Source organism: Abrus precatorius, unplaced genomic scaffold (genome assembly GCF_003935025.1).
Source record: "Abrus precatorius isolate BTA unplaced genomic scaffold, Abrus_2018 Scaffold7, whole genome shotgun sequence".
NCBI lineage: Eukaryota > Viridiplantae > Streptophyta > Magnoliopsida > Fabales > Fabaceae > Abrus > Abrus precatorius.
Window position 1 is genome coordinate 20,781,001 of NW_020874417.1, and position 128,464 is coordinate 20,909,464.

The 128,464-nt window shown below is 31.5% G+C and overlaps 10 protein-coding genes, 2 non-coding genes and 2 pseudogenes across 25 annotated transcripts; 6 read left to right on the forward strand and 8 right to left on the reverse strand.

The window, feature by feature from the left end:
* The first annotated feature begins 7,404 nt into the window (after positions 1–7,404).
* LOC113873411 (calmodulin-binding protein 60 A-like) lies at positions 7,405–11,966 on the forward strand. Its single transcript, XM_027511517.1, has 8 exons — positions 7,405–7,576; positions 7,786–7,855; positions 9,297–9,343; positions 9,511–10,013; positions 10,156–10,316; positions 10,438–10,638; positions 10,740–10,908; positions 11,309–11,966. The coding sequence occupies exons 1-8, from the start codon at positions 7,461–7,463 to the stop codon at positions 11,767–11,769; spliced, it is 1,728 nt and encodes a 575-aa protein (XP_027367318.1). The 5' UTR covers positions 7,405–7,460; the 3' UTR covers positions 11,770–11,966.
* A 1,785-nt stretch (positions 11,967–13,751) lies between these two features.
* LOC113871056 (importin subunit alpha-2-like) lies at positions 13,752–19,334 on the forward strand. Of its 2 annotated transcripts, XM_027507769.1 has the most exons (12): positions 13,752–14,325; positions 14,481–14,577; positions 14,659–14,750; positions 14,837–14,968; positions 15,307–15,492; positions 16,363–16,365; positions 16,566–16,729; positions 16,824–16,902; positions 17,844–17,972; positions 18,076–18,203; positions 18,296–18,694; positions 18,807–19,332. In XM_027507769.1, exons 1-11 carry the CDS (start codon positions 14,107–14,109, stop codon positions 18,669–18,671), a joined length of 1,605 nt encoding a protein of 534 aa, XP_027363570.1. In that variant the 5' UTR covers positions 13,752–14,106; the 3' UTR covers positions 18,672–18,694; positions 18,807–19,332. The 2 variants fall into 2 exon arrangements, with proteins under 2 accessions (XP_027363570.1, XP_027363569.1); XM_027507768.1 differs by lacking the exon at positions 16,363–16,365 and having other exon boundaries at positions 18,807–19,334.
* Positions 19,335–23,329: 3,995 nt separating this feature from the next.
* On the reverse strand, positions 23,330–23,403 carry TRNAT-AGU. Its single transcript has one exon. It is a non-coding gene; the product is annotated as a tRNA-Thr (tRNA).
* Positions 23,404–25,603: 2,200 nt separating this feature from the next.
* Positions 25,604–30,310, reverse strand: LOC113872981 (syntaxin-41-like). Its single transcript, XM_027510904.1, has 8 exons — positions 30,077–30,310; positions 29,271–29,553; positions 27,470–27,559; positions 26,925–27,002; positions 26,632–26,709; positions 26,464–26,529; positions 26,299–26,379; positions 25,604–26,179 (listed from the first exon to the last, which is right to left on the reverse strand). The coding sequence occupies exons 1-8, from the start codon at positions 30,274–30,276 to the stop codon at positions 26,072–26,074; spliced, it is 984 nt and encodes a 327-aa protein (XP_027366705.1). The 5' UTR covers positions 30,277–30,310; the 3' UTR covers positions 25,604–26,071.
* A 1,099-nt stretch (positions 30,311–31,409) lies between these two features.
* Positions 31,410–34,139, forward strand: LOC113872589 (protein DEHYDRATION-INDUCED 19 homolog 3-like). Its single transcript, XM_027510259.1, has 5 exons — positions 31,410–31,628; positions 32,264–32,406; positions 32,675–32,752; positions 32,985–33,238; positions 33,803–34,139. The coding sequence occupies exons 1-5, from the start codon at positions 31,550–31,552 to the stop codon at positions 33,909–33,911; spliced, it is 663 nt and encodes a 220-aa protein (XP_027366060.1). The 5' UTR covers positions 31,410–31,549; the 3' UTR covers positions 33,912–34,139.
* A 751-nt stretch (positions 34,140–34,890) lies between these two features.
* LOC113872001 (bromodomain adjacent to zinc finger domain protein 1A) lies at positions 34,891–39,766 on the reverse strand. 2 transcript variants are annotated; one of them, XM_027509146.1, is made up of 5 exons: positions 38,910–39,766; positions 37,891–38,244; positions 36,706–37,812; positions 35,743–36,625; positions 34,891–35,353 (listed from the first exon to the last, which is right to left on the reverse strand). In XM_027509146.1, the coding sequence occupies exons 2-5, from the start codon at positions 38,242–38,244 to the stop codon at positions 35,097–35,099; spliced, it is 2,601 nt and encodes an 866-aa protein (XP_027364947.1). In that variant the 5' UTR covers positions 38,910–39,766; the 3' UTR covers positions 34,891–35,096. The 2 variants fall into 2 exon arrangements, 1 of the variants encoding a protein (XP_027364947.1); XR_003505819.1 differs by having other exon boundaries at positions 34,981–35,353; positions 35,508–36,625; positions 36,706–38,244.
* A 7,217-nt stretch (positions 39,767–46,983) lies between these two features.
* On the forward strand, positions 46,984–55,269 carry LOC113871605 (annotated as a pseudogene).
* Positions 55,270–59,300: 4,031 nt separating this feature from the next.
* LOC113872266 lies at positions 59,301–62,566 on the forward strand (annotated as a pseudogene).
* Positions 62,567–75,349: 12,783 nt separating this feature from the next.
* LOC113873239 (single-stranded DNA-binding protein, mitochondrial) lies at positions 75,350–77,905 on the reverse strand. 3 transcript variants are annotated; one of them, XR_003505934.1, is made up of 7 exons: positions 77,786–77,905; positions 77,320–77,549; positions 76,751–76,959; positions 76,576–76,676; positions 76,065–76,234; positions 75,910–75,969; positions 75,350–75,735 (listed from the first exon to the last, which is right to left on the reverse strand). XR_003505934.1 is itself a non-coding variant. In XM_027511285.1 (7 exons), exons 1-7 carry the CDS (start codon positions 77,835–77,837, stop codon positions 75,719–75,721), a joined length of 639 nt encoding a protein of 212 aa, XP_027367086.1. In that variant the 5' UTR covers positions 77,838–77,905; the 3' UTR covers positions 75,358–75,718. The 3 variants fall into 3 exon arrangements, 2 of the variants coding, with proteins under 2 accessions (XP_027367084.1, XP_027367086.1); XM_027511285.1 differs by lacking the exon at positions 76,065–76,234 and having other exon boundaries at positions 75,358–75,735; positions 77,320–77,468; positions 77,499–77,549; XM_027511283.1 differs by lacking the exon at positions 76,065–76,234.
* A 1,441-nt stretch (positions 77,906–79,346) lies between these two features.
* On the reverse strand, positions 79,347–83,244 carry LOC113872143 (pre-mRNA-splicing factor 38). Of its 3 annotated transcripts, none has more exons than XM_027509455.1 (5): positions 82,744–83,244; positions 82,565–82,655; positions 81,802–81,931; positions 81,639–81,709; positions 79,347–80,244 (listed from the first exon to the last, which is right to left on the reverse strand). In XM_027509455.1, exons 1-5 carry the CDS (start codon positions 83,153–83,155, stop codon positions 79,794–79,796), a joined length of 1,155 nt encoding a protein of 384 aa, XP_027365256.1. In that variant the 5' UTR covers positions 83,156–83,244; the 3' UTR covers positions 79,347–79,793. The 3 variants fall into 3 exon arrangements, with proteins under 3 accessions (XP_027365256.1, XP_027365258.1, XP_027365255.1); XM_027509457.1 differs by having other exon boundaries at positions 79,367–80,263; positions 81,640–81,709; positions 81,814–81,931; XM_027509454.1 differs by having other exon boundaries at positions 79,367–80,262.
* A 92-nt stretch (positions 83,245–83,336) lies between these two features.
* On the forward strand, positions 83,337–83,408 carry TRNAP-AGG. The gene has a single exon. It is a non-coding gene; the product is annotated as a tRNA-Pro (tRNA).
* A 432-nt stretch (positions 83,409–83,840) lies between these two features.
* Positions 83,841–93,199, reverse strand: LOC113872613 (topless-related protein 3-like). 6 transcript variants are annotated; one of them, XM_027510300.1, is made up of 25 exons: positions 92,775–93,199; positions 91,689–91,868; positions 91,472–91,585; positions 91,173–91,331; positions 90,583–90,757; positions 90,345–90,474; positions 90,026–90,141; positions 89,763–89,895; positions 89,543–89,652; positions 89,298–89,367; positions 89,137–89,216; positions 88,970–89,065; positions 88,801–88,893; positions 88,219–88,346; positions 87,863–88,097; positions 87,603–87,770; positions 87,436–87,519; positions 87,059–87,211; positions 86,857–86,967; positions 86,555–86,734; positions 86,346–86,474; positions 86,141–86,236; positions 85,724–85,906; positions 85,465–85,640; positions 83,841–85,011 (listed from the first exon to the last, which is right to left on the reverse strand). In XM_027510300.1, exons 1-25 carry the CDS (start codon positions 92,852–92,854, stop codon positions 84,795–84,797), a joined length of 3,396 nt encoding a protein of 1,131 aa, XP_027366101.1. In that variant the 5' UTR covers positions 92,855–93,199; the 3' UTR covers positions 83,841–84,794. The 6 variants fall into 6 exon arrangements, with proteins under 6 accessions (XP_027366101.1, XP_027366104.1, XP_027366102.1 ...); XM_027510303.1 differs by having other exon boundaries at positions 90,026–90,105; positions 92,775–93,182; XM_027510301.1 differs by having other exon boundaries at positions 87,600–87,770; positions 92,775–93,182.
* A 15,868-nt stretch (positions 93,200–109,067) lies between these two features.
* Positions 109,068–113,019, reverse strand: LOC113872893 (TATA box-binding protein-associated factor RNA polymerase I subunit B). Its single transcript, XM_027510770.1, has 4 exons — positions 112,304–113,019; positions 110,984–111,775; positions 110,730–110,860; positions 109,068–109,742 (listed from the first exon to the last, which is right to left on the reverse strand). The coding sequence occupies exons 1-4, from the start codon at positions 112,929–112,931 to the stop codon at positions 109,119–109,121; spliced, it is 2,175 nt and encodes a 724-aa protein (XP_027366571.1). The 5' UTR covers positions 112,932–113,019; the 3' UTR covers positions 109,068–109,118.
* Positions 113,020–113,858: 839 nt separating this feature from the next.
* Positions 113,859–117,423, reverse strand: LOC113872285 (probable protein phosphatase 2C 34). Of its 3 annotated transcripts, none has more exons than XM_027509722.1 (6): positions 117,037–117,423; positions 115,661–115,978; positions 115,181–115,489; positions 114,963–115,080; positions 114,556–114,779; positions 113,859–114,282 (listed from the first exon to the last, which is right to left on the reverse strand). In XM_027509722.1, exons 2-6 carry the CDS (start codon positions 115,904–115,906, stop codon positions 114,079–114,081), a joined length of 1,101 nt encoding a protein of 366 aa, XP_027365523.1. In that variant the 5' UTR covers positions 115,907–115,978; positions 117,037–117,423; the 3' UTR covers positions 113,859–114,078. The 3 variants fall into 3 exon arrangements, with proteins under 3 accessions (XP_027365523.1, XP_027365522.1, XP_027365524.1); XM_027509721.1 differs by having other exon boundaries at positions 114,028–114,282; positions 115,661–115,915; positions 117,037–117,408; XM_027509723.1 differs by having other exon boundaries at positions 114,028–114,282; positions 114,613–114,779; positions 117,037–117,408.
* Between the last annotated feature and the right edge of the window lie 11,041 nt (positions 117,424–128,464).

Here is a 128,464-nt window from a genome sequence, read left to right on the forward strand (position 1 = left end):
TGGTAGAAGTGCAACCACAAAGTTTGTACTTGGGTACTTTGAAGATCAATAATGATTTTCTGATACAAATCAAGAATGCTTAATTCAAATATCAATATCCGCAAGATAGGGTACAGCCAAATGATGAGACTCAAAGCTCAGAGTTTTATTGTGACTCAAATGGACTTATTAGACTTAAGAGTAGAGTATACGTTCTTCAAAATGAAGAATTGAAACAAATGATATTGGAAGAGGTGCATAAGAGTAAATTGAGTTTCCATCTGGGAGCAATGAAAATGTATCATGATTTATGAATAAATTTTTTGTGGGATGGCATGAAGAAAGAGATAACTCAATACATTGCAAAATGTTTAACATACCGAAAATAAAAAACAGAACATCAACGAGTACCAGGAGAATTACAATCATTGGAGATTCCTGAATGGAAATAGGATAGTATTTCCATGGACTTCGCATCTGGACTGCTAAAAACAAAAAGGAATCATGATATTGTATGGTTGATTTTAGACTGTCTAACCAAGACTACACGTTTTATTCCAATCAATATGAAGTATAAATTGGAGAAGTTAGTAAAGGTATACATCAATGAGATAGTCAAATTACACAGAGTACCCTTAAGCATCGTATTAGATCGAGATCTGAGATTCACATCAAAGTTCTAAGAAATTCTGCAGGAAGCTTTGGGGACTAAGTTGAAGCTTAACTCATAATATTATCCTTAAACAGATAGAGCACACTATTCAAACACTGGAATATTTACTACGAGCTTGCATGATGGAGCAACAAGAAGCGTGGGATGAATGTCTACCTTTGGTAGAATTCACATATAATAATAGTTATTAGGCAAGCATTGGCATGGCACCGTATAAAGCATTGTATGGAAGAAGGTGTCGAACTCCTTTATGCTGGTATGAAGCTGGAGAGACAATTCAGTATGCGCCTGATGTAGTGCAGAAACAGAATGATCAAGTAAAGATGATCAGAGAAAAGATAAAGATCACCTAAGATAGACAGAAGAGTTAACATGATAACCAAAGGAAGCCATTTGAACTTCAAGCCGATGATCATGTGTTATTGAGAGTTTTACCCATTACTGGAGTCAGTAGGGCATTGAAATCTCGAAAGTTATCTCCTAAATTCTTCATACCATTTGAAGTTCTGAGTAGAGTTGGTCCTGTGGCTTATCATATTGCCTTGCCCCCAAATCTGTCCAATCTGCATCCTATATTTCATGTGTCTCAATTGAAGAAATACATTTTGGATCCCTCTCATGTGATTGAACTTGATCATGTTCAAGTTCAAGAGAATTTGTCATATGAAGTTATTCCTGTGAAGATTGTTGATCGTCGGGTCAAACAACTAAGGGGAAAAGAGATTTCATTAGTAAAGGTAATCTGGAATGCAAGTAATGAAGGAGATGCCACATGGGAGCTAGAAGACAAAATGAAAGAAACATATCCTCATCTTTTCTTAGATCAATGAATTTCGGGGGGCAAAATTCTTAAAAGGGTAAGAGTAGTGTAACACCCTCTTCTCATTTTTTGGTAATTATGTTTTATTTAATATTAAGTAGCATTAGAGTGCATTTAGAAGGAAGTATAGAGGATTTTTGTAAAGATTTTGGTGCAGAAGATCTCGCCCAGGCGAGATTTGCAAGGTAAATCTCGCCTAGGCGAGATTGAGCGTGCATGAATACCTTGTTGCAGGGCTATCTCGCTCAGGCGAGATAAGATAAATTTGACCTAACTGTCACCTCGCTCAGGCAAGAGTGATCTCACTTAGGTGAGTTAGGGATCTCGTTCAGGCGAGATAGGTCGCTCAAGCGAGGACCCATAAGAAAAATAGCATGCTCTCTGGGCACTATCTCGCTTAGGCGAGGTGGAGTTCGCTCAAGCAAGCATATTAGAAAATAGTGGGCGAGACCACTATCTGCATATCTCGTGCAGGCGACAGAGTCGTCGCTCAAGTAAGAATGCGCGGGGCTGAGGGGTATTTAAGAAATTTTCTGCATGAGAAATTCATTCTATTTCAAACTCACGTCCTTCTCTCAAGCTTTCTCTGAACTCTCTCTTCCTTTTTATCTCGATTAAACCCTCAGAAACTCTAATTTCTCTTCAAAGTCAAACTTGGACATTGAAGTTAAGCGACTCCAAGTAAGTTTCTTCGGATTAAACTTGAGTTTCTCCAATCATTTTTCATGTTTGTGTTCTTATAGATATCTCTTGATATTCAAGAGAACTTCCATCTGTGAACTTTGATCCTTTCAATATCTCTCCCTAAGCTCATCTTCAAGCTAATGAGAGCTCTATTTTATCGTTATATTACAATATGTATTTTATGCTCATAGAGCACTATTATGTGAATATAGTATAAGAATAGATAGTTGAGATATCTTTCGTGTGAATAATGGATGAAAAGATGTTTATTTGATGAATTAGACTGTTTGGTTGTTTAGACTAAGTGGTTGGTACATGTTCATATGTATTATGTGATGATTATTCAATGTGAAATATTATGAAACTTATTGAGTGATTTGTGTGATTTTATGAAATATGTATGAGTAAAATGATATGAGAAAATGATGTGGAAATGAAAGATTACAGTTGAAATTGTATCAATGAATATATGAGTGAAATGGAATTAGTTTGAAAGTGTTTTACTAAGCACGATCTTATGAATAAGAAGAGAATAACTCTGAGAATGACTTAAGAGTCAGATATGGATGGAATCTAGTGTGAATAGTTACAGAGATACACTGGGGGTATAGAGTCCGAAGATGATGAAAATCTGGGAGAAACGTAGGGTAGTGAGCGACATTCGCGTATGTGTACACACTCTTTCTAAGAGCAAATGCATCACATGACCTCACACTCATTTCCTGACTATACTCCTAACTATGTCTTTGCTAAGGGGCCTGATTATTGTACATGTTGTATCCGTGTACATGGACTAACCAGTGACTATTTACCTAGTTGAGTAAGACCTAAAGAAATGTTGGAAGCATCGATATCTGTGATCACAGTGCACTGGGAGTGCGTATTGGAATGAGAGGATGAATAATAGATAATAAATTGTGAATGATGTGTGCTTGAATATATTTGCTTTGTGAAATTAGTGTAAATATGAATATGTTGCATTTATACTAAAAATTATGATTTCATGATATAATGTATGAAAAGGGATACAATAGACGCTCATCCTTACTAAAATTTTCAAGAAACCAAGATGACGGAACCTCAGGGAAGAATTAGACTGGTAGATAGATCAGTACATTTTAGGTTAAATTATGTATTTAATGAATATCAAAGAGAGTGTTATTTTAAATTTGCTGTACTTGTAGAAGATGAACCTAGGGTTTTTGTTGTGATAGAAATGATTTCTCTTATAGTATCTCTTTTGACTTTCCTAGGGGTAGAATACAGCAAATCTGTGTGTATATATGTATAGATGTACTGTTAGAACTCCAGCAGCCCTCATTGATCTTTTCACCTATCATGACCACGACCACGATCATCTCGAAAGATTGACTCGATGGACCTTTGAGCACGTTACTGGCATAGAGGTCAGAGCTGATTCGGGAGATCGTTATTTGAGTTCAGATGATGATCTAGATTTAGAGGATCTGGCTGAGATAAAGAGCTGACACAGGGTTGATAAATAAGACCAGTCTTCAGTGTTGGTGTATAAGTTAAGCCTGCTATGGGTTGTAATTTTGCATATATGATGTAATTATTTTGGCAATGTAATTATTATTCTAAGTCTTATATATTTTGACAAATAGTTTGTAAATTATTATTCTCAATATATAGAATGCATGACAGTCTCTTAAATTCTGAATTTTGATTATCTTTAATACAGCATTTAAAATTTTGTCATATCTAATCTGAATGGAAATATTTGTACAAATTACTATACTATGACGAAGATTTCAGTAATTAGTCATAATAAAGCCCTTTACACATAAATTTTGTATTTTACATCAAATTATAAAGTATAAAATATACATTGCATGGAATTTTGAGATTAGGATGTTACAAATGTGACACGTGTCGAGTATTTCGTATATAAGAAATACGAAAAGCCAAAAGAAAAATTTGAATTTAACTTTGCTGCTCTGCCGACACGTGGCCTAATCAGCGACTTTTGTCCCTGAGTCAGATGAAATCACTATTTCGTGTGAGTCAGGGACGAAAGTCCTTGATTAGGCTACGTGTGGGCGGAGGCAACGATCACCACGCAACCCTCTTCTCCCCTCTCCCTTCCTTAGGTCGAAAACTTCTTCTGCAATTTTTGCCATTCACGTACACCAGTAGCATTGTCTTGGTCATTTTAGCGTGATTTTTGAGTGAGTAAAGTTGTCTTTTTGTTCATCCATTGCAAAACTGTCTCCAACTCTGCTTTCCATTGTCGCCAGTCATGGTTGTTGTTGGACTAGAAGGTTGAGCACGTTGGGAGAACTGGTAACTTTTTAAACCGTCTCTGACAACAAAAGAAGATAGGTAGGAGCTGCTCACCGAAGAGAAGTCGTAGACTAGACAAACTGCCATTGCCGTTGGAAACCCTCCGTTGCTAAAAATTGCCATCTTCGAAGGAGATGTTGTCCAAGGACCAAGTTTCTCCTATATATTACGAAGTATAGTACTTTTAAGAAAGAAGAAAACAGAGAAATAAAAGTGAGATTGAAAGATTGAACTTTAAAGAACTTATTTGGGATCAAAAGGAAAGGACTTTAGAGCTCAGATTCAGAAGAGATTCAAGGTTCAAAGGAGTTTTCTCTGAGGAATGGAAGTGAGAGAACAGAGAAAGAAGTGTGAGAAAGGTTTCTTGGCTTTCAATACAAGTTTTAGAATAAAAATACCTTAAATATCCTTCAAAACTCACGAATTTTTACTTGAGCGAGAAAATTAGACAAAAATTGATTGAGCTAAAACATAACAGAGAGCTGCCCATTTCTATCCTGAATTTTTGCTTGAGCGATGAATTTCTCGTTTAAAAAAGAGTACAGATGAGAAAATTTGATCCATTCTCACTTGAGCGAAAAATCTTCGCTTGAGTTAAAAGGAATATTCTCTCTCTTTCTTTTTTTTTAAGAAAACTCTTTCATTTTGAAAATAAGAAAAATGCAAATGAAAATTAAGGTATTACAATTAGACATGTAGAATAATATTATGTTTGAAATTATTTTACAAATACAGAATGAGTCAAATTATTATAATTGTATATTGGAAATGAAGAATATTTGAAAAAAAATGAAGGTGTGACTTTTGAAGGGAAACACAAAAACGATCAAGATAAGATGAGGAATAAGTTTTGAAATTTTGAAATGAAAAAAAATCATGAGAAATTGAATCTTTCTCATAATCATGTTATATTTAGATTAATTTCACGTTTTTAAATTGATTCAAGTGCTAAACAATATACTTCATATGACGATGAAGATATTAATTGCATGATTAGTGCATATCAACAATAAAAGTAATACAATCGTTATTGGGTTATCTGTAGATGTTGCAATTGGTGAGAGTTCAACGTCTGCCTAACAAATGTTGGACTTAAATTTATCAATGTTACAAAAGGTACAAAATTTTTTATTAAATTATTTTTATTTAAATTATTTGTTATTTAAATTATTTGTTATGAAAACAGATATTTACTAAATTATTGCAATTTTATAAAAGTGGAAATGAAAATGAATATGAAGATGAAGATGGTGATGATGAGGATGTTGATGAAAAACAAATTTTATTAGACAATTCATCTTATATTGACTTGAATAGTAATTTTGATTTGAATTTAAACTTATCACAACAAAGTATTAATATTATTAATGATTGAGATTTTTATTAGGACATAACTGCAAAAAAAATCAATTTATTTCTACAATAATTACATTTAAATACAAAAAAATAAATTCAATTACATTTAAATACAAATAAAATAAATTTAATTATTTAATTCTAATGTATTTATTATTACATCTATATTATTTTATTAGAACATAATTACAAAAAAAATCTATTTATTTCTACAAAAATTATATTTAAATACAAAAAAATCAATTAATCAATTAATAAATATAAATTCACTTATATAATATTATTTTGAATTTTAATTATAATAGTTATGAAATAAATTAGTTATACTAACCTCTTAAAGATCACAAAAGCTAAGAAGAGAGAAAGTTGTAGAAAAATATTGTTGGAGACAATGGCGGTAATATTAATTACAACAATAATAGTAGTGTCAATAACAATAATGGTAGCATTTGTAGAGTAACAAATATAGAGAAAATGGAGAAAGAGAAGAGAAAATTATAAAATAAGTTGGGTCCTAAGGGAGGGAAGGGAGAGGGAAGAGGTGCTAGTACAAGTAGGTACTGTTGACTGGTATAACACATGGTTCAATCCTATAAGTTTTATCTCAGATAAAAAAGATTCGTCTATATCAAAGATGAAACTTATAGAAATTGTGTCATGTGTTAAAGTTGTTCCCATTTAAATTTAATTTAAAAATAAATAAACTTTATCTCTAATATAGACAAAATTTAACAAATTTTTCATAGTGCCCTAATCTCCTATTTTTATCTCTTATGTGATAAAACTTAATTAAAAAAAAATTGTTTTTTACAGTGTGTATTGACAAAACTTTCAACAACATGATAAAAAGGTCCATAAAAAAATTTTTTAAAAAAGTATTATTTTAATATATTTTTAAAAAAAGTATTATTTTATTATTTGGTTGATTTTAAAAATCCTAGATTCAGTACAGAAGTTAAAATAGTATTAAAATAAACTTAATTTTATGACTCTACAAACATAAAACTCAATGTGTTTAGTATTTGTCATCAACATAATTTCATAAAAACTAACGTATAATAACTTTTTAATTAGTTACATTATCATTAAAGATAAAAAAATATTGAATTAAAAAATTTTAAAATTTATTTTTAATAAAACTAAAATTAAAATATTCTAAAAATATAAATATATTTATCCCATTACTTTCTGAGTCGTTTAAGTTTCAAGTCACCAGACACAGAAGGGGTTTAGATGGGATGGATGGCCATGGTCCCACGCGGTTAGTTAGGAGTTATTTTGATTTCAAAGGGTCGGCATTTTTTCAATGCAAAGACTAGTGACGCTGATTCCTTTTTTTATTGTGAAGAACAAAGGTAGTCCGTTTTATGTTTCGGATAGTTCAACTTCGTTGGTGTCCAAAACGTTTTATTTTTATGGCTAATAATAAACAAAAGATTTATAGCACTTTATTATGTGTCAGTGTTTTACTACTATGGGCTTTTACGTGTCCTGTTAGTGCTCTGCATTTCAAACGAGGCTTCCTCGTATCTTCCTATCCTACTCACATATGTATGTATATATTGAGGCTTTGGGTTCTCTCCTCTTTCACCGTAACTAGTGTAATATTATTGGGATTCTGAGAATCGTTAATTTAAAGCTTTGATGTCATCGAAAATGCAGTCTCACAAAGAGCACGAGGGTGACGATGGAAGAAGTCATAGAATTCCAATTCAACAGTTTAAACAGAGACACGGTGATCCAAAGATAGTAACTTTTAGGTACTGTGAATTGTTACTTAAGCTTGAATGACTTGGCCATTTTAAATTTGAGAACTTTTTGTTTATGTACTATTTGATAAAGACTCTATGTTGTCTAACATTATTACATTTAAATTAACATATTTTTTTAATGTGTTTTTAATCACAAATTTACTTTGGTATCTTTGGAGATGAAGTCGAAATTTGATGTTTTTATAACAATTGTGCAGTGGCTTTAATGCGCTGAGAGGGCTGGGGACGAATCATGAGTTGTACCTGGAACGTTTATTCCGAAGAGTGGTAAGAAGTTTGTGTGGCTATTATGTTATAAAACATCGATTTTGACACAGATTATATTCTCTTTCTATTTATCTCAGCTAGTTCTGAGCATCTGCATTTGAAATTTAGAAGTACTTACAAAACATCAATTTTGACACAGACACGGACACACAGCTAATGTTTAAATTATAGGACATTAAGACTATATATATATATTGCTAAGAGTCTTAAGATAATATTTGTCCATCGCAGAAGAAAGAAAATGTGTAAATTTTAATATTTTAACCAATTTTTTATAAATATAATATCTAGTATTGAAGCAATGTCTCGTCTGTGTCAGAATCGTGTTCTACCCTGTTAGAGCCGTCCAGAACGACAAAAAAAAAAAAACACATGCAGACCAATATTCACCCAACACAAACCATATCGCACCATTGTCAGTGTTGCACTGGACACCCAAACATTCCACTGCATAGAAGTTTCAGTGCTCCATAAGAAAGCACTTATCCCATCTAAACTTCAGTTCAAAAACACAGTATATGAAAACTTCCTCAATGTTCTCCACGTCCTTGCAGTTGCGAACTTGTGCTTCCTCAAATACCCGTTTTTGCATGGATTTTTTTTCCTCTAATTTATTTTTTAAGTTAAAATAAAAAGAAAATTACCAAATAAGGAAAAGATGTGCAGGGGAATAAGTATTTTAGAAGTACTGAAAGTTTACTTGAAAAGTAGAAGCGTTAGCCAACTTATCTTGTTTTCTTCTAATTTGTTTTAGTTCTTTCCGCTGAAGCATCTTGATAGGTCTATAAGTAGGCATGCTTGTATTTTGATCTGAATCAGTTTTAAGATAAAAAAAAAATCATCTAATTCAAATATAGAAATTATTTGTGCCTTATTTTAGATCATTTTAAAAATAATACTACATTCAAACCAATTCAATTTAATTTTTTACAGTTTAAAAGAGATTGGTTATTTTATTTTTTACCTTTTTGTATTTTGAGGGTTGAACTTATCTTTTAGTAAAACAATGAAATAAGAAGTTAAATGCATAATAAAATTTATTCGAAGTATTAATTCTTATTATAAATTACGACTTGATCCAAATTATAAATTATAATTCAAAATAATGTTAATTTCTTTTATAAAAAAGTACTTATAATAAACTGAACAGTACCTCAACTTTAAGTTAGAGTTTATTTGAGGAAATAACAAGAAAACAATGATTTGGTTTGCTTCGGTATGAATATAAAAATAAAAACTGGAATGGTTTTTTTCTCGATTAATAACTTATTTGTTTTATTTTAATTTTTTTGTTTGATTAAATGAGTTGAAATTATTTGTATGAGTTGAAATAAGCACCAGGTATCTAAATATGTAAGAGTTTGATGTACGTGAGAATTTTTTTAAACTTCCAATCATGGTTACCTAAATAAACCTTGGCATATATGTATGTATGACCCAGGTACGAGAGGAGGTGGAACATAAATTCCAGGAACATCTATATTCAAGGTTTGTTTCTCTTATCCAACTATGTTCATGAAAAATAATGGTGGTGTGCTTTATATTATGTAGTTGGTTCTGTTTCTTGTTGAATCATAAATTGATTAAATTCCCTCCATTATTTCATTATTTGTTTGACGTTTGACGTTTGACGTTTGATATTCTTCTTTTTAAAGTTGGTGCAGGGGAATGGGTAATCCGGCAAGCACATCAAGAGCCACACCCTTGGAATTGCGTTTCATAAATAAATTGCCTGATACAATTTTCACCTTTTCTAACATGACAGCAAAGGATAAAACACCCATTCAAATTGCTCTCTTTGATGTTAGATCTCAGTCAATCGTTAATGTTGGTCCCCTCTCTTTTGTAAAGACAGAGATATGTGCCCTCGATGGTGAGTTTGGTTTCAATGGAAGTGGGGATTGGACTGAAGGTGAATTCAATGTCAATATCTTGCGCGCGAGAGAGGGTAGAAGGCCATTATTGAATGGAGATAGGTTTAGTACTCTGAAAAATGGGGTGGGTTGTATCAATAAAATTATGTTCACAGATAACTCAAGATGGACAAGAAGCGGAAAATTTAGGTTGGGAGCCAAAGTTGTGCAACCAATTTCCAGTGAAGCAAACATCAGGGAAGCTAGAAGTGATCCTTTTGTTGTTAAAGATTACAGAGGAGAATGTGAGTCTTCAAATTTACTTTCTGCTTCTCATGTTTTGTTGCCAACAAGGACATTTCTATTGTTTTCGTTATTGACAATTTTGTAACTATCTTTGTCTATTTGGAAAACTAACAAAAATGAGGTGAAATTTTGTCATTTTAGCGAACAAGAAACACTACCCTCCTTACTTGCATGATGAAGTTTGGCGTTTAGAGAAAATTGCCAAAAATGGACCTATCCGTGAGCGGTTATCTCTTCATGGAATTGACACCGTTAAGGATCTCTTGCGGTTATACACGACAAACCCATCTTCGTTGTCTGAGGTAAAACTTCAATTTTTTTGGTGTAATAATCACTCATTACTTCCTTAAAACATATAAATAATTAATGAAACTCGTACATAAAATATGTACCTTCACCTTGAACTTTTGCTCTGGAGAGTAGATTGCCAAAATTTCCAAGACTTCATGGGAACATATTATTAAACATGCTAAGACATGTTTAATAGACGATGTCAAGCTTTACGTCTACCGCACAGCTGAGCAATCGATGGGCTTGCTTTTCAATTGCATCTACGTTCTTGTAGGTGTGACATTTGATGATCAAAGTTATCGTTCTTTTGATTCTCTCACCCCCAAAGAGAAGGTATACATTCATATCATACTCAAAATGCGATAAGAAACAGTCTTTTTTAAAGAAAACATTACATTCATATCTAAATCAAAGGTCCCTTCTTCCATTGGCAGCATTTGGTGGAAATATTGAAGCGTCAAGCTTACAAAAATGTGGACAATTTCAAACTAATTGATGAGACATCATTGAGCTGCTTAAGACCATTGGAATGTCTAGGAGCCGGGCAGTCTCATGGAACAGGGCTAGGTCTTCAACCGTTGAATATCTCTACAGGACAAGAAGGTATATCATAATCAAGCCTTTAGAATAGTGGGAGCACTATACAACTTTCTTGTTTTCTATGCACATGTTTTTTAGATATAGCCTAAGAAGTATGGGTACACGATAAGAGACACAAATGCAATAAAAGGACCACGAGGAAAAGATAAATTTAAAGAATTATGTGACACAACGCGACTATAATATATAAAATTAGTAAAAAATAATATAGAAACACAAATCTTAAAAGAAAAGAGAATTTTAATTTTAGTATAGGTGATTTTAGATATGATAAAATTATATAATTATTATAATATTCGCATCTCTGATGATAGAATAGTTAAAAAATAAAAAAATAAAAGTAAATGTGTCTGACATAAATACATATCTGACACGACACGATATAAATACTTGTCTTGTGTAGGTTACAAAGGAACATGGCCAAATTATGCTCAACCATATGCCTCAACTTCATATACGGATGGAGCACATAATTACCAACCCTTTGTTGATCCACTTCTAGACACAAGAGAAATGCAACCAAATAGTTCAGTAGAGGGTGGTTTTTTCTCTAGCGGATCGCATTTGCCAGTTCTGAAAGATGGTTATTCAACGGAGAATGACGGTTCACATGTTCAATTCACAAATTGTGGTGCAACAGGGGGCCAAGAAAATGCCTTTTACTTTGCCTCTTGTGATGAATTTGACAACATGAGAGCAGACTTTTGGCATTCTCATTTCTTCAATTCTACTGGGAACATACCAAGCAATGAAAAACCCAAAACATTGTGGTGTAAGATTCGGAGTGTTCTCAAGTGTGTCATATTAGCCAAAAGGGATGTCGCTGCCAAAAAGAATGCCGAGCTATTAAACTTCTACTATTAGACTATTTTTGTTGTTCTTGTTTGGCTTCTCTAGCTAGAATGCATCTACAAGCTCCATAGATATCATACAAATAGTTTTGCATTTGTGTTTCTTGTAGTTTACCCACTTCAAAGTCAGATGCAGTGTAGTATCAACAATGTCTTGTATGCTTTCTGGGATTATCTAAACGCGGGATTTATTGAAAAATTGGTCAGTGTTTCATGCGTATGCACTTTTTTTTTTCTTTTCATAGCAATTGTTTGAACATTGCATAAACACATGAAATGTGAAGAATGTTCAATAAAGTATTAATGTAATTGATAAAAAAAAATATTTATTCATTATAAGAAAACGAAATATAAAAGCATAACCATTTAAATTAATATATTTAATAATAATAAAAAATATTTGATTGTAATTATTATTTTAATAATAATATAAAAAGTAAAGATATCTTTTTAACCTTAATAAATTCATAAAATTATGTATTCAAAAGTGTGTTCCTAATATTCTTTATTTAAAAATATTAATGTTGAATAGAAAAACTTAACTATTAATAAAAATAAAAAAATTATAATTTTTCTTCAATTGATTAATAATTTAAGCTTAAGCTACAATATTAATTTGATTTAATATAAAAGTTAAAAAACGTATTATATAATGAAAAAAATTGTAATTATCTAAAAATATTGGTATTATAGAATTTTTGTTGGCCTTGTTTTTAGGAACACATTTTTTTAAATACACTCGTTCTGATTGGTTTACTTTTTAAGAAATCAAAACACTTATTTTATAAATTGAACCTTTTTAAAATTTACTTTATTATTGAAAAATTAACCAATTATAAAAAATATGTTAAAAAGTATACTTAGATTGTGTTTTTTAACATTGCTTTTTTAAGACTCATTTAGTAAAAATGATAAGACAATTATATTATTTGACTTTATTTTTAATATTTGTTAATTAATAGAACATGATAACTTATCTTACTGACAAATCTTATTTTATAATTGTAGTTCATATTCTTATCTTGATCGAAGGTAATGGATTATAAAACATCATTATACGATAACTTTTTTTATTATATTTTTACTCATACTTTATATTTTTTAACATCACAAAAATAATTATTTAAAATTTTTTATAATATTTTTTATAAAAAATTAGATGGAAATTTTTAATAAAATATAAAATATATTTTAAAATTTGTTATAACATTTTGTTCTAATTATAATTTTACCTAAAATAAAATCTTAATTGTAAAAAATTTGAATAAAATTATAATAATTTAGTATCAAAATTTAATATAACATGTTCATAAAAATATTTTAAAATTATATATATATTGAAAATTAAAATTTTTAATAAAAATTATTTTAAAAAAGTATTTTAACTTTAATCAAGGAGTAATGTTGTTATTTAAATTTAATTGATATTTTTCTATTTTTATTTATATCATTAAAAATATAACATAAGTTCAATTTGGATAAACTTTTAAAGTTCTTATAGAATAAAAAATAATATAAAAATAAATAATTTTTCATAAATTATAAATAATTTGAAATTTATTATTTTTTTAGAAATTTTTTGATTTAATTTAAAGAAATAAATAATTTTTAACCTATAAAAAAATTTTATTAATTTTTTTCTTCTATAAAACTTTACCTGTGAGTTTACCCAAATTTAGTCATAATGTTATCGATTTTATTATCGTAATGGACATAAACATATGATAGAATAATAATTTATTATTATTTATTTTCATTTATATTATATTATTTTTTATTTTATTATGTTCACTAAATATGTCATTAAAATATTTATTTATTTATTTTGATGGACTGGTTATAGATGCAGTATGTAACATTTTTGGGTTTTAAAAACAATCGACGCTTAAAGGGGGCCCAAGTTTATATTATCGTTTGGGTAAATAGTTTTTGGGTAATAAAGGAAAGCCCTACTATTTATTCATTGACGGAAAAAAAAACATGGCAAAGGCCTACTAGCTTTTCAGTTTGGAAATCGAACTACAATCTCCAATCATAGTAACTTTTTCCCTCACCTCGTTCCAATTCAAACTAGTGGCACTTTGGAAAATATGAGCCGATCCATGTCCACATTGGTCCCAACCTCTGCCTCCACTAACACCATTGTATATAAACCTTTCCCTTTTCTTTTCAACTGTTCAAACTTTGCCAACAAAACCAAAATCACTTCGTATCTCTCGCTCTCGACATATTCCGTTTATTTGAAACCCTACGGTTAGGTTCACAATCAACAACAACCACTAGCGCAGTACAGTTAGTGCAGTACAGTGCTTCTTAGTTCGTACGGTTCCCGTTTATTGCTTCTGAAACGATGTCGTATCGACCAACCGGGAACTCCAGAACCGATGTTCGCCGGAACCGATACAAGGTGGCAGTAGATGCCGAAGAAGGTCGGAGACGGCGGGAGGACACCATGGTGGAGATCCGCAAGAATAGAAGAGAAGAGAGTTTGCAGAAGAAGAGGCGCGAGGGTCTTCAACCTCAGCAACAGATACCTTCATCCGGTCACTCTACTCTCGTAGAGAAGAAGGTCAATTTTCGTGTTCTTTTCTTAATATATGCTATATTTGTTTTTCTATCACTGTGATTGTTTTATTCGTGTCATTTTTATAATAATAATAATAGAAAATTTTGATAGCACTAATTTGTATGATAAATTATAGTTGCTTTTCTGGGTTGCTGCAGTTGGAGCACCTACCGTCAATGGTTGCCGGTGTTTGGACTGATGATAATAACCTGCAGCTGGAGGCAACGACGCAGTTTCGGAAGCTACTTTCGATTGGTTCGTGATTGGTCTCTCTAACACATTTGTTGTTTAGTGAATTTTAATGAAATTTTGATTATTTTGTTTGTTGTGCTTCAGAACGTAGTCCACCGATTGAGGAGGTTATACAGACTGGTGTAGTTTCTCGCTTTGTTGAGTTTCTGATGAGGGAAGACTTTCCACAGTTGCAGGTTTAATCTCTATATTGTATTATTTGTCTGTTTAATTAGAAATTTGAATATTGCTCCTGCTGACATTCATTGGCTGTATGTTGCAGTTCGAGGCAGCTTGGGCTTTGACAAATATAGCTTCTGGAACATCTGAAAACACCAAGGTGGTAATTGATCATGGGGCTGTCCCAATTTTCGTGAAGCTCCTTGCTTCTCCTAGTGATGATGTCCGTGAACAGGTATATTTTACATATTACATGTATCTTAACAAAATTACATGTCTATTGAATACGAAAACTCAAAGATCTAGACTTTTTTGTGTTAATGAAATTAAAAGGGTAGCTCTTGACTATGAAACTTGTTTATTCGTCTTGATTTTTGGATTTGGGTTTTTTTTTCTGTGGGTGTAAAATGGAGAGGGGGGGGGGTAATGCTTGTCTGTTGTGATGAGTGTTTTTTTTTTTATTAATAGGCAGCGGACAACATTAGCAGGAGAACAATACCTTGTAGTTGCATTGTACCGTGCTATCATTTTTTAAAAGCTTAACATTTTGTCCTTGGTGTTTTGCATACTCAGGCAGTGTGGGCCTTAGGTAACGTTGCTGGGGATTCTCCCAGATGCCGTGATCTTGTTCTCAGTCATGGTGCTTTGCTTCCTTTGTTGGCACAACTAAATGAGCATGCCAAGCTTTCTATGCTTAGAAATGCTACCTGGACACTTTCAAACTTCTGTAGGGGGAAGCCACAGCCTCCTTTTGATCAGGTATGAAAATATGAATTGGTTAATCTTTCTGAATAATTAATTATTGATGAAAATGTTTTTCACCCGTTTTCTTTATGCTGTTGTATTGCTCCTCTTCTAAGATGAAGGGCTACATATGTAGTAATCATAGTTGAAATTTGCATGCTGTCTCGTAGGATGAAAGAAAAAGGCATATGTATATTTCTGTTTTACTTTTGAATGTTCTTGTTGAATCAATTGTATGTATCTACCCTATAGATTAGAATGTTATGCTTTTGCTTTATATTGATACCTTGTTAGAGTTGATCTTTTGATCCAATGTACAACATCCTTCTGCATTTTCTTCATTTTATCTATGTGAAATCTTTCTTGCATTTCTTTTATGAAGTTGAAAAGTGTGCTGTTAGGCACTGAAACAAAAGTTTAAACTAGGAGAAATAAGGCAGAGAAGGGATGAGGAAGGAAGTAATGAAAGAATAGTCATTAATGTGTCAAAATTAATTTGTGGACTGAGCATACCAGAAAAGACATCTTGCAGTGTGTGAATGGAGAGGGTCCTTGCTGGGGGAAAATTGAATGTTTATTTGTGTATGTAAGGGGTCATGTGAGGGAGAGGGAAGTTTGGAAAGTAAAGGCCCCTTTGGCCAGGGGGGAGGAGTGTGTGCTCTCTAGTGTTCAATTTTTTTCTTTTTTTCTTTTTTTTTTCTTTCTGCCTTGGTTGGATTTGACTGTATTTTCAGCTTATCAGAAATTTCTTTTTATGAGGAGATGGGTTTCACTTTTACTAGCTGTCTGTGAAATTATACTGGTTGAGTAACATATCCTAGTTGAGTAGCCATTATAATCAAAACTTTGCCTGCTGTACTTGTTTGTGAAATCCATAATATTGAGCAAGTGACATGGTAATGGCCAAACTGGTTAGTCATGGGCTCATAATACCAATGAAAAAAATATCTAGGGGGTTATCCATTGGCTCAATCATTGGTTTTCCAGTATTTGTGTTCTTCTTTGTGTTGTGTCTTCACTGATTGATTTTAAGATGCTAATATTCTCTATTTCACAGATCATACATTTTAATTTGTCTTTTTCATCAGGTTAAGCCTGCACTTCCTGCTCTTGCCCGTCTTATCCATTCAAATGATGAGGAGGTATTGACTGATGCATGTTGGGCACTTTCATATCTTTCTGATGGAACAAATGATAAAATTCAATCTGTAATTGAAGCTGGTGTTTGTCCCCGACTTGTTGAGCTTCTTCTGTGAGTACTCCACTTCTCAAATATGGCTATGGAAATATGCTTGTGCCCATGTGTCGTTTTTCTGTCAAATTCTAAATGCCCTACTCTTGTTCAGGCATCCTTCACCTTCAGTGCTGATTCCTGCTCTTCGGACTGTTGGAAATATTGTCACTGGAGATGATATGCAAACTCAGGTATTAAGTTCAGGATCGTCTCTTGTGGTTGTTATGTAGAACATGTTACTTTGCCTTTCTACATTAAGGAATGAGGAAAGCAGTGATATATTTGCAATATCCTTTTTGGTTTTCCTTTTGTTTTACACGTGAACCTGTAGCATAATGTCTCCATTTTTCTTTTCACTGTTGGAGTTGTATTCTCATTGTTGTCAAGCACTTATATTGTGGTTTTTTTATTGATATTTATTATCTGATTCTTTTTTGCTGTCTGATTGGTTAAGTTTTTGTTTGCTTTCAATATTACTAGATCTTTGTTGTACTGTCATTCCTCTTACCCCTTGTGCACCCATTCATCAAAGTCAAATGTTATTGCGAGAGTGATAAGCTATTAAGCTAATCCTCCTCTTGTGGTGCCGTATATTGATAGGATTCAATTGTGAGGTACGGGACTTGAGTTCCACATTGAAAGTATGGGACTCTAAGTGGGGTTTATAAGGCCTTGGACTCCAACTACAATAGCAAGCTTTTGTGGTGTGGTTCTCTCAAGGTTCTTATCAATTGGTATCAAAGTCTTCCACCATGTCTCCCAGCTGCAAATTATCACTGCAGGTAGTGATGCCAGCATTGCTGTGTTTGCTCAGGACTAGTTGAAGGGGCTAGTGCACAGCCAGCCTGTGTGAGCGCTGGGGCTGTGGAGCGTAGTGGGATGTTAGGATTCAATTGCAAGATATGGGACTTGAGTCTAATGTTGGAAGTGTGAGATTCTAATGTGGGGTTTATAAGGCCTTGGGTTCTCAAACTACAATAGCAAGCTTTTGTGGTGTGATTCTTCCAAGGTTCTTATCATATATAGATAATGGATTTGTACTGTTATAAATTAGGTTTCAGTATTGAAATATGTTCTGTGATGTTTTAGTTTTCAGTTTCTATTTGTCTTAACCTGTATTTTCACCCCATAGGTTATTATCAACCATCAGGCTCTTCATTGCCTTCTGAATCTGTTGACTAATAATTATAAGAAAAGCATCAAGAAGGAAGCTTGCTGGACCATATCAAACATCACCGCTGGGAATAAACAACAGATTCAGGTATAGTTACTTGTTTACTTTATGATAATTACAATTTGAATTTCCCTTAAGTTCTGGTGGCAATAATATTTTCTTCAATTCCTGATAAATTGAATATGCATAGGCTGCGATTGATGCTAATATAATTGGTCCTTTGGTCAATCTGCTTCAAAATGCTGAGTTTGATATCAAGAAAGAGGCTGCTTGGGCCATCTCAAATGCTACATCTGGTGGTTCTCATGAACAAATCAAGTATGGGGGAACATTTGTGTTTTTAATATTTCACGGGATTATTTATAATTTTTTTCTTAGCTTGATATTTATCATTTTCCCTGGTTTTACAGGTACCTGGTAAGTCAAGGGTGTATTAAGCCCTTGTGTGATCTTCTTATCTGTCCTGATCCTAGGATTGTGACAGTTTGTCTGGAAGGCCTTGAAAACATCTTGAAGGTGGGAGAAGCTGATAAAAATTTAGGCAATACTGGTGACGTGAATCTATATGCTCAAATGATTGATGATGCTGAGGGGTTGGAGAAAATTGAGAACCTCCAGAGTCATGACAACACAGAGATTTACGAAAAGGCTGTGAAAATTCTTGAGACATACTGGTTAGAGGAAGAAGATGAGACTATGCCTCCAGGGGATGCTTCTCAGTCAGGGTTCAACTTTGGTGGCGCTGAAGCTCCTGCTGTGCCTTCCGGTGGATTTAACTTCAATTAGAAGACATTTGTGCTTCTACTGGGGTAACATCTTATATCTGGCTTTGTGCTCGTTTGTTCGTAAATTTTTGGCAATTTGCTTGTTTGTCTTTTCTTCAATTGTTGCAATGATTATTCAGAATTCTTTTAATTGCAGGAGTTTTGGCTGGTCTATCATTAAAGTCCTCCATTATGACGGGACAACAATTGGGGGACAAGTCCATGTCCTGTCACTGTCCTTGGGTCGTACAAGGTCCAGCATTGGTAAATAGATGGTTGCTGGATTGGCTTGGGTTTTTCATATCTCATGTGAAAAATGCGTCGTGGCTATATTTTTTCGCCACTGTAGAGAATACTATAATTCTCTTTCTGCCAAGTGATTATTCCACAGAATTAATTAATGTTCAGTCTCGTGATTTTTCCTTTGTTATATGTCAGAATGGGAATCAGTTACAGTTACGATTGTGGGTTTTTTGGCAAATGCCAAATGCTATTACCTGTCCATTACTATAGTAGGAATGTTTGAGTCTGCTTTACCCCCCTCCCCTTGTAAGCCTTTTTTTGTCGGTGAAGTTCCCACCAAAGTTCAATTATTCATTACGTTGTCTTGGTCCTGGTACATTTTGTAGTACTTTAGTACTATGTTTTCAATAGAAAATATCATGCAGCAATTATTGTGCATTCTCAATTATTTTTAGTAGCTCTCCGGCCGTCACACGTTTAATATTATCTTATATTATGAATCCTTGATTTTACGCCGATTTTGCCGACAGAAAACGCAAGACGGATTCGTGGGTTTAATGGAGACTCCGAACCCCCTCAGTGCCATGTTGAAGGTTTCAAACACTGTCGTTTCATATTTTTACCCAAAGAAAAAAAAAACATGAGCGAACTTCTTTTCTTCTTTCGTCCTAGCGGGAACTTAGCAAGCACTCTGTTTTGGTGCCTTTTGCATTTGCTTAATTTGCCGCATTTTCATACTCTTCGCTTAATGTTAGGGAAACTGACTCGTTTAAATACCATACGAAGTAAAGATGATATTATTCTTCTGTTGACACTATACTGAACTTAAGCAGTCAAGTTTAAATGATGGTAAAATTACACATTCTTCGGTTAGGATGTTCTACGCATATTAAGATGATATTTTGATATAAAAGGAAAATCAGAAAGCACTAATAATTTATTTTATTTCATAAATATCAAGGAATGGTGAATTTACACGTAATTAAGCGAATGAGTGTGAAGGGTGATTATAGATAATCATTATCTAATCAAATTCAAATACCTCTTACAGCATTTCGTGTTCAAATCAACATATAATATCCTTTATATATTATATTGATTATTTTAATTAAAAAACTACTAAATAAACTTTTCTATTTATTATGTAATAAATAGTTTTCATTTTTTTTTATAATCAAGCCTCTTTTCTTTAACTTTTGGACAAAAATATTATTTATCCATCAGTTTGAAAGTTCTAAGATAACATCAGTTATTAACTTTTCAATTATTGCATTCTTATTTTTGTCTAAAAAGAATGTTAGTAATACACTTTTTGAAAATGTTTTTATCATAATTCTAATGATTTATTAGTTTTTTTAAAAAAATTTAAAATAAATTTAGAAAATAAGTATTTTGACTTTTTAAAAGAGACCAATTACAAAACAGTTTGAAGAATATATTTTAAAAAACACATTACTTACATTTTATTTTATTTAACTTTTAAATATTTTTTTACATTATAAATGAAAAAGATTAGAAGTTATATTAAAAAATAATAATTTTAATAGTTATATTTCGTAATTTATGCATTATTTTCTTAAATGGACTGATAAATAGAAATACACAATAATACAGTATTAAACAAAATCGTTTGCAATAATCTTGTAATAAAAAAAATATTAACATCATTTTCTAAGTTTAATTTTAAGCATCTAAATTTAATAAAATTTAATTAAAAAATAAATATAATTTTAAATAGAAAATATTTCATTTACTAATAAAATGTTATATTTTTATATACTTAAGAACAGTTCTAAAAATTGATGTCATAAAAAATATTGCGCTTTTAATTTACTTTGAACCTTCAAAATCGAAAAAAGACAACAGGTCAGGGAACGGGGGAAAAGTGAAAGCGCAACGTTGGGGAAATATAGTTGCCTACTTGCTTTTGTAATGCTCCGGATTTCAATCTTCTTCATTTTTTGCGCATTGTTCATTTGAGATTTACTTAATTGAATTTGAATTCACTTAAGTGACACACATTTAGTTTAAACGAAACTTAAAATACCATAAATTTTGGTCGCTTAAGTAACAAAAATTCACTTTAACTAAAAGACATATAAGTGCATCCAAGTGAATCTAATTAAACTTGAGCAAAAATGGAACAAAGAGATCAAGATGAAAAATTTTTAAACCTTAAAAATTCTTCTGTTCGTAAATCTTAAAAACTCCAATTTTTTTTGTAAATAAAAAAAATTAATTTCTAAATCAAATAAAAATTATTTTTTTGTCATTTTTTTCTCTTGTATTTATTTTTTATTATTTTATATATTTTTCATTTATTTCTTTGTTGTATAAAAAAAATCTATGCAACGAACAAGTAATTTTGATAGAGTGGTAGATTCACATTTAACATTATTTAGATCGTAAGAGTTTATTAAGTAGTTGTATACTAACTTGAATCTTGTACCGAGTAGATTTACACAAAATAATGATAACGTAAAAATCAAGCTTTCAAAAAAAAAAAAAAATTCAAACTGACCCTAAAACTCAATTCTCAAAAATCAAGTATTACTAAAAAAAAATCTCAAGTTTTTCAAAACAAAAAAAATATTTTTTAAAACTTATCCAAACCTAATTTAAAAAAAAACTACGTGACTTTGATTTCTCCCTTGCACATAGAGGATACATAGAAGCGGAAGTCTAACTCATTAAGTCCAAAATCTTTTTAATTTTTTTTTAGGTCTAAACTATTTAAAAAATTTTAAACTAAGAGTAACTTCAAATAACTCTTTTTTAAAAAAAAAAAAAGAAAGAAAGAAATTGTCATGTTTATTTCAAAATAAATAAATAAATAAAATATCAAGAAAAAAATTTTAAGGTACATTTCTTTAATATGAAAAATGCAAAAAAAAAAGAATAATATTTTATAAATAATCCATTCTTCTAATTATTAATTTTTTTATTGTGTTTTTTATTTAAAAAATATATATTAAAAGGGATTTTTACTTTAAAGAAAATAAAATATCATGATGAATTTTTTTTTATAAATTTGTTTAATACAAAAAATGCAAAAAAAGGAATAATATTTTATAAATAATCCATTCTCTCACTTATTAAATTTTTTAATTGTATTTCTTTATTTTAAAAATAAAAAAATATAACAACGAGTTTTTACTTTAAAGAAAATAAAATATCAAGATGAATTTTTTTATAAACTTCTTTAATAAAAAAATACAAAAAAAAAAGAATAACATTTGCATAAATAATACATTTCTTTAATTTAAATAATCCTTTAATTTTGTTTCTTTATTTGAAAAATATAAAATTAAAACCTTTTAAAAATTATAAGCTGGGAGTGCTAAACATACACTCTCTAACTTGTAAGAGAGAAGGGGTATTAACCACTAATTGTATAGAAAATCGTTGAGTTTTGTTAGTTAATTCCGTTAGCGTTAGTTGTTAATTAGTTTAGGTTGTTTAGTTTTTTAGCCATGTACGTATATATAAATATCTTTTCTTATTCATTGTAATGAATACTATTCATTTTTATCAATACAAAAATAGAATCATTTATTCTTTCGTTGTGGTCTTTACTTTCTCTATTCTTTAATTTTCTTCTTCTGATTTATTCTTACTGTACGTACCTTACTTCAATTGTATATATGGACTTAAAATTGTGAACTCTATTTCTAGACTATTGAAGTTATATTATGACAGTTCTGTTGCAATATTTATGACTAATAATAACAAGAGTAAAAGTTAAAGTAAACACATCAACATTAAATATTTAGCAATAAAAGAATATATTAAAGGAAAGAAAGTGATCATTAAGCATGTTAATACTAAGTGATGATTGTAATCCTTTGACTAAAAGCATGCCACTAAAAAATCTCATTAGCGTCTTTACATTTTAGGCTTTATGATGGATAGAGTCCTATAAATATTACATATGTTCATTTATTTTTTGTCATTAAATTTACTCTTCTATTCAGGAAATAAAGTTATGTTTTGAGTGAGTAAAATTTTAGAAAAATAAAACCGTATTTTGTGCAGGTTGATTTGCAATGGCTTAAAAGTTAATATTTTGATTTAATTTTGCTTTTAATTTTTTATTTCATCTTAAGCACATAAATAAGAAATGAAAATATAGGGAGGGAGCTTGTTGGATGAGCACAAAGTAACAAATTTTCAAAGATGTGAGGATGGAATAGATAAATGCTTATTATTGGTGGAGATAGAATCAATGACTGAACTCATTTTGGTTAGATATCACAAATGTATGTGAATCATGACCAATATATTCAGTGTATATATGTTTGTGACTAAACTTCGTTCATCTTAATGCAGCACATTCAAAGCCGTGAGAAAGAGGTTCCTCATCATTGGCCAAATACTTCAAAAATCATTCAGCATATCAGATTTGATGAACGCAAACCCAACAAAAAGTCATTAAATTGCTTTCGTTGAGAGTCGAACTCAAGACCTCCCGCTTACTAAACGGGTGCTCTAACCAACTGAGCTACGAAAGCTGTTTGTTACTCTGCAAGAAGATTGAACAATTTCAATGTCAAAGTCCAAAGCAAATTACTTTGTTGACAAATTAGATATGTACTTTATAACTTTATTTAACTCAAAATGAATTTAATAGCATGATGGGGCCAAATACGACTCTTTTAGATATAGATTTAGGCTACTTGTATTGTTAAAAAAACAGTAAGTTAGAAAGAAAGAAAAAAGTTAACTTCAGTTTTTTATAATTGATTTTGAGTAACTAAAACTATGTTACAAAAAAAAGATGATAAATAATTTTTTAATAAAAATAATTATTTTCAAATTATTAAAATTAATTATAAATTCTAAAATTATTTAAAATATATAAAAATAATAATTTTATGCTTATCTTTAACTTTATTGAATGATCTTATTTTAATTTTTCAAGTATTATACAAAATTAAAGTGTGACAGATATTACATTATTTTGTTTCATATATTAGAAATTGACCTATAAAATATTATGGTAGATGCTACTTTTTAGTATTAGGATTTAAATTTAAATCTTAACTTTTTTCTCATATAGATCAAATTTTAATTTTAATTTTCCTTTATATAAATTTAAGTATAAATTTGAATTTTAGTTTTCTTCTCGCAGTAATTGAAAATTGAATTTGTACTTAGTTTCTATAAAATATTTTGTTACAATATAGTCTTTAATTTTTTACAAATTATTATTTTTAATCACTTTAATTGATGTATTCTAATTAAAAACTAACACTTGATAATATTTTAATATACTACGTTAATTAGAAGAACTAAAACGCGTGAAAAAATAGAGACCGTGTTATAACAAAAAATATCAAAAAATTTGTATAATTTTTGTAAAAGATTAAATATTTAATTAAGCCTAAACTTTATTGTAAGTCAAATTGTGAGCACACTCGATGGATCAGGTCTAACATATGAGAGTATAACCCATAGTGTGGTAGAAGACGACAATAAACCATTTAGCAATTAAGGCTGTTATAAATTTGTTTATTTTATTAGTCAGTGATTTTATTGTTGAGCTCATGTAATAATTTGCTCACTATTTATTCATTTTATGCTTTGATGAATGTAAACTACTTAGATAGATGGACCTCAGAATCCCAAGTCATCGTTGAACATCACCTTCCCTGGTGTTACTCTGAAAAGTCCATCTTCACTTCTACACCAGACGTAAACCATCAGCCACATTTCGAATGTTTATTATCTCTTTTATTTAAATAATTTCATTTAAAACATATTTATTATTAATATAATTATAATATTTTTTTAATATATTTTAGACAAAAATCACTTAATAGAAGTGATAACAGTAAAAATGACAATATCAAGACTTATAGTACACATCCCTGTATCAACTTTGATCTCCATTTTTATACACCTGATAAGCACCTGAATTCTTACACCCATATGCGTTGCTTGTATTTTGTTAACAAAAATATAATTTCTTTTAATATTTTTTAAAATAATAATTCATAGATATCTTTATAAAAGAAATAACATTTTTCTAAAAAAATACTTCAAATAATATACAAAATTACAAATAAAATAATTCATTTAAAGTCAAATAAAATACTAAATTACAGTATTGTGTATAAAATATTTATAACAAAATTATTTATTTGATACTTTAATTATGTATGTACCTGTTTGGCTGGAATTTATCCTCATATGGGTTTTTTTTTCATTGACATCCTTAGAAAATAGACACACTTTGAGTATGTTTGGAAGAAAAATTTTGGAAAGAAAAGAAAGGAAAAATATATTTTTTAATTTTAAATTAAAAATTATATATCATTTATAATAATAAATATGATTAATATATTAAATTTATATTTATATATCAATTTATATCTTTTATTTTGAAAAATTATTAATTTTAATATATTTATTTAAAATACAAATTTTGCCTTCCCCTTTTCTTCTCTCGAGAAATCTTTCTTCCCAAAAGACCCCTAGTTATAATAGACCTCAAACAAACTTCATTTTATTGCATCAACTTTTTTGTGGAAGTGTAAGTGTGAGTGTGCATGTGATATCCACTTTAAAAGCAAGATGCATGCCGGCAAAAGAGATACAATGTCAGGAAAAAAAGAAGAAATATTACCGTATATAGCTTAACAGCTCGACTTACTTTAACAACAGCTTGTTAACAGTTAATTGTAGTTAGTTGTTTTTCTATTTCATTGTGTAATACAGTAGCTATATGACAGCTCCATCTTGTAATAAATCAATGAATGCAGAATTCTTTCATCAATTAAAAAAACGGAAAATGAATGAAAAGGAACTATTGAACTACGCACCCGGTTCTGGAGACAAATAATGTTTAAGCAGAGGTTCATGCAACCGCTCTATACATTTTCTGGTCTTGTGTATCCTTTCCTACTGTACCACACTTCCACACCAACCTCTAAAGCTCTTATGCCTCTGACACACCTACTCCACCCTACCTCTCAAGTGGCAAAACAAAAAAAATTGCGAGAGAATTAATATGGTCTCTTCATGCAGAAGATATGGCTTGTCTACTCCAAAACTCCTTGGTCTTCTCTAAGACAAGCTGCATACTATGTCCGAGCAGGCAAGGGATATTGGTGTCAATTGAAAGGTCACACCAATGTGAGTGGCCAAATATTAAAAAAAATTGAATATCATCATGGATCACAAAATGATTTCCTTAATAATTAACAGAACCAACATAACGAAACACATGATAAGAAGCACAGTAGCGCACGTTACCATGCCCCCCTTTTTCTGAGTTCTCTCTGCCTGCATGTCCCATAAACCAAATAATTACCGTTGGAGAAGAGATAAAGAGATAGAAAGGGTACGAAAGAAGCCAGAAACACTGTCAAACTAAAATAATAGACAAGGAACGGAAGTAGGACCTTCTGAAGTTGTTTAAGGCCATCTTCAACTGTGGTTGCAACATTCTGAATGTTGTAGTCTATTCTATCCACAATGGTTCCCTAAATATCGAGGAAGTCAATTGTTAAAAAGGAGGAGAATTGAAATTTTTGTCAAACTCCGCACAGATGTATGTATCTGCTGACCTGGTCTATGACTAGTACTGATAAATCTTTCATAACCTGAGCAAGCTCGTTCACAGATTCCACAACCTATACAAAAAACAAGCAAAAAAAAAATTTTGAGTCCACCAAGAACACAACATCGAGTAAAAATAAGTCATTAATAACAGTGAGTATACAACTTTTGCTTACCTGCTGGATCTCTTTTTCTCTTTCTACTGTGAATGCTTCACTCTTTTTCAGCTTGGCCATCTGATGCGCATTAAAGACCTACATATAAATAACTTTATATCATCAGCAATCAACTAACAAATATTCAATCTCAGGCTCTCAGTGTGTATGACCATAGGGATAATAGAACCATTAAATTAATGTTCCAGTGAATAAATAGTTCATAAACAGGGTAAGGATAAAAATTTTGGTCCTCTAATCCCTTCTCAAGAAACAAAGAAATGAGACAGAAAAAGGAAAGGAAAAAGAAATACCATATTATCCAAGTCATCATCTTCATATCTGGACTTATTTCCATTTAAGTTTATCTCAAGATCAACCCCATCTTGACCCTGCATTGTCATAAAAAGATAATCAAAAGCTTTTAAACAAAATCCATAAGTTAATCAGTGATATTTATAGCATGAGAATTAAGATAATCCAGATAAGAGAAAGGGAATAAGAAAGGTAAGCAGTGCAATTTCCTACAGTATAATATTCCTTAAAAAACAAGAGCATGCATACTTCATCACTTGCTGATGAAAAGGAACACAAAGAGATCATTTGGCTACAACAGAGGAAAAAAATGATAAGACATGAAGGATGCACTTTCATACAATACTCTAAATTAAACTAGAGGGTATTAATTAGATAAAGTAAATCAAATTGAATTGCATAATTGTGTTACTTTTTTGGTTTATTAAATAGTTGCTATAAATAAACTGTGCCAGTTACAAAATAAATCCCCAGGAAAAAAATTGGAAACTATTTTCTTTGTCAATCAATGACAAAAAGGTAAAACAAAAAGCTATTTTCTCACCTCTTTTTGCTGCCTCAGGCGCTTCAAATAAGTGGATTGTTTCTTGCGGAGCTCGACAGAGAGGTTTTGAAGGTCTGTAGCAAGAGAACGCTGCATGCAGTAGACAAAAATAAGAAAATGTTCAAGTAGGTACAATAGCAAGGTTATTGAATAAGTCAGAAAAATATGGAACACATGTTCAGACATAAAGCTTAAACAGTAAAGTCAAGCCACCACCACAGATTCAATTTGATAGACAAATGACCCAGTCATCTTTGCGGCTAAGAAAGAAAGGAAAATTATGCAATCATCAACTAAGTAAATGAACACTGGTCTCTTCCAACCTCATATAGGTTGAGAAATCAAGGCATTTTGGAGAATATTTTACCATAAAGCATAGAAATCATTTTTCATTTAACTTGGGAGATTATTCTAATTTGGTAAATTAATAAATGATCATGAGTCATGACTAGTATACCCTTGCCCAACCATTCAACTTAAAGCATGAGATTTGGAATTACTTAATCAACCACAGAAACTCAATGGTGAGTTGAAGAGAACTCTACAAACACTGAATCGCAACAACGACAAAGGCGGAGAGAACGTGGACTGGAAGAGGATAAAAAGTAAATAGTTATCATTAGCCTTTTCCTGATCCCCTCCCTACCAGGTGCTCCTAATAAAAAGTTTAGATTCTAAGATGTAGCATACTTGACTGCCAGAATAAACTAAACTTGAAATGAGTATCTGTTAGCCTATAGTTAGCATATATGATTAATTTTCATTTTGGCAGGGATTGTATATAAGAACTTAGAATTGTTCACTGTGCAGCACTAAGTAATGAGATACCATATAACTATATCTGCCAATGTGTTATTAGGGCAGTCCTTCGGAATAAATTTTTTGGTGTTATTGGAGAATATTGGGTCTGTCCTTTCACTATGGAGCCCTTTCTTATCACATAATTCAGAAGGTTGATACAAACAAGGAAGTCAAAATTTTGTGATGATGTGATTATTTGGTTGAAGCCTTGGATATGTTATTGGATGGAATTGCCTCTAAGGCTTCTGTCTGCACATCCATAAGGGTGTCTTTAAGTCCATCGATTTGTGGTCTGCCCACACCCTGATAGTAATTTAACTGGAGTTTCCATATGTGACATAGAAAGACTGGATTTGTTGCACTTTTTAGTCTTTTTCCCTTCACAATTCACATTTTCTGATTTGCAGCATATATCCCCTTCTCTCCCACTCATTGTAATTTCTTTCCCTTTTCTCCTTTGATGCACAAATACAATACACGCATATATCATATCCAATAAAGCGATAGAATTATTCCTAAATTATATAGGATAATATTTATGCAGTATATACAAAGACATATATAAAATATTCATAGAACAAAATAAATATATAATTGCAATTCTGAAAATCCAAACTAAGAGTTCTTCTTGAACTTTACAAAATCTAAAAATAGTGTTAATTTCATTCCCTCCTTGAGCATCATCTGTAAAGAAGATCAAGTATTGACGAAGTATCCAAGTATCAAGGTATCGCCATATCAGTATCAGATATGTATCAGATACAATATGAGAAATGCAATTATTTGTGCTTCATCGTTTTCTTGAAAGGCTTCTTTTAACTATCACTAAAAAAATGAAAACAGTATACCATACCAGTGATAACAGGGAAGAGTCAAATGCTTGGTTTATGAAAATCCCACAAAGATTTCAAGTTGAATAAAAAACATTCATTCTTATGGAACAAAAATGAAAATCCATCTTCTATCTCATGAGTATTATGTGAGAGTTCGGCAGTGATACCTGCACATTTTTCCTGACATTGGAATCCTCAGTAGGCCCGGTGGCAGAAAGCCTCCGCAGTCTCTTCTCTGACTTCTTTATTAAGTCAGTTATCTCGTGCGTTAGAGACTCAATAGCACGTTGGTCTTCCTTACCATCTCCAAATGACGGCATCAAAGCCTTCGCATGAGCCTTGGCCAACTCTGCCATTTTTGTTCGTGCACGTTGCACATTTGCTGATATTTCTTCAGATACATCCACCCATGCCGGAGGTAGCCCCACAGTGATTGCATTTGTACCCTTGCTGCATCATTAAAAATAATGAACAATGCAATCCATCTAAATCTTACATAACTTGAAACATGCAGGCATGTTAAAAGCAAAAGACAGAGAACTGAACTATGCATAATAATTTTATAAAACAAGCGCCAATTTTAGAAGAGAAACATCCCTTTCCAAGGTAATTCTAGTTCCCCACAAAAAAATCAAGACGTGTACCTTACCTCACACTATTCACCTGTTAATCCAAAACAGTTATTTTCGCTACGCCACAAATATTATATATCCTTTGCTAGTTCTAAGCTTAAATTCCCTCTAGTTCTAGGCATGGCTTCATGTTTCGAGTCACGAACTTCTAGAGCAAATGTGAACACTCCTAGTGCTATATATATCTAGTTCGTTCTTGCATTTACGAATCGTTGAAAAATAAATAAAAAATATAAAAGAAAAGCTACGGATCTAAGAAAAATAAAAGGCTATTTGGAAATTCGATACACGATGCAATCAATGACAATATAAGACTGTAAGATCTGTGATGTGAAGCGCACCTTGAATTTGCGGGGTCATCGGTACTAAGCGGAGTGTAAGAGCGATTTGGATTGAGAAGCGAGGTACTGACCAATTCGATGACGGGACCACCGCCGGCGCCGGAAGATGTGGACGGCGAGGAAGTGAGTGAGGGAAGACGAACACTCTTCAATGCATCTCTGTGCCTTCTGAAAAGCAAAGTGCGATTCCTCGTCGCCATTCAGATCCCAAACAAATCAAATGAAATGCTTCGTCGTTTCGTAACAGTCAAACCAGAAACAAAGATCGATCGCTTCTCACGTGATCCAGCTTCACCATCAAACGGACAGCACGTGCCATCAAATTTTTTATTTTTTATTTTTTTTTAAATGTTCTCTAAATAAACACATAATACGCTTGCGAGCTAATGTCAGTTGAAGTTAACAACTTAACTCCGGTTTTTGATGCATGCCGTTTTCGGACTATTAGATATTCAATCTTTGGTTTTCCCGATTAACCTGCTGTTGGTCTTGACTGTTCAAGAATCAACAAAATGAATAACAGAATGAAAGGTAAGAGAGAAGTTATGTCAAATTGTCAATACATTAAAAACATGTTTTATTTCTTTAGTTATAACTTGTTATTAAAAAAACAAAATACTTGCACCCAATTAAAAATAGTACTTTGAACCTAAAAACAATTCAGCATTTCTGAAAATAGTTCTTTGTAACCAATTAGCCACTCTTCGTTAAATATTTTTTTCATTTATTTTTAATTTAAAAAACACTTTAAAATTTTGTTACTATATTGTAATAAAAAAGGTAGATAAAAATATCTATCACAAATACATTTTGTGAAAAATATATTATCAATATTATCGTTTGAAAAGCAATTTTTTTATTTATAAAAATATCTAACATCAAAATAAAACTTTCTTGTGACTATATTTTAATGAGTTTAAAAACATAACTGACAGTTAATAAAAAAAAGTATAGCATTAGCAAAACAAATTAATAATGCCTCAATGTTGAAATTTAAATACAAAACATTAATATAGCATATTATAAAATAAAATATTTTTTTAAACAACCAAAAAAATATTTAAAAAATATTTATTCATTTAAAGATCAAAGTTAACAGGGAAAAAAAGGGGGCTTTTATTACACGATACAGAGAAAAAAGAAAGCTTGAATGGTACACAAGTTTTATTGCTTCTAAAATTGTACACAAGTTTAGTGGCATTGCTGGACTTTGAAGTCTGAACTTTGGACCTTTCTTAACGCTGACGTGGCGAGTGGAGGAAACGGGAAATTAAAAAAAAGAGAAATGAAAAAGGCAAATATAATAAAAAAGCAGGGATATATAAATGAATCGAGGAAATAACAGTAGAATTTGCTTTTGCTCCTTCTCCTCACCTTAGCGGCATCGTTGTTCCTTCTCATCTCACTGCTTCACTTTCTCATCCTTCGCAAAACCCTAATCGAGATCGAATCGAACCTTAGAGAACACACCTCATGGACGCCGATTCTTCATGGAGTGCTCGTCTCTCTTCTGCCTCTAGGCGCTACCAATCCGCTCTTCAATCTCGATCAGGTTAAACCTTCTCCACCTCTTCCCTTTACGTTCCCTCGATTAAATTCATCTTTTCCCTCTTTTCTCCTTTTCCTTCTCCTATTCAGACCCTCCCAACAGAAATTTGTTATCGCTTATGAGGTGGTGGGGGTTCGTTTGGATTTTACATATTTTAATGATGTATTTACGAAGAATTGAAACATAAAAAATAAAAATGAAACCTACGTTACGTACATGATTGATTCTCCTCCTCCATGTCAATTGGTAGTCCCCTGAAAGTTGTTCTGCTGATGATTATTTTTTTTTCAAGGTTATTTTGTGTTTCGATTATTGCTACTTGGTAGAGAATTGCGAATTTTATGAAATCCGAAGCGTAATTATGATGATAATAATAGTAATAATCTCTTAAAAGCGCTGCTGGAACTGCTATTCGGTGCTTCATTTTCTGTTACACGGGTTAATGGAAATGGCAATGATAATTGGGGTTTGTGATGTAAAGATCTTGTTCAGCTTTACCAGGGAATAAGATTTATCTTGCAATTTTATGTTGTATAGATTTGCTGACGAGAAGCTTTTGCCCCCCTTTCTCCTTGGGATTTTTATGGTTCTGGTGTTTGTTTATTTTCAAGTATTTAATGTTGATTGTGTGAATGTAGATATGTTCATGGGTTTTGATGAAAATGATGGGGACGACGATATAAGGGAGGAGTTTCTATGTCCGTTTTGTTCTGAGTATTTTGATATTGTTGGATTATGCTGCCACATTGATGAAGAGCATCCAATGGAGGCAAGAAATGGGGTATGACTACTTTCATTTTCTTATACCATTCTTCCAAGCAACTTATAAGATTTCCAGTATTTTCTGTATGATAGATGCTCAAATAGTGCATAACCTTAAATTTTTTTTTTGTTCCTACATATCTTTCCTCCTCTATTTCATATGGGCGGAGTCCAATTGTATACTGAGAATGATATTATGATGTTTAAATTGGAAAAAAATGATACATTTCTTTTTCTGTAAATAGGGATATCGATTGTTTTTCTAATTACAGCATTTCTGTTTGCAGGTATGTCCAGTTTGTGCATTGAGGGTGGGGGTTGATATGGTAGCACACATAACCCTACAACATGGGAGTATATTTAAGATATCCTTTTTTTCTAATAGTAAAATTTGCTTGTGCCAATTTTTAAATTGTTATTAGCATGAAACTTTTCACCTAATTTTGGATTTATTGGGTATTTAATAAGGCAGCCATTATGGGACATGTTGCCAAAAGGTGTTAATTATTTCAAGGCTAATAAAAATAAAATAAAAAAACAACAAAAATAATTATATTTAAACCCAACCCTTGATTGAATTCCTTAACTAGTGAATACATGCAGCGGAAAAGGAAATCACGCAAAGGGGGCTCTTACTCAACACTGTCTTTACTGAGGAGGGAGCTCCGAGAAGGAAATTTCCCATCCCTATTTGGCGGATCTTCATGTATAGTGTCCTCATCTAATGCAGCACCTGATCCGCTGACATCATTTATATTGCCCTTAGCTAATGAACATACCAATTCCCAGCCTCACTTACAGACAGAGACAAGATCATCTAAGAAATGCTCAGATGACACTGCATCAACAAGGTATTTCTGTTTCAGTTTTTAATTCCCTTAAAAATTTGCCACTTCCACTTAATGAAATTCTTCTCTATATTGTGCAAGACTGCAAGTATTTCTGTATGGGTTGGTGCAATACTGTTCCCATTTATGTTTTTCATGCAATAATACCATAGATAGTTTATAGTTATATTAACTGTTTAGAAATTATTTGGTATGGCTCTAGTATTGTAAAATTTTCAGATAAGATTGTATTACTTTAGATGATATTCTTCCTCCTATTCCTCTCTCACCGTTAGTACCAACCATGTGATGCTGGCATGGTCGATTGGTGAATTTATTTCCAGCTTTAAAGGCTATTCAACTGAACATTCTATATGCTTTCCCTAAATCTGGTTTTTTTTTTTTTTCAGATTATTTTCTCATTATTGTTTCTGTATCCTTTCGCCTCTCCAACCAAGCTACTAGTGCTATGTTGCAAACAATGTTTTGTTTCTTGCTAAGGGCATAATATGATGCAAATTATATATCGGGTTTGATTATCTTACTAGTATCTCCTAGTTTCTAACATGTCAAATATTTTCTGTTCAGAAATGTGGAGACGTCAACCTTGTCAGTTAAGGATAAGGAGGAGAAGGCAAAGAGATGCGAGTTTGTTCAAGGTCTGTTGCTGTCCACCATTCTTGATCACAATTTATGAAGGAAAATCATCGAGATGGATGCTTCAGTAGCGGGCTAATTCACAGATGCGATACCTGCAACGTATGGTTTGCCTAGTGAAATTGTCTATGTATTTGATCAGAGTGGAATAAGGAGTAGAAAATGAATGTAATTTATGTTGTATCTGAACTGATGGTTTTAGTTCAAGAGTTTTATCATATCCTTTAATCCCAAATCATAAAAGCTTAAATGAAATAGATCCTTTCCTACTACTGATATTGGTATCATGCTTGGAACTCTTTTTTATTTTTTTTTGGGTGATTCTGGGAAGTTAAAGGAAACCACAGGGTCCCTCATCTTCCCTTTTACGGCGGGCAAATGAGCCAAAACATGTGCTTTCTTAAAAATAACAACAAAAATAAACAATAAGAATCAAATATTATAAAATATCATTCTGAAAATTATAACTGGCACAGCTTGTACGTTTCGGAGTATGAATTTGAGAGGAAATTATGATAATGCCATAAGTTGAAAATTATTACCAACAAAGAGCTAACCGTTAGAATATAAATCCAATCTCCAACCAGATGTACCATTACATTCTTTTTGCGATAAAACTAATTTGAAATTATCAGGCGCATGGTAAATTATTTTTCAGAGTTTTTTTCTCCGATCTTATCGTCCATTCTACGAGGCGGTTTCCTCGTATGCCTTCCATTTCGATAGTCAAGATTCTCATTTAAATGCTTCCTTATTTAAATAAATAGAAAATTTATGAAAAATAGATCAATTATAAATACATTTTAACAAGATTTAAAATTAAAAATATAGGTACGTTTATTATTTTATAGCCTGTTAACTTTAATTTACATTTCAATTTATTCCAACTTTTCTTTAGGTTATTTTGATCATCCGACATTTTATTTTATGCTTGTCCTATCAACTTTTATAATAAAGATGTTAGATGTCACTCTTAGTTCCAATGAGGTAACTAAATTCTAATAAAACCAAACATGCGTAAATGATTTTCATATTAAATCTTTCACATTCTTGACCAGCTTTCTGCATGACCGCCCAATTAAATGAATTAAACTTTGGAAGTAGTCTTTCAGTTCAGAGATGGTGAATCATATTATATATGAACAAGTAAATGAAATATTCTTGTCTTTCTGAACTCCTAACGGAAAAAAGGTGGGCCATTGAACACATTGCAATAATTTCATGCCTAAAGACCTAATCGTAACCACTGTGACGAAATTCTTGTGTCCAAAATCCTCTTCACCACATCTCCTACAAAAGAATCAAAGCAAGATGAACAGCAACCTTTAATCAGACTAGTTTGCCCACCAGCCATTAGTTCAATGTGTGGACAAACAGACGGGGTTGGCACAGTGCAAACTTCGCTCTTCTTGTGCTCCAGACCACAAGCTGCTAGAATTGTGTGCATAGAACTCCTTGTAACATCCTTGAATGTATTGTGGCCTGAATCAATGAAATAAAAGGCATTTTGATGAATTCAGTGAGATGAGCAAGAAAAACACTTTGATGAAACGATGATGCAAATTTCCCTGTTATTAGAAATCATGATGGAAAATTATTCCAATGCTTGATTAAAAAGGGATTAACGCACAGGTACCTCTATGAAGGTTCTCTTCACATCATAGGAAAGCCTGTCCTGATTTTTTGTAATGATCCCGGCCTTGTGGTTTGATAGATAGTCATGTACCATGTCTCTAATGGTGGGGGAAGACCCCACTTTATGTGTTTGAGTCCCGATTGTGGCTAAAAGCCCTCCCTCCCCATATGATAAACGGGAAAAAATGGTAGAAAAAAAAATTATATGTAACTGATAGAAGAAATGCAATACTTACCTAAATCAATATTTTGAGACATGCTCTTCAGGTGGCTTTTAACCATTGACTGCAACTGCTCCTTAGCAATGTGAAAGTTCGTCTCTTCTCTGACAACAGGGGATAAACTACCATCAGTGACAATGTTTGATCTACTGAACTGATGGACTTGTTCACAATCAGGTACAGGGGGGGTCCCTGTAAGTTCAGGCCATAATGTTCCATTCTGCATTAATGGAGAGTTATTGTTGCATAATCTTTCATCAAAAAATGTGTGGTATGATGTTCCCACATCCTGTGTCCTGGTATGCTGAGTGGCTGTTTCCCTACTTTGATCAATTTGAGAGCTATGGAAGTTACTAGTTGAAGTGGTAGCTGAAATACTATTACTTCTTCCAGCTGTAGAAGTCATCCTATCCATTGAAAGTAGCTGTTGAATTTGTCGGTGTATCCAGCGTCTCCCTGATAAAGTTGGTGCCCCTCCAGACACAGGAGAAACTCCTTCAACACTTCTGCCAGGAAATCTAGAAGATGAAAGAGGCCCTAATCCTTGATTAAAAACTGTGCGGGGTGAAGAAATCAAGTTTAGGTCTATACTTTCTCGTACATGTAGAACAGGAGGTGATCTAACAGGAAGGCTCTGGATTGTCACCCTTGAATCAGCCACACCTTCTTGAATTTGGGAGCTTGAAGATCCCAAAGCAACTGGCCTACAACCTTCACAATACCAATTACCTTCAGGAACTTCCCGTCCCAAACCAACACAATATGTGTGTGCAGGGGAATCACAGATATCACAGAGAAGCATGAGGCCATCATCTCCACCTTGATGACACTCTGAACAAATAACATACTCGTATGGATCAATATAGCTCCTGAGTTCTTCTTCAGTGGGCTGATAAACCTGCATATGAAATCAAAACGTATTCACTAGGAGCAATAAATAGAAGAAAGTGCAAAAGCTACGAGGAAGAATTCAAATACCTGGTCACGTTCGGGGACTTGTATCATAACTTCTCTTAAATCAATCCCTGTTGTTGATCGTGCAGGCTTGCTGATTGTTTTGAATCTCTGCTTACACAAAGGGCAGCGAGATTCCACCTTTGCCCACTCCATAATGCAAGCAAAACAAAAGTAGTGAGTGCAACAGTTTAGAACTCCCCTTACTCTTCTTTTATCTTCCTCCGACAGACAAATTCCACACACCTGCTTTCCCACCTCACCTTTTAAATCCTCCACCTTTTCCTTACCCTTTTTTCCCTGAGGTTCTTCTATTTTTTCCTTACCCTTCCGACCAGGAGGCTTCCGTTGCTGATGTAGATCTTCATGGACACCAACCTCTTCATTGTTTATTAGATGGGATGAACTCCTCAAGTTATTTCTCACAACTCCGCACAATTCCTTGGCTTCTCTCACCTGTTCTCTCTCTTCTTCAGATATAGTATACTCAAAATCAGATGATCCAGTAGATGCATAATCTGAATCTGAAAGAAGCACCCTTCTCCTCTTCCGGCCTCGTTTTTTCCAACTAGTTGTCCTAATGGCTGGGCCATTATCTATAAAATCACCTCCGTCGTCACATCTTTCTTTCTTCTTTAACTTCCCATTCTTTCTTAATTTGTTTCTCAAGGGCTTCTTTGATGCTCTAGAACTCCGCCTTTTTCGACCTCTGGTAGAAACTGAAGAGGTCCTTTTCTGCAAAACCTTCTTGTCCACTCTCATGCCATTATTTTTCCTTTTCTCCCCTCTAATTTCTTCTTCCTCATCAGAAAAATCTTCTTCCTCTGGCGTAAATTCATCATCCTCATCATCATAGTCAAAATCCTCATCCTCTTCATCTCCATCTCCATCCTCTTCTTGTTCCTCCTCTTCCTCATCTCCATCCCTCTCCACCTTCTCTTCTTCCTCCTTCTCCACCGCCTCTTTCTCCTTCCTCTCCTTCCACTCCACCTCCTCTTTCTCCTTCCCCTCCTCCTCCTCTTTCTGCTCCCACTCCTCCTCCTTCTCCTCCCACACTTCCTCCTCCTCTTTCTCCTCCCACTCCTCTTCCTCCTCTTCTTCTAGTTGTTCTGCACGTGTTATCCTTCCCCTCTCTATTGAGGCTTTACCTGCACTTTTTTGCTTACCATAAACACCATTTTTGGCCTTTGACCTATTGAAGTTCCCCACTTCTTGAATTTCCTCATCCTCCTCCTCCTCCTCCTCTGCATGTGTAATCTTTCCTCTCTTTCGTGATTTTTTACTTGCATTTTTCCGCCGACCAGAACTGGATTTTTTTGCCTTTGATCTATTGACATTCCTCAATCCTTTAAATTCTTCTTCTTCCTCCTCCTCCTCCTCCATAAAACTATCAATACTCTCCTCTGAAGTACATCCATCTAACGAGGAGCAATAATAGTCAGATGCTTCTCTACCCTCATCCGAAACTACATAGTCCTCATCCGAATCATCAGAACCACCCTCCTTTGACTGAACGCTTTTTCTGAAATTGCGTTTGCCACTAACCTTTCCTCCCCTTACCATCTGCTCACACAAAAATATATTAGAAACCCATTCAAGTCAAGGACTACTAAATGAAAGCCTGTGCAGACAACAAAATCATATCATATCATACCATATATAACAACAACAACCAAGCCCTATCTCACTAGGTAATATTATATCATATCATATACATTAATATAAATTACACACACGATTCTTCAACCCCAGTTTTCCCTTTATTAACTGAACTTAAATGGCGCATTAAAATTATTGCTACCTAGTAAGGAAGTAGCAGCATTCACAAATTACCCCTAACACAGATCTGACTAACCAATTTGCCAAAAACATAACGACGAAATTAACTACAGAGATCCCATAATTTGTTTGCTCACAAACTAAGCGTGCCTAGGCCAACTAAGCAGAACAGTATCGATGAATCATAGCATAACATGAAATTAGGCATCGTTTACCATGAATTTTTCAGCTGGCAGAGAAAGAACCTTCAACACAGAAAAGTAAAAAGGAGAGATAAAGGGCAAAGAAGATCATATGAATCAAAGGCAGAGCAATAATAAGGATAAATAGGCTGTTATGAATTAGATATTATTTATTGAAATTGAAACGTGAGTTGAAGTGGGAATCTTCTAAAGAGAAAAACTAGGGACAAATCAACAAAACGACGGAGAGGATAAGGATTGAGTTACCTGCGAGAGGAGGAACAAAGCAACCAACGATTATTTTGCTTTCCGAATTCCAGATTATGTTTCTTTCCGCAACGCAGGTTTTTGCTTTGTTTTGTTTCTTTGCTTTTCTCTTTTTTTCTTATTTTACTGTATAAATATTTTATTTTATTTTTGCATTGATATACAGCTTCTTCTTTTTTTTTTTCATTTCTAAGAACGTTCAAATGGCGTCCGCATCTCTGCGACCTGGGGGAGGTTACGCTTCAAATTACGAAAATACCATCCTAACACTTATTTGGGTAGATTATAGTAGCATTATACCATCCTAACTCTACAAAAGTTGAAACTGTAACTTCATTTTACGTCATCACTATATTTATTGAAAAATGTTAATTAATTTAAAAAATTAAAAAGTATTAAAATTATCATAAATCTAATTTTATTTTTAAAATTTTGTAATCAATATTCTAAAAACACTAGACTCGTACTTCTTTTCCCCCTTTACAAATACACGATTTACTCAAAATTTAATATTAATAGAATGAAATTATATAGCGAGTAAAGCAAAATAAGTGTTAATAAAAAATGTATATAAAAGAATAAATCAAGATTTAAATTTACATTTTCATTGAAACTACTTAGATTTAATGTTCAACCTCTGTGAACAATAGTTGGAAAAATAAATAAACTGATGATAGAAACAGTATGTAACCGTCAAGTGTTTCGCTTCGATTCATTAGTGTTAATATTCGTTAGTCGAGTTTGAGTCCAAAGAGTGTGAAGTTTTTCTAATTAATAAAATAGGAAAATATTAAAAAAATTGCATGTAAACCATTTGGCATTAAAGTATCTTTTGGAAGTTGACGATAATGCCCCGCTGTGGAGAGCAGTTGAACTGCACTGGACTTTGGAAAATAGATTGAATTGAAAACGAAAACTCCTATGCACAACTCATGACCGTACACGTAAGCGTGGTTGGTGGAGAACGGCACCGTTTCAGTTGAAGGAAGGAGAAACGCAGTGGGTTTGAAGATGACGGACACGTGTAGGGCAGAGAAATGGAGAGAGAAAGGGTGCGAAAGAACGAAAGGGCCGTTTCGTTAACAACAATGGTAACATTATTACACCGCCCACCGCTCTATGAATCGGCTTCCGCAAGCTAACCTAGCGTTTTGGCGCTACTCTTTTTTCTATTTTTATAACCATCCAATAAGTTAAGCCATGAAAATTAATTTCACTGCCATTATGTGGATTCTCTGCTTTTCCTTTAAAATTATGCTGTTTCTGAACTTGGTTCATCAAAATCATGACCCGCACCTATTCTTATAGCTTAGAGAGATAGTACCTCGAACGTGGCCTTTACTATTTATGATAGCTAAAATCACATAGCCCTATTTTCCTCCCTTGTCATAAAATTATGGTTATAAGAATTTAAATTTGGTTGAGTATTAGCTTAAAAAAAGTATTACACTTACATTCAATGATACGTTCTTTTTCTTCTCCTTTTATCTCTCTCTCTCCACTATTCCAAACGAAAAGGATTATCAAAATCTCTCTTTACAATTTCCTTCTCCCCAAAGTTATGTGACCATGCGTTACCCTAGAAGTACGAATTTCAAACAACAACACGGATTATTATTCTGCATGCATTCAATGTTCGTGATCCGGTGATATTATTATACAGAAGCGAGGAAGTTTAATTGATATAAATGTCGGTTAGTCATTTTTTGTCTTCTAAATTTTCCATCTCTTTGATATCATTTTGCTTTTCATTTTGTTCAAAATTATTTATTTTACATGTAATTTTTAAAAACTAAAAAACTCAATGAAAATATTTTATTTAAACCGCCAAAAAAATTAAATTGAATTACTCTTTAAACTGCATTGTACTTAATATTTATGATTATATGATGTAGTTTTATGTTTAAAACAATTATAAATTAAACTATAAATACCTCTAATGATCAAACTTCTGTTACTAATTATTAAAAATATAAATTAGTTGAATGGAGTCAAGTATTTAAAATTAATTTTTTATGAAAAATTAAAATGTTATAATCATTTGTTTAAAATATAACTTAAAAAATAAAATTATATATATATATATATATATATTATTTACAAAATACTATCATGAAAGTTATAAGTTTTAAATTTGACTTATTAAAATACTTAAATAAGTATTTGATAAATTAAACTTCAATAATTTATTAATTAAAAAATATTAAAATATTATAACCAATCAAACACAAACACATATTTAAGAATTTATATATAACAAATTCAAATAAATTTTTATAAACCATTTTAAATGCTCTCTTCTACCACAAAAACACATGGATCAACTAGCTCTAAAAGTGACACTTATTGTTCATAATAGTTGAACCCGACTCAAATAGCATTACTAAGGTCCAATGATACTCATGGTCTATACAAAAAGGTGCTCTCTTTGATTTTGACCACTAAAATTAAAATCTTAACCTCATCTTCCCTTACCTCTGATGAATGTACAAATTTTTTAAGCGTGATGAAATTCATATGTGAAATTAATCTAGGAAGCTATCCTATATATAATCCAAGTGGGTTTTCTCACTTTCAAATTTTATCTCCAAAATACGAGGTGAATCCAACGTTGATAACTTGCACACTGCACAATGCCTCCGTCTCCCTCGCCAATCCATTTTATAAATAATAAAGGCTTTAGCTTTAGAATGGAACTATAATCTGTTTCTCCTTTCTTTTCAACTAAAATGCAGATTAAGTGGTCTCTTTGTTGTTCTTAGTGTTTGTTAGGTGAATGTTGAGTTGTCTAATTAAATTATTAGTGAGTTCAATGATGCTTATGGAATTGACATGCACGAGGGAATTTGGAAGGTGTTCAAAATTTATTTTCGTTGCATGCTTTTTGCCTTCATGAAATAAACCTTTAGAAAGGATGCTGGTACTTTCGGATCAATAAAATTGTAATAACAAAACGATTTTAAGAATAGAAAATGCGATAGTCAAATGGTGTTGCTGCGATATTCTGAAATTTTTTTTATGGATACTCTACCTAAAAAATTTATACCAATAAAAAGAAAACACATGATAAATTATAAAAAATATATATTATTATAAATAATTTATTTAAAATTATATTATTTATATTATTTACTATTTAGTTCTTATATGTATTTAAAATTTAAGATTTTTAATATAACTCCAACTTGCATAACCCTTGTCCATTAATAAACTTAATTTTGGTTTTAACATTGTTCTATTAATAAATAATAAAGATAAATTTGTAAAAGACTTTTTATGCAAATATAAAATAAAAGTGTAAGTTTTTTTCATTTACAAATTAAAAATTATATAAAATATATAAACCAAATGCATAATTGATTTTTTAAAGTCAAAATTATCAATTATTTGATTAACATTTCACAAATGGTGCAAGTTGCTAGTATAGGCCATTGTATTTGACATCATTGCATGGCCCTTCATTTGGTTCGTTGCGTGTTTTACATAAAGTGTATTATAATCTCTTTTGTTCAAATTAGGGTGAATCTTGGAAATGGGCTTGATGCTCCAGTGGGATAAAATAGCACCTTGATTTTTGGTTGAGCTAGTTGCCAACAAACTTCGTTGTTTAGATGTGAACAAATATTAAAAAGGTTGTGTTAGGTCATTTTTAAATTTTTATGTGGGTAACATGTTCTGTCAACAAAATTATGTTTTAACTATCTGCACTAATAAGAAATAAAATCTTTCAATAATTTCCTATAAATGATAGTTGCACAATCTAATAAGGTATTAACATATTTGGGCCTATATACATGTCAAAGGCATGTAAAAAAGAGACTTGACACATAATTGAACATGTATCATGCATTGCATCTTGCATAGATTGTGTGCATTGATCTTGTATTGTATATAAAAATGTGTATTCAAATGTGTAGTATTTGTTAGAATTATTTAATAAATTTTGTGAACTGCAATCAAATGTTATTTTATTTTTAATAAAAACAGACTAATTCATTATTTAGATGAAGTATATAAATAAGTCTAATAATTACTTTAAGTAATCCTTTTCTTTAAACTTAAATATCTATATTAGTTAACGTGAATTAAAGTGTAAGCTTTAACAAAAAAAAGTCTATAATAGGAGGGAACTAGAGTTAATATGTTATATATTTGGTTAAATTCCTTCTGTAGTCATCAATCATTATGTGATAAAATGAATTGTTCTACAACTTGCCCCTTTAAGTGTTGTGATATGAGAAAGTGAATTACATAGAAAGTTTGAGCATACTGTTTCTCACAAAATTTAGAGTTCGTACACAATGACTTTTATGATAAAGACTATGTCTTCAATAAGCCTAAAACTCTATTATTATTATTAGTATTTCTAATTATCTTTGTTGTTCTAAGTTTATGTAATGTCATGTGAATAAATTATTCTTACATTTGGTATCAGAGCCTAAATTATATGATTTTGAACTCATTTATTTTATTAATTCTTTACTACAAATTAAAATTTATGTTTGAATATGGTTATGTGATTTAGAATAACAAATTCAATTGGGAATTGATTTATTAATGTGGCTATTAAAGACACGTTGCTCTAAGAGATCAATTTACTTAGAAGAAATAAATTTAAAACCCAGCATATGCTCATCTGAATAGCATAATTTGAAATTTATGAATGAAGTTATTAAAGATACATTGGTCTAAAAAATTTGATTGACTAAAGAGGATAGATTTTTGAACCCATTATATGTTTACTAAGTAACTTATCGTATGAGGTTCTAACTTTGGTGATCTTGATTTGCACATTTTGTCCAAAGAAGAATGTGTAATTGTGTTGATCTCATTGTAATAACTTATATTGGTTGAAGCTATGTATTGTTTTTATTATATTATAACACATTATTAGCTTTTATCATTATTATTATAAGTTTTAGTTTTCATTGTTATAACGTAATATTTAGTTATAATTTAATATTTAAATATTTTAATATATAGTTATTACTATTTGAATGCAAAACATACTGAGAATGTGATTGATAATTGAAGAATGACCAATAAAGATATTTTTTGATGCTTTTGTCTATTGATTGAGTCTTGATTTTAGACATAAGAGAATTGATTCATCTATAAAAATTTTCATGATTGCTACAAGTTGTTACCACTAAAGTAGGACCATTTGTATTGGTTTGTGAAAATATTTGTAATTTGAGAAATATTTTTATTCGTGCATGCAATTACCTGTCCAAAGGGGGGTGCTTGTATGTTTTGGTTGAAAGTTGAAAATGGATAAAGTTATTAGAGAATGAACTAGGTTGAAAAATTTGTTGCCTAAAGGAAATAATTTTCTGAGTACAATGTGTGCTCATAGATTAACCCATTTGAAGTATTACTTGGGTAAATGATCTTGATTTGTGCATTCTGCCTAAAGAGAAATATACTATTTTTATTGGCCTCACTTTGATAGTTTTTTACCTTCTTAAGATATATCTTCTCTTGTAATATGTTATGATGTATTCTTGTTTTGTCTTGATAGTGAATTTTATATATATATATTTCGTGTAATGCCCCAAATTTTAAATTTTAGTAATATTAATTATTATTATTCTTATATATATATATATATATATATATATTCATATATGTGTTGATTTATTTAAAAATGATATTTTATGTGTATTAAGTATATGGATGTGTGTATGTATGACTGGATAGGCTGAAAATGGGCTAAGTGCCTAAGTGCGAGGCGTAACATTGGGTTGTTCTCGCTGCAGCGAGAGTATTCTCGCTGTAGTGAGAGGGCCCTGAGAGGAAGGATCAGAATTGTCGCCTTCTCGCTGTAGCGACAGAGCGACAATTTGGAGTGCATTTTTGGGTGCAGTCTCGCTGTAGTGATATTTTGCAGAAATCAGAGTGTAATTTTCTCTGATTTTTTCGCTGTAGTGAGAGGGCGTGTCACTGCAGTGAGAATATCTCGCTGTAACGAGAGTGTCGTGACCAGAAAGGGATTTAAAGGGGGTTAGGGTTTGAGGAGAGTTATTTCTCTCTCTCCCTTCGATTCTCTCATGCCCAAAGCCCTTTTTCCACCGATTAAATTGCCTCCAAAGCCGTTCGGGAGCTTGATTGAAGGTTGAATCTGTGTGGGGAACGCTTGGAGGTAAGTTTTAATGGTTGGAGTTTCAGTTTTTCATTCCTTTTCTCTGTTTTCGTGGTTTCCCTATGTTCTCATGGAGTTTCTCCATGTGTTTAGGACGAAATCCGTGAGGGGGAGCGCTTCTTGGTGGATTTAGCGTGTGGGACATCGATCCAAGGTAAAGGGGGCTCTATCCTACTTTTTTGTGCAATGAATTGTTGTTATTTTGCTTAATATTGTGTTATGACTGAGTTAGGGGTAGGAAATTGCTGAGAAATATAATGTGTGCCATGTGCCGTGATATGTGAACATTATGTGTGTTGACCCGAACTTTATGGATGTGGATTGTATGTAAATGTTGCATGATAGATGAATATTGGCTATGTGCCGTGTGATGTGAAATGAATATGGGCCTAGTGCCGTGTATTTAAATGCAACGTGGGCCGTGTGCTGTGTGTAAGCATGATTATTGCATGCATGAGTGAAATATATGTGTGAATGGACGTAATAGCGCCATTGTGATGTGCTGTGAATGGTTAGCGATATACTGGGGGTGTGAAAGATGAGGACGGTAGGAATACCTTAGGGAGGAGAGAGTGGTGGTGACACCGACTGCAGTACGGGTGCACCACAGGCCACACACTCTCTTCCTGACTAGACCTCTGACCACTATCCTTACTGAGCGACCCGTGACTGCCCACGTGGTATCCGTGAAGCGGGGGTAACCGGCGACCATTCATGGTGTAAATCTGTAATCACAGTACTATAATGAGTATGACTGGTATGCGTATGCATAGATTTGTGTTTTGTACTTATAGATGTGAATTGCTGCCTGTGATTGTATTTGTTGAATGTATTGGGAAGATTCTGGAAGTGAGACTCTATGTTAAATGTGTGTTTTGGGTAGTGTAGAGTACTCATCCTTACATTCATTTTTCAGGTAATTAAGACGATCAGCACCGGACTTAGTAAAAGGATGGATGAACTGCTATAAGACTTAGTTTTTATTTTAAAATTTATTGTAACTAAACTAGTCTTCTAGCAATCATTTGATATTAATTTGTAATCCTTCCCTTATTTTGAAGTATTTTATTGTATCCATTGAGTTAGTAGAAAATGTATTAGGTTGAGAGATTTGTCTACCTAAAGAGGACAATTTTTTCAACTCAATGTACACTCATAGATTAACTCATTAAAGGTATTAACTTGGGTAATGACCTTGGTTTGTGCTTCCTACCCAAAAGAAAATGTACTATTTTGTTTGTCTCACTTTGATAGTTTGCTTCCTTCTTGAATTATATCTTGTCTTATAATATATTATGATGCATTTGTATTTTATCTTGACAACAATTATTTTTATGAACAATTTTTTTGTGCCTATTGAAATCCTAATTAGATTAAATAATAGCAAATAAAATCAAAATCTAGAATTTTCTTTCAGAATTGCTTATCTTGATTTTGTTTTGCACGAGGATTAGTCTATAGTCAATTACTAAAGTGCACATGAACAAAAGGAACTTTTGACTCAATGGAAAAAATTTGATTGGTTAAGTCTAATTGTTATTAAAAGAACTATCTCTATACATCTTCTAAGTGATCTTTTAAAGAATATGACAACTAAGGGAGGAAAAAAATAGTAGCATTAGTAGCCTTTGAGATTGAAGTTCAAACTATTCTAGTTGATGATGAAACTTATTTGTTTATTTACCTAAGGTCAATGGTAGTAAATTGTTAGATTTAACATTACTTTGATAGTTAATATTTTTTATATATATAAATCTCCTCCTCAGAATGATTACTAGATAATTACTAATAAAGTAATTAATTACTTGTAGAGAACCAAAGATTATTTCTTATATATAAGAGAGTTGATAATTTAGAAATTTAGGGTACATAAATTTAGATCTTGGAAGGTGTCTTAATAATAAGAAATTGACTTCATGATATATTTTCATAATGGCTAGAGGTGTTATATCCTTAAAAAAGTAAAAAATAAATTATTGTTGTTTCTTCTACTATGCAAGTAGGGTTCATTGCTTGTTTTATTGCTACTACTCATATTGTTTTATTGCTTGTTTTATAGCCTTTGAGATTGAAGTTCAAACTATTCTAGTTGATGATGAAGTTTATTTGTGTATTTATCCTTGGGTTAGTGGTAGTAAATTGTTAGACTTAACATTATTTTGATAGTTGAAATTTTTTATATATATAAATCCACTCCTCGGAATGATCACTAGATAATTGCTAAGAAAGTAATTAATTATTTATAAAGAACCAAATAGTATTTCTTATATACAGGAGAATTGATACTTTAGAAATTTAGGATACATAAATTTAGATCTTGGAGGGTGTTTTAATGGTAAGAAATTGACTTAAGAATACATTTTCATGATGGCTAGAAGTGTTATATCAGGTAAAAAATAAACTATTGTTGTCTCTTCTACTATACAAGCAGAGTTCATTGCTTGTTTTATTACTACTACTCATATTATTTGATTGAAAAATCTATTGACAAGACTTCATATTATAAACTTCATTGCTTTATTCACATTATTTTAAAAATTATTAAGATAAAAATCATATTTAACAAAGATAAAAACAGCATGAAAAATAAATTAACAAAAATAATAACTATGGTGATGAATAATGTGAAAAAAGAAGTTATATATAATGTTAATGATTGTGCTAGTTAATTACTTTAGTTCAGAAGATTTTATTTTTTTTTAACGATTTATACGTTGAGAAATGTGAATAACATGTAATCTCACATATAACGTGATGTGTATACAAATTTGAATTGCACAATGCAATATCACCTGTCATGTTGCATTGCTAGTTTATTGCTATTTAGCTTCTAAAAGAAAGTATACACACAGATAAGAATCCAAATTTGATAAAGTTACTATTATATATAAAAAAGAGATATACAGTTGATAATTTGATCTCAAATCGACGATAAAAAATATTTTGTGGAATAATTTAACGAGCATAATATCGCATATATTTTTTTAAAATACGTAAAAGTCAAAATAACAATTTATAATCTATAAATAATCACAATTTTCATTATTAGTCAAAAAGTACAGTTATGTAGATATCACACACTTAAATATAGCTGTAATATAGATTCAGTTCAAATTACGAAATAAATAACTAGAATTTTATAAAAATGCTTACCATTTTGTGATCATATTTACGTAAAAATTTTAGTCATCACTTATTTCAGAAATGAGAAGTATCTATGATAAACTGTTGTTTTTCCAACCCTTTAAAATTAAATGTAAAATATCAAGCGAGGGGGCGAGAGGCTCGGAACCAGCTTCGGTGTAGTTATTTTACGTTAATATTAGAAATAGAAAATTAGAGGGAGAAAGAGAGCCCAGAGAAGAGAACCGAGAGAGAAAATGGGAGAAAATTTTCCAAAGCCATTTTCTTTCTCTTCACTTTCTACAATTCCTTGCCATTCTCTGTGATTCTGCAGCTTCATGCACCAGCTCTTCTCAGAAACCCAGTATCTGTGTCTTCATTTTTTTTTTCTCCTTTTCTCTTAGAATATAGCTAAGAATTATGGTGGCATTTTTTCCCAAGACCGATCAAAGGCTTGGATTATTTTCTTCTAGTTAACATATTGGATTTGAATTGGATTCCGGGTCATTAAGCGACTTGGTTTTCTTAATCATTTCTTGAGTTGGTGTTAATGGCGCCGGAGCCCGCTTTGCCATTCTCTGTTGTATCTGTGGTTGAAGATGTTCTTCAAAAGCATGGAGGTCGATTAAGCGAAATTGAATTGGCGTCAAGGAAGGCGGAACAAGCTTGTAAACATCCCTATATCCTATATCTCTATTGTTTTCTCTTCTCTTAATTCAATTTTTTTGAGAAATTTTCAATCCATTGGCAATGTTGTGGTTTTTGGTTATAATCAATGACACGTGTTTGCGTTGTTGACAACTGTTTTCTTTTAAATGGTTTATATTATATTGATCACATAACATAACAAAAAAGACACGAGTTTAATTGTTAGAAGAAAGCATGAATGAAACTTAGCCAACTTGCCACCTTTGTGGTGTTGCAGCCTCAAGAAGAAATGAAGCAGCTGGGTGGCTGCAAAAGACAGTTGGTGTTGTTGGAGGGAAAGCCATGCCCAATGAGCCTTCTGAAGAAGATTTCAGAATTGCATTGCGTAGTGGCATTATCCTTTGCAATGCTCTTAACAAAATTCAACCTGGAGCAGTGCCCAAGGTATGTATGTTCCTTTGTTTCAACTTCCATGTAATATAGTAAGGCCAGTGCACCGTCCGGGGCCAGATTTGACAGGTACCAAAGTAAAAATTGGGTTTTGCTTTCACGTGAAACAAAAAATTCTAGTTTTTAATTGAAGTTTGTAGTTGAAAAAAATAAAAAAATAAAAAATCTTTCAATTTTTTATATCTCACTTACCATAAACATAGTCAACTTTTTAACCTTTTTAAACTCAAAATTTTATTTTATTTTTAAATTTTATTCTTTTTAGCATTAAAGCTCATGAAAAATTTTAACTTTTTTTAAAAATTAAATAATTCTTGAGTTTATCAAATTATATATTGCTATCTAAATGTTTTAATGGTTTATAGCTTTTTTTTTTTACAGTCCCAAAGATTATAGCATCAACTGAAAAAAATAAATTTAAATTAAAGTTGATTAAAACCTATCTAAGGTCATCAATGTCACAAAAACTGTTGAATGATCTTGTAATTTTATTGATCGAGAAAGAATTTTTAAAAAACATTAATATTAATGTTATCATTAATGATTTTATATCTCAAAATGTACATAAAACTTATTTTTTATAATTTGTTGTGATTTTATAGTTAATTATAATATAGGAGTTGTTTGAACAAAAGAATATTTTTTTTGTAATTTTATTAAAAAAATGCATTCACTTGAAAAAGTCATATTATTTTAATAGAATTATTGGCATATGTTTTTATTTTATTATATTATATTTTATAATTTTTTTGAAATAAGCCGAATTTTCTATTTTGCTTTAGGGCCCTAAAAAAGGTCAATAGGCCTGAATATAGTTATGCTTGTGACTACGTGAACATGTCCTGACAAATGACAATGATTGGACCTGTATTGTTAGGTAGTTGAAGCACCCTGCGATAATGTTGTTATTCCTGATGGAGCAGCTCTGTCTGCTTATCAATACTTTGAAAATGTGAGGAATTTTCTTGTAACTATGGAGGAAATGGGGCTTCCCACCTTTGAAGTTTCTGATTTGGAAAAGGTGGTTTTTACTTGTTTGTTTCATTCATTACTATGATGACTCACTAGATTGAAATCCATGCTAGGTTGCTATATTTTGCTTTGACCTTCAACACTTTTTTCTTCCACAATCCACGTGGTGGTGTATGTATTTGCAGGGAGGGAAATCATCGAGGATAGTGAATTGTGTTTTAGCACTCAAATCATACAGTGAATGGCAACTGGGAGGAAAAAATGGGTCGTGGAAATATGGTGGGAATCCAAAGCCTCCTACTACCTCTGGGAAACCAATTATTTGGAAAAGCTCAGAACCATTCATGAGGTCTGTGTCAAGGGGTATGTCGTTAGGTGAAAGAGATGGTTGGTTAAGTGATCAATCTTCAAATAGTGATAATGCGGGGCATGATCGCAGTAAAGGGGTTAGAGAGTATAAATTGCTTATCATCTTTTGCTTTTGTTCACATGCGGTGAGTGACTTTAGCATCTGTCTTAGCTTTTTGGATTTGTATCTGCAGGGTTCTACTTCATCTTTGAATTCACTAGTTCGTGAAATTTTGTCTGATAAGAAGCAAGAAGAAATTCCATTCGTAAGTAAGGGTTATTATTGCTTATGCTCTCCTATATTAGATAATTCACTGTTCACCTGACTCCATGTGTTTCTCAAGGTCCAAATGTTTTCCTTCACAGCATTCATTCTTTCTTTGATTTTGATATATAACATTATAACAGGTGGTGGAGTCTCTACTTAACAGAGTCATGGAGGAGTTTGAACAACGCATGCTAATCCAAAATGAAACGGTGTCTATCTCTTTGGCATTAAGCCAAGTTCAATCTCACGTTAGTAACAAAAGAAAATCTTCATATTGTTTTGATTTGGATGTTCTCATCCAAACTTGGGTCCATGGGTCTTACTGAATTTTATGACAAAATTTTTATTATGGCAGTTCAAAGCAAGTCAAAAGGATAAGGCACAACCTGAAGCAGAGAATTCAAATTCAACTTCAAAAGCTGCTTGTGACGATGAAGAGGTAAATATAGCATGTCAAGAAGATAAACCACCAACGTGTTCATAAATTGCTTAGTACCATGTTGCAAACTTCGTTACTTGATTTCGGTTTAATCATTTATGAAGATGGAAGAAGATGAAGCTGTAGAGGTTAAAGAAACGGAATGCGATGATGTGAAATACAATGTTGTCGAAGAATCAAGCAGCCAGTCTCTGAAGCAGCAGTATGAAAACGTCCAGGTAACTTGTTCTAGCAATATATATAATATAGTAAGTCCAAATTGCACCCTCTCTGAGTCTAATACATACTATATAATCAAACAACTAGAGCTAGATTAAAAGGTTTGGCTTAGGAGTTTTCCTCATGGGACCAGAATTTGAGTTAGAACATTGTTTCAGGAATGCACAAGATAAAGTAACCAATTTTATGTTTACAATTCTTAGGAACTGAAAATGATGGTTCATCAAACAAAAACAGGAATGAAGTTTCTGCAAAAGACATACCAGGAGGATTTCATCCGTCTATGTACGTACGCTGCTTTAAAAAATTCCACATTTTTTACAACAATATTTATAATCTACCCTCGATAGGTAAGCACATGCATACCCTAGCTTCTGCTTCTTCAGGATACCAGAGAGTTCTTGAAGAAAACCGCAAGTTATACAATCAATTGCAGGACCTGAAGGGTAAAAAAAACTCAAGTGATCAGAGTCTACAACAATCTTTCTGCTTATTTATTTTCGGAATTAGACTAAATGGTCAAATTTGACATGTTGATAGGAAATATTAGGGTGTACTGCAGAGTTCGACCCATAATAGGTTCGCACCCAAATCAACATGGCACTGTCAGCAACATAGAAGAAGGAAGTATCTCACTCATAATACCCTCCAAACATGGGAAAGAGGGGAGGAAGACATTTAATTTCAACAGAGTATTTGGTCCTTCTTCAACCCAAGGTTGGTTTTTCTGTTTTCCTTTCATTCAAATAATGACTATATGATTGTTTTACTCTTTTTGTTTCCCCACAGCGGAAATTTTCTCTGATACTCAACCTCTGATTCGTTCGGTTCTTGATGGCTACAATGTGTGTATATTTGCTTATGGCCAGACAGGATCAGGGAAAACGCACACCATGGTAAGATATTCATGCATCCTCAATGTTTCTCCCTTTATCTTGTAGTAACTACCCTGGTGCATTCACGTATTGATGCAGTCTGGACCAAACCATCCTTCTGAGGAAACAGCAGGGGTCAACTTTCGTGCACTCAGAGATCTTTTCCTTCTCTCAGAACGAAGGAAAGACACCATTCACTATGATATATCCGTTCAGATGCTTGAGATTTACAATGAGCAAGTCAGAGACCTACTAGCGACAGATGGTGTCAACAAAAGATATCCTTTTTTCTACGCAAACTAATTGTTTTCTGTATCCTGGGTCTATGCATGCTATTTATATTAAGAAGTGCTAAAAATATACTCTCTAACACCCTCCTAGTTATTTATTTAAAAACTACAGAAGGACAAGAAAAAATCTTTAATATAAGAGACCCACTTAATTTTATATACTGTTAATAAATTTTAGTCAATAATTAAGGGTAGTGTGTTGCTAGGATTTCTTTTTTGTATTAATGATTCTGTCGTTCCTTTATGTGATCCTTGAACACTTGCATACATTAGATATTCGCAACAGTTCCCATAATGGGATTAACGTGCCAGATGCAAACCTTGTTCCAGTTTCATCCACTTCCGATGTCTTAAATTTGATGAACTTGGGACAAAAGAATCGAGCAGTTAGTGCTACTGCCATGAATGATCGGAGTAGTCGTTCTCATAGGTGCAGATTTCATTTCTTGAGCTTAAGCACTGATTTCATTTTTAAAATGATCTAGCTAATATGAGTTTTTTTTTTTTTTTTTCTTTAAAGTTTACCTACAAAACAAGATTTTAAACGTTGTACTTTTCCCATTACTATTTTTGTTAGTGAGTAGACTATCACACATTTTGGTTCTTTTTGAACATGTATATTTTCCATCATAATATTAATTGGTACTATTTTGTATGCTATAATTGCAGTTGCTTGACAGTTCATGTTCAAGGGAAAGAGCATACATCAGAAAATATTCTTCGTGGTTGTATCCACTTAGTTGACTTGGCAGGAAGTGAGAGAGTTGACAAATCTGAGGTCACAGGAGATAGGCTGAAGGAGGCTCAACATATTAACAAGTCACTTTCTGCCTTAGGAGATGTGATTGCTTCACTTGCCCAAAAGCAATCACACGTTCCCTACAGGAACAGTAAGCTTACTCAGTTGCTTCAAGATTCTCTTGGTATGATTTCATATCCATACTTCTAATAATATTTTTCTTCATTACTAAGGTGTTGTCTCCACTGTTCGGTGTTAGCTATTGAGGAATTTATTTCTTGTATATGTATCAGGAGGCCAAGCAAAGACACTCATGTTTGTTCATATTAGTCCGGAGCATGAAGCTCTTGGAGAAACAATTAGTACACTCAAGTTCGCTGAAAGGGTTGCCACTGTTGAACTTGGTGCTGCACGAGTTAACAAAGATAGTGCAGATGTCAAAGAGTTTAAAGAACAGGTTCTTACTTTTTCCTTTCTTTGTTTTTTGGGTCATATGAAGTTAAGAACTTAAAGGGTGCTTATGATCACTATATGTTCAAATGGTCCATCTTTATTTTTAATGTTGAGTGTTTCTACTGCCAGATTGCTAGTCTGAAGGCAGCCTTGGAGAGGAAGGATGGAGAACTGGAACAGCTTCAACAGTTTGTAAATAGCATTAGTGAAACACCAAGGCTGAAGTCTCCACTGTCTTCCTATGTACCACCACCTAGTTGGAATTCTGGGGACCGTAAGCTACAAGGAGACGATTCTAACAGCACGGTGGTAACATATTATTAACCATAACTTCCATAAATCATTTCAGTGCATGTTGTTATAACTTAAATTTTAGCGTACAATAGCCCTTTTATTTGTCGGCAAACTTGTATTTTTAAGCTAACTTGTTTATTTGACATGTTTTATTAAATTCAACATATTTAGTAAAAGAGATTATTTTAGTACTCTTAATTTTTATATTCTTATTTTCTTATCTTAATTCCTTCTTTTATGTCATGTTATATTTATCAATTAGTTTAACAACTAATTGAACTATACCCTTTTAATTCAATCAGTTAATTTATCACATCTCACAACTTAGTTAATTTTTTAACTTTCAGCTAACGTTCAACGAGTAATCCAAACAAATACTTAATGTAATATTTTGCAAAATATGTTCACATGTACGTGAAAAACGGTTTTGTAGGGGCAGAAAAAGGGTACATCAAAGCTGAAAAGACGAAGCGTTGATCCCTTGGAAATTTGTAGGAATTCACAACGGTGGCCAAGTCATGGAGGGGTAAATGGAAAGGAGGATGATAAGGAATCAGTTACTGAGACTGATGATGGCCTGGGACAGTGGGAAACAGAAAGCAAACACTCGAGTTCTCCAATGCTAAGTCCCACGTTTCTGTTAGAGCCTTCAAAAATATGCGTAGATGATGAGCTTGAGTTAGCAACTAGTGAATGTTCAGAATCAGATATGAGTTGCTATTCACAGGTACATTTACCTAAAGCAACCGATCTTTCCAACGGATCACTGTCTAAAGCAAAGAAAGCCGCTCGTCCGAGACATGTAAAGAACCAAGAAACCAGGTATTCATGCACTTCACGTTGCTTCTGTTCTTTTCAAGGATATCATGTTATTATTATTCATCTTCTCTTACGGGAACAACTAAAATTTTTGTATTTTATTAACTAACTTCTAATTCCATTCCCTATAACTCTTGTGGGTGAACAAGAAATATGATCCCGTCATTGTCTTCTTCATCATCAAAGAGACAACCCACTATAGTTAATCAACGAAGAAAGCATCCAGATGCAAAGAAAAGAACTGGAAATGTCAATTGAAGAAGCTGCTCCAAGTGATAAGGTTCCTGTTTTCTTGCCCCACCGCCTTAACATTTTTATTTTTTTTGTGCATCTATAATTTAGATGTAGAGAGAGGAAGAGGTTTTTTCCTTTTTAATTAGAGGGCCAGTAAAACACTTGCCTTGGTGTTATCTAGTGGTGATGACCATGAGATGCCATTGATTCCATACCAATCTGTTTATAGTTATACAAACCCCATTTTTGTATACAAATGAACTTATAATTTTTTGTACCCTTTGTTTCACTAGAACAAGAACCCAAGGGGACAAATGGAAAGGAGAATAAGAAGAGGATAGGAAAAAAGAGAAGAAGACAAGTTGATAATTTTGTTTTGTGCTTCCTATGCTTTGAGTTGGCTGTTTCTCTGCTGAATTACACCATCTGGGCGAAAAAATGTGAATAGAAAAAATTAATTGTTAGCATCATTATTTAGGTTAGGGTTGATTTTAAATCATTAAAAATAACAGAATTTTATTAAAAAAAATAAAGCATTAATTACATAAAAATGTAATGATATCATAAATTTTTAATTTTTTAATTGAAAAGTATTACTTTTAAATGTTTAAAATGCTAATGATAATAAAATAAACAAATTCAAACAAAATAAACGGCCATGTGAGTATGCTAAAAATAAATAATTTAAAATTTTAATTTTATCTGTAATAAAATTTTGTTACAAAAATAAAATAATTTTTAAATCAGTTTAAATAAAATAAATATTGATCAATGTCTTAATTAAGAAATAAAATTTTTTCATTAAAAAGTGATATGGATGATGGAATTGAAATTATAATTTAATATTTTAATTTGTAGAATTTGTGTTTAACTTATGTTATGTATTAAGATATAAAATTAGAAGTCTAAATTTAATTTCCAGTGTTAGATGAGTTAGGAATTTAACAGGTAACAATAAATTTTTAAAATAAGTGTTAGATGTGATACTTTATATTTTTTTTAAATTAATAAGTGTGATTCGTTTAATATCTTAAAGATAAGATGATATTAACATATTTTTTAATTAAATTATTAATTTTATTATTTATTTATATAAAATTAACCATTAGAATTATTCTGTGTGCGTAGAGAGAGTACTGAATCCTCTTACTTACTCAGCGTACTGTAAATTTTATATTAGCAACAAGATACTTGATTTACGATAATATTAGAGTACAAGATTCTCAAAATAAACTCCCTTGTTCAACCCCATTCACACGTCACCCTCCTTTCACGCTTCAACTTCACTTCACATGTGCCAGAAATTTCATATAATTGTTGAACAGTGATATGACAGATATTATTAAAAAGAATATATAATTTGATTGAAAGTCAAGATGAATATATTAAAAGGATGGGCCCAAAAATATCTAGTTATGTGGGCAACAGATAATTGCCTTTCCAGCTGTATCCGCTACCTTTCTTCAATGCCTCCACCTCCACGTGGCCACGTCACCATGACACTTACTGCTAAATTTAAATATTACTTCATTTAATATGTAGATAAGTTTAAATATTATAAAAAATTATTTTTTTAATTTTTATTATATCCATATTAAAAAATATTTTTTATTTACTGTTTAAAGATTTGAAACAAATTTTGTTGATACATTTAATAATTTTAAATTATTTTTATATATTTTTTATGAAATCATTTTATTTTTATTTTTAACAAATACATTAAAAATACCAATTATAAAATTTTAAAAATTTACTAAAAATATACAAAATATATATTAATAATATTATAATTCATGATAAAAAATTATTTTATTAATTTGTTATTATATTCTTGAATAATTCTAAATCTTCTTACACTTTATTTCTACAAATTTGTCAAATTATTAGATAAAAAACTAATACATTATATATTTTAACATAATAAACGATAATTGAACATTTTTATTTAATATCTACATTATAAAAGAATAAAAGAATATAAGAAACATATTAGCAAAGTGGATTAATCATTGGGAAAAGTTGTTTGCAGAATGATAGGAAAAATATACTTGGAACTATAAATGAATTATGATAATGTTGGCACGACCTGTTTGACTTATGAAATTATAAATAATGTTTTGGGTTGAGTGATGCGACACAATGACTAGTTGTTACAACTATGAAGCATCCAATTGGACCGTCAAAAAAATTAAGCTAAGCATGCCATTTGGAGTACAGCCCCACATTTCACTAATCTTACCATTTTTTAACTTATGCAACTTTATATAGATAAAGTTCAATAAATATATTATTTAATTAATTTATATTAATTATTTTATTATAATTTTTAAAAAAATTAATTTTTACTCTTCCCTTGTTGATTAAATAATACATTTATTGAAGTTTATCTTGTGTAAAATTGTACAGGTTAAAAAATTCGTTTTTAATTTTCTTAATATAAGGAAAATTTTCTGATTATCTTTATTAAACATTGTACTTGTTGAAAGCATATTTTTTAGCTGTAATCATATATATGCTGTATCAAAATACCTTTTTTTTATACATTTAACTAATTAAAAACTAGCCTATTATTTCAAAATTATAAATTTAGAGCAAGATCCTTTCCACACCTCTTTAATGTAAAGATGGATTTTTTTTTTGAAGTATTATAGATGTTATTTATTAATTAAAATTTTATTTTGATAGTATGGAATAATATAATATTAAATATAAGTATGTTATTAAAATAAAATTTTAATTTAATTAATAAAAAATTGTTAACAGCATATAAAAAATGATAAATAAAATTTGTCCTTGTGTTATTTTTCCTTCTACATCCTTTCTTGAAAAAACAAAAGAAATTTAGAACTTTTTTCAATGAAAATAAACACTACCATCCTATATATTGCTAAAAGCACCATTTCTTTGCAGGCTAACTTTTTTAATGTTGAGTATTTTTGTGAGTTTCTCTTTTTTGTCAATACTTTTCTACGTGATTTTGTTTCATTCCTCTTTGTTTTACTTGAGTCACTGTTCGATTTGGCTGCATAATGCCAAGAACTGAATCGAGACAATGTCAAACACCTTCGAGGAAAACAAAAACTGATTATCAAATTACATATTTAAAAAAAAAATAGTAATGGAAGATTTGATTCAGTGCTGATGAATTTTTCTTTTTGTTAATATCAAATTACAATATCACGTTATGTCCATGCATATGTATACTCAATTTTTAAAAATAGCAGGTATTTAAAAAAAAAAACTTACAAATTGTTATTTGAGTCTTCTATGTTTTAATTGGCTTGATTTATTTTAGATTTATATGCAGTGCTCTGTAAAAAAGAAAAATTGACAGTAACACATTATTTTTTAACTTGCTGTTAAAATACATTATTTAACAAAAATTATTTACAACATCATGAATTTTAGAAAATTTCAGTTAATAATAAAACGTGTTAGAAATAATATATTATTTTTTAAGGTTAAAAATATATTAGTTGCGGTGTCTCTTAATTTTGATAAAAGAAAAATGTGTATTTGATTTAAACTCAGTTATTTCCATGAAAGTTTTACGAATGATATAATATTTATTAGACTCATTACTTAGTCTACCGTACAGGAGGAGGGAGTATTAGATATAGTTTTTTAAAATTATTTCCCCAATAATATTTTCAGTTTAAAGAATGTAATTAGTTTAAGCTAATTATTTTTTAACTTTTTAAAAACAATTATTTCTTAAAATTTATGTTAAAACAGACATAAAATTAGAATTCCATTACATAATTATTCTGTGGAAAAATTATAATTGTAAAATAAATTTGTACAATTTTTTTATAATTTTAAAAATAAAAAAGAAAAAAGTGATAAAATGAATGATATGATAGAAATTATTTAAAAATGTATCATTATAAAATTTTTGGTAAAAATATTATAACTTTTATTGTATGTCATTTATAATATTTATTTTAATAAAAAAAATCATAGGGTTATATATTATTTCGAAAAGGAAGGAGGGTAGTGGGGTAATTTTGAAAATACGGCAATGCGTTTAAGTTGGGTGTTACAAAAATTGAGGACGAAAACGTGATTATGAGGTAGTGGTTATTTGTCCGCGTTTCCTCTGTCTAGAACATTTCTTTACCAATCAAATCGCAGAGCAAGATCACTCTCTGAGTCTCTGGTGCCACTCCCCCCACCCACTAGGGTTTATGATCTCAACCCCGAATGCTTTCTATTCTTTGATAATCAAATACTGACTCCATTTTTCACCTGTGAGTTTTGCTTTTCCCGCACATTCCCCTCTTTCCCATTTCGTGCTTCACGTGAATCCTTAAAAAAAATTTGATTTTTTTTTTCCTAACTTGAACCTACGGTGCTGAGATTTTTGTGAACTTGTTTGTTTGTGTTTTTTTAATGCAGCATCCTAGGTAGGTGGATATGCATTTTTCGTGATAAGCAATTATGAGATAGATAATTGTAAAAGTTTTTACTTTTATGGGTTCGGATTTGCACGCCAGTTTTTGTAATCGCTAATTGGATGAGAATTCAATTCCTAATGCACTCATCTCGCTGAGTTATCTGATTGTGATTTTATCTGATATTATTAAATGCAAAGAAATTTTGCTGTATTTAATTATAGTGAATTTGGCATGTTTGATTGTAATGGCCATTATCTATGATCTGTTCTAGACTTCCAGATTTCTTGCTCCTTATATCTAATGGTATGGAGGGGCTTTAAATTAAATGGATCTTATTTTGAACACAAATAAACAGTGTCGAATGGTGTAGTCTCTAATGCTTCCTCTTTTGTGTTGGATTGTGCTCCTAATATTTTTTGACACTCTAAACATTTAGATCTGCTAGTGGTAGCGAAAAGTCTTCTGGATTTCTATTGGTTATTGAACATGAATCTTATGTTTCTTTTTGGTTTTCAAATATGTTTGGATGATTAGGATTTGTTCACTCGGATTCCAGAAATGTTTAATTTTAAACTAAGATGAGTACGACTGAATTGTCAAATATGAAGCCACCCCTTGTTCCGTTGGCAACCCTGATTGGCCAGGAGCTACGAAATGGAAAAGTTGAAAAGCCTTTTGTGAAGTATGGGCAGGCTGGCTTGGCAAAGAAAGGAGAAGATTACTTTCTAATCAAGACAGATTGCCAAAGAGTTCCTGGCGATTCATCAACACTGTTTTCTGTTTTTGCGGTATTATTTATGTTCTTGGTTTAAAATTGTATTTATTTGACACGATTAGCATCCTTTTGCTTTTGGTGAAATGTTTGGAGGTAGATGCTCAAATAAATATAAGAAATGAGAATATTGCAATAAGACTGAAATGGTAATTGGTTCCGCACACTGGAGAGATGTTTGTTTCTCAGGTTTAGTAAATAAATGATAATTGAAGTGTATGTTTTCTCTCTTCTCTTACATTTTCTCAGTGATCAAGTGGAGCGTCAATTTGTTCCCACAATGGTTATGATTTCCGTAAGGAATTCTTGATTGGCAGATCTTTGATGGGCATAATGGTATATCTGCTGCTATTTTTGCGAAGGAAAACATACTAAGTAATGTTATGAGTGCAATACCCCAAGATATCAGCAGGGATGAATGGCTTCAAGCTCTGCCTCGGGCTTTAGTTGTTGGTTTTGTGAAAACTGACATAGAATTTCAGCAGAAAGGTACATCAGAGTTTTCTTTGCATCCATATTGGTGTTCTCCACGTGCACTTATGCTGACATTTTAATTTCACCTGCAGGGGAAACTTCTGGAACAACGGCTACATTTGTTCTGATTGATGGATGGACTGTTACTGTTGCATCTGTTGGGGATTCCCGTTGCATATTAGATACTCAGGGAGGTGTGATTTCTCTCTTGACAGTTGATCACAGATTAGAAGAAAATGCAGAAGAGAGGGAACGTGTTACTGCCAGTGGTGGTGAAGTAGGAAGACTCAATGTATTTGGAGGCAATGAGGTATGATGTAATCTTCACATTCCTTTCTAATCAGGAAGTTTAACTGACCTGTTTTACTTCCTTAATATATTTATAGGTAGGGCCTCTTCGCTGCTGGCCTGGTGGTTTGTGCCTTTCTAGATCAATTGGTGACACAGATGTGGGAGAATATATTGTGCCAATACCACATGTTAAGCAAGTGAAGGTAAGCTGGTTTCATTTTATGGTTTGATTTACCATTTTTATGTGGAGGTGTTCTTCTAAATTTCAAACTCACAAAATTTTCTAATTGGTTCGCCAGCTTTCAAGTGCTGGTGGAAGGCTTATTATAGCTTCTGATGGTATTTGGGATGCTTTATCTTCTGATATGGCTGCCAAGGCATGCCGTGGTCTACCTGCAGAGCTTGCTGCAAAGCTGGTGGTTAAGGTGATGGTTAATTAGAGCAATCTTCCTATCTTTTCAGGAATGGGTTTCTCATCATCTTCTCTACTGAATGCTTTGTGGTTATGATTTTTAACAGGAAGCTCTAAGATCAAGGGGGCTGAAGGATGACACAACTTGCCTTGTTGTAGATATTATTCCTTCAGACTATCCTGTGTTACCAACAATGCCGAGAAAGAAACATAATATGCTAACTTCCCTTCTCTTCAGAAAGAAATCTCAAAACCCAACAAACAAAGGTACTAATAAGCTTTCTGCAGTTGGTGTTGTAGAGGAGTTATTTGAAGAGGGTTCTGCAATGCTTACAGAGAGGTAATTCGGACTATATTTGCATATTTCCTTTTAGAGTATTATGATTGCTTTGCTTCATTGACTGGAACAAAAATCCTTTTCCCAATGGGTTGTGTACGTCTGTTTGATTCTTAAATTTTGTCTTAAATGTAGGTTGGGTAAGGATTTTCCATCTAACATAAATTCTGGGATTTTCCGATGTGCGGTCTGCCAAGCAGATCAACCCCCCAGTGATGGTTTATCTGTAAGCACAGGCTCATTTTTCTCTCCAGCATCTAAGCCATGGGAAGGTCCATTCCTCTGCACAAACTGTCAGAAGAAGAAAGATGCCATGGAAGGAAAAAGGGCATGCAGGCCCTCAGAGACAGCCTAGTAATATAGTTCTAGACTGTAGGAACATAGTAAATATTAGTATAATTTTTCCCTGGCAGTGTGAGCATGCTTGCTTCTACTTTTGGGTGGCGATTGTCATAGGTGTGTAAGAAATGATGTTGAGATAGCGAGATTATGTGTATTGGAGGTTGTTGCAAGTTTGTTTTTGGCTTGTGCTCAGCTGTTGGACTGACTACAGAACAAACATGTTATTAGTAGATAAAGCTTTTAAGTTTTTAATTACTAACGGCTTGTAATTAACTGACGATTTCATTGTTACCTCTATAGAGTTATGTCTTTAACTGTACACATCCCAGTTGCTTCTGTCTTTTTCTTCTTCTTTTTTTAATTAATTGGCCTTAGGTTAAACTATTAAACGGGTAATTTGTCATATTATTTATTAAAGAATTTGTTTATTTTAATTTTTAAAGTTCAAGTTATTTAATTTAAAGTTATAAAAGTATAATGAATATGCTTTGATAAAATTCTGTTATTATCAGTTACTTTTTTTAAAAAATAAATAAATATTTTCTTTATTTATTTAATCAAGATATTTCCAATTAGCCAAAAAGAAGTTGCGCAAGGTTCTTTGGCAGATGTCACCAGGAAACGGCAAAAATTAAGATACAATAGGGCATTTATAACCCTCAGTGCGGGCGCTTTCATCATAGCAGTGTGTATATATATATATATATATAATATGTTTTATTACTTATTATTTTTCAAATTATAAATCAAAATATTTTAATTTTATACAAAATAATAATAATGAGATGTTTTAGAATTATTTTTTATGTATTTGTTATTAACCTTTAACATCTTTTTTTTATTCTATTTTATTTATTTATTTATCTTTGAATTTTTTTAATTCTTTTTATTTTTCTACATAATGATGTTAATAATGGTGGAATGAATAAAAATAATATTAAAAATTAAGTTCTTAATTTTGTGTTATATAATTGTCTTTTCCTTAGTTATTCATTTATTAGTCTCGCTTAATTGTTCGTTAATATTACTTTCATTGTTAAGTTGGTATAATTTGTCTTGAGTTCATATTGTCTTTTATTTTATAATTGATAAGTTATATTTTATTTCAGAATCATAATAAACAAATAAAATCAATTCAACAATTTATAATGCTAATGTGTAGCAACTCTACCTTTATGTATTATAAGTTGTCAAAACCTATGTGTACCAACATTACCTTAAGTTTTACGCAACATCAATATTTTGAAAAGTAATCAATTGTTATTATTATTTTTAATTAAAATCTATCATCTATAATTTTTTTTCCATCGTATTAATGTGACTATTTATAGTATTATTGTGTAGCATCTCTTTCTTTACATAAATTGTCAAAACCTATGTGTAGCAACGTTATCTTAAGTCTTATGCAATATAAATTTGTCAGACACAGTTTTAATCTTTTAAATCAATTCAAATAAATTTATTCCTTTCATCAAGTAAAAATAATCTTATTTTATTTTACTTTTAATTTTTTTCTTAAGTCATATTTTTAATTTTCATAAATTAAATAATCAAATATTTGATTACTTAATTTTATTATACAAATTTTGCTATATAGATGTGCAATTTATATTGTTTTCGATCGACAAATAAGTCATGAGACATTTATATATAGCTTACGCTATCTTAAATTTTTTTGAATATCAAAATTTTTAAATTAAATTATATATTAAAAAATAATTTTTCATAAATTAAAATATTTGATCTTAATTACCACACTTATTATAACGACTTACAATATAGATGTGTGATTTTCCTTCAAGGGTAACATGTATAACTGCGCTATCTTGTATCCTAAAATATATAAATTATTCTTATTTCTTTTCTCTTAAAATAAATATATAACATAATTAATTTTAAAACAAGCTCTTTTAAAACCTCATAAATTTCTAAATTTTTTATATAGAACTATGTGACTTTGAGTTCTTCATTGCACCTGGAGATGCGTAGGAGCGAATCATATCCGTCAAGTCAAAATAATTTTTTAAAAAAAAAATTTTCTTTTTCTAAGATTAGTTAATATTTTTAATAAATAAATATTCTTTCTTTAAAAATAAAAATAGCAACATTTATTTTTTTAGGATTAACTTTTTAAAATTATAATAAATTTGCACAAATAATTTAAGGTAATCGTTATTTAAACGAACGTTGTAAGGTGTTAACATCTTCCTTACAATGACTCCCGAATCCATTTTTAGTTTCAAAGATAAAAATTTTAAGTTTTTCCGAAGTTTTCTTAGATAAACTTTGGTAACAACTCTACTAATTTTTTAAAAAAATATTTTTCGTCGTACTATTACGACAGATAGCGACTCCACTGAAAAAAAAATTTTAGAGAGTAAAATCTTTGATAATTAATTGTGTAAATTTGTTTAATTTAATTTTTATTTGCTTAATCCCTTTCTATTTTCTTATTTATTTGATTTAATTGAACTATGTTTCTTCTGTTCATGTATTTATTTCATGTATGAATTTTGTAATCTTTTTGTATATACCCTTTTGATATTTTTGTTAACCTTAGGATAAATGACTCTTAATATTTTGTGGTATTCTCGTATTGTTTTATTTTGCAGCTTTTATTTTTTGAGTTGATACGGTTTGTATGCTCCCTCACATACCTCACTTACACATTCATCACACACTTTGAGTGGGGCTCTATACCTGAGTCTGAGTACGCTTAGAATTAGAAGGGTTATGTAGCAGTGTCATTTTGGACAAACATACTATTTGACTATCGTGAAAACCCTAGCTAGAGTTTGATCTTTTCTTGATGTCCCACGTCTAGTAGACTCCTTACTGTTGTGGTTAACGTTAAAGATTGAATCTTGACTCTAGTGGCCTTTTAGGATTACAAGCTACCTTTGATGAGTCTTTACACATAAAAGAATGCCTTAGACCTTTAAGTTAGACCCTTCGGGGATCTAAAATAGGGCACAAAGGGAGCATTTTTTCTTATCTCCTCTTTTAGAAATTATGTAAATTATTAGTGCCTTAAAAGTTTCAAAAATACAAAAGGAAAGGAAATTTTGCTAAATTTTAAAGGCTAGTGATTCACATGATTCTCTATGTTAATTTTTTTTGTATCATTATCATTTTGCATGTTATGGCATAGCATAAATCCAAAGATCATGCTTGTTGCATCCTTACAACACTTGTTATAATAGTAAATTAGGTTTTTGAAAAAGGGTTAATGATGACAATTGGCATGTTTTTTGCATTATTACATTGTCATGTAAAGCATTATCCTTCTAAGCATTAATTCAAATTTATGAAAAAGCAAATAATAATTTTCAAGGAGATGTTAAAGAGGATAATGATTCATTCTATTCTTTCATTATCATGATCATCACATATTTATTTCATCGATATAAGTGCCTAGTGGATTTCTTAACCTGTTTAAAACCAATGATGATTCTTACATGGATAATTTATCTGTTTAGAATCAATATTGGTCCTCACCACTAGTATCCTATATCAATGAAATAAATACAAGATTTTGAATAATTTCTCATCTATTTCCTTTCTTTTATTTTATTTATAGATTAAAGATCACAAATTTGTTTGAGTTTCTGAGAAAAATAGAAATTAATGTGGGATCAAGTAGTAGTAGAGTAAAATCAATTGAATTAAGAAGAAAGTTGCATCTAAAAGTTAAGAAAGTTGACACCACTAGTCTGAGAGAGTTGCGAAAGAAGCTGAAGATAGTTTAACAACTCACTTTAGTAAGAAGGTTTGAAAACATTCTGAGATTGATGAAGGTGGATGTACAAGAAGATGTCATAACAGCTCTAACCCAATATTATGATTCTCTATTAAGATATTTTACCTTTCAAGACTTTTAGCTAGCTCAAACACTAGAGGAGTTTGAGTAGATTTTAGACTTATCTTTGGAAGGTCAACAACCATACCGTCCTTTTGAGCACTACGTATCCCTCCTAACTATAACCACTGTCTTAAAGATCCACCTAACAGAATTGCAACAAGCTTGTCAAGGGAGACATCAAAATAGAGAGTTCACGAGAGATTTTCTTGAGTGACATATGCATAACCTAGTAAGTAATGAAGATTGGGAGACTTTTATGGATGTTTTAGCACTCACTATTTATGGCATTTTCCTTTTTCTCAAGCATGACAACTTTGTAGATTTAACAGCCATAGATGTGTTTACGCAAAAATTGACTTGAAAATCTTGTCACTGCTATATTGGCTGATGTCTACTATACATTGAGCTTTTGCCATGAAAATAAAGGAAAAAGAATAATATGTTGTCTGGTTATGCTCTATATATGGCTCACAGCCCATATCTTCAAAAGACTAAGTGAGATCAAATGTCCGATCACTGATTTGTAGACGTTTCAAATTGGGACGAAGAGTGGTCAAGAATAGGCCAACCACCTAGCTAGCTTGAATGAAGGACACATTAGGTGGCACACTCCATGGCAGTAGTCGACAACCATAGTTTATCATTGTGGCAATTACCCAAATGTTCCTCTTATGGGTACTCGATGGTGCATCAATTATAATCCAATTATGGGGCAACGTTAGCTTGCCTATCCTACTATTGGACCACATGCCAAAAAACTATTGACTCCTTTTGTCTTCTACTACGAAGACGAAAATTTCACTAAGTTAATCCAAAAAGTAGAGTGCATAGGCAAAGGTTATTTGAAAAGGAAAAGAGTTAGGTGTGACGAGTTGTACAACAAAAGCAAATTACTATCAGTGGGTTAATGAAAGGGTCCAAGAGATTAAGCTACCATTTAAGGCCCCAAGTACCTCCCAAGAAACTGAATCATCTAATCTAGTACCTATTAAGGATGAAGAAGTGAAAGAATTAAAGGTAAGAATAGCAAAGATGATAGAGAAAAATGTAAAGATGGAAAGGAAACTTCAAGAAAGCCGCCAAACTTGTGCCATTTTGAAGAGAGAGAATAATGAAAAATAACAAGCTTATGAAGAAGTTTGGAAGAAGCAAAAGTCAGTGCAAAAACCATACATTTAAGGTTCAACGATGTCTAGAAGCTGCAAGCAAAGAGCTGAGATTGAGGGTAAAAGAACGAAATGCAGCCTTGTATAAAAAGCGTCAACTGAAAGGTGCATTGTACAAAGCCAAAGGCGATAAACAAGAAGCATTGACCCAAGTAAATGAGCTTCAGGCACGAGTGCAAAACATGGATCAACAGATACAAGAAATTATTGTAGCGTGCGAGGTTGAAATTAATATGGAGAAATGAGAAATGAGAAATGATTAGGGTAATGAAAGAATATGAAGTCATTGTAAAACAGAAGGATAGTCAAATAAAAGAATGAGACAAGCTCATTGAGTATTGGATCAAGTGTTTCATACAATTAGCATATTTGGCTAATAGAGTAATTAATGATATTCCACGCATGTTAACAAATGCTGAGATAGCTACATTTTTCTACAGAACACCTCAAGAAATTAAAGATTTCCTCAGCTATTGCAACTGGTTAATCTCAGATATGGGAGGAATGATAGCTTGAGCTAGGAAAGGGTGATGTAATGACTTAGTATGTGGGTAGATTGTGTAAGGGTAGGAAAACAATGGTGTATTTTGAATCAAACTATGATGTACTTTATGTTTGATTAAGAATTGTATTTTGGTGTGTTTCATTTAATGAAGACCCTACATTAATTTTCATTAAAGACCCGAAGACGCTCAACAACAGTGATGATTCTTTAAATTTTCATTCTTTCTATTTTAATTATATTTTTCATTTTATCAAATTCTTTCTTGACTGCATGACACAGAAAAAATTAAAAAAACAAATATAAAGGAAAAATATTTTTCTAAAGCATCCTTATAGAACTCGCGCTCAATCAAAGATCATGGATAAGTTGGAAGAATATAATGAGGAGCTGAAGAATGATGTTAACCAACTAAAGAAACAAAGGGTGAAGATTTTGGAGGCACTGAAGTCTCTAGAAAGGAGAGCCACAGAAGGGACATCTCATGCCCAACAACCTACTTCTATCTGCCCACCTCGTTTTACTTCTACACAATGACCATCTCAAGGTTTTCCCGCTCAAGAAATAATGGTTACTTTAACTCTACACGTAGAAAGATCATTGCAACAATCTGGTAATCATCAAGAGGGTTAGTTTCCTCCATATGATCTTCCCCCTAATTATACTCCGCCAGTAGTTGATAACCCACTAAACACAAGGTAACCATCAAATTAAACCAATCCTACATCACCTTCAGGACCATAAATCCAACCAACCCAAACATCTATCCCACCATATACTCATCCTCAAAATGATAATCTTAATGAAACTCACATACCACATACGATACCCACAACAAACCTGCTGATTCATCAATAGCCACAAATCACCAAATTTAGTATTGGGAAAAATCCACCAACATCACCATTCCATCCTAAGGAAAATCTCCAATCTCAAGAAAAGTTATAGATATTGGAAGAGAGGTTGAGAGCCATTGAGGCAAGCAATTATGGTATAGGAGAAGCTACAGATCTGTGCCTAGTCCCAGACGTTACTATCTCTCCAAAGTTCAAGACGCCTGAATTCGATTAGTATAAAGGAACCACTTGTCCAAAGAGTCACCTAATAATGTATTGTAGAAAGATGACATTGCATACTCATGAAGACAAATTGCTGATTCACTTCTTCCAAGATAGTTTAGTTGGGGCGGCCTTGAGTTGGTATATGCATTTGGAGTGTAGTCGTATTCGTTATTGGAAGGATTTAGCCGATGTTTTCTTGAAACAATACAAATACAATATTGATAAGGCTTTTGATAGGTTACAATTGCAAAACGTGATTAAAAAGGAAAATGAGTCATTCAAAGAGCATGCGCAAAGGTGGCGAGAATTGACAGCTCAAGTAGAACCTCCCCTATTAGAGAAAGAAGGGTGATTGGAAGCGTATTATCGAACTTTTTAGAGATTATAATTATAGGAGAAAGGGTAGAAAGTGGCATGAGGACATGAAAGATTCCTAACAGTTTTGTTGGAGTGTCTAACACAAAGAAACCTCAATTTAGAATGGGCAAAAATAAAAAAAGGAGAGAATAATGCAATAACTTTCCACCCGAGAAAAGCTCCTTTCATTAGACCTTACCATATCCCACATCATTTCCAACCTGTATTCCTTACCCCTCAAATGCCTTACCCGTATGTTACTGCCATTTCAAACCACCCCAACTCTTAATCCTATCAATCATGACCCTACCAACCCTCGGCACCTACTTTTCCTATTACACCATCTATGAGACCACCCCAACATTGACACCAACATCCAAACACTAACCAAATAAGAACCCAAAATAATCAAGAGAGAAAGCAAGTTTAGTTTGAACCAATCCCCATGTCTTACATAGAGTTATTGCCTCGCTTATTCCAAAGTTCACTAGTTGTACCATGTCCAATAAAACTATAGAACCACCCTATCCGAGAAGGTATAATTCAAATGCCAAATGCGATTATCATGTCGATGCCATTGGTCATTCAACAGAAAATTGTCGGGCACTAAAGTTCAAAGTGCAAGACTTAATCAATGCCAAATGGTTGAATTTCAAAGAGAATACTTCTAACATTGGGAATAATCCTCTACCCGGACACGGAGGATTATTAGTAAATATCATCAAAGAAGAGTCTGCCTACATTTTAAAGAGGAAAGTTGAAGAGGTTACAACTCCTTTGAAAGTTATCTTCGCTGAATTGTGCAAGGCTAATATGATCGAGAGTTTTGTTCATGAAGAAAGTATGTGTGATATGCACCCTGATGCAAACCACTCCATTGAGAATTGTCAATAATTCAAGCATGCCCTACAAACCCTGATGGACAAACATTTGGTTCAAATTAGGTGTCCTAAAGAGAAAATTGAAGTTTTAACTGTTGATAGACAACCTTCAGCCTTTCCCAAACCCCTAGTCATTCATTATACCAAAAGCGTAAATACTTCAACCCTTAATAGACCCATCACTATACAAGTACCAGCTCTGTTTCCTTACAAGAATAACAAAGTAGTGCCATAGAGGTATGATGTAAGAGTTTTTGTTGATAATCAGAAAGGAGACCAAACAGAAGGTGTCAGCTCTAATATCCCTGCGTCTCAAATATAGTTGGTGTTGGAGAGATGACCCGAAGTGATCGTATATATACACCTGAAGAGTTGAGAAAAGAGCAGACAAGAGAAAAGGAGAGATCTTCAAAGGGAAAGGCCAAATTGGGAGACTCTGAAGATATGGATGAAGGGAAAACACTTGAAATAAAAAAAGGCAGTATCTGACAAAGAAGCTTATGAATTTTTTAAATTTATTAAGCAAAGTGAATATCAAGTTGTAGAGCAATTAAATCGCACTCCAACTAAGATATCTCTTTTATCCCTACTACTGAATTCTGAGCCACACAGGAAGATATTAATAAGGGTGCTAAATGAAGCACATGTCAATCATGACATAACTATTAACAAGTTTGGGGGCATTGTCGGTAATATTGCTTCAAATAACTATTTCTTTCACTGACGATGAAGTACCTGCTGAAGGAATAGAGCACAATAAAGCGTTGCATATTTCTATGAAGTGTTAAGATCATATCATTGCTAGAGTGCTTATTGATAATAGGTCTTCTCTGAATGTGATGCTAAAAATGACATTGTCAAAATTACCCTATGATGGATCGCATATGAAACCCAATGTCATAATAGTGAGAGCCTTTGATGGAACAAGGAGGGAAGTCATTGAAGAAATTGAAATTTCAATTCAAATTGGTCCTTGCACTTTTCAAATCCTATTTCAAGTAATGGATATTACACCAACTTATAGCTGCCTGTTGGGGTGGCCCTGGATTCATTTTGCTGGAGTTGTACCATCTACATTGCACCAAAAGTTAAAGTTTATTATTGACAATAAGCTAGTAATTGTCTCTGGTGAAGATGATATGTTGGTGAGCAAGCCTTCATCCACTCCTTATTAAAAATAAATGTTGTCGTAATGATTAACTTTTATCACATGAAGATGCAATTGATACGATGGTATTACAAATATGAGCTTTAGTCATTTGAGTATCCAATTGATACCATGCTTATTCCGTAAGTGTAAATATATATATATATATATATATATATATATATATATATACAATACATATATGTTTTATTACTTATTATTTTTCAAATTATAAATCAAAATATTTTAATTTTATACATAATAATAATAATGAGACATTTTAGAAATATCTTTGAATTTTTTTTTAATTCGTTTTATTTTTCTAAACAATGATGTTAATAATGGTGGAATGAATAAGAATAATGTTGAAAATTAAGTTTTTTTTTTTATGTTATATAATTGTCTTTTCCTTAGTTATTCATTTATTTGTCTCGCTTAATTGTTCATTAATATTACTTTTTATTGTTAAGTTGATATAATTTGTCTTGAGTTCATATTGTCTTTTATTTTATGATTGATAAGTTATATTTTATTTCAGAATCATAATAAACAAATAAAATCAATTCAACAATTTACAATGCTAATGTGTAGCAACTCTACCTTTATGCATTATAAGTTGTCAAAACCTATGTGTACCAATGTTATCTTAAGTTTTACACAACATCAATATTTTAAAAAGTAATCAATTGTTATTATTATTTTTAATTAAAATCTATCATCTATAATATTTTTTTATTGTATTAATGTGACAATTTATAGTATTATTGTGTAGCGTCTCTACCTTTACACGTTATAAATTTTCAAGACTCATGTGTACTAACGTTATCTTAGGTCCTATACAATATAAATTTGTAAAACACAATTTTAATCTTTTAAATCAATTCAAATAAATCTATTCTTTTCATCAAGAAAAATAATCTTATTTTATTTTACTTTTAATTTTTTTAAGTCATATTTCTAATTTTGATAAATTAAATAATCAAATATTTGATTACTTAATTTTATTATACAAATTTTGCTATATAAATGTGCAATTTACATTGTCTTCGATCGATGAATAAGTCATGAGACATTTATGTATAGCTTACGTTATCTTAAATTTCTCTGAATATTAAAATTTTTGAATTAAATTATATATTAAAAAAATAATTTTTTATAAATTAAAATATTTGATCTTAATTACCACACTTTTTATAATTACTTACAATATGGATGTATGATTTTCCTTTACCTTTCGTATTGTTTATGGTATGGCAACATGTATAGCTGCATTATCTTGTATCCTAAAATATATAAACGATTCTTATTTCTTTTCTCTTAAAATAAATATATAAGAATTAATTTTAAAACATGTATAGCTCTTTTAAAGCCTCATAAATTTCTAAATTTTTATATAGAACTACGTAACTTTGAATTTTCTATTGCACTCAGCAATGCGTAAAAGTAGAATCATATTCGTTGAGTCAAAATAATTTTTAAAAAAATAATTTTTTTCTTTTTCTAAGATAAGATAATATTTTTAATAAATAAATCTTCTTTCTTTAAAAATAAAAATAGCAACATTTATATTTTTAGAGATTAAATAAATACTTTTTAAAATTATAATAAATTTGCACAAATAATTTAAAGTGGTTGTTATTTAAACGGACGTTGTAGGTGCTAACACCTTCCATACACGTAAATGATTCCCGAAATCATTTTTTGTTTTAAAAATTAAAATTTTAAATTTTTTCAAAGTTTTATTTGATAAACTTTGGTGGCGACTCTACTAATTTTTCTTTAAAACATTTTTTGGCCGTATCGTTGCGATTGCTCAGTTGCGATAGTATAAAATATATCTAAAAATCTTTATAGCAGTTAACAGCAAAAATAAAATGCTTTAATTTCTAAAAATTTTAATAAGGCACCCAGTATGTAAACGTTAAGGAGACACTTAATCTGGACTGTTTATCTTCAATGATAATATTATTTAGAATTTTATTATTGTATTTTTATAACTTTAATATAATAATTGTGTTATTTTTTTATAAATTTTTTTAATTTATAAATACTTAAATTCAGTCCTTCTAACTTAAGTTAACAAAACTCTATTATTTATTGCTCACCTCTCACACCACCATAATCTGGTAACTGGATCTGTCCCTACACGGGCCATATTTAGTTTTGAAAATCAGAGTTACTTTCTGAAGACTAAATACAAATGGCATTTTTCTGAATCAAAATTAACATATAAGAGATTATTTACCTTTTACTTAAAGATATCAAATTTTTGGGGTGTATGAGATAATTGCAATTGCTGAAACGCTACATGACATGTATCTTGAATAAAAGTGCTATATTTTGAATTTTTTAGATTTAAAATAAAATAAATATGAAACAATGTTCTTTTTTTTTGTGTAATATCAAAATGTCTTTTTTTAATACATGGGGGTGCAATTTATAATTTATGGCCAGTGCTCATAAATATTATAAAACATAAGTTGTACTATTGTTATACAACTTATGCTCAAGTAAGGTGTTGAATTAAGCACGAGAGTGCTCATCCTTGAACTAGAGTAATCTTATAAAAATTGTCTTTAATTGAAGCTGGCACAAGGGAAGGTGGGGGCTGAGATTTCTAGGGTCATGCATAATTGATTTACAATAGTAATTGTATAGTCTAGAGGTGTTTAACAATTTCATCTTTTATTGATCAAAATTTACATAAATTTCTATCACAGGGAAAAAGCAATTTATAGTACTATATAAGCACCGCTACATGTCAATTATGCGTTACTCCCAAAATCTCAGTCCTTACTTTTACTTGTGGCAGATCAAAAATAAAATATTTTCAAAACGACTCTAGTTCAAGAGGATGAACACCCTCATGCTTAAGTGAGCACGATAAAATATAAGTTGCACTACTTTTAGGTGATTTTTTCTTGAGCACAGGAGGACCCATCCTTGAACAAAACATAAGTCGCATGATGCGACTTATGTGCAAATTATAAATTGCACACCACATTTATACAATTTATTATTAAAAAATAATATTTTAAAATATTTTGGAAAGAGACTATATTTAAAGTTTCATTTTTATTTCATTTTAAATATACAAAAACTCTTATATTCTCGTACATGTACACCATAACATAGATATTTAATAAAGACACTAGGTCCAATCATCAACCGAAAAGAATTCAAAAACAACCCAACCCAAGGAGTCCAAGTCAATTTGGAAGAAGACAAACATGATCGAATTCATTTCCAGGATTCTCTACCGTAACTACGCCCTAAAGTTAGTTATGTTTTCACTTTCGCTTAAACACAAGTGTAAAAATAACATTAACTGCAAAGAGCAATTGGCGCAAAAAATACAATGGACCCTAACCCATGAATTCAAGAACTTGAAAAAGACAAACTTACGCAAGCGGTCAACAATATCTCAAACGCTCATCACGTAAAACTACTCGGAAACATCAACCTGATAAAGGTAACCTTTTATTAAGCATCCAATGAATGTATCTTTAGCAAAGAAGAATGAAAATAAGTAGTTTATCAAGAGCTGCTTTCAGAGTAACACATTTTGGTTAATAGATTAAAATGTATATTTGTTTATATTCATAAAAACAGCTATAAATGTGTTCGTAATGTATAAAAATCAAGGAAGATTACAAATATTTCCCTTTAATAGCAGCTCATTTCTCCCTGGCTTACATTCTTCTTTCTTTCTCTATTCTTCTTAAGCTTACTAATCTCTTTCCTTAAATTTCATTCTGAAACAATAATAATTTTTTTATTATTTCCCTAATAAATTAACAAATAACAAAACAGTAATGACTTGATGGAAATCAAGTTATGTTATTGCTATGTTGAAAAATAAATTGGTTAGATTATTGATATGCAGTATTCCTTTATTTTATTACTCTTAACATCTGATACTTATTTTCTATGAATGATTAGTCCCTATAATTTCTACTTATCTAGGTATTGGCCCATTCAAAATAAAATTATGTATTCTATTCAATAAAACAAAAGGCTAATATCCAGAGAGAGAGAGAGAACCAAATCCAAAACGCACATGAGTAGAAAATATAGAAACATTTTTTTAAACCTGTTAATAAAAGTTACTAATAGGTGGTCCTCAATTCTGATTCACCGGGTGCATCAATCATCCCACAACACATTGAAAAATAATTGAGAAACGGGCTTCGATAAATAAGCAAACTTTAAGAAGATATGATAAATTTAGAACTATATACTTCCAGGTTTTAGGGGATGAGTATCATATTCATATCCAAATTACAGGACGATCGACACCAAAAACGTGTTCTTCTACACCTCTCCCATGTAAGAAAATGATTATGGGAAACTGAGATTCAGAATGCTTAAGAATATATATGAAAAAAATAAAATCAAGCAACAAAAGCATTTTGTGTTCATTACAAATGCTGCGTCAACACTAGGCTAAAATTCTTACAGAAGCAGATGCTTCCATTAGATGATCAGATTTCTTCTAAAACAGCCCTTCTCCTGCCAGCATAAATTTATTTTAGTCAGGCATAATAATACCAATCAATGAACAAACTTTGATCTTATGGCTATGTCCCATACCCACATAATTGACTTCTGAAAAAACCGACATAAAGCGCATGGAAATCACTATTAAATCATGACATTATTTGCAACTAAAGTTAAAGAACTTACGCAACTCATCCAAGGAAGTTTTATCAACGCTCTCCCCACTCTTGATGAGACGAATTTTCCCTGAAGAAATAACATAGAAAGAAACAGCATGCAAGATGTAAGTTTGAAAGGGTAAGCTAAATTGAAAAATTTTCTATTTCAGTGAGTTCAGAAACCTTTTAAGCCAACTGTTGTCCATACTTAATGCACGTTGTAACATGTCATGTGAGAAGTGCACTGCTTGCTGCCTCCTTTTAAACAACATAAAATCTACTTTCCAGTTCTATTGCAAGAAAAATGCCTATGCATTTTGTCCATGAATTAAATAAATGACCACTGAAATTGACTGGTGATTGCTTGGAAAAAATGAAATTAATTGTAATTAAGCAATTAGTTTACGCACAGCAAACCCTTAGACATAAAATAAGCTTTAAGGTATGATAGGATAAAATATACTACAACAATTTGATTAACATTGATAATGAAGAAGCTAGTCCAAATCCAAATTGTGTAAAGCTTAAGCTTTGGATAATAGTCACCTTTACGCCAAGAAAAAAAAAATCCCTTTGGTTTTTAATTGAACATAAGTATTTTGTATCCTTTGTGAATGCAGAAGCAAACGACTGCACCCTTGGTTTCAAAATGATTAATAAAGAATGAAAAGAAATTGCATAAAAATTGCCATACCATCACGACGAACACATATCTCTGGAATGCTTTTAACTTCCCCATTGATGCTATCATTATAAACTCTAGTCTCAATGTCACCCTCAACATAAACTGAAGAGCTGCATTAAAGGTTCAAGCATGAATCTGGAATGTTTACACTGATAATCAAATATTCCCTCATATAAACACTTACTTTTTGAAGAGTTGCTGAACTGCATAGGCCCCGAGTACAACATTATGCACAGCAATCCGATGCCACTGAGCAGGTTTTGGCAAATCCTTTTCTCCTACAATTCTCTGGTCATACAATCCCCCCGTTCCAACCGTAAAGATGGTTACATTCTTGCCATTCCTCAATATCTTTTGCACAGGGGTTTGGCCAACTTTTCCACAAATAATTGCCTGCTTAGAATAAGTATCACGTTGGTCAAATTATTTGCCAGGTGCGACAAGCAAATATTCATTAATTGTCATTTTATGCCAAGGAAGATAAATATTCTTGTTTTTCGAAGCTTTCAACTGTTTTAAAGTCTCAAGCTTGTAAAATTCCTTCCTTCGGTGATGCAAAAAAATAAAAAATAAATCTCTCTTAAAACCTCATACTGCAAAAACTTTACCTCGGTCAAAGCATAGCAAAAATGCAAAACCTGATACACTGAATTATTGCACACCAAAATACAATCTATAATTACCAAATAAAAATTTCATCCCTAGAGATGTGTCTATAATAATAATATAGCATGAATTAACACCATCCAATACCTTGTGCACACCACGGAATCCCCAACCCCTCTTGGGATCCACACTCTGCAGTTTTAGCTTGGGCTTTCCACCCAGAAAATCATCAAATTCTTCATCCAATCCTTCCTTCGTTGGTTCATCATTATCTGGTGAAGGTCCATCACCTTCACCTTCACCTTCACCTTCACCTTCACCTTCACCTTGAGATTGTAACGTCGAGTACCATAACGTCCCGCTTCGTGGCACACCAGCTGATAATTCAGCAACAAGATCACAGTTAATATAACTCAACACCTTTTTGTTATGTGTGTTAACGAAAATGAAATAGCAAGTGAGGGATAAAATTCTCCTTTCAACTAAAAAACATGACCAGAGCTCATAAAAAATTAGGGAGGAAAGCGTAACTTTAGACGATTGAACCAAACGCATGTGTTGTTAGCATAACCACATTCAATTTATATTAGAAAACGCAAGGAAAGAGACACACCGCTGAAAGAGACTCGGAGATGCTTCGCAAGTTTCAACGCCACAGAATTCATTTCCGGCAACAACCTTCAAAGACCAACAACTGCAAGGGTTTAGCCAAACCCTCCTCAGGGGAACGCACACGGGTTTATGCAATCGGGCTAACTCCGTAAATGGGCCCGGCCCATATATGTTAGGGTTTCTCACAAACAAAAATAACAGAATGCTATTTTAACATTAGGGCGTTTAAAATGTTTTTTTTTTTTAATTATTTTATGTATTATTCAAACTGTTTGTCTGTTTCATACATAAAATAATAAAAAAATCAAAAAAATAGTGACTTGGCATGTTTAAATTGTTTAAGCTGCATGTACCTTCCCACTTCTCGACTCCTAGTACGTGGGTGTTGAATTATGTTACCACTAACCCCATGTTCTCTCTAGGCTAAGCGCAACCTCGATTACTATAACCGCTACATCGTACCTCATTCATTAGCACGCCTGCATGTACGAGGCGGACTAAGATTTCAAGGCCACAAAAATGCAGAGGAAGTTTCGCTTCCGCGTCAAATACAAAGGCACTTGCAGTGCTAACAATGAGAGAGATAACGGGAGCACAAGATTTACGTGTGGAAATCAATTCTCAAGGAAATCAGTTGCGTCAGCCTTCTCTGGTGTCCTTGGGAACAAGACATCACTTAGCAAGAATGCTTCCAAACTGAAGAAAAAGGAGCCTCTTGACGACACGGGAAATGGAAAAGCGTGCAAGTGGCACATCCATAGAAGGGCATCATTGTCTCAACTTCTTACACTGGAGGAGACTTGGGACCCTGATCGAGCAGTTGTAGGACAGCAGAACAGAAAGGATAGGCAACGTGTGAAAATGAATCTTCCTTTATTACACAAGGAGAAAGGATGGAGGGCCAAATTTAGTAATGACGTGCATGGTAATCCGAACAGTGTTGTCACCATGTTCGGACAAGTGTGGAGGAAAGCAAGTTTACGCCACTTGATTAGGATTCCCTCCAAAATACTGGTCATTCGCCTAAAGTTGAAGATGATGAGGTCTTTTTTAAAAAAGAAAGTGACAAAGCAGTATGAACAAGGAACTGAAGACGAAAATGGAGACAGGGAGCTATGCAAGAAGAGGATTCTCATGGGAGTGAGATGCAGGCCGTTGAATTCTCCAAGTACCCCAAGTTACGATACACATGCCCTTCTCTTACCAAGAGATACTTTCTTGACAAGGGTGCCACGCCGTTCTTGATCCCTCTCTTCCCTGCTTGAGTTGGGGTGCTGCTGGCTCTCCATTCTTTCTTCCTTTTTTAAATATCTTGTAGAAAATATTTCGTACCTTAGCCTTGGCTTTCGCATGGAGCATTAGGTTTTCTATTTCTCTTTTTTTTTTTGTCTGCAAAGAAATGCTACACTTTCTGGTTTTTACCATTTGTAGAAAGCGGGCAATGTCATCATGTTCTTCCCTTTTGTCAGTAGACTGAAGCTATGTCTGCAACGTCTTATGTCGGAGTCAGGTTTTAACATGCAATTTCCCCGTTAGTGTTAAAAGGATTAATAAAATTGTCACTTCTAATTGTGTTAGTAAATTACCGGAATTTAAAATTCTTTCAAGTGAGCAATAAAGTTTACAACAAATTATACACAAACGAATGATGCGGTGATCTCTGAATTACTAAAACAAGCCAAATCACAGCATTCAACGCAGAAATTTAATTAGAGATCATTGTATGCCCCAAAGACGAGGCTGCTGAAAATCACATCAGAGGCTCTAGATGGTCTCACTAAAATAAAGACAATAAATAAAAGGCAGCGAGCCCGAGCTGGTGCAGCAACACAAGTATACTTATGTGACAAAGATACCCTTTTGACTTGATAACTGCCAGCAATAGTAGTACAGAAAAAGCAAGCAGCATCGAGTGCCACAACCCACAATGTAACATGGATATTTACCACCTTTTGTTTGTAATATCAGTGAAGTCAAACCCAGACTAATTCATGCCACACTGCTCAAGATCAGACCTTCAGCGGTTTCAAACCCAGCGCTGCACGTAGCTTGTTCGCTTCTGCGATCTCTGGATCAGGGTGGTCAGTTCCATCATCCTTCTTCTCTTTCTTTTCTTTCTTCTCCTTCTTCTTCTTTGGCTCACCATCCTCAAGGCCATCTCCATGCCTTCTAGGACTTGCACTACTCTGAGCATGTCTCTTTCTGTAGTCCCCACCATCATGTTCCTTGCGATCCCTACTCCGGCTACGACTCCTTGAATGACTTCTTCGTCTTCCGCGGTCACGATCCCTCTCTCTCCTCTCCCGCTCCCTGCCTTCTCTCTCACGACCATAATCTTTTTCTTCCCGGAGGCGATGGCGGTCCCTGTCCCTGTCCCTATCCCTGTCTCTGTCTCTGTCTCTATCCCTGTCCCTGTCTCTGCCACGGCCCCGCTCTCTATCGTAATCTCTATCATAATCCCTGTCATAGTCACGATCCCAGCAAAAGAATCAATAAAAAAATGAAATGTAAAGTTGATAAGCCAATGAAACTCAAATGACAAAATGTATCCATTTTATACTCTTGAAGAAAGCTCTGTTCAGTTCATTATATAGTCAGCAGGAGGGAACTGATGTCAGACAACCAACAGAATGTCAATGAATCACAATAATGATTTGATCTGTTTAAAATTTTTATGCAGGACAATATCAAGGAAGAAACAGTGAAAAACCAAGTCTCAAGTAACCTGTTTGCTTTAACTTCAAGCAGTAAATAAAACATTCAGATGAATGTGCATGTTGAATGGTTCTTAAAATTACATATTATGATTGTCACTTCATTACCATAATGCATCCCCCACAAGAAGCTTGCAAGCAACTCATTTTCAAATAGCTCAGTCACATGCTAATGGAATGCAATCACAAACTAAAACTAACAAGCTGAAGAGAAAGAAAGAATAATGTACAACATTTTGGTCAAAGATTGTTGGGGCGATAGAGTTTCAGTCAATATTCTTTCTAATCATGTATTTTCATGTGCTTTTTTATTTTATTTTTTTGGTGAATTGTGCTTTTTCTATTTATTTTTTAAAAAAATTCAGTAGGATTCCTCATCTTTCTGCTGTCCCTTGCACTATCTTCTAATCTTGCCTAGTGAAATTCCAATTATTATACAAAAGTTTTGCATAAAATTAAACTATCTCTGATAGATCCTCAGTAGTAATTACAAAGGAAAAGGTAAAGCATATGGGGCAACACATCAAAGTTGGGTAAACCAATTGCTGCAAAAACCAAATTGACAGTCAACAAAATTAACTTATCAGTTAAAAAATTGGACAGGAAGATGATCCAATAAATATTTAACAGAGTAAACCCAACTCTTCAATATATAAGACTATGCCCGCGGTGCACCATCTACCCATGCAACACAATTGTTTGACCCATCATACTTCTCACTGCACACTGTCAGTGCAGAGAAACCTGGCAGGATCGTTAAACTTTACTATAGGAAGCAGTTGTATACCACAAATGGCTCTGAATGCCAGAGTGGAAATAGAAGTGTACCTTTGAAAAAGTACATGTAGTGTGTGTGTGTGTGTGTGTGGCTCTGTGCAAATTCAAAAACAGCTTCCAGTAGAATTTATTCATATTTGTCATAAATAAAGCTCAAGAGTTTTCCTAGAATCAAATTCTTATAAGAAAATTACAATTAGACCCACAGGTTAAGATACACACTCACACTAGCAAAGAATTTGATGAAAACCAAAATGCAAGTGAAAAGAAGTACCAGAAAAACTTTTTCAATTACATGATTCTCATTTACATCAATCTATTCAAATTCATACAAAACACTCGAACTCAAACAGAGAACAGTACCTGTATCTATGATTATCACGTCTTCTGTCCCTATCTCTTTCCCTTGTAGGGCTTCGCCCACGGTAATAATCCTGTATATCATTCAATAATTAAACCAAAACATCAATTTAACATCCAAAAAACAATATAAAAGAAGATTTCATTAATTAGGAAAGAAAGGGACCTTCTCATAGGCCCTATCTTCAAGTTTATCAACAGGCTGATCATTATCCTCTTTCTCTTCTTCCTCCTCAAAATCTTCTTCAAGCGCACTTCGTCTAGGTTCTAACGAACCAAGAGATTCAAGAGTCCACCTATGGAAAACAGAAGACGAGAACTAAGCATCTTTACACCGGGAAAAAAAAAGGATCTGCAATCTCTATTTTACTGTATCAAATATCAATTTCAGTCTACCAATAAACCAAGAACTTCCCCAAAAATAATAACCCTAAAAGATAAGACCATTTTTATCCATAGCAAAACAACCCAGGAAATTGCTCAAAGCACAATTTAAAAAGAAAACGGCAAAGATAGAATCACCAACAGCTTTAAGACTAAACATTATTACAACAACAACAAAATCAAGCCTTATCTCATTAAGTGAGGTCACCTACATAGATCATATAATGCCATTGAGCTTGGTCAAAAACTAAATTTTCGTAAATGTGGTTAATCAGAAGGTCTTTTATAATAACTTTGTCTAAGGTTCTTTCGATCTCCCTTGACCCCTCTTTACCGGAGTAAGACTCATAGTCCACTCTCCTTACTTGCACCTCTTAAAGTCTTCTTGCACATGACCAAACCACTTCACTATCATTCTGTATCCTGTCTTTTTTCTTGTGTGTCCCCTCATTACCTATGCCTTCTCATTTCTGAGACTTCCACTTTTTTCTCATGTTGTTCCTTTAGCACTAAACATTCCCAGAAAGAAATAAAAATAAAGATACCTTTTCTTGACGCGTGGCAACGCAATATCACAGGAATAATCTGTTGTGAGAAGTTCATCGATGACCTCATCCACGTGTGTCAATGTAAACTCTGCAACAAACATTAAGAGCAGTAAAATACTAAACACGTGAGCGATCGATAGGACGAACTACAAAATGAAAATCGACAAGGAACTTACGTCCATCAGATAGCTTTCGCCGGAGTTTCCGATAATCGTTGTATAAGGGCTCAAGGTAACGATATACGTCAACATCAGATCCAGTGAGACGCAAATAAAAGGCACCAAGAATCCTCACATATTTGTAATCCTCGTTCTTGATGAACTCGATCACGATTTCTTTCTCTGGCTGAATTTGGAGCATCTTCATGACCAGGCACATGAATGGAGTGGGTTTGCGGTTGCCACCGTAGGTACCTCCGAGGTGGTCCAGTTCCATCGCCTTGTCCACCAAGGTTTCCGCCGTTAACCCGAAACATTGTTCCTTCCAATACGTGTTCTGGTAGATCTTGGACCGGAGAATCTTCTCCACCAGGTTCTGAGGGTTCGTCCCTCTTATGCTCTTTGCTGCTGGATCCGTGCGATTCGCCATCGAATACGCACCGTCACCGGAATTGGATTACATAAACCCTAACCCCAATCAGGGTGCTAGAGTCCAGAACGATGGCATGGGTCACGTTTTAATTTATTTTTCTTAAATAAGAGAGAAGAGATTTATTTTTATTTTTTCTTTTACGATAATTTAGTTAAGATATAAAAACTGCAATCACAGCGGGCATTTGGTCTAGTGGTATGATTCTCGCTTAGGGTGCGAGAGGTCCCGAGTTCAATTCTCGGAATGCCCCTTCATTTTCATGAATTTTTTTTTTATAATTATTATACGAATTATTCTTTTATTTTGATGAATCTTATTTATAATTTGTTCGTACTTCTTTCATCTTATATTAGGTGTCATTAGTACTAATGCATATATTTTAAGAAACTGACTACTTTTATCAATAATTATAGTAAAATAAACTAACTTTATTAAAATGATTATTATAAGTATTACAAATTTTGTAGTGATGTGATAATTAATTTTAAAGTTATTTTAGTAATTAATTGACAAAAATTATACCTAATAAACTATGATATTTTTTTAAAATATATAATTTTTATTGATATTCTAAAGTGACTAGAAATTTTTTTTTAAAAAATGTGATTATGAAATAGAAGTACTTTAATAAATTTAAGTCAATAATAAAAAATGTTGTCAAAAAAATTAAGACTGCATAAATATTAATGTAAGATTTATATGTCTGTGCATAACATAATACACACACTTGCACAATATTGGTTTCATTCTCCTCAATTCACTCATCCAAGTTCCAACCAAACATAGCAAGTCTATAATTGGTGCATACAATTATATTCTCCTTGTTCGGACTGCAAGAAAAGTTTGCTGACATCGACAGCAATTTTCTTTTTCCCAAATGCAACACGTTCATGATTGGCAATTCCGACCTTGAAAACTCTGGTGGTTTTATATTGAAATAGGAAGTTGCAAATTTGTAGGAAGCCACTGTTGCTAAAACACCTGTTAATAGAGAATCAGCCCTCCAGAATGCAAAGTGATAAATGGATTGGGTTTTAGCAAACTTCTACATGGAGCTCGGTTAAAGCTCAACAATACACGCTAGTTCGCGGTTTCTTCCAGGCAATGCTACCAGAATGGAAGTCTTCATCTCATCTGTCTTCCAGGCAAGATGCAATGGAGGTCTTCTCATCCCAAAAATAACGAATGTGGGTATTTAAAATGTTGAAGTAAACTTTCAATTTTCATATAAAGGAGAATTGAGACACAACCCCAAATAAAAGACGTCGTTTGAAAACTAGAGATAAAATATATAGAAATATTGAATATTCAATTCGAGGATGGAATTCCTTCCTATATTTTCTAATTTCAATGCAGTAAAGACAAATTGACAATTGATGTTATATGGAGTACCATAATGTGAAGAAAATTAACAGATATACATTTTAGCTAGAAACACGAATATTATACCTAAATATAAACAATAAAATTGAGTTTAACTAGAATAAATTAAGGTATACACGAGTGTATAGACATTTACCATTTTATGTCCAAGCTGACCTGATATTGACGAGACAAATTGGTGAATCAAAATCTAAACAACTAAGCTGATCAAATTACAGATGTAAAGAACTACTCTAGTATAATACAATTAATCTTATCGTTGGGCCTGATCGGCTGTGTGGTTGCTTGTAGTAGATGATGATGCTGTCCTACCATTCAACATTCCATTGTCCAAAGGTGGGGAAGATCCCCACTTTCCCTCCGATTCAGTGGGTTCTATCACTTTGACAGATCCATCAGTTAACCCAACAGCAAACTGGTTAGGTTCCAGTGGATGAGCCGCAACCACAAGAGGATACACAGCTTGGCTTCTGCAACACAACACGGATCAAGTGTCAAGCTCCAACCCTCAAATTTTGCAAATGCAAACAAAAAATCATCACACATCCTTATCCGAGGAACGATTTTATTTTATTTTTCACAAAAGACATAGTATCGATGATCTTCAAAGTTGAATATTAATACCATATCAGCATTAATATCCATAGATTGAAACAGCAACAGAAACCTTCTATCAAATTACTAAGAAAATTTTTTACTACACCATTGCGCAAAAGCAACCTTGAATAAAATGTTCAATGTTTAATACAAGACAAGTGTGTGTTAGTAACACAATATTATCGAACAAAGTGCATGTGAAACTCAATGAAGTGTGCCCCACGTTATTTGGTGGGACCAACATGAAATCATTCCAATAATATAAAGTGCGTTTGCTAGCATTCTTATATAATAAATTAAATCCAATTCACTGAGCTGAAACTTACCCACTTAAAGCTGCTGGTGACAAGCATATTGATGGTGCAATACGACATCTTAGTCTCAAGCTATCAGCATCAAAAACCCCAATGTTGGCATCACAAAATGTAGCACATATTAACTGACTGTTACAAGAATAAGCTGCATATGATATGGGGGCAGGCAGAACATCTTGAGGAACCCACTGTGGCAAAAGAATTTGACCATATCACTTTTTAATTTTGTCAGCAACCAGCAGATTAATCAATATTAGAAGAAAATTCATACCTGCCGAATGCGTTCCATTTTAGAGGCATCATATATTGCCAACTGAGTCTCATGGACTACCAATAAGCGAAGTTGATCAGTATGGAACTGTACTCGTGCATCACCAACAGGTGACTTTCCTGCAGGTAGTTGTATTGGGATCGACTTCCTTTTCTCCCATGTATCAATACTCCACACACAAAGCTGTAAAACATAATAGAATTTCTTAACATCCAAAAACCAAAAACATTGAGCGTGGCAACAGGTAATGTTTCCTAACAGGGTAGACAATGCAATTGATAGAGCACTAGAGGCCTAGAAAAAGACAAAGAAAGTGCAGAGAGCCAGCAAAAAGCTTTCACAAGAGTGCATCCACTTTGAAAGGTTTTCCATGCCACTTTGAATCTTGTATGAAAGGAGATGGGTTAAAAGACTTACTTGAGCATCAGCACCAGATGAAACCAATATGTTAAGATTGGTTGAAAAAGCTAAACCAGTAATACGATTTTGGTGACCTTTCAATTTTGATTTCACCTAGAACATACCCCCAAAAGGAAGAAAAAAGGTGTGTTTGTGTGAGATTATTGATAATAATAGTGTAAATATCAAAATGAGAAAACAAGTAGTTAGAGATAGTAACTACCTCATCCACTCTGACATTATAGATGTGAATAGATGAATCCTCCATCCCAATGGCTATAATGTTGTTATCCTGGGGATGGAAAGCTAGGAAGGTAGAGGCAGGAGGAGGTGGCATAAATGTTGTCATTACCTATAAAAAAAGGTAAACTATTAAGTAACAAATAAACTTAACAACTGAATGGAATATCAAGGTTGTAAATCTGGACACACCTTGAATGTCATCATGTTAAATAGTGAAACCTTTCCACCACAGGCAGACATAACATACGAGTCATTTTTTGAGAGTGCAATGCACGGGACTGCTTCTTCAAGGTTGACACCCGAGATATCATTAGTCATAAGAAGACCACTGTTGGGTTGCCAATGCTGTGGAACAACACTGGCAGTAGCCTGTAATCATATAAAGTTCAGAATTCTGTTCTCTACTGAAAGAAAAAAAAAAACTCAAAAGCACAATGAAAAGAAAAGACTGAAGAAGGAAATATGTAAATTAACTATTTGCTTAAGACTACCTTCCCAGTAGGATTCTGTTCATTGCGAGCCCATTTCCAAAGTTTCTGGATACCATTTGAACCAAGGGCTAAAATACCAGCGCCAGAGTTTGTATATAAAAGTCGAACAACCTATACATGGATCAGAGCATTAAAACAGTGCACAGAACATAGACATTGTCATAGAATAATGGAAATCTCGTATAATCAATAGTCAACACACCTTGCTGGAAGAATCTGTGCTGTCAGGCATGGTGACTGACCGGCATTGGACAGGATCTATAATTTCAGACAGTTGCCATGGTTTAGCTCTATCTATTACATCTTCCACAGTTCTTGGTTTCTCTACACTTCGACCCATGGGATCAACTCCATTCTTGATTGAATAAGACAAAACCAATCCATGTGTTGCAAAGAGGTATTATTAAGATGCAGTAAATAATTCATAAGCCATGTCTAACTTAAAAAAGGTATCACATGCTAGTGTGTATCTGCTGCGCACAAGTGTGTAGAGAAATGAAATGAAACACCTATCAATGTCATCATGCCAACATCATAATAATGAACTAATGATCATTAAGTTCAGAGTCAGATTCATACAAGAATTGGAGAAGGCCTGACAGGGGAGCTTCTTTCAACTTTACAGTTGACAGGACTAACATTAACAGTAGAAGAGCCAGAAACCTATATAACATAAAGTAGACATCACACATACATATTTTGATCCAAACATGAAGAACAAGCAAAAGTTTAAACAGCATCACTACCTTGATTGTAGCTGATTCGATAGGTGACCTCAATGCTTCAAATGCTGGAGTTTCAATTGTTCTTAAAGATCTAAGACCAGTAGCATTAGCAAGTATCTTGAATCCATTATCCACAGTAGTAACAGCAAGGATATTTCCTTCCTTATTGAATCTCAACCGTGGAAGGCCCTGAACAAATTCATACAATTATATAGGGGATGTTTTATGAAGTGTAGTTCCATCCTACATGACTTCAAATCAATTAACCACAAAATACCAACCTGTAATCCACCATCAGCATCTGTGCTTGTTAGAAGATTAATGTTGTCCATGTCCCAAAACTTCACTTGGCCATCTTCACCTGCAGCCAAAAAGCGATTTTGGGTGGTGTCAAACTGCACAACACCAGCAGATTTCTTTCTGAAGCCATTGTATGTTCTCTTAATGGCTCCTTCACTTTCATTCCATTCAACAAGAAAAGACTCCCCATCTTTACTTGTTCCACAAGAAAACAACCTGGAGAAAGGTGGGTAAAATAAATTGGAAGATATGATAAGACACTTCAATATAAATACATCTTAAGTATCCATTGAGAATGAAATTAAAAAACAATTACCCTCAGCCAAATCCAGCTTACCTAGTTCCATCAGCACTGTAAAGCATTGTGGTACACCAGTGACCAGGGGCATCATAGTCAACCCTAGAACCAATGTTATCATATAACCATGCCTTTATTTTCCCATCAATGGCAGTTGAAAATATGAACTGCAAAGTTACATTAACAACCTTTAGTGGGGGTGTGTTTGTATACATTTACATATAGCTTGCAAGAAGTTAAGTCAATACATATTCTTGTGTAAAGGAGCCAATACATGTGTGTACTGGGATGAGGGGCTGTAATTATATAGAACTACAATCTAAGAAAGCTAAGTTTAATGCAAAAATAACAACACATAAAGTAAAATTAAATAGACTAAAAATTTATCAAATTATAACAAAGCAGAATATTGCACAATGCATATAACCTTCCAAGACTACGACAACGACAACAACAATTAAGTCTTATCCCACTAGGTGAGGTCAGCTAAATGGATTATATAATGCCATTAAGCTCAGTCAAAAACCAAATTCTCTAAAATGTTATTTATCGCTAGATATATAAACTTCCAAAGAAACATTGAAAATTATAGATGTCTTAATAATGATGTCTACTTTGTACCTGAATGTTCTCTTTGTGATGGGGACAAATAGAATATACAGGTGCCTCATGTCCCTCAAATGTGAATAGTTTTCGTCCATTTAAATCCCATACCTATGAAGAACTTCATTTTCAGAAAAATAGATAATTTTTGCATAACCAAAAATAGCAATGAGTAGATTTTATGAACCTTTATTGACTTATCATCCCCACAAGTCACGACACACAGCTGTTTATTTGGATGAGCAAATGCCAAGTCATTTACGCCACCAACATGAGCATCAACCTGCATAAACAAGGAAATGTAAACCAAAGTGCAATCAAAACTTTAGCTATTTTTTATGAGAAGAATATCACCTCAATACGCTGGGCTAGTTCATTTGGATTTGATCCAGTGTAGGCATATAAGTGAATCAAATGTTTGGTAAAAGCAATACCTACAGCAAATCAACCAGTTAGATATTCACTTGTGACCTGACAGCCTCAAAATAGTTTCAGAAACATGAAGTATAACATACCAACAAAACTTCCATCAGGGCTCCATGTGACACGACTGACAGAAATAGGGGCATCCCTAACTGCAGCAGCCTGCAAAATTCTCAACTTTAATTACAACGGTTTTGAATTAAAAATCAGCAAGACTAACAGCCAAGCATAATAATATAGTTTCCACGACAGCTTAAGTAACATTTATTTTCTTGGGTCAGATTGAAAACTGAGGGTACTATATATAGAGAACAAGAAATACTGCACTGTATGAAACCTGGAATGGCAATGAGCATGCTGACATATCCCATATCTTGAATGGCTTTGAGACCAACTTTTCTCGTAAACTTAGTTCCCAGAGGGTAATTTCACCATTATTAGAACCAACTGTTCATCGGAAATACATACCATTAGAATAAAAAGTTTGTGACTTATGCATTGGTCAATATTTTGGCAACCAAGATTCTAAATATAACACAATTAATGATAAAAAATACCAAGAAGCAAGGTATGATGAGAAGGATGAAAATCCATGCTTGTCACGGCAGATCCTTGATGCAATGTCATGGTCACCGTTCTTGGCAGATCATCCAGTGACAAAGAGGCTTGTCGAGCCAAGGGATACGAAACCTTTAATTATATGAAATGAACCACGTTGACATGAGTCATGAACCATTACAAAATAATAAATAACATAAAAATATTTGGCATTATAAAATATGTGAGACAGCTAAATTGAACAGAAGTTTATCAAAGTTACCTCCTCTACCGAATGGCCAGGACGAAGTCTTTTCATTAGCTGTTCATGATCAGCATTCTGATAATCAACCATCCCAGGAGCTGCAGGAGGGGTTCTAGGACGTTTCAGGATAGACACTGTTTTAAAAAAGCATGGGCTTAAGTCGCAATGTTCTCTTGTGAAATTATTGAATAAGTACTATTCTATTTAGTATCAAGATACTATACTGTACACTAGGGTGCATAGCATGTAAATTCCATGGGAATTGTGATGGTAAGTAGAAAAAATAAGGTAGCCTTTTATTTGATTTAAAAGTTAATAGGGTAACTGCAATTTTAACCTTGATTCTGTGGAACTGGTATAGTTGATGCTGTCACAACCGCTGCTTGGACAGATGATGAAGCTGAGGCATTGGCCATCCAACCAGCCAAAGCATTAGCATTAGCAGTTGCGGCAGCAGGTGGGAAGGGCTATACAAAATAAAAAAGAAAATTATTAATTAATCAGCATAGTAGCAATTATACTATCAATCATAGAAAATGAAAGTAACCAGTTGTTTGAAATGCAAAGTATCATACACCATGAGCTCCAAGTGAAGTATAAGCAGTGGGCTTTGCAACTGCAGCAATTGGAAGATTGACAGGTGTAGGAGCCAGAGGACCATTAGGAGGTGCACATGTGTGATCTGTGAATAAAGTCTTTATATCTGGGTTTGTCCTTGGGTTTTTGCAGAGCTGGTGCTGCCAGTTTAGACTGCATTGGGCATAGATAAATTCACTGAGAAAAAAAATGAAAAGGCATAACAAGCTAAGAATCTAAATTTACAAGAGTCAATTAAAAAAGGAATGGGAAACTTTCCAAATTCTTCTCTTTTACTAAATAAAGCAATAATAATATATAAAGAGTTAAGACTTAAGACCTCATATAAATATGGAATATACTAGCTATACAATTCAGAAAGCAACAGCCACATGATTTACTTTTCATTTGTCCCATAGTTGCATCAACATCATGAACCATATGGGTCAAAAAAGACACGGCCTATCTATGCAGAAGTGAAAAAAAGAGGATACAAAAATAGAATATACTAGTTATACACGTCCAGAAAGCAAAAGCCATTGATTTACATTTCATTTGTCCCATAATTGCATCAAATCTTCATATATACCTTTGATTGATTAAAGTTCGCAGTCTTGATGACTTGAGGGTAGGGAAGAGAAGCTTATCACGAAAAAGAGGATTTGCCTCTATGAGCTTTTTTAGCTCTATCAACATAATGCTTCTAGCAGTTTTGGTGTCACCATACTTCGACAGCTGTTCATTCTCCCTGTCATTGAAACCATATCACTCAATTATCAAGCTTACTACTCAATAGATGATCCAGATGTACAATCTCATCCTCCTAACAGTCAAGAGAAGCCACTAACAAACAATGCATTCCATTAGATTATATATTCAAGATATTACCTGAAATTATTAAGAGTTAACAACTGGGTTATCTCTTTGTATAGCTCCTCATTGAAGGTGGAGAACACCTTTAAGTCACCCACTAATATCTCAACAGCCTTCGCCTTGTCTTGCCTAAAATTTTAAAAAAGCACCAGAGACAAAACAAGATGTGAAGCTTCACATAAAACATAAATATATTTAGAAAAAAATAGAAAAGATTCAATCTTCCATGTACCGATCAAGTGCTTCCAGATATTTCTGCTTCCTGATTTCAAAGAATATTTTCATTGAGTATCTATTATCATCAACTTTGGTAAAACCTGACAAGTACTTCTCAACTTCTTCCCACTCGCCAGCCTGCACTTTTTCCTCAAAGTACTTCATGTTGAAAAAGAACCCAGATTCTTTCTCAAGCCTGCATGCATTAAGAAGCGTTTAAAATAGTGAAATGAAGAGTCAAGCTGATGCCAAATGACCATGAAAATTCTTATAAAAGACAACTACAAAGAAACAGGAAACATTAACTTGATGGAGAGTCCTCAATTTTATTTTATTTTTCCATCATCTCAATTCATTTTCTGAATAAGAACCCTATAACTAAGCCTTTCTGGATGAAAGAAACAAGTTTATTACCATTGACAGGTATATAAGTTAGGGGATGTTTGGTTTCAAAAAACACTTTGTTTTCGATTTCTGTTTTTACTCATAACAAAATTATCATCTTATTTTCATTTTGTTTTTTGTTTTTAAAGATTTATACAGTAAAAAGAGAAAGAAAAGGTTATTTTCAGTGTTTACTTTACAAATCTTTAAGATCAATACGGTAGTTTTGTAATTAACAGTAAAAACAAAAAATGTATTTTCAAATTAAAAGCCCGTAAAATTTGGTATATTTACATACTTTAACAACAATGAAGAAACAACAATATATGCAATATTAATAATACCCTTGCCCAATCAACAGAGTAATTAAACCCCGATACAAATCTCAATGGTCGACACAAGTCAAGTAGATAATACACTGCATAGCAAAACTCTAATTCATATACTCACTTCCGAATTGTAAATTACAAGAAAACCAACAACGTTAAGACATGAAATTGAGAACGTTCCTTCCCTCCCTGATTCCTCTTTCTTCCCACATCAATTCCAAACACTTTTTCAGTAATCAGACCACAACTAAAGCCGAAAACCGTTACAAAACCCGATTACCCCCTTTCTTACCAAAACCCAACTAGACCAAAATTCAGAAACATATAGAACTCGCAAAGTAAGAGAAGAAGGAAAAGCCGGAAAAAAAAAAGAAGGAAAGAGGGCTCACCTGTGCACCGACTCCTTGAATTTCTCCTCCTCCAGAAATTGGAGTATGAGAAAAACCAATTCTCTGCTCAAAGAAGACATGTCGAGCGCTCAAATCTGCAACCGCACCGTTAATTTCGATCTTTAAACCCCGATCTTCGAACACCACCCACCTCAAGGCTAAAACAACACAAAAACGGCACAGAACTCCAATTCCACCGACTACAGACAAATCAAAGATGAACCACACCAACTCCCTCCCTCCACCTCAACTCCAAATCGAACTCACACAACCTCAAAATCCTCAAAATTTAGCGCCCCTTGAGGATTACATGTAAGAGGCACGGAGTTCGAGAATTTCTAGGGTTTGAAAGGCTGCGGATAAGAGGAGGAGAGAGAGAAGAGAGACTTGGTCTCGCTATCTTCGATGCGTTGTACAGGGTCTTTCTTTTTCTACTGACCCATCGGATATAAGTACCTGTAGTTATTTGATAAGCCATTGGGCTTATCACTTAGGCTTATCATTTCGTGAGTGATAAGACAACCAGGGAGAGTGTTGCGGATTCGAAACTAGTAATTCCAATCTAGTGAATATTCGCGACACACGTCCACTCGACCCCATTCTTTTTGTGCTGTCGTTTTCACTTTGAAGCGAGAATTCAATTTCTTCTCTTTAACTATGCATTTTCTCGCGATATGTTTTGGCGTTTGATTTTTCCGAGGATGCAAATCCACGCGCGGGCAGAATTTAATTCCAGGGCCCACATCTCGTTGTCGGTTTTTTTTTTTTGTTCTCCTCATCTGTTTGTCTCAGGTATCATCACATCTCTTTGTGGTCAATGTCTTTAGTCTTAACCAATTAATAATTCTATAATGGAAAACCCACAGGCCACAGGGCAGTCCTATTTCTGAAACTCAAAAGCAGCTTTCTTAGCGGTAGAACAATATTAATGAGACCAATAATTTCAACATCAATGTCATCATCTACATTATACTTTTTTTCAAAATAAATTAACCATTTTATCAATACTGACCTTCAAAATAATTTTTCTTTATTTAAAAATATTATTTTATAAAATAAAATATTGATTATATTTATGTTTTAATTTAATGTTTGTCTCTTATTAAAATTCTCTTACTTTATAATATTTAATTTAAAAATTAATATTAACATTTTTAGTCATTTTCTACCATGTCCAAATCAATAAAATTAGGTATTACTTTATATAATTTTAGCATCCTTGAAACTTTCCTAAAATTATATATTTTAATGTTTTTTAAATTCACAAAATAATTAAACTTTTTCAAATTATTTTAAATAATCTAAATGTGAAATCATTTATTATAACATTTAAAATCAAATAAAGTAGGCAATATTTCCTTTATCTCTAAATAATATTTAGTCAATTTTATTTTCCTCAAATAATAGTCATTTTATAATTTTAAAATATAATTATTTTTTCTTTCAAATTTATCTATAAAATAATTATTATCATACAATTTATTTTCTAATATCTATCTTGTAAAATTCTTAAAATAATAATTAAATTAATTTATAAATTTAATTTAAATACATTGACAATGTAAATTTTTTTCACACGAATACACAATTATGAAATGTCGTATTAATAAAAATTATTAATTTATATAAAAATTATCATAAAATTTATACACATAATATATTATAATTAACTGATGATTTAAAAAAATATTGATAACACATTAAAATTAAAATTTTAAATTATTAAAAATCATATTATTTGAAAAATATTTTATTTAAGGAAATAAGGCATTTTATTACTTAAAATATATCATTTTATTTAATAAAAAAATATTAAACAAAATAAGATAAAAAATGGTTACTTTTAAAATAATCTAATCTGCACTAATATCTCACATACATACATAACAAGAGTTTTTATTAATAAATTGTAAAATTTTATCAAAAATTAAGTTGTTGTCGAGGTTCTTCAAAAAAAAAAAATATTTTTTTTATAAAATATTTTTTATTATTTGAGAAGATAACATAATTTTATAACTTTACATTTTTTTATAATATTATGTGGATACATTGTATTTGTATTTTTTTTTTTCATAAATCACTAAAACAATAATATTGCTTTTATTATTTAGATAAAGAGGAAATAAATAAAAATTGACTACATTTCTTTGTTCTTATTTGGTTAAAAAAATGTGTTAAACGATTAATATTTTTCAATGGTATAACAAGTAAGTAGGTATGTAAAAACTATTGTTAATTTAATAAAAAAATAATTTTCTCTCAACTAGGGAGTTTTTTCATGTGAAATCATGTTTTTGTGTTTTTTCTTTTATACAATAAAACAGCAAAATATATATATATATATATATATATAACCAGAATGTTTTATATTTTTTACTTATTGTTAAAAAAACACGTCACTATTGTAACTATCTATTTAAAAATAAAGATTTTCTTGAAATTAAATAAATATATACTCTTTATTATTCATTAGATCGACTTTAACTATTTTGATATAATAAAATATATTTAAAACTTATATTTTTATACTGTAATAAACATTATTTTTATTAGAAACTTGTTTTTTTTTTAATAATTACAACCAACTTCAAAAATTAATAATAACAAAAACGTAAAACCATCTCCTCTACACAGTATTTATCAACATCTTTCCCTCTCTTTGTCAGTTCAAGTTTGTGCACATGCCTCTCCCTTTCTTAATTTTTATGCCACTTAAGAAATTATTGAAGAATCACAGCTAGTCAAAATTTTATAATTCAGAATATATATATATATATATATATTACTATATACTAATAAAAAAATATTTTTATATTTAAATATTGATACAAAGAATTTATTTGAAAAAAGAAAAAATAATAATAACGTATATTTCTTTTATAAGCAAATACAATTTAAATTTAATTATTTTCCTTTTTCTTTACTCTGCTAAATGAAACATTAAATATATTATTAAAATAAAATAAAATAATAAATATTAATAATGAGTGTTTGAAACTTGTTAGTTAAAAAAATGTTTATGATATAAGAAATAATTTAACACATGTAATTTAAAAAATTATAAAATTATTTAATGTGCATAAGATAATATTTGAAAAGAAATTTCAGGTGAATAAAATTATTGCGGTACGGAGCAACAGAATCGTGAGAAAGAGTGAGTAGAAAGTCATGTGAATGAAAAGAAGGCGCATGTTAATTGTCCTGACGCGCAGCATTGGATTATTTTCGATCCGATAATAATGTGAAAGATCATATTCACATCACTTCCTTGTCAGTACCGTAACATCCCTTGGCCTTTTCCAGACTGTGAAAGACAAACTACATTTTCTCCTTTTATTTAACTTTTTCTTCTCATTAAACAACAACCTACTATTCTACTATTCTATTGCATCTTTTATAATCAATATCTTAATTAAAATACATTGTTTCTGCAGCTTTTTTTATTTTAATATTATAATTTTAAAATAGTTTATCAATTTATAGATAATTTTAAACTATTTTTCTGTTTGAGTATTTTTTTTAAAATTTTTTATATTTATTTTGCCAAAAAAATATAAAATAAACAGAATCACACCACATATCAAATAAAAAGTGATTTCATAATTAAATTGGTGAAATAATAATCAAGTTTTGTTACTGTCACACACAAGTAATAGGAGAGTGACACATGACTATAATTGATATTCACTTGTTTCGCTATTAGAATTGCAAAAGTCACTAAATTAAAAATAATACATAAAAAAAATTCAAAATAACGATTGGAGAGTTTTTAGTACATGTGGCAATATTTTAGGTGATTCGCGTTGCTAGTGATAAAAGTCTGTTTTGTCATAGCTTTGGCAAAAGCAATCACAACTTGACACATGGTCGGCCACACAATAACTGTCTCTGACCTTCTTTCTTCCTCTTCTTTTTCATTCTCATTTTTATTTCTCTATCTTTTTCTTTCGTTATGCATCGACATTTTTTCTAAAATTACTTTAAAATTATGTTTGGTATTTGCATTGTGAAGGCTCAAAATTTTTATGGGTTAAGAGGTATATATAATTATATGTATATTTATATATTATTTATAATTTGATTTGTTAATTGAAAAATATGAGAAATAGTAAATATTAGATTTTTAATGTTTTTTAATTTTATGCAAGTGATTAAGTGGGTGGTGAGTACTAAAATAATTTGGTTAAAGGTTTATTAAGGTTAGTAAAAAAATTTAAATTTTAAATAGTTTTACATCAATTTGTATATAAATTAACATGTTTTTTTTAAAAATAAATTGTAATGTAGTTGATTAAAATGCAAAATTATAATTAACTGTTAAAAAGATAGGTTAAATTTAAATTTATATAATATGTTTGCATAAAATTGCTAGGAATATGATGAATGTAATATACATGATACGCATTTGGAGGTTGTCATCTAATGTGTGGATTTGACACAACCCTTTTTATACTTTGATGTCTATTTGATATCAAACAAATTTCCAATTTATCAGTAACATGCAAACCAATTAATGTCAAAAATCATTCCTATGTTGATAAAGTTTCTCCTTCAACAATTGCAAAAACTATTGGAAGGACACAATTATTTCCATCTTGAGTTGTTGCAATGAGTAATGTATGACGATACTTACCATATAAGAACGTCTCATCCACTTGTAATATAGGTTTGCATAATTTAAAAGCTTCATGACATTGTTTGAATGACCAGAATAACCGTTCAAATACTCTAACCTGTTATTCACTTGATAACCAACCACATACTATTTTGTTTCAATTTTATAAACAGATTCAGGAACATGTAATTGCATGTATTCTAACCAACGTGGCAAGGTAGCATATGATTCATCCTAATTACCAAATACTTTAACAATGGCTTTTTGCCTCGCCTTTCAAGCTTTTTATATGAAATTTTGTATCCAAACTGAGCACAAATTCGCTCTTGTATCAATGAAATATGTACCGACGGTTCTTCATTCACCATTCCTACATAAAATAAAATTAGTCTAGTTAATAAGAATGTCATTGTAAAAAATAAAAATACAATTAATATTTGTCTTACCAATAATGCATGAACAAATTAAATCAGAATCTAACTTTTGATGATCTTGAGAAATTCTCATATTGACACATGTATATGAACCACTCTATCTAATAATTTTTCACTTATTTGAATTCTTTAACAATGAAGCCCTCACTCTCCATGGACAACCACTGCTATGATTTAAGCATTTAACATACAAACTTGTTGGTTTAAACTCATCCACAAAAAAACTTTGATGAATCTTTATTGTGTGTTATTTTAATGCATTTTTCACATTTTCTTTACTGTCAAATAACAAGTCAACGAATAAAGGATCTCCTTCAACCCATGAAGTGACTTCTTCATAATGTTCTTCATTGATTTCTTGATCAAGATATTCCTAATTAATATACTTATATTGTGGAGTAACATTCCAAAAAGGAATTACAATATCTCTTGCATTATATTTTGCGAAAATCTTTAGCATTAATATTTAAATAAATAACTAAAAACAACAAATTTTTAAAATTATTCCACATTACCTCCTACATTTTCAATTACTTGTATATTTAAGTTGGAATGAAACTTGACTTCAACATCAGTAGAAGAAGAAGTGTTTAGTGAAATTTCTACTTCATCTTCTCCATCAGTGTAACTCTCCGCATCTGAGTCTTCATTATCTTTATCAACATCATTCCTAACTCCTTTATTGCAACAAATTTTTCAGTTTTAATTCCAACAATTATATATATATTACTTAAAAGATATTATAATGTAATTAATTTTACCTCTACTATTATCACGACTCACAAGAGTCTCATTGTTTTGCTGTGAGTGATAAATTTAAATTCATTACCTGCAAGGGCACTGATAAACTTTCACCAATAGCAATATCTACATATAACTCAATAATATTTCTACTAGATTGTTGTTGAAATGCACTTATTATGCAATTAATATCTTCATTATCACATATATTCAAAACTAATATTTATCAATAAAAAATGAGAAATTAATCTAGAAATTGCTTAATTATAATTAAGATTAAATTTCAAATAAATTTTTCTTTTCAATGCTTCAAAAATTATTCTATACTTTATCTAAATCACTTTCTTACTTCCTTCAAAACTTATTCCTTTATTTTCTTCGTAGATTCTACCATTCTAACATATAATAATAATAATTCCACTCATCCTGCATTTTTACAATTAAACTTTATTTAATATTTAATATTTACAAAAATTAACATAAAGAAATTAAACAATACTTATTCATCATTAATTTAATAATTTATTTAAATAAAAATAACTTAATTCATAATTTAAAAATTAAATAATAAATTTATTAAATTAAACATACTTGATTTTCTTCAAACTTGTTACTTTAGTAAAAATGAGAGATGCAGGTAGTGGATATATATAATGTTCAAATTTTATCATATTATTTGCGAAATTTTTTATAAAATGCAATGTGACAAGTTCTTATTTGGCAGGTGAAATAAGTAATATTTTTCAACTAAAATTGCAAATTTAACAAGATGTTAACACATGTCATAGCCTTATTTGTTTCGCGATTCCTATAACAAAATTTAAAAAATTAAAATGAAAATTTATCCATCAACTATACAAAACTATCCAAAATGTGACATGTGTCAGTATACGTTAATTTTGCAAGTCTCTTGAAATTTAATTAAAAATATAAAATATTTAGCCAGCCGCTCTGGCAAAACTATTTGCCATGTGGCCAAAAAATCCCATTCAAGAAAATAGCGTGAAATTAACTATAAATTAATAAATTATTTTTTAAATTACAATATTAAAATAAAAAAAGCCTTGTTTCTACTTATCAAATTTTATAATAAATAACAATGTCATTTCGTAAAAAAATATATGAAAAGATAAAAGTAGTTTAAGGAAATACTGTTATTTTCACGTATTGTCATGGAGACTTTTTTCTATTATTCAATGTTTTCTATTCTAAATATAGTAAATCAAATCAATGAAACTGGCTAAATGATTATTTTTGACATTTAAGAAGTATCTAGTAATTGTTGGGAATACCTTGATCTTTTCTTTTACAGCGTTAAATAAAAATTAATAATTTTAAAAAAAGTATAACACATAATTTGAAGTGATTTGGTTTTTTTATTAGAAAACTGGTATTTAAATGTTATATCGAACATCTAATTAGCCTTAATTAAACCAACAAAATATTATAACCACATTATAATATCTAGATAATTGTTCCCATACTCCTAAATTTAAAAGGCTATTGTGTACCTTTTCTAAACTAAGTGTTGTGAGTTTTTTAATATTTTAAAAATAAAAATATATAATTTTTTAAAATAAATTACTAATTTCATTATATAAAAGAATATAAAATATCTTCATATTTTAGAGGGCACATGCAAATATTGGACTAGTGAAAGCTTTTCTACATCTCCAACTAAATCCTAAACCCTAAACCCTAAACCCTAAACATGGTGGATTCTTATCATGCCTACCCCATGAACACGTTAACGCGTCCATTTACGTTACTCTATTAACATAAAATTAAATAAATAAAATGTCTGAACGTTGAAGAGGGAAAAATATCGGAGGATAAAAAATAAAAGAAGGTTAATTGATAACTAATTTTTAAAAAAATGTGAGGAAAGGGAGGTGGGATCTTTTTCTTTCTTTTTTGTTTTAATACTTTTTATTTTAAATAATATAAAAATGATAAAAGTTAAAGTAACAATTTTATAATATATATTTTACTTATTGAAATTGAAAATATAAAATTCATATTTTAAGTTAGTGTGCTCAACAGTTAGGCATTCATTATTTGAGAAATCAATGTTGTTTTTTTTTTTTAATGAGTGCTTCAAGACTTTCTTTATTTTCAAAACCTGGATTCATGTATTTTTTTTTTCTTGAAAAAGAAAACATTACATTGCTTCAATAAATTTGTTATTTTTCTAAGAATTTGTAATTTTATGATAATTTAACAATTGTTTAGACTAAATTAGAATGTCAATTCAAACATTATAATTTTATAAATGAAAATCATATGATCATAAAAAGTTACATATTGTAATATTTTATTTCTTAAAAGTACGATAATATATCTTAAATTTTCTTTATCTGCGATGGGTCCTACTAACTCCGTTGCTTATGTCTGATGCCTCCTTTACAACATGTTGCTATCAGAAGCTTATTACGTGCTCACGCTCCACAAAGTCGCGCGTCGGATATTTTTCTTGATAGTATTTAGTTAGCATGTGGTGTGCACGTTATACATCAGTGTGCTAACGACAAAAATAAATAATAAAACAATATTAGTGAATAATCATATATATATATATATATATATATATATATATATATATATTCTAAATACAGGAACATTTTTTTACATATGATTTTTTTTCAAAATTCAAAATATATGAAATATTTTACAAAATTACAAAAATATAATTTTTAAAAAAATTACTATTAACGACTTTTGATAAAAAATAGTTAATAACAACTTTTAATATATATTTTAAATATTTAATTATTTTTAAAAAAATTGTCATGTAACTTTTGAAATTTTATAATTTTTTTATTTCTGAATTTTTATATTCTACCAAAAATTGCCAATAATAATTTTTAAATTCCATATTCTTGTAATTTTACAAAAAATCTTATATTTTTTAAATTTTTTTAAAAAAATATAAAAAAATAGCCTCCAAACACATTGATATTTACTTTTAGACATAATAATAAAAAATTTATAATAAAAAGTAAAAATATTTAATCGCTTAATAATGTTGCTCTAAATTAATGAAACAAAATAAAATAGTGTAATCTTTTTTTTTTTTTTAGATTATTGTAGTTTTAAATATTAAATTTTACCTACTATAAATTTCAAATTACTTTTTAAACTGATGCTAAAATAATTCTACAGTTGATATTATAATTTTTCTCTTGTTTTTCTTTATTTGTTTGCTTTCTTCAACCAAAAAATGAAATAAAATAGTGTAATACAATAGAATTGTATTGAATTTTATTATTTAAATTATATAAAATGAGAATAAAAAAAATAAAATTTGATGAATTGTACATTATTTTATATTTATAAATTTGAAAATACTTAATGAAATGATTTTTTTATTCTAATTTTTATTACAATATATTTTATTGTACTCAATATTAAATATCCAAAGATAATTTGTCTTTAAATATTTTGTAAAATATGAAAAATGAGAGTATCCTAAAACTTTGAGTGGCTTATATGGTTCATGATCTCAACATATACACTTGTTGGTTCTTGAAGTTGTGGACTCTCAACCTAGCAATCTCTGCCTCTTCTTAAAGGGTTATCTCTTTTACCACAAGTCTTAGATTGCATTCTGGCTCAGTTTGATCCCAGATCTTCCTTTGGCATGGTAAGAAACTCTCTTTAAAAAATCCCCCTTTCTTACAAATGCTTCCACTGTTAGAAACAAGAATGTAGCATGAACACATATATCATAAAACAAAGTGACAAAACAACTGCTAATGACAAAAAATCCCTTTACTACAAATGCTTCCACTGTGAGAGGCGCTCGCTAGAGCACAGCAGAGAAGCACCCAAGTTGACCTTCTTTGGACCCTAAAAAATATGATTGAAACAATGTATGTAAAAACACAACCATTCAGATATGAATCACACCTTTAAAATTTAAACCATAGTTTATGAGAGTTTCCACAGCAATCAAATGCTAAAAGAGGAATTTCAATAGCTAGAAAATTAGATATGCCAACAAAATTGTTATTTGCCTATTAAAATAACAAATGTTTTCTTAAGAAGTAGACAGGAGCACCACATCAATGAAGCTAAACATTATATTTTTTTCAATATTCATATTATTGCTATACTGAATATACTTGCTGTGATACTTCTCATATTCACTTTTAGTTAAGAAATTAGCGCAAGATTGATTAGTAGTTACATCTAAGTTGGACATAGAACACTATCCTGAATGGCGCATGAAGAGCAGCATTTCAAAATTAGGACCTATTTGATGATTCAACTTCATAGTTCACAATGAATTGAAAAGATGCAAAACTGACTATGAATCAAGAATGTGTTAAGCCATCCTCCAATGACAAAGGTGTGTGGAACAAAGAGGTGGAAGGGTACTAGCAGAATCCTACAAACTACTGAGGCTGAAAAGGGTGAGAATAGCGTAGAGTTTGTGTATAACCAACCCGCACAGTTGGCAGGTGTTAAAGGAGTTAGTATATGAAAGAAATCAGGTTAAGCAAGAATTTAGATAATGGGGAGATACAGACTCTTGAAGTTCTGCTTATCTGTCTATTTTCCATTTTTAGGCTGTTCATCTGTATATAATATATATCCTTCCTTCTTGACGTTACTTCTAATAGTAGTGAAAGGAGTTTGTCCATAAATCAACATATATTTCAATTCTCAGATTTTTCACTTTCTATCAGAATCTTTAATACACCAACTGAAAATAATTTTGCTAAAAGTAAAATATGTTGCATATATTCAGCACAGCAGCGTACTGAATGAATAAAGCAGCAACTATTTCCTATCTATATCATTAAATGACAATAATTTCCTTAATTGTTTCATATTTAGCATACTATATGCTAACGGTTTTCCTTAATGCACTTTTCAGCATTCAAAAAATATTTTCAAATAAAATACTATCAATGTTCAATTTTTCAGGACTAGAATTTTAGTATTGAAATTTTCAAGTTTATCAAATAGGCTTGGTTGCTGTTGTTGTATCAAACACACCCTTGTAAAAAATATTTTGGCTTTATTCTTAACTAATATGAAATATCTTAACACATCTCGCTCACACCTAGAACTAGACATCTGGTGTGTGAAATTTGTAAGACTAAATATCTGCATGGGTGGACCCAACAGGACTAAATATCTGTGGACAGTCCAACGTTCAAATTGAATAGGCTCTAATACCATGTTGAGATGAGAGAAAATAAGAAGGTATAAGTAGAATTCCATGTGTTTCAACTACACTACGAGATGTATATTTATATTGATAATAAGAATCGTAATCATAGCTATAAAATTAAGAACAAATATACGGTTACCTAATTAGTATAATTATATGGATATTATTTCTCTAAATAATATATTTACATATATTTAACAAAATTCAATTTTCAATTTGCATTTTTAAACATGTAGCAACAATAAATGAAATTTACAAAATGTTGTAAATGAATATTCAATCATCATATCAATGAAACCATTTGCCTTTGCCACATGGCTTCGGAGTGGACCTAACCATTTGAAACAATTTAGGTCAACTTGTACTGAATTCATTGAGACATGATGTCTACCTTGGAGGAAAAAGTTATCTCTTATTTGGAACGCAAACAGTAACGTAGTATGAGAGAAAAATTAGTGTTTAGTCATATAATTAACTATATGGATCTCGGAATTCTCTGACACTTGTTATATCAATGCTTCATAAACCAAGAATTGGGCCTACTTTCAGTATTGTAATTTGTAATCACTAGGTCCTTTAGCAAGTGAGTGCACAAGTATGTCCATAGTGCCTAAATCATTCTTGACAGATTCAGCAACTTCCTACAAGGTAAAACAGATCACAGTAGATTAAGTATAGCTAGTCTTACTTAAACACAAACTGAGACATATCACAAAGTAAATGCTAATCAACAAACCATCCAATGTTTTTACCAACCATCTTCTAGAATTCATCTCCATTATGAAAAATTAATAAAGAAAAAAAAATACAAAAAGACATTTTTTGCATATGCCAACATGGGTACAGTAGAGAGATCAATCACTTATTGAGACTTTGTACTGTGGGCTATTTCTGCACAGATACTAATACAGTAGAGAACCTGTTTAATGAGGCTTTCCATGTAAGCCAAAAAATTGTGTATAGTCTGAAACATCTGGATTCTGATCACGACCATGCTAACAAATTTACCTCATGGAATCTTGAGGTTGTCCATGCAGTGATGAAAACAAAATATAGGGAATTCAGTGCTGACTTCCCAAGAATCATGTGTTACAACATCAGTATCACTTGCTTTGCTTTTTGGCTTCAATATAAAGCACAACATCAATTATAGCGCAGTAATTAAATTTTACATATGCTACACCTCAAAGCAGACATTTCATTGTTATCAGACAAATTTGGCAGAGTCAGAAGTGGTAGAAACCTTAGAATGAAAACAGCTAGTGCCTAGTCTGCAGAATTATTCTGCAGAAGGCCTGAGATTATGGCACAAGGTCAAAACCATTATTTTAAATTCAACTTCTCTATAATTTGCAGTTAAACAAGTAGCATATAAACAACCAAAAATAAGAAGCAAAAACACTACACACCTGGGAACACAATGAGCAAAGAGACTCAAAGTCTCGAACAAAACTATATCAGGAATACAGAGCATGAATGAATACTTCTGCTCCACAAACAAAACTCTTAAGTTGTAAATCTCAGACAGAGATCACTCAGGTAAAATTCAAACACAACATGAAATTTCCGAACGAATAGATAAAAAGAGTCATCAATTCATACATAAATTTTGGATTAAGGCTTGAATCAAAGGAAAGAGATGGTTTATGTTCTCACTCAAAGAGGCAAAGGAAAATGCTCTCACTCATGGGCTCTTCTCACACAATCTAGTTTTGGATGACTAAAGGGAAATCCGATTTTGGAAAGTGGATTTACAAAGCTAATCTGATCCAAAAAATATTTTAGGCCAAAAACCAGTTTATTAATGTTGAAGTTTTTAAAACCAGTTTGAAATTGGTTATGGATTTAACTTGAAGAACCAGATTTTTTGCCCAGCCCTAATAATAACAACTAGATTTAGACCTATGACATTACAAGTTTGCCTAGGGTCATAATTCTCTTTTACTATGACCAACCATTGTTGGGTTCATTATGCTTAATGTTGAGTGAAGAAAATCAACTATTGGTAGGAAAAAATAAGATAAAATCCCTGTGATTGAATAATTAATGACAACTACAATAAGAATCAAGTTTTATCCCACTAAGTGAGGTCTATTACATGGATCACACGGCGTCTGTGAGCTCAATCAATTGAAAATTAATGAAAGAGGAAACAATATTTAGTCAATTTGATTTGATATAAAAGTTCAAAACACAAGTCAATATGAGTGAAGAAAATCAACTATTGGTAGGAAAAAATAAGATAAAATCCCTGTGATTGAATAATTAATGACAACTACAACAAGAATCAAGTTTTATCCGACTAAGTGAGGTCTATTACATGGATCACACAGCGTCGTTGAGCTCAATCAATTGAAAATTAATGAAAGAGGAAAATGATATTTAGTCAATTTGATTTGATATAAAAGTTCAAAACACAAGTCAATATGAAAAAACACATCTGCATGAGAAGAGTACACTTAGAGGTCATCTCATTTTCAAAGATGGATTAGAGTACATCTACACTACAGATACACCCAACATCACATTTGTTCTCCATTTATTGGGGACATAAAATTGGTCCTTCAACAGCAATTAATGAAAAACAATTTTGGTGTTTTAAGGACCAATTTAAAGGCATCAATTGACATTGAAGGACCATAAACATATTTATGAATGTAGGGCCAAAATGAGCTAGTAATCAAAGAATTGAAAAGGACAAGGCTTTAGAGATTTAAAATAATTGATTTGACCTTATTTAATATTTTAAACTTTGAGAACTACTTTGAGAATGACATAAAAAAACAGAGTACAACTGATTCCTAACACACTAGAATACAAAGAAAAGTGAATGAACAAAAGAATGTGAATCTTTAATTGATTAGATTCCAATTCACCATCCCAGTATAGGAGTGATACTCAAATTGAGTGCTGGAACAAAGAATACAGAATACCACTCAATCCAAGCTCTTCAAGTAGCTCCCATCTCATTATCTGTCGCAGATGACAAGCTATTTGCTCAAATTTCCACCTCCCTATTTAAATTATTCTGTTATACCAATTGACAGCTACTACCCCATTACATTCGTTAGAATAGAGCAACAATAACAAAGTCTTATCACACTTAGTGAAATCGGATATATAGATCATGCAACACAATTGGGCTTGGTGAAAACCTAAATTTTCAGAGAAATTATTTATCTTGACAATACATTTGTTATTACATGGAAATATCTAGAAATATCTCATCATATCTCAGATTATCCTCTAGAATTAATTTCCCTATTTCCCCATTATCTCTTAGGATTAATTTCCATATTTCCTTATTTTATCATGATTTATTTCCTGAATTATTTGAGATTATGATTAGTATATACAAGGATTAGTGCTCTAGGATTTATGAACGTCCCATCACATAATAATGCATCGAAGTAAATATAATTTTTTCATTCTCTTTTACCTCCCTCCCTCCCTCCCTTTATACATAGAGCACTATAATTTTAGTATGGTATTAGAGCAGTACCATCCTCCATAACCTGTCGCATCACTATTCTACTGTCAAGCTCCCTAAAAGTCTAAGTTCTACTTAAATTTCATGATATTTCCTTCAAATTCATCATCCTGTCTCGTACCCTTGTTTTTTGTTTTGGGAGGTATTGGTACCCTGTAGTGGAGATTAATATTTAATCACACACCTCTCTTACTTGAACTATATTACATTTTATCTATAATTCAATTAAATGAGGGCCTTGGGACAATAGCAAGAGTTGCTACTGTAAAACTAGGTAACATGTTAATGTCATGGAATCAGCCACTTGGAAATGCAAGGATGGCTGCCTCAATAAACCCACCAAAGGTTGAACCATGTCCTGGACCCCACCATAGCAGAAACTTTGTAGCACTGAGTTGTCCTTTTTTGTAATTCAATCAAATGGAACAAAGCTAAATATTAGCCACTAGTTGCTAAGGGTGCTGGTACTCTCTCAACAACAACGGGTACCAAAGGAATCTCTGTCCTTCTATTATTCAAAAGGAATAAATGAAAAGGAACATGTCTTCATAAATTAAAACATCCAACCTCCCCCAAAAGGAAAGGTTAAATGATCTCATGTATATGCGTAGTTCAGGTACCCAAACAAATAGCAAAATAACGTGTATGTGTGAGTCTACATGTATAGATACATCAGAACATTAAAATTAATATACAAATAATAATTTCAGAAGTTAGGATTACTAGTACAATCGGGGGCATCTTTCAGAGAATCAGAAGTATATCACCACCAGAGACAACCCAGTAAAAGCCCACCGTTCACCAAAGGAATGAAACCCCAGTATTTAATGATTCACATCATTTTGTGAATCTGTTTTGTAAGGAACAAAAATTAGTGTCAACCAGTCTTAATTCACTCCAAAAAGGTATCAAGAATATGATGGTAAGCCAAACAACATATAAGACTAGCAGATGAACATGCTTCATCAGCTAGGGTATTAGAATAAGAACAAACATCATATTTTCTTTCCCAAAGACATGACAGTCCGGTCCTGTGGACTGTGCTAAGTACTCACATAAGACAATGCGAGTTACAGCTCCTGTGCCAAAAATATCAGTGGAAAGATTCCATTTACTGAAACCTAGATCAAAATCATAAGTCTCTCAATATAAGAAATTGAATTATTTATTACTAGATATATACTAACAAATTCTTTGTCAACTATCAAGACTAACTCTTAAATCAACAATAGTATAGTGACTGTAATTTATACCATTTCTTGACTAGCCCGTGAAATCTCAGAGGATTAATAGCACATAAAAGCTTTCAGTAGAACAAAAATTAGGTCCAAGGAAGAATCAATTACAGTAGTAATTAAACATAAGAATAAACAATTATTACATATACATTTCTCTCATTTAAAAGATGAATAATTTTCAAATATTTTTTCTTGCAATGATTCTCGGCATACTTAACAATTAGTTTTGGGCATCTATTATCAATTTTATAACCATAAATGATGAAATATAAATTTTAGATAAAATTTCAAAGCTAATAATGACATTTAAAATTTTAATTATAAATGATCAATAAGATGTTCAAAACTAATTATTGATCATTTTAAAAGTTGTAAAACAATTAAACTATCATTAAAAAACATTCATAATTATTTATTACCATTGTTATATATATACATTAGTTTAACTGTTTCCAATTGTTATATATAAGCATCTCATAAGATTATGTAATTTACTCTTATTTTTCTTAAATTTTCATTGTCATGTCATTCCTAAGATTATTCTTCTATGAACAATTGGAAATCAAAAGAAAAAGGGTAAGCAGCATCTTTCACAATTCCAGTTGTTACTAGTTAAATTGCCAATAAGAATGAAGAATAAATCCTCAAGTATTCAAATTTAATTGTCCAGGAATATCATCAGATACATTTTCCGTGGCCTTAACACTACAAAACTGACATGAAAGATTAGAAGGTTTCAAATGTAAGCATTGATCAATTCGATTCTCCAACCAAGCAAGCCTTCTCTCAAGTTTCAACACACCAATATGCAAAATCCGAATGTCAACTTGTGCAATCCTGGCACAAGCCCGAAGCAAAATGTAATAATCAGCATGAGCAACATAGGTCAGGGCACCTTCATCTCTCTTCCGCACATAGTGAATGTAATCAAGTTTTTTCAGCTTAACACTAGGTGGTATATAACAAAACCTGTTCTCCTCCATGTCTAATTTCATCTGTCTAATGGCTTCCTTGGCATGAGATTTTCCTGAACTGTGCTCATGGGAATCTGAGTCTTCACTGTTTTGCAAACTCTCATAGGAACAACCATCACCCACACTTCCAGACAAGTCATCTTCAAGGCAGGTGCCATCATTAGGAGAGGGTTCATTAGAACTTTCTTTTCTAATCTTTGCCTCAGATGCCCTGCTAATGCATCCTTTTTCCCGTGACATTGTTTGGTTCAAAGAAGTATTAGATTGCTCAACATGTTCTGATGGTTTAATATTCTGAAATAATAATTAAAAAAAAAGTATCATAATACAAGAATTGATATAGACAGTCATTATTCATAGTGTAGTCAGACAGAAAAAACAATTCCATGGAAACTAGACACTACAAGGCAGACAGACAAGAATTTAAATAAATAATTTTATTTAATAAAATTTTCCCTAGATACTTATTGAAGATGATGGAAAATAAAACTTTATATCAATATAAAAAAAGTTATTTGGAAGAAAATATTCAAAAAGGAGATCTTAATTATCATTAGCTCCATAAAGTTTGCAATTACTACGTAAGCATATAAAACTATTTCACTGACTAATTACATGTGAATGTACATCCCTTTACTGCTTCCAATTACATATGTTCTATTAGAGAACAACAAACCTGCACAGATTGAAGATAGTAATAGTGAAATATCACACACGCAGTTGACCCACGAATAATTAAGCCTTACATAGATACAAGAATCATATACAGGCATGTCATGATTTTGATTGGCGAAACCATGTAAATCTATATGTAAATCTATATTTAAGGGAAAAGTAAAATATTGTCTTCTTGATCAATTTCATCAAATAAACATTTAACATATTTAAAGATAGATAAATGACTGGCACTTAATTTATGCATTTTGAGCCCCCTCATTTTGCAAGAAAAAGAAAAGAAATCCCTATCTTTATTCTATTTTGTTGAAATTTGATTTCAGGAAATAAATCTGTGCAGAAAAGTTGTTCTTTCATGGTATTTTCCTGAATTTTAATGTCCTTTAGAAAATAGTTATGTAGCCAATTTATTTTTCAAGTCTTACTGGTAAAGAAATTGATAATTTAGAACAGTCAAGCCATGTCCCATAGACAAAAAATGGGCTACCTCTTTCTTGACTCATCCCTAGAAAGAAAAAAAGTTGGGATTTGAAACTAATGTCAAGATAATCTATTTTAAAGGCCTGTACCATGCCAATAGAATGACTTGTTCAAGTCTTTAATTACCTCATTCTGATAAAAATTCCATAGGTATTGTATCATATTTTCTTCCTCATGATTCCCATAAGATGGTTCTGATCCAGCAAAGACAACATCCCTACAGTATTTGAGATATGTTGGCAAGTCCTTGGAATACCCTGTCCATAAATAGTGGATGTTAGATAGTCATTTGATTGTTGTAAAAAGTAGGAGGAAACAAAATATGAACTCATGCAGCGTAAGTTCAATAGGATAATAATATAAGTAAACAAAAACATCACCATAGGTATCTGCAATCTCATTATATCTTGCTTGAAGGTGTTGGAGAAGACCAACAGAATCCAATTCGTGTTTTCGAGATCCAACGGGATCTTCAGCTGAGTCTTTACCTAAATCAGGTTCATTATGAGAGGCAAAAGCATTACCCATTTCACTGTTGTCTTTGGCACCATCAGTACAGGACAAACTTTTCTCCCATTCTCCAAAACCATTTATGTTATACAATATCCTTATTGCTACTACCAGAATTGACATAACACATACATGAGTCGGTACCCTAAAATAATTTGAGGATAAGGATAACCACAAATCTGGAGGCATTGACCATTCATATATACGGCATGCATAAGGAAGAATCTTTTCAACAGGAAGTGATAATATTTGAAGATAACGATAAGCTATTGCATAAAAGTTTACAGGAGGTAACTCCAAGCCTATGAACTGAGCAATGGATGCAGCAAATGACTCTAACTTCTGTATCTGAACAGCTCGCTGAGGCCTGAACATAACACTTGAACTAATAGGACATGCACTTGACGGGTGTCCCATGCGCTTTTCAATTTCCACAAAAGCAGAAAAATATGGAAGCTTCCCTTCACGTGTCCATTTCATCATGTTGGACGGCAGGATAGCTTCCCTGGCAACATGACATGCCAGAAATGAAACAGCAATAGTACAAGCTAGTGGAATTCTCTTCTTTAAAGACCTAAACCAAATCATCACAGCTCGCTGACCAAATATGTTGTGGGGTTCTGATTTGTATTGAGCACGCAGCTTGTAATCTCCTGGTTCATCTGATAGTGAAGAAGTAAACTTAGTAAACTACAAGATATTCTTGATGAAAATAAGGAATCTTACAAGTGCTGAAAAAAAAAAAAAACTATAGTACACACTTGATAAACATGAAGATTCAGGATCAAATTTTCAAGCTCATCATTTCATCTTAGTGGTCACACAATAAATTTAATATTTAAGAGGTCAAATCATAGCTTAATGAATACCCAATTGAGTCGCGACTAATCTTATATGAGATTCCAGTGAGAATAAAATTTTCAGTTAATCAACAGGTTTTACAAAACTTTAATAGAAACAGAAAACATTTAGTGAACCTTTCATGAACAAGACACAAGTAATGTCCCACATATGTCACAAGCACACAAACCAAGAATTGGAACATTATGTTCAATCCTTAACCAGGAAAATTAATTAACACCTACAATGAGAAACTGACTGAAGTATACAAAAACCAAACCATGCAACGAACAGGGGAACACGTATTGCAATGTGAATGTAGAAATATAGGGAAGGAGACTTCATGTTACCTTCGTTCTGCATCTCAGAGTCATGGATTACTTTATCAGGCCAGTCATCATCAAAAACACCAGTCCTGGAGACAAACCTCAGCCAGATTGGCCCAATCAAGCCACATATTAAAGGGGTAACCTTAAACTCCTTCACCAATGCTTCACACTGAAGCTCAATCATCATCTGCAACCCCATCACATACCGCATCCTTATCTCATTGTGGTAGTCTTCAAAGCTTGGAACTTTCAAGCCTCCAAAATCAGCAGGAACAGAAGGACTTGCCTGATCAAACTGAGCATAATCAAATTCCTCGCTTTTAACTTGACCATGATAATCTCGCTGAGGAGTTTCATCTTCTAACCCCAGATTCCTAACGAAATTGGACTGGGAATCATAGAAAGAATCATACTGAGAAATGGGTTCGACTTTGATTGCAACAGATCGCTGGCGTTGGTGACTGGCCAAGTAGACAGCGGCTCCACCAGTTTCTCCTCCCTTATTAAAGATATCATCGTCATCAACAGCGGTGTCAATGACATCCTCGTACTGACAGCCACACCGAAGGCAATAGAAGAAGCCATCAGAACCATCACCAAGACCCACGTTGTTACAGGTTTGACAAGTTAAGTTATTTACATCAACCATTGCCGATAACAAACCTTTTGATCACACTAATTTGGCATAACTCAAGTAAGGAGTGTCTATTGTATGGTTTCGTGGTTCACTGTCACACGGAGAATCAATGAAGCAAAAGAAGGCTATATATTGAAGAGGAAAAGAGCGCGCTGGACTGGACTGGACTGGGCTTTCTTAATAAAATATATTTGGGCCTAAGTTGGGCAACTTAGGGCATCTTAGTGAAAGTTCATCCACTCCCCTTGTCAATTTTTTCTCTTGTCATTGTATATTTTGCATAATTCTCTGCTAGTTTCTTTAGGTCAATTTTTTTTTGTTATAAAGTTAAGCAAAATTAATTTTGATAAAATTAATTTTAAATTATGAAATATAGTTAAAAATGCGTTAAAAGTGTTCTAATTATAATATTTAGAGAGATATTTTTAATTAAAAATATGAATTTTTTTAACCGTAAAACAAACACTGATAGTTAAAGCAGCAAACCGACATAGCATTGTATGGAGGTAAACAAACGGGAGTCTATTATCGGTTTTTGTTGTATCAATGATGCCAAAGTTTTGTGAGTGACATTTTGAGAAAGATCCACATAACACCTTGCCGCGTGTTCACAATGGAACTTTAGGGATAAAGGTAATCTTGGCGCATTTAAAACTTTACGGACGGATTGCCTAGGTGGTCAAACATAGGTGCCAACCCTATATATGTCCGTATTTAATTTGAATATGAAAGTTAAGGCCCAAAGGTTTTGTTTCACATGCTTAAATTTGACTAATTCCTTCATAAACTGGCTCCACTCTTGACTCTAGTGTCCACCGTTCATATCTTGTATGTGCACAAAATTTTGAAACATCCACCATTTGTGTTATATAAAAAATCGTATAAATTGCTATATATATATATAGTCCTTGTTGACTATATCATTTTGTTGATTTCAACGCGAGAGTCATAAAAACGGTGGAATTAAGCACCTCTCATTAGGACATGGGTGGCTAGTAGCAAGTAACAAAAAACGAGTAAGCGTCATTGATTAGGTTAACAAATTACAGACGAGACAGAGACATGACAACTTCGAATGAATCAACCTTTTTTGTTGGGTCAAATGTTTACATAGATCGAACAGCAGCAAATGACTTGCGAATTTTACATGATAAATATTCTATTTTTGGGTGGCAACTTGGTGAAGTGAAGGTGAAGAGTGAAAGAAGAGACAAATTGCCGAAATGTCATCCATGGCAATTCCCCTCCTCTTGCGTGTCCATGCATGCATTGCACACTCCACCAAACGTTTAGCTGATTCTCCTCTGTCTGGTGTTGAAGATACAATATCCACCGCTTCTTGATTGGAGATTACATCCCATACCTACATCACATAGCAAAAATCAATCACGAATCTTTAGCATACTAAACATTCAGCAATATAATCTGTTCATATTACTAACTGTTTCAATACGAATATATTTATTGATTTTATTAAGGTTAGGCCTAAGTCGGCAAAAAGTAGGGTCTTGCAGTGATGGGAAGATTCTCTCTCTCATTGCACTGAATCTATGTGCTATTTATGTAATTAAAACTGATTAATAAAGTATATTTAATATGGATTAAGTATAAAAGTTGGAAGGAGAAGAGTGAGTACCCCATCAGTGGCTAGCACAACAAAGTGGTCTCTGGTGGTTATGTTTCTGTGTGTTACCTCAGGCACTGAAATAAGACCATAGTCTTTGATGCAGTAGTCACCAAAAGCTCTAGACATAGCAAGTCCTGGAGATTCTTCATCCGGCAACCACACCCTGTGCACCCCAGGCTCGTCGTGTAAGCAAAACACCCTTCCTTGGCTCTCAAGTATTCTCTCTGCCTCTTCTGCAAGCATGAAACTCATATTCTAAGATTTTATTAAAAAAGTAATACAATATTAAAAGACTAAAATGAATGAAGGAAAGTTAACGAGCAAGCTAAAAAAAGTTTGAAGACCAAATATTAATGACCATGAAGACACACAATGATGTATATATAGAAACAGACTGAGAATTGAGCAAGACTAACGAGGTAAATTGGGCTTGAAATCTACTGTGAGCTGAACTGCTACCAAACTTGCATCATCTGATGTTGTAGCCAACACAGCACGAGAGTCACCAACATTTGCAATGACAATGAGTTCACCCTGCCCATAAGTTTCACAAACAACTCTCAAGTCTCATCCAATATAGCAAATTTGATTGAGATACGATGACAAGTGGATTCTCTTTGCCCTTTGTTTTTACCTGTCTAACAATTGACAGGGCAGTTGTTCCGCTGAAAAATGAATCTATCTTGCGATTTTGCTTTAATTCTCTATCAACAGCAGTACAAGTCTTCAAATATGAATGCTTCCATATATTGAATCGGTGTTGCTTTTTCTCTTTCTCAATGTCAATATCTGGATCAAGTGAAGTTTGTGAGAGTGTCTCCTGCCAGTTGCATAGCAAAGATTGTGGCATTAACTCTCTTACTCTTTTAGCCACAAAGTGACCCCATGGCCCGTGCCCATCAAAAATCCCACAGAAAATCATGTCCTCTTGGCACCCAAATTCCTATAACCAACATCAACAAAAACCATTCTCATAAACACAAATAATAAATGTTATTATAGCAGCAATTTTGATGTAATTTCCCTATTGATTTAAAGAAAAATATTGCTAAATAAGAGTGTTCAATATTATTATATGGAAAGAAAATATTTTATATTGATATTTGATACATACTTCCCACACTAGGCAGCAATCCTGATTCACTCCTTTCTGGCCTTTTTTGGAGAAAACCGAGGCAAAGTTGTTTGAACCATCAACACTAACGGTGCCTGAGCTATGCAGTAAGAAGTGATTCTTTTTGGCTTCCTTTGCCATTGCTTCCGCAGCTTCTCTCCCACTACATCTACCAGAATTCCTTCTTTTCTTCATTGCAAACGACTTTGCCAACCCATTGAACACAGACGAAAAATGGCCCATCATGCATCAACACTGCAAGATGATTCCACCACTCAATTAACGCTGCTTAGAGCCTTTTTGTATGCGGTACAGAATCTGGACATTGAAAATTTATAACGGTTTAGCATGAGTTTCATCATTTTTTTTAAATTTGTATCTTCCTCTTCTTTAGTATGATAAAATGAAGAGAGAAACAAGTGTGTGCGCGCTGCGTGGGCGAACAAAAAGACAATTTCTGACTCAGAAAGCTGAGGACTCATTCAGAAAAAGCCAGTCCTGAAACAGCTTACTGAGAAGATTCAGAATTTCTGACTCAGAAAGCTGAGGACTCATTCAGAAAAAAGACAAGTCCTGAAACAGCTTACTGAGAAGATTCATTCCTGTTCTGAATTCCAGCATTACATCTATGGAGGGGAATGAAAATTGAAAAAGTACACCTCATATATGTGTATGTGAAGAAAGCATGGACAAAAGAAAACTTGAGCCCAGCAAGTCGATTTTAAAACTACGATCATGTCATGCCGTTGATTCAAGCTAAAAGAAAAGAAATCAGATAAAAATCTTAATATCCCATTGCTTTCCTCCTTTGCCTTAAAAAATCAATAGGGTGGGCCATACTTTCATTTTCCAGAAAACATACCAAAAATAGGGGGAAAAGTTAATTTTTGAGTATACAAAAGTCTGATCAGGGGAATTGTTTATTTGTAACTCAATTGGGACCCCAAAAAAAAATTGATTTTTTTTCTGCCTTGCTTTTTCTTAGATTGGATGTTTCATGCCATGTAAAAGAAACATTTTGTATTGATATTTCCCAGTTTGCTGAATAAAATAAGAGATTCTGCATATGGGACCTTGGAAAACCAAATTTCCAGGAAGCATATCTCAAAACCCATATACTGGCTAATGTTTAAATAACATTTTCCTATTTTTTGAAGAAAAAAAGTTCAGGACTTTGTAACCCCCCATTCCACCAAAAATCGTCAAAAGCCAGAACAGAAACATCTAAGGAAAAAGAACAGAAAAAAGCTGGTTAAGTTCCTGATCCAATTCGGAAGCCCCATATCCCTATCTTTGATCTGAAATGGATTCAAGATAAGATAACAAAGTCTTTTAACAAGTGAAACAAACAAGAAGAAATGGAATGGATGCAAGACCTTGGACTTTAGAAGGAGGAACTAGAGAGGCAGTAGCAGGAGGATAAGTTGTGGTGGCCTGAAGAATAGGATGCATTTCCGACAAGACCAGCTGAAACTTCGAGAAAACAAAGGTGTAGAAGGACCGGTAGCCCTCTCTGAGTGTTGTTTGTTTGGTTCTGGTTTCTTCAGTTACCTCCTATCTACGGAGACGAAAACAAAGGCAGTTTTTTTCTGTGCATACAATTAGATGCAAACAAATAGACCCACTCAGTGCATGTAAATTTCTACATATGAAGGTTCAAGTGAATGTAACTAAAGCTAAAGTTATATCAATCTCTCTCTTCTCTTGACTTTGTTCAAATCAAGGGTAGTGCTGTCTTCTTGTTTTGCCAAAAATGGAACTCTATTAAGCCAGGTTCCATGTGACAGTTATAAAGGGAGAAAATAAAACATTACCATTTTTTACTTTTGCCTTAAATTGCATATGATGAATTGAATTATATATGATTTGTGATGCCTTAAGTTTATTTAACAATTATTCTTTGCTTCATGCGTTTCAGGAGAGTATAAAAAAATTATATATTTTTTTAAAAGTATCAACAAATTTATAAGAGGTTTTATTATTTTATTAAAAAAAATCTTCGGAGCTCATATTATTGCTTTATAGTTTATACATGAATATGAAAACGAGGATAAAATGTGCATAAATATACAAGTCTTCATGTGTATGTATCAGCTTGTTTGTTTGTTTATCATGAGCATAAATGTATTTAGGATTTTATTGAGTTGGCATGTGCTTTTCCCCCACATATAGGAACTCAGGAAGATGGATAAATAAACGTTATAAACAATGTCAAGGTTGCATTCTATTCATAATCAGAACTCAGAAGATTTTCATTAATTGTTTGGCTGGCTCATCATATATATATTACTAACAATACTCTCTTTGTATAAAAACCTCAGCATCAATCTCAACTATTAGATAAAAGGTCAAAAATGAATCATATAAGTTATTTAAACGATAAAATATTTGTTCAAGGATGAACCTCGATACTTTTATTATCTCAAGGAAAAAAATTAACATTAAGAGGAAAATGAGAGGTCGTTTTCTGGGTATGGAAAAAATATTTCTTTTGCTAATTGATATTAACTAATAGTTCGTAACATGTTTATATTTATTAATAATACACGACTTTTTATTAAAATATAATTAATTATTGTAAGCACTAAGCTGTCTGTGTAATATATTTTGATAGTCATTTTTGCACTAACAAAACACTATTTAATATACTTTTTTAATTGATCAATTATTTTTAAAAAAAATCGCATTTATCTTCAAATTAATTTTAAAAAAAAAAGATAATTAATCACAAAAATTAAATGAAAATATGTTACTAATATCTCTTTAAGAATAATATGGGTAGCAATAATAACTTAATATATATTTCACCATCGTTGAATAGCATGCTTTTATGGACCATTTCTAACCAAAAACTTGATTTAAAATTATAATCTGATTAATAATCGACACAAATCAACGTAGAACTATGTAGAGCAGTCGGTGGCGGGGATTAGATAAAAAAAATAAATGGTGATGCTATGGCATGAGAACGAAGAGTTTCAACAAGAAGATTATACACATACAGTGGCACAATTTAAGAGCTATGAGCATATTAAAAAAAAAGATTTTGTTAATCTTATTTCTTAAAGTTAAGTTTAAACATACATATATAAAAAAATTATAAAAAAAATACATATTTATGTATTAAAGTTATAAAAATAAAAAAATATTTTTCTTTCTAATAAAATTTTACTATTATTAATTACTTATCCTCAGTTTTTAATAAAATCTTTAAAAAAAAGTTATTGAAACATTTTAATGATAAGAAACTAACTTATGAAGCAAAAATGGAATAAATAGTTTCAAATCGCTTCATAAAATATTATTAATTTATTGAGTTATGATGATTCTAGCAGCTTTCTCTTACATTATAAATTTAAAGCTTTTATTTATAATAAAGAATACTTTTAAAAATTATACTTGATGTTCGTTTAGTTTGTAATAAAAAATTAGGGTATGTTTATTTGAAATTTTTAAAAGAGTTTTCTCTTTTTAAAAACTAAAATACATATTTCAGTTTTTAAAAAGGAAAAAATATTTTAAAAATTACAAATAAATGTACTTTTAGTTTTTATATTTTAATTAAAAAATCACGGCTAATGTTAATTTTAACACATACACTAATTCCATTCAAAAGTTTATTTATTTTTTTAATTTTAAAACGACTAGAACATTAATATCATAAAGTCACACAACTTTTGTTGCATTAATTATTTAATTGTTTTATCTTAATTTTTTTATTTTAAGTATTATTTTAAATTTTGGACTTTAAATTGCCACATCAATAAAGATAATATCTCTTAATTTTAGAATTTTATTTTTTCTCAATTTTAATTATACTAGTTATTTAATTTTTCTTATTTTATATTAATATAATAAATATTTATTCTTAACATTGTACATACTAAATAATTTTGTTAACCAATTTATTCATGCAATGGACGAAATATTAGTTATAAAAAATTACTCTTCAATATGGGTTACTAAATCAACTCTTATATCATAAATTTAAATATTTTATTCTTAAACATGATCGTATTTTTTATTACTCTCTTTAGTGACAATTAAATTTTATGTTATGTAAAATTGTTTTAAAATAATTTAATTTGTTAAATATTTTTAAAATCTTAACTCTTAACTCTTAATTTTTATTATTTTTATACCTTTTTTCCGTCTAAAATATTGATTTTTAATTCTACCATATTTTTATGTTAAGTGAAAAACACTAGCACAATTGAATTTTTTTAATATTTTAAAAATAATTATTAAAATAATATTATCTTTAAATAAATTTTTTGTATAAAATAAAATTTTCACATCATAATCGATTTCACATCTTCTAGATGTAAAATTTATTTATTATAAAAAGTTTTGCATGTTAAAAAGAGAAATTTATTTTATTAAAGAAATTTTGTATATTAAAGGAATAAAACTTATTTTTTATTTAAAATTTTTATAAAAATACAAAAATTTCAGCATCTGTCTACATCCCTACATTGTGCGTTAAATCGAGTGCTAATTTCTGTAACAAAAGTTAAATCAACATCAATTCTTAACTCTTCTATCTTCTAACTTCTAACTTTCCTTTTCACTTGAGGTTAGAAATTTCAAACAATTTTAATTTATGCCATAATTTTTGTTTTAGTTTTTTAATTCACCAAACTTTTAAAGAAAACAAAATAAATTTTGCCCCTTTGAATAGATAAAATTTCTTTAAAAAATAAAAACATTTCATCTTTTTAGTATAAGAAACTCTTTATAAAAAAATAAATTTTGTAATTACAAAGTGCACAACTTATACTAAAATGATAAAAATATTTTTAAAAAATTATTTTAATAATTTATTTGTAAAATTATTACTTGATAAAGCGCTTTATTAGTGTTTATGATTTGAAAAAGAAATAAAAAAACTTATTTTATTTTTCTTAAAGTCAAATTGAACCTTATTTGTCATTGTTTTCGAGTTAAGACATATGTTAACAATAATATTATTTGTTTAAAAATTAATTAAATTATGATTTTTTATTTTTGAATTCTTCCTTCCAACGATTCTTTATTGCAACACTTTGTTAATTTGGATAAATTAAAATAAAAAGGAAAAGTAAAGAGAATTACAAGAGAAAAATTGAACTTCATTTGTTATTGTGTTATGTTTATTAGTTTCTTGCATTATTATTATTTGATCTATCTTGTACGCATATAACTAATTTGCATTTACACGGTCTCAATTGCGTTAATTATTAGTTTGTCTTATCCATCATCTTCTTGCATACTTGTTTATATTATATGCTACTCTTTATTATTATTATTTTTCCTTTATTTTGAGGTTAACAAAATGTTTTCTCTAATTTAAAGTAATAAAATAATTTTATCTTTTTTCTGTTGCACTTGCACTTGTAAATGATCAATTATAATTGAATTTCAATTAATAACATATCTATAAAGAAGTTTAATAACCTATTGAAAGTCTTAATACAAAAGAGGTCATTAAAGAGATTAATAGGCCAAAGTAGAGTTTTAAAAAGGTCAGACTAAGTTTAATAAAAAAAATCTATGACATACAATAGGTCAAATTTAAGTTTCAAAAGTATTAAATAGATCAAGTCTATTTATGCAAAGTCTAACTCAGCCCAACCTATTTTCATTCTTAATCATAAGGGTATTGTCCTTTATCAAAGAAAATATGCTCTAAATTTACTGCAAGATACAAGATTACTTGTTGTTAAGGCTTGTACAACTCTAATGGATTATAATAATAAATTACACATACAGTGTAGTCATTTACTGTCTAATCCTTCTTCATACAAAATATTAATTGGAAGACTTTTATTTTTGATATATATCAAGCCGGACATCAATTTTATCATTAGTCAACTCAGTCAATTTTTTGATCGTCCAACAAATATTCATTAATAAGCAACCATTCAAGTCCTTATATACATCAAATAAGCTGTAGAACAAGGACTTTTCTCTCCTAGTAATTGTGAAGTGAAACTCACAAGTTTTCTAACTTTGATGTTCCAAGACATGTAGGTTTAATTTAGGTTTTTTTCTTCTTCTTAGGATTATCACTCATATCATGGGAAAGAGAAAGCAAGCCATTGTCTCTCTCTCATCTTTAGAAATTGAATATAGAGCCTTAACTCAGGCTACTTGTGAAGTTTAGCAATATATCTGTATTTTGACATGTTTTTATAGCTTATATACTGATGAATGATCATTATTTTATTTGAGTTTTGTACTAATTTCTATGATTATTGTGTATATTAATATGAGAAGGCCACAATTAGATTTTTGGTGCATCTTAAGCTTAAATTGGTTGAAAAATACAGTTTCGCTACGATTAGCATGCTCAGACCCTAACAACTAGTACAAGAGTGCTTCGACCACATTCACGACTGTGCTTATGGCCTTGCACGATTGTGCTTATCTACGGGAAGCCTTCAACCACATGCACGATTATATTTATGGCCTTGTACGACCGTGCTTATCTGTAGGAAGTCTAACTTGAAGAAATTTGAAGGTTTTCAAACTCTATTAAAAGAGATCTCGAGGGCAACGATTTAGCATTGTGTTTCTCATCTTGTTTTCATCTCATTCATCCTCTCCTTTTACACATCCTTTTAACAATTTTGCTCTAGATCATTGGCATATTCTTAGAAAACTTGGAGCTTTGAACAATCGTATTCGAAGATCGAGAACTCTTCTTATCCCTAATCCTTGAGGATAATCTAGTTTGCTATTTTCTTTCAACTATAGATTTGTTTATAATTGTTTTAGTTTTTGAGTAGCTAAGTCTATAACTAGAGTTATGAGAACTATTGTTCATAAATTTATGTTATTTTGATGTTTGAATGTAAGTTTCATTTTCACCTGTGATTAGTATTTGTTCTATTGCGCGTAATTGTATGTTGTGAGTTTGTCATTTGTAACATAACCTTAATTAATTATATTGTAGATGACTGTACCACGATTAGTTAATGGATCTTTAGGATAAAATAAGACAAAGAATTAGGTGGACCAATTTAATCTTTCTCTTCTAATCGTTATTAAATTAACAAGTTCATAGATATTTTATACTTTCTTTAATTGATATCTTGCATGATCATTGTGAATGTTAATTTAGAAAAAAATAATATTAATATTACATGACCATTGCATATTAATAGTATTTGTATGAATGATTGATAATTATAAAGAAATCAGATTTAAAGTTAAATAGAAGAATAACATAAATATTAAATGAGTAAACTCATATGTCTTAATATCCTTTCCTATAAGTTCAGCCAATAAGTGTGTCGTGTCGCTTGCTTTAAATTTAATTGATAATTGATTTATTAGTTGAATCCTTATTTAATTTTATATCTTTTAAGTTTAAATAATTGAATTAAGAAATTCTTAGTAATTGAAAATAATTTTTGAAGAATGATAATTCAAAAATTTATTTAAAACTCTTTATTACTTTTCAACATGTACACTTGTCCACAAACACTTAGTGGTTGAAATTTCTTCTCAATGATCTTTTCATTTCTCATTCTACACCTATTGTTATTTTTTGTTACAATAAATTTGCTATACACATAACTAATAACCTTGTGTTTTATGAAAGAATGGAACACAAAAAATTGATTGTTATGTTGTTTGAGAAGGGATTCAATTAGGCCTACTTCATTTGCTTCCTATTTTTACAACCTCAAGTTGTTAATATCTAACCAAACCATTGGTTCCTCAACCATGTAATTGCATTTAATACATGCTTGACACGCTCCATATCCATATGCCAACTTGAGATGGAGAAGAATTGTTACCACGTAAACCTAAATGATTAACTCATTGTCATCTAATTGATCAATGTAACTACGCTAGTTTGCTTCATATTCAAATATTTAGTTTTCTGTATGTGTATAAATAGATTAGTTGTTTTTGTTGTAAAGTGTTTTTGATATACATTTCAAACTTCTTCTTTGATTCTTGAATACAATACATTATACAAAGTTCATTCACAGTTTTTGAGTTTATAATGTGTTGAACTACGGAGATATTGACTTTTTACAAATTATGTTGCAATTTTTTCATAAACTACAACACCTTGTAAATTTAGATAAATTTAAGATAAAAAAGAGAAGTAAATATATTATAAGAGGAATTATATATTAATTGGAGAGACTAAATAGAAAATAAAAAATATTTGTTTGATTATGTAGAAAAGTGAAAGGGAATAAAATAATTTTACGATGAAAAGATAAATTTACCTTTTTACTGACTCACTAAAGTCATATATAACATGCTTTGTAGAGTTAAAAAAAAATAAAAATTCTAGATTAGTTTAATTAAGTCTGTTAAAATAAAAGATTTATATTTTTTAAATTTAACTTTGAATTAATTGAAACCTTTTATCCGTTCTCGTGTTGGTCTTTATTTAATTATAAAATTGGAGTTTAACCTGCGTTTGAGTTTATATTTGTGACAAAAATAAATAAATATGTTTTTATCTAACCCAATAAATCTCAATGCAGATTAAGTCAAATAGTCCATTTTTCACTTTTATGTATTTGAAATATAAAAACACCATATAATGCTTTCTCGGAGTCCCCAAAAATTGTGGATTTATGGTACGAAGCAATAAAATTTGCTTTAGCCATATATCCAAACTGATAGAAGAATAATTTATGACCCAAAATTTTATAATTAAATTTATATTGTAAAACCTTTACATGATGAAAAATTATTTATCTAAACATGGCCGTAATCCCAAAATTCTTTGTCAGCCTCTTTGGGTACGGTCTTCACCTTTCGTTTGGGAGTGCTGTTTTAGGTAAAGAAAAAACCAAACCAGAAGTTCCACACACACACAAACAGTAAATTAAAATCACAGCGTCATGATTGGTATTATATGATTTTGATATTTCCCGTCTAAAAGGGTAGTGAGATTGTGACCCAATGCAAATGGGAAAGATGAATGAGTGGTCAACATTGTGCCCCACTTTCACGTACATTCTGATGCCCATTGTTGTTGTTCCCTTGTTCATTGTGTCAGAAAATTGAAAGAAAGGCATGAGAGTGACCCCTAATTTTGGTGGACCCTAATTTTTATTGTATGGTCGTATGGGTCGTGCTTCCCTGCCGATAACATGCATTTAATAAACAAACTTGCAATCTTTCTACTTCGCACGTTATCTTCATGCTTCGAACGAGAGGGTTCAAGTTGGATGTGCGCAAAAGTTTTCTATTATCACTTATGATTCATCGTGACTGAGGAGCACGTGATGTGATGGAGTCCTGGGCGAACAAAAAACATTATTAATTAAATAGGTAGAAATTCGTCAAGGGAAAAGAGATGTCATGCCAAGTTGATCGTTTTGATTGAATTGGTGTGCACAAAAATGACTCAAGAAACCAAAGAGTGAGAAAATATTGAATATATAATAGAAATACTTTAGACGTAAATGAAAGAATGAGCCGTTATAACACATAGCTTTCAACATATAAATATCATATTTTAACACTGACCTAGTTAAGAATAAGTTTTTTAAAGAAAAATGTGTAATAAATATATTATTTTTTAATAAAAATATATTATTTTTAAATATTTAAAATTATCTTTAGCATTTTTTTAATTATATGCATTTGAATGCATTCTCAACGATTTTAACGTTGGTTGGCCACTGACGGTAGATTCTCTCACTGATATATGCATATTTGAACACAGATTTCAACGTTATTATATATAGAAGTTTTCAAAAACTTTAAATAGGCTCTTTCAATAGAATTAACCTAGATTTTTGACTTCTGAAATTCAAAGCGAAGGAAAATTTCTCTCATTGAGATATAGAGTTTGTAAAAGTAACATCTTAATTGCAGCATTAATTGATATTAAATTTTGTAGTTTCTTTCTTTCTTACACTCGTTAAATTAATGGATGAGAACTCTAGCTTTGAGCTCAATGTTATCTTAGACTTCTATTTTCAATTCAAAATTTTATTTGTTACGAATTGTTTCTAAATGCTTTTGTGGATTAGTCACACACAGATTATTTTAGATCTGCCTTTATCATAAAAAAATTGAACTAGAGGACTTAACTTGAAGAATAATAAACATTTTAAATAGGATAAACAACTAATAATAATAAAATTTTATAAAAAATATATATTTATTGTTATTTTTTATAACTTCAACACAGTAAATATCCACTTTTTTCATAATTATTTATTTATTTGTTGATGTTTAAACTCAAGCCTAAAAGATTTATCAAGAAATTTAATTATAACTATAATAAATCAGGTTTTCAATCTTACCTTTGAGACAAATCTTAATCATCTCATAAGATATTTTCCCACAAAGTCCATTACAACGTAGCATGCCATGGACTGTGAAAGCTCTTCCGCAATACATCATGATTTTACATTACATGAGAATATCAATCAGCCAATTATCATCTTAGATGGTAAAATTAACACGGTCTTAATGCACGTTTTAAATAAAATATTAATATTTAATTTTAGAGGAAGATAAAAATTCGTCAAATTCTTATATTTTAATAAATTAAAATAACAAATTTTTTTTTTTACCAACTCTTTTCAAGAAAAAAGCCACCGACGAAGCTTTGCTTCGACGTCTTCATGCCGACAAAACATACATCTAATTTTTTTCAGTGCCATCTTCCTTTCCACTTTTTGTTGAGTCAAAAAAGAAAAACAATACGTATTGAAAAGCATGACCTTATAATAATTAATGTTTAATTTCATCAGACACTGAAGTTAGAGGGTATAATTAACTTGCAACGGAGCTTTGGATGGGAGAGGGATTAGGATAAAATTTATATTTTAAATAAATATATTTAAAATTAATATTTTTTAAATAAAAAAATGTATTAATGATGTATTTATTATTATAAATGATATATAATTGTTATAATTTAAAATTTAAAAATATTTTTTCCCTTTTTCTCCAAAAAAATATATCCCGAACTTACCCTTAAACTAACCAGTAATTTGAGGGTATTAGATAAAAATGATAATAAAAAGATTACGAAGAAAAAGTTAGAGAGTACGAATGAAAATAGATTAACAGCAACAAAAAATGTATACAGCAGGACAAACTGTGATTTCTGTCATATCCTTAGATTTCTTTTATTTTTATTTTATTATTTAATCGTTTCATATTAAAAGTACCAACGACAATTTGTGCAGTTCGTACAAAAGAATTTCCTAACATATAATATTGTTGTATTTAAAATTTTGGTAAAATACAATAATAATAGCTTTTTTTTTTAAAAATAAATACCCTTTATCGTTTGCTTTTAACTAATGAATTATTTAAGAATAAATAAAATGAGAGGGAAAATAGAATGAAATTTGATATATTGCTTTATTTGAAATACATTAAAAAGTGAGGAGATACTTTTTTTAACGTGAGAGTTACAATAAATAAGCCCCTAGATTAAGAGTATGGGTGTGTGAATTTTTTTATTTTTTAAAATTTATATAATTTAAAAATATTAAAAATTATATAAAAAATTTTATTAAAATTTTATCTAAATATGTAAAAAAATATTTATTTATTTTCTAATTTTACTTATCCAAATAACATATTTTTTTCGCCTTTTCTTATACTCTTCTTTGTTTGACTTTTTTTTTTCTATGATTTTTTATTTATTTTGAAGTTAGAAAATATGATTTTTTTAGAAAATTACAAAAATATAAAAAATTTTAAAAATTACCAATGTTGACTTTCAGTACTTTAAAAAATTTTATATTTATTTTAAAAATCGTCATTCACAACTATTAATTTTTTTAAAAATTATATATTTTTGAAAAATCCCCATTTGACATTTTATATTTTTTTTGTGTTTTTTATTTTTAAATTTCTGTACTTACACCAAAAAATTATCTTATAATAATTTTAAATTCCATATATTCATAATTTTTTTAAAAAACCATATTTTTTTATATATTATTTTTAAAAACCATATATAAAAAGTAATCCTCTTTCTTTTCTTTCTGTATTTCTTGCTGTTCTATTTTATTTCTCTTCCAAACATTCCTAAAACAAAAAGATAAGTACATTGTGGTACAAAAGAATATTTATTGATGCAACCAGGCAGCTTTTTGATAAATGTGAGAAACGTGTAATGGAACAGTTAAATTACTGTGACGGATTCCATTCCATGTACAAAATCCAGATTTGAAGGTAGTATTCAGAAAAAATGATAACAGTAAAGATTTGAGATCAATCCCATCAATGTTTCAACTTTCTTTTACCAACATGTGCATGTGAAACGCCCCACAATAACAAAGCATCGTATACTCAATCATTCAAGTTTGTGCGCATGCACAAGTTATGGCTTACTGATTGCTAGTGTTGAAATACCACATCTTCTGTGTTGTGATTGCAAGTGCGAGATGTTGACAAGACATACTCCATTCCCTTTTCCCAAGTAGGATAAGCAGGTAAGCAACAATTGAACCATTTGGCAGACACAATTATATTGGTGCTAGCTTGCCATGGCTGTCTCCACAGTGTACTCGTGTAAAATGTGAGAGGTTAAACATTAGAGATAGTTAGGAATGAGAATACTGAGACTTATGTGATAACGTTCCTCTATAACATATAATTCTAGATATATATAGCATATACTTCCATTTCCATAGTTAGGCACATCATACAACAGTTTCTACCCATAAACAAAGAGAAGCTGATATGGATAGTAAATGCTTACATACATGTTAATTCTGCATCAACTGTTTCAATTATATGCAAGGATAAAATTTAAAATGCAATTTTTTGAAGTGTTTTCACTGTTATTTTAATTAAAATTGAAATTAT

Bases quoted from the DNA above. Each gene is read 5' to 3' on its own strand.
- LOC113872143 (XM_027509454.1), bottom strand. From the start codon at position 83,155: ATGGCGAATCGCACGGATCCAGCAGCAAAGAGCATAAGAGGGACGAAC. The intron at 81,932-82,564 runs GTATCTTTATTT...TGTTTTCCATAG, and splicing joins TTGCCACGCGTCAAGAAAAG to GTGGACTCTTGAATCTCTTG. The intron at 80,263-81,638 runs GTACTGTTCTCT...ATTCTTTTGCTG, and splicing joins CGTGATAATCATAGATACAG to GGATCGTGACTATGACAGGG.
- LOC113872589 (XM_027510259.1), top strand. From the start codon at position 31,550: ATGGACGCCGATTCTTCATGGAGTGCTCGTCTCTCTTCTGCCTCTAGG. The intron at 32,407-32,674 runs GTATGACTACTT...TTCTGTTTGCAG, and splicing joins CAATGGAGGCAAGAAATGGG to GTATGTCCAGTTTGTGCATT. The intron at 33,239-33,802 runs GTATTTCTGTTT...TTTTCTGTTCAG, and splicing joins GATGACACTGCATCAACAAG to AAATGTGGAGACGTCAACCT.
- LOC113872613 (XM_027510299.1), bottom strand. From the start codon at position 92,854: ATGTCTTCTTTGAGCAGAGAATTGGTTTTTCTCATACTCCAATTTCTG. The intron at 88,347-88,800 runs GTACAAAGTAGA...GTAACTTTGCAG, and splicing joins ATCACAAAGAGAACATTCAG to TTCATATTTTCAACTGCCAT. The intron at 87,520-87,602 runs GTAGTGATGCTG...TATGTTATATAG, and splicing joins TCGAATCAGCTACAATCAAG to GTTTCTGGCTCTTCTACTGT.
- LOC113872001 (XM_027509146.1), bottom strand. From the start codon at position 38,244: ATGGTAAGGGGAGGAAAGGTTAGTGGCAAACGCAATTTCAGAAAAAGC. The intron at 37,813-37,890 runs GTGGGGAACTTC...GCCTCAATAGAG, and splicing joins AGGATGAGGAAATTCAAGAA to AGGGGAAGGATAACACGTGC. The intron at 35,354-35,742 runs GTAAGTATTGCA...TCATTGATTCAG, and splicing joins GTCTCAAAATATTGATTTAG to GCCACAATACATTCAAGGAT.
- LOC113872285 (XM_027509722.1), bottom strand. From the start codon at position 115,906: ATGATGGGCCATTTTTCGTCTGTGTTCAATGGGTTGGCAAAGTCGTTT. The intron at 115,081-115,180 runs GTAAAAACAAAG...ACTTATGGGCAG, and splicing joins CCCTGTCAATTGTTAGACAG to GGTGAACTCATTGTCATTGC. The intron at 114,283-114,555 runs GTACTCACTCTT...TATGTGATGTAG, and splicing joins TTGTGCTAGCCACTGATGGG to GTATGGGATGTAATCTCCAA.
- LOC113873239 (XM_027511283.1), bottom strand. From the start codon at position 77,837: ATGAATTCTGTGGCGTTGAAACTTGCGAAGCATCTCCGAGTCTCTTTC. The intron at 77,550-77,785 runs GTGTGTCTCTTT...CTGAATTATCAG, and splicing joins TCTCCGAGTCTCTTTCAGCG to CTGGTGTGCCACGAAGCGGG. The intron at 75,970-76,575 runs GTATGGCAATTT...TTATTTCTTCAG, and splicing joins GATATGTGTTCGTCGTGATG to GGAAAATTCGTCTCATCAAG.
- LOC113872893 (XM_027510770.1), bottom strand. From the start codon at position 112,931: ATGGTTGATGTAAATAACTTAACTTGTCAAACCTGTAACAACGTGGGT. The intron at 110,861-110,983 runs GTGATGTTTTTG...ATTTATGGACAG, and splicing joins TGAGATTGCAGATACCTATG to GGTATTCCAAGGACTTGCCA. The intron at 109,743-110,729 runs GTAATTAAAGAC...TTATTATTTCAG, and splicing joins GGAATTTTTATCAGAATGAG to AATATTAAACCATCAGAACA.
- LOC113871056 (XM_027507769.1), top strand. From the start codon at position 14,107: ATGTCGTATCGACCAACCGGGAACTCCAGAACCGATGTTCGCCGGAAC. The intron at 14,326-14,480 runs GTCAATTTTCGT...GGGTTGCTGCAG, and splicing joins CTACTCTCGTAGAGAAGAAG to TTGGAGCACCTACCGTCAAT. The intron at 18,204-18,295 runs GTATGGGGGAAC...CTGGTTTTACAG, and splicing joins GGTTCTCATGAACAAATCAA to GTACCTGGTAAGTCAAGGGT.
- LOC113872981 (XM_027510904.1), bottom strand. From the start codon at position 30,276: ATGGCGACGAGGAATCGCACTTTGCTTTTCAGAAGGCACAGAGATGCA. The intron at 27,003-27,469 runs GTGAGAAAATAG...ATGACAATGCAG, and splicing joins GCCTGAGGCAGCAAAAAGAG to GGTCAAGATGGGGTTGATCT. The intron at 26,710-26,924 runs GTATTTCTTTTT...ATTTATATGTAG, and splicing joins ATGATGACTTGGATAATATG to GTCTTTAATGCGCATCAGAT.
- LOC113873411 (XM_027511517.1), top strand. From the start codon at position 7,461: ATGTCATCGAAAATGCAGTCTCACAAAGAGCACGAGGGTGACGATGGA. The intron at 7,856-9,296 runs GTAAGAAGTTTG...TGTATGACCCAG, and splicing joins AACGTTTATTCCGAAGAGTG to GTACGAGAGGAGGTGGAACA. The intron at 10,317-10,437 runs GTAAAACTTCAA...TCTGGAGAGTAG, and splicing joins ACCCATCTTCGTTGTCTGAG to ATTGCCAAAATTTCCAAGAC.